Source organism: Ruditapes philippinarum, unplaced genomic scaffold, assembly GCF_026571515.1.
Source record: "Ruditapes philippinarum isolate M1 unplaced genomic scaffold, ASM2657151v2 ctg1758_1_1_1_1, whole genome shotgun sequence".
NCBI lineage: Eukaryota > Metazoa > Mollusca > Bivalvia > Venerida > Veneridae > Ruditapes > Ruditapes philippinarum.
The window spans coordinates 1,159-145,337 of NW_026864878.1; the positions used below are offsets into that span (position 1 = coordinate 1,159).

At 33.0% G+C, this 144,179-nt stretch overlaps 7 protein-coding genes across 12 annotated transcripts in view; 5 read left to right on the forward strand and 2 right to left on the reverse strand.

Moving 5' to 3' along the window:
* Positions 1-12,943: 12,943 nt before the first annotated feature.
* Positions 12,944-13,306, reverse strand: LOC132727129 (trigger factor-like). The gene has a single exon (XM_060712536.1). It carries the CDS (start codon positions 13,304-13,306, stop codon positions 12,944-12,946), a length of 363 nt encoding a protein of 120 aa, XP_060568519.1.
* A 10,199-nt stretch (positions 13,307-23,505) lies between these two features.
* LOC132727135 (uncharacterized) lies at positions 23,506-26,624 on the forward strand. Of its 2 annotated transcripts, none has more exons than XM_060712547.1 (4): positions 23,506-23,669; positions 24,171-24,316; positions 25,450-25,512; positions 26,072-26,624. In XM_060712547.1, the coding sequence occupies exons 2-4, from the start codon at positions 24,257-24,259 to the stop codon at positions 26,360-26,362; spliced, it is 414 nt and encodes a 137-aa protein (XP_060568530.1). In that variant the 5' UTR covers positions 23,506-23,669; positions 24,171-24,256; the 3' UTR covers positions 26,363-26,624. The 2 variants fall into 2 exon arrangements, with proteins under 2 accessions (XP_060568530.1, XP_060568529.1); XM_060712546.1 differs by lacking the exon at positions 23,506-23,669 and adding an exon at positions 23,702-23,950.
* A 4,089-nt stretch (positions 26,625-30,713) lies between these two features.
* On the forward strand, positions 30,714-46,795 carry LOC132727127 (cilia- and flagella-associated protein 206-like). Its single transcript, XM_060712535.1, has 17 exons — positions 30,714-30,823; positions 31,167-31,327; positions 34,322-34,405; positions 34,882-34,972; positions 35,537-35,725; positions 36,517-36,675; positions 37,441-37,533; positions 38,161-38,273; positions 39,062-39,181; positions 39,575-39,679; positions 40,023-40,109; positions 40,967-41,071; positions 42,041-42,183; positions 43,337-43,436; positions 43,953-44,096; positions 45,192-45,280; positions 46,369-46,795. The coding sequence occupies exons 2-17, from the start codon at positions 31,220-31,222 to the stop codon at positions 46,511-46,513; spliced, it is 1,875 nt and encodes a 624-aa protein (XP_060568518.1). The 5' UTR covers positions 30,714-30,823; positions 31,167-31,219; the 3' UTR covers positions 46,514-46,795.
* A 3,414-nt stretch (positions 46,796-50,209) lies between these two features.
* Positions 50,210-53,188, forward strand: LOC132727130 (zinc finger protein 37-like). Its single transcript, XM_060712537.1, has 3 exons — positions 50,210-50,511; positions 51,026-51,985; positions 52,517-53,188. The coding sequence occupies exons 1-3, from the start codon at positions 50,335-50,337 to the stop codon at positions 53,135-53,137; spliced, it is 1,758 nt and encodes a 585-aa protein (XP_060568520.1). The 5' UTR covers positions 50,210-50,334; the 3' UTR covers positions 53,138-53,188.
* Positions 53,189-55,506: 2,318 nt separating this feature from the next.
* LOC132727133 (NHL repeat-containing protein 2-like) lies at positions 55,507-89,211 on the forward strand. The gene is made up of 13 exons (XM_060712545.1): positions 55,507-55,592; positions 58,495-58,649; positions 59,195-59,694; positions 62,134-62,223; positions 74,889-75,023; positions 77,936-78,068; positions 82,046-82,139; positions 82,837-82,971; positions 84,037-84,127; positions 86,679-86,801; positions 87,755-87,964; positions 88,706-88,880; positions 89,126-89,211. The coding sequence occupies exons 2-13, from the start codon at positions 58,502-58,504 to the stop codon at positions 89,209-89,211; spliced, it is 1,920 nt and encodes a 639-aa protein (XP_060568528.1). The 5' UTR covers positions 55,507-55,592; positions 58,495-58,501.
* On the reverse strand, positions 63,161-67,551 carry LOC132727131 (uncharacterized). 2 transcript variants are annotated; one of them, XM_060712540.1, is made up of 2 exons: positions 67,482-67,551; positions 63,161-64,442 (listed from the first exon to the last, which is right to left on the reverse strand). In XM_060712540.1, exon 2 carries the CDS (start codon positions 64,423-64,425, stop codon positions 63,403-63,405), a length of 1,023 nt encoding a protein of 340 aa, XP_060568523.1. In that variant the 5' UTR covers positions 64,426-64,442; positions 67,482-67,551; the 3' UTR covers positions 63,161-63,402. The 2 variants fall into 2 exon arrangements, with proteins under 2 accessions (XP_060568523.1, XP_060568521.1); XM_060712538.1 differs by having other exon boundaries at positions 67,330-67,539.
* Positions 89,212-97,007: 7,796 nt separating the features above from the next.
* LOC132727132 (probable replication factor C subunit 1) overlaps positions 97,008-144,179 on the forward strand; it is a 54,363-nt gene continuing 7,191 nt past the window's right edge. The window contains exons 1-2 of one of the 4 annotated variants that reach the window (XM_060712541.1): positions 97,008-98,493; positions 141,953-142,137. In XM_060712541.1, the coding sequence (XP_060568524.1) occupies positions 97,838-98,493; positions 141,953-142,137 (841 nt within the window). In that variant the 5' untranslated portion in view covers positions 97,008-97,837. Of the gene's footprint in view, positions 98,494-108,188; positions 108,706-112,564; positions 113,038-118,502; positions 119,230-141,952; positions 142,138-144,179 lie in introns of those variants that run through there. The other 3 variants (XM_060712543.1, XM_060712544.1, XM_060712542.1) reach the window with 3 other exon arrangements.

The window sequence follows — 144,179 nt, forward strand, 5'->3', positions numbered from 1 at the left end:
AAAGTGCCGTACGGCTAGCCAATACAGTGTGTCCGGGACTCCAGGCTAGTCGTACGTGACTCACGTACGGCTAGAACTTTTGGGTAGCCGTACGGGCCCGTACGGCTTGCCACTTCCTAAATATTTTTCAGTCCAAATGAATTTTAAAAATGTTAATTTTAGGCACAGGCACGAGTATCGGACGTGGGAAGAAAAAAAATGACCAGATAGATAACAAAAACCTGTGTTCATCTTAAAAGTGTCAAAAAAAAAAACCAAAAAATTTAATAATGACCCCATTTAAATTAAAAATATACTATAAATAGTATATCCCGAAACAACCAATTTTCAATCACAACCTAAATTCAAACGCATTCTTAATTCTGTGGCACTGATGTCATGCCTGACTAAATTGCATAAAATCACATGTTGTATTAACTTAAAAACTTGCAGAAATGCCACACTTGATTAATTGTCAGATGTTTTCAGAAAAACAATAAGAAACTGTTTGTTTTAAGTGACACAATATAAATTGTCCAACTTTCACTATATCAAAATAGTCACTTGTTTAAAATAGTGGTAAAATTTTTTTCTAAGCAAGTTAAATTTTTTATAAAGTATTGGCTAAAGAGTTTTACCATTTACCTCAGTCCTAGGTGTATTTTAAACATTTATTTATATGATTTACCACTAAATATTCATCAGACTTTACACGGGGGTCCTTATTAATAAAATCTTATATTGTTATCAATTTTTTTCATGTGATGATTGTAGAATAATTGTTTTGTAAGCGATACCAGCTGGCAGATCTAGACAAGTTTCCATATTTGCTAATATTATAAAGTGGGGAAGGTAAAATGGCTGTAAAGATTGGATGCATTTATCATTTTGTACCCCAAATAGCGTACTAAGAAGTGACACCTTTAACTGCCCTTTTTATGCACATTAACAGTAGTCACACCAGTGCATTGTGCTGTACATATGTTATAACATTTAGTGTACGTTTTTTAAAATCTTGAAAAAACTGTTGAAAATCGTTTAATAGACTATTGTGAAGTTTTCTACAATTTTTAGTGGCCCTGATTTATCTTTAACAAATTTTCCATGGTGATTACCCTGCTGTTTGAATTTACTTATTTAGGTTAAAATATTCCTGGGAGTAACCCGAGTGGGTCATATTGTTTTTATTGAATTTCTAAGAAAGATCAAGACTTGTTGAAAATGTACCAAACTGAAAATGAATAAGTGTTAATAGATGAATTAATAACTAAAATAAATTTAAAGTATAATTTCCCCTTCCATTTATTATTGGCTAAAAACAGCTTAACTGATTGAATATTGGTTGTCCCGGGATAAGTTAAAAGGGGGTCATTATTTAATTTTTTGGGGTTTTTTTTGACACTTTTAAGATGAACACAGGTTTTTGTTATCAATCTGGTCATATTTTTTCTTCCCAGGTCCGATACTCGTGCCTGTGAATCGAACATGAAAATTTTTTAAAATGTTAATTTTAGGTGGGGCGAATCGTCACTAAATTGGGGCTGGAATCGTCGCGGTGACGAATTGTTACCCTGTTACCGACAAATTTTATAAACAAATCTTCAAAAATTGATCACACGGGTAGCTCAGTTTCATAAAGTCTTTTCTATTTAATCAAGGAAACTGAAAAATTACTAAAGAACTTACAATTTCTTCAAAATATCCTAGTTGTCTGTAGGCCTATCGACGAAAGTCGAATCAACATGGCTGACCTCAATGACCTGTCACGTGATTCAATCGCGCATTGATATTTTTTCTGTACACAGCACAAATTTACTGTAATTTTCGATATCATGATACATTTCAAAATGTATGATAACCCTCCTGTAATGAATGAAGGTACGGATTTTCTAACTTGTTACCGACCATACGGAACTATTTACTACGTGCATGTATATATTTCAGCCGAAATTCGTTTGGCAATAAGCCTCATATGTAGCTTATAACTTTGGGCCGCTTTGCGCAAGCGCAGCGACCCAAAAAGTGAGTGTATCTTCAGAAATTTGATCCTTCAACGTTAGATAAGAACACAGAGGACCAATTAATAATGACAAGACTCTCATCTCGGTGGACGTGTTAATGGGAGATATACAGTTAATAGTGGTTTACTAGCTGATAAGCCCTTACTGAGATTCAGCAGGCTGGAATTTATGCGTAGGACTGTTACGTAAAATTTACTAAGTATATGTTAGTGTTCATCCGTGCTGTTCTACAGAGACGGGAGCGACTGGAGAATGTTTCTTATTTCTGTAGAACTGCTACGGATGAATACTAACATATTTAGTGTTAAACTTTATTTGGCCTCATTAGTATTCACTTTATTACGTTATTTTTACTTAATTAGTGTCCAACTTTATTTTCATTGGATGACAAATAAAGCTGGACACTAAATCAAATTCTGTTCATAGTCGACTACTATATTTTTCATAGTGCTTCATAGAACCGCGTTTGTTAAAATTGTCATTTGCATAAATTTACACATGCGCTTGAAATCATGGGCCGCTTTTGAATATCAATTTAGTAAAAATGACGTCAAAAGGTCAACCAAGGGATATGCAGTTCAGATTTAAATCCACGTCTTGGCGAAAAATATACAGCACGTGTAACAGTAAAAAGCAATACAAAATGTCAATTAATATTTTTTTATTGCGAATGTAGAAAAAGTAAATTACTTTATAACTAAGAGGAAAATCACGTGCGTGTGTAATCACAATGTGTGTAAGGTCACTGTGTAAGTGTGTGTGTCAGTGCTTGCGTAGTGTCATATATTGTGTGACTTGTTCGCTGTCTGCATCATTGTGGTCAGTATGCATTGTGCCATGTCATAAAATAAGTAGTAGTGGACTGTGTGTAAGGTCAGTGTTTGAGTTGCGACCTGTTTGTCATTGTGTGAGAAGTGTCGTGTCTGCCAGTGTGTGAGAAGTGTCGTGTGTATATTGTGTCAGTCCATGTATATACGGTGTGTCAGTAGCACCCTATGTGTTAGTGTGTACGTTTTCTGTGTGGTGCCATGCGTGCTTTGGGTGTTTGTATGTTATTGTTTGAGTAGTGCTATGTGAGTCAGTGTGTCAGTCGTATGTGAGTAGTGTCCTGAGTGATATTGTTTCAGTCGTTTACTGTGTATCAATTGTGCCATATGTGTCAGTGTGTGAATGGTGTCATGTCTGTTATTAGTATGTCTGTGTTTGAATAGTGTACAGTGTGTGCCCATAGCTCCCTATGTGTTGGTTCAGTTTTGTGTTTGAGTGTGTGCCAGTGTGTGCGTTCTATGCTGTGTATGTTATTGTGATAGTCTTTTACTGTGTGTCTGAAGCGTCCAGTGTGTCGCGTAGTGTAGTGCGTGAGTATTGCCCTGTTGGTAGGTGTTAGACTACTGTCCTGTGTGTTATTATGTGAGTTGTGTCCTTTGTTATTGTATCAGACGTTTCATGTCTGTCAGTGTGTGGGAAGTGTCCTGTCTGTCAGTGTGTGAGTAGTGTCCTGTCTGTCAGTGTGTGAGTAGTGTCATGTCTGTCAGTGTGTAAGTAGTGCCTGTCAGTGTGTGAGTAGTGTCATGTCTGTCAGTGTGTAAGTAGTGCCCTGTCTGTCAGTGTGTAAGTAGTGTCCTGTCTGTCAGTGTGTGAGTAGTGTCCTGTCTGTCAGTGTGTGAGTAGTGTCCTGTCTGTCAGTGTGTTAGTGTGTCAGAAGTGTCCTGTCTAGCAGTAGTGTGTTGTCTGTCAATGTGTAAGTAGTGTCCTGTTTGTGTGTGAGTAATGTCCTGTCTGTGAGTGTGTGAGTAGTACCTTGTCCGTCAGTATGTGAGCCTACTATCCTGTCTGTCAGTTTGGAAGTAAGTTCCTGTCTGTCAGTATGTGAGAAGTGTCATGTCTGTCTGTCAGTATGTGAGTAGTGTCTTGTCTGTCAGTTTTTGAGTCATGTCTGTCAGTGTGTGAGTAGTGTACTGTGTGTCAATGTGTGAATTGTGTTCCGTTAGCGTGAATTATGTTTTATATTGAAATCGCCATTACAAGAGTCATTTTTATTTTTGTTGTTGTTAGTATTTTTAGTGGAGTAGCGGGGGATCGAACTCGCAACCCCTAGATTTGTAGTCAGACAGTGTTACCACTGCACCACAGCGCCCGCTCTGATTTATAACAATTTTGTAGTCCCTATATACATTATCACATTAGTAAACAAGAAATTGAGTAATACAATTGAATTTTCACACCTAAATTGTTACTGTAGCTTTTAGGTCTATAGTGTTTTTCAATGGCTGACATTCGTGTCCTTGCTCGAGGGGTTATGACAAAGGACTAGTCACAAACGAGTACTGAAAGTAAATAAATAGTTAATAGGCAATAAAAACATATTAATTAGAAAAGTCATGTTCTTTTTTTATAGAACCGCAGTTCTGATATTGCTGTAACCAACAAGAAAAACGCTGCCAAAATTACTTCCTGCATTCTTACATTGTAAATTGCAGCCTCTATATGTCTGCAAGTAAATTCGTTCATAAAACCTTTCAAATGGTTACTACATGCTGCATTCTTACATTGGAAAGTGTAGTGTTGTTTTTTTTTTTAATTTCATGGAAAAGTGTGCTTTCTTCTAACTCACTTTATCACTTTTATTTACAAGATGATTTCTTCTCACCTCTAATGAATAAATAGTACTTTATCATCTTTATGATTAGTACGTCTCTCTTTTCATAGCTGATAACATAAATTCTTTGCTCATTTTGATTGAATGTGGTCATTATGATGTGATTATGTGATAAGATGTTGTTAATAAATACTTATTTATTATGTTGCTCTTGTATCTACCATTTCAAAACTAGTGTTAATCTATTGTTTTAGAAATGTACTGCACATCCGTAAATGGTTACCTCGAAATAACATTTTCTATATATTGCAAGTCGGCCCGAGGATGTTTCGATTGTCATCACGGATATCCACGAAACCATAATAATTATAAAAATGTTTGAAAATATTTTTTCTTGCGTAAATGCTACTGCTGTGTTACTGCTATTGCCAATTTCACGTTTTATAATTTGCCAATTGCTACTGCTGTGCTACTGCAGATCACAGACACTTAATTGGGGATTGGAGCTTAAAACGCCTTTAAAAATCCAAATAAAATGTATATTTGTCAATCCCAGCACATGTACTGATCATATATATCAAAAAATCTTAATATAAGCCGTTTTGAAAATTTTTCAAATTTCAACGTCTATAATAATACAGACGTTGAAATGGACTTTTACATACTGATATGGACCAACTGTCGTCATGCTCAAATAAAAGGCACATATTTATGCCTCAGAAACGAGTAAAGTTTTTTTCATCTTTCCAAGCCAAACATTAATTTTATGGGAATTAAATAATGATTTAATGTGAGATAATTTGTCATTAAACTAGCAAAATGTAAATAATGTAGTATTTGGCATCACTATAACTATAATTCTCAAAACAACAGACAAATAGATGGAAACTATTTAAGAATAACAACAAAAATGAAAAACTTTTGAGGAATAGAGAGAAAAGGATTTCTGGGCATAATAAGCCTTTAAAGACTTTGCTTGTTTTGATTGTTTTGTTGGAGTTGAAGTCACACGGACACTATATAAGGGTCATATGACGACTTCCCAGCCTAACTTCTCCAAATTCTTCCAAAGGCGTGCACGTCGCAGAGAAGGCACACGGCAGGTCAAGGTCAAGTCATCTCAAGTACCAGAGGTGATTGGTTGACCAGTCGCGACTAACTCTGGAGGGTGGCGCTAACAAGTTTACCGCCTCTTTGCTGCCGTAACAGAACCAGTATTGTCTTTCCTCCAGGATTTAGGAAGATCGGCATGAAAAAGACGTCCCCGATGCGACTCCTAGAGTGGACCGGCATGGACGCTGAGATCTCGGACATATGGTTATTCCGGCGCCGAGCTAAAATAAACTTAAAAACACACTCCCAGTCTAACTGTTGAAAGAAGACACCGGAAGAACTACCGACCTTCCGTAAACTATCTGGATTACACATAAATGAATGCTTTTAAAGTCCCTGCCGAGATTCGAACCTACACATTTTGCGAGAACGTGATTTAAAGTCAGCAGATATTCCTTTATAAATAAAGTAAGATACAGCTAGCCCATTTGTACTTTGATTAAAATATATTATAACAATAAAGAATATCCAATACAACAAACTAGTATTCGAGAAAGTGATGTAAATATATTAATATGATTTTAAAAATGTATTTTTAACAGGGGTTTAGCAGACTTAAAAATTCGTCGACGTACACAATTAATTCACATTAGGGATATTATATTATGATCCAGCATGAACAAAATATGGCTTTTAAGAAGGAAAAAAATATCTGAATTTATTAGTAAAGGAAATATTGAGAAATATTGATGAAATAAAATGCGTATTTTTATTTTCCGTATTTTCACAGGTCTCTTGGCGTAGTATGAAAATTATGATATTTCATACCACCCGATGGAAATAAAATCCCGTATTTGTAGAAAAACAAGCCCTTTAATATCATCTTTGCAAATTTTATATTTAATTTCATGCACTTAAGTATAAAATTTGATTTAAAAAATAAACAAAATTTTTTTATTGTATATTCATCGACTACCAATGGAATTATTTTGCAATAAGTATTCCTAGGATCTTAGTATTAATGTTGAAGAAACTATTACGGTCATAACTCACCTTTTAGCAAAAATCACTGTTAAATACATATATAGTATTACAAAATAATACAATTGTATTTATGGCATAATTTAATTCGATCAATTTGTTAAAAATATATACTTGAACTCAACTGAGGTTTCAGATAATTTGCTCACTCCATGTTTTCAAAATAATTATTTTTATAGTGCAAATGACCCGAAATTGAAAAAACGTTAAAATCCTTTTAAATCAAATCGGGCCAAGAATCACGCAGACGCATGCGTTCGCGCGCACGCACACAGCCGCGCGCACGCATACTATTTTTCAAGTTAATAAGGAATGCCTTTTGAATATATTTAGATTTCGAGTGCACTAGCTGATCTATGTAAAAAATTAAAATTTAATGTTGTTTTATGATTTTGACCTGGATGGAGCACCTATGCAATCCTATCATGTTGTTTCAGTATTCGAAAAGGTTGGTCTTTCTGTATATGATATATTAGACTCTGTTAGAGGCTAGGGGATTCTCAGAGTTCTACCAAATATAAAATAAATTCCCAACCGAAACCGATAAACAGTTTAAATATGAAACAGTATATTATATAATACTTGATAAATATGAGGCTAAAGCAAGTTCATTACATTATTCCGAAATGTGAAACAATTTTACTAATTTTTGGCACCTTAATCGCTTAATTAGGTACTCCCAATTTGCCGCCTCTTCTATCCAGATGAAAATCAACATTTGATTAACTCGCATGTACTCTTATAGTAGGTATACTGTAGTATACACAATGCCTGACATATTTGGTATATCTATGTATTTTATCTTTAAACCACAGACTAGAACAATAAACGGTTAATTTTGGCAGCTTATACTATACATGATTTACCTAAAATATAAGCGTTGTGATTGGTTGAATATGCACAAATTAATTAATACGACCATTCATTAAAACTGGAAATCCTTGACATTAAGGCGTGCACACAAGCAGCCTCCGTACTGTGACGTACATGTAACCAGTTGCAAAGTTTCCATTTGATTTTGATATATAAACTTCTAAATCACATATAAGGTAATAAAACTTTTGTCAAAGAGCTTATAAAATATATATTCATATTTTGCATTCGATTACTTTTTTATTTTGCAACAATGCACAAATTTACAAAAATACTAGTACTAATTTCTACAGGTAGAGTATGATATTTTCTATTTTAAATTTATTTATTTCGTCGCGAGCAGTGACAGAGAAACTAAAACTAAACTTTTAGCACGAAAGACACGTGTAACTATTGATGTAGTTAAAGTTAAACAATCGGCGTGCAAACCATAGAAAGAAATGGTCTGTTTAGAAAGAAAACAAAACAAAACAAAACAATAAAACAAAACAATTCACTGATTGCTGCAAGTATGGCGTTTGATTGACGACATCTTTTTTTATCTTTGTCGAAACTTGCCATGCTCTTAAGTTTCCATAAACTAGTTGATGTTCCAAATATTCAGGTCTGTAGGTGTATGTACAGTTTGACTTGTATATATCAGATTTTCTTTTCCATTCCAGCCATGGCATGTCTAGCAAATACTCATTGCAAACATGTAAAACAGAACAGAAACGTGAAACTAGACGTTTGTAACGAGTGCAAAGAACTGCTAAATGAGACGATTGCTCCGATCTTTAAAGAATTAGAGGACTTCTCCGAATGCTTAGAGGTAAGGCATTGTTCAAAGGTTCATTTCAAATTAGCACAATGTGTACCTAAGAGATTATTAAAGACACATTACGCCTCCGAAATCTTTATATATTTAATTCTTCGAGAAATGTCAAATGCGTGTCTAATAATGTTTTAATAATGATAAAAAGCATGATATATGTTTCACGACAGAAGAAATTTGCACTTAATGTGCAGTGATGTGTCGTAAAGGTAGCAAAATGTAAAAAAGTAGTATTTTACTTCCATACAAAGTACTTACTCAATAGAATTATACCAAAGGAGAGCAAAACATAGTTCAAGTATGTTTAAATGAGTATCTTTTAAAAACTGTATCAAGATACAAAAATAAAAAGTTTTTGAGAAATAAAAATGAAAGCATTTCTGAGGCATAATGCGCCTTTAAAGTAAATGAACGAACATTTTAAGTTTGTTTAAATTAATTAAAGTTTTGATTAATTTTATAAAACATAATAATACTTGTATTGAACGATGCATAAATAAGTGGTACAATTTAAGACTGAAAAGAAAAAAATACTCATGAAAAATTACTCATCTTTGCTTTTCTGGTGCTCCAAATAATTTTTATAAGAATAAAAATGATTGTTTTAAAATTATATGAAGGCAATCACCTCTGATTACACCAAGTTGTTATGGAAGAATTAATTTTATATTCTATTAACGAAAAAAAGTGAATCGTGATCGAAGAAACCTTGTTATCTGGACATTCTGCCATAATAGGTCGGCTGTTTCCAGAAATTTATTGTATGATTTATCATGTACTTTTTTTTCATTTACAGAAAAACTGTAACTCGGCACCTATCTTAGACGGCTTGAAAACAAACATCAAAGTAGTAAGTATATCACCAAAACTGTTTTACATGTATTTTTGACAAAAAAGAAATAAGTTCATGAACTTTCGTTATTGGCTGCTGTAAACTTGTGTGTTAATACGCATATTTAAATATTATTTGAATTGCATTGTTTTTTATTTTTGAATGTGAACACTTAATCATTTATAGATAGACAATACAATATTATATAGTACTAATTTCTTAAAATTGCTCTCTTGTTTCAGACCGAGGCTGAAGTATTATCACAACTTCCGCTATTTATTCATCAACTTGAGCACATACAACGTGGATGGGAAGAGAAGAATCTACCAGTGTTTCAACAAACCTGGAAATTTATTTAAAGGGATATTTTTGGGTTAGAGGAAGAGCAAAGGAACCCAAAATTGCTTTGCAAAGAAACTTTTTAAAAGGCCCAAAATCGGGAAGGGACTTTTAAAAATTTTAAGGGAAATTATTTAAAGAAAATTGTCCAGTGTTTTGTAGGGAAATTTATGTAAAAATTTTAAAAAACGGGTTCTTAAAATAGTAAAAAGTTGTTCAAAACAACGTACAGCTTTTTTTGTAAAAATTGTATTTGGTTTTACCCGGAACAAAAACCCAAAAAATTGGGAAAATTTTTGGAAAGGGGTTTATAGATATATATGGTTTTTTGGAATTTTCATTTTTTTTTAAATAAAAACACCTGTAAAAGGGGTTTTAATGTTTGAATTTTTTGTAGACTAGCAAAGATGGCTTATAGAGAAATGACAAATGACTATAAACACAATTCAGATTTTGAAAAAATTACATGTACAATGTACATAGTTATTACGAAATATACGAATGCAAAAACTCATTCAGCATTAAAAGCGGCCTTCAGCTTCTTTCTAAAGGTTAAAAATGCTATTTTAGACAAATGTTTCATATAATTGTCAAAATCAAAGAATTAAGGTGGAAAATGAAATTTGCAGACGATAATTAAAATACAATATTTATAAACAACAAGGAAACCACTCGATACTCTATTCTACCGGTCTGCTCTCTATAAATTGTATGTAATTAGTAATGTGGACGATTCGTTTCCCAATTTACTACTTTTAGAAACGAATGCCATTGACGCAATATAAATAGCTCTTGGGACACTTTGAACAAGGCTTAACAGTGATATGATGTACTTTTCAAACGTAAAATTACCGAAATACTTTGTTTGAAACAACAAAGCATTGCTTTTTCAACAAAAAACAAAAGATGAAGGCCGCTTTTAACATTTTAATACAATGTCTATAACCTATATAAATTCAAAGTAAATTAAACAATTAATTATATTAATGAATGCATAAAACAGAAGGAGTCCGTCCAAATCAATATATTTTCTTATAAAATACTCATTTACTAATATATTTATTAACGCTTGTAACTCGGATATATGTTATATTTTCTATTATAATGTACAATAAAATATGTTGCATTTATTTCTGTTGATATATTGTCATTTAATGCAGCGAGTTTACTTTACTATTGTGAACTTGTTTTACTTCTTGTAAGTCTTATATATTTATCAACTTTCTTTGACAGTTTCTGCTTATGATATGAATTTATGAAATACCACGAAAGTTTCCAAAACGACTTTAACAAATCAATTATGCTATGTAAAAAAAAACTTACGCTTTTGCCATTTCAGTACTATTTAAACATTTTGTATTTTTTACTTTTTCAATTTTTTTTATTTTTTAAAAAAAAATGAAAGAAAAATGATCCTGGGAAAGCAAAAATTCAAAAAAAATTAAGGGAAAATGGGGTTTTGCATGGGGATAATTAAAAGGGGCAACGCACTCACCCCTAGAAAAGTTTAAAAGCGGTATTTAAATTTTCTAAAAGTGCTGAAATCAAGTTTCCCAAAGGAGCAAAAAAGAAACAATACTAAATAAATAGGGGGAAAAACTCTTTCAAATTTCCAAAAACGAAAATTGACAATGCTTTTTGTAAATTTAAAAAAATTAAAAAATATGAAAAAAACAACACAAAAGAAAAGGGGGGGGTTACTTTTTAAATAGCGTTGTTCAACATAAGTTTAAAATTTGTTTTTGGGTTTTAAACCCTTTAAACTAGCGAATAAAATACCCAATATTGAAAATGAATTAAATCATATATTTTTCGTAACGATTAAAGTTAATGTACAAAGTTGCATTCTTAAATCCTGAACACGCTTATGGTTTTTGCTGATAAAAAGAATATAATAATATATAGTTCCTCTTTAAAAATATCACAAACTATTCAAAATTCAAAGCTTGGCATTCCATTTTAAAAATCCATCTTGTTTAGGGTTAACATGATGAAATACAGTGACCGGACAAGTCAGGAACCCTGCAATAGCTGAAAAAAAAGAAGTATTAAGCCCTACCCATCGAAACTAGAATCCAATGGCTAAACTTATCCCGATTTGTAATAGGAATTTAATATCTAATATTGGCGCTTATTGGATAAACTTCGGATTCCTTCTACAAATTATAACAAAGTATTAACAATCAATTTATTCATTGTGACAAAATGGCTATTTATACTTCCAATACTGACCCAAAGAGCGTTTATTTTAGGACTTATAGAGACCTAATTAATGAGTAATTAAACCGTATAGGTAGATGTAATCTACTTAAAATCAATAATCGTATTATTATAGTAACATTCTTTAATGATCAGCTAAATTTAAAAACCATTTAGTACAATAAAGTATGATTTACGTCTTTGTATGAGCTATGTCAAAAATTTAACTACGAGTTACCCCCCCCCCCCCCCCCCCCAATCATATGTAACATGTCCTCACACTTATTTTATACATGTATAGCAAAATAAATGCAAAGAATTTGTTACTCACATTTGGGGCACAAGTTATTATTTTCATAATTATATTTTTTATCTTATTCCGTTATCTAAGACTAAAACGTACGTACAAAGCAATTACTAAGATCAGCACAGAAAAAGACATTGTGCATAAACAACCCAAAACAAATTATTTGAAACATATATTTTATCATTCTTGTATGTAGTTATAGAACTCCTTTAGAAAAGTCTGAAATCGTTTAAATCATATTTTAAACATTTATTATTATCAAACGATGAATTATAGACAATATACATATACTATCATATGATGATATTATGTCTGTCTTCTTTGTTTGTTAAGATGTACTGAATGTTGTAATCTTTATAATTGCTTGTAATTTGTCTATTCTTATGTTTTGAAAGCCTTGTTGAATAATAAGATTTTGCATCAAACGAGTATATGTTATCTCTAATGCGTTGATGTATTGTCTAAATAAGATTCCTTCGTTAAATAAAGAGATTATTGTTGTTGTTGTCGTCGTCGGTCGTCGTCGGTCGTCGTCGTCGTCGGTCGTCGTCATCGGTCGTCGTCGTCGTCGGTCTTCGTCGTCGTCGGTCGTCGTCGTCGTCATCATCATTATTATTATTATTATTATTATCTCTAATGCGTTGATGTATTGTCTAAATAAGATTCCTTCGTTAAATAAAGAGATTATTGTTGTTGTTGTTGTTGTTGTTGTCGTCGTCGTCGTCGTCGGTCGTCGTCGTCGGTCGTCATCGGTCGTCTTGGTCGTCGTCGGTCTTCGTCGTCGTCGGTCGTCGTCGTCGTCATCATCATTATTATTATTTTTTATTATTATCTCTAATGGCGTTGATGTATTGTCTAAATAAGATTCCTTCGTTAAATAAAGAGATTATTGTTGTTGTTGTTGTTGTCGTCGGTCGTCGTCGTCGGTCGTCATCGTCGTCGGTCGTCGTTGGTCGTCGTCGTCGTCGGTCGTTGTCTTCGGTCGTCGTCGTCGGTCGTCGTCCTCGTCGCTCGTCGTTGGTCGTCGTTGGTCGTCGTCGTCTTCGTCGCTCGTCGCTCGTCGTTGGTCGTCGTCGGTCGTCGTTGGTCGTCGTCGTCTTCGGTCGTCGTCGTCGCTCGTCGTCGTCGTCGCTCGTCGTCGGTCGTCGTTGTCGTCGTCGTCGGTCGTCTCTCGTCGTCGGTCGTCGTTGGTCGTCGTCGTCTTCGGTCGTCGTCGGTCTTCGTCGTCGTCGGTCGTCGTCGTCGTCATCATCATTATCATTATTATTATTATTATCTCTAATGCGTTGATGTATTGTCTAAATAAGATTCCTTCGTTAAATAAGAGATTATTGTTGTTGTTGTTGTTGTCGTCGTCGTCGTCGGTCGTCCATCGTCGTCGGTCGTCGTTGGTCGTCGTCGTCGTCTTCGGTCGTCGTCGTCGTCGTCGGTCGTCGTCGTCGTCGCTCGTCGTTGGTCGTCGTCGTCGTCGGTCGTCGTCTTCCCGTCGTCGGTCGTCGTCGTCGTCGCTCGTCGTCGTTGGTCGTCGACGTCTTCGTCGGTCGTCGCTCGTCGTCGTCGTTGTTGGTTGTTGTTGTTGATGTCGTCGTCGGTCGTCGCCGTCTTCGGTCGTCGTCGTCGTCGTCGGTCGTCGTCGTTGTCATCGTCGTCGGCGTCGTCGTCGTCGGTCGTCGTCTTCGGTCGTCGTCTTCGGTCGTCGTCGTCGTGGTCGTCGTCGTCGTCGGTTCGTCGTCGTCTTCGGTCGTCGTCTTCGGTCGTCGTCGTCGTTGTCGGTCGTCGTCGTCGTCGTCGGTCGTCGTTGGTCGTCTTCGTCGGTCGTCGCTCGTCGTCGTCGTCGTTGGTCGTCGTCGTCTTCGGTCGTTGTCGTCGTCGTCGGTCGTCGTCGTCGTCGGTCGTCGTTGGTCGTCGTCGTCGTCGTCGCTCGTCGTCGTCGGTCGTCATCGTCGTCGTCTTCGGTCGTCGTCGGTCGTCGTCGTCGTCGGTCGTCGTCGTCGTCATCATCATTATTATTATTATTATTATTATCTCTAATGCGTTGATGTATTGTCTAAATAAGATCCCTTCGTTAATAAAGAGATTATTGTTGTTGTTGTTGTTGTTGTTGTCGTCGTCGTCGTCGGTCGTCGTCGTCGGTCGTCATCGTCGTCGTCGTCGTTGGTCGTCGTCTTCGGTCGTCGGTCGTCGTCTTCGGTCGTCGTCGTCGTCGTCGGTCGTCGTCGTCGTCGCTCGTCGTTGGTCGTCGTTGGTCGTCGTCGTCTTCGTCGGTCGTCGCTCGTCGTCGGACGTCGTTGGTCGTCGTCGTCTTCGGTCGTCGTCGTCGGTCGTCGTCGTCGTCGCTCGTCGTCGGTCGTCGTTGGTCGTCGTCGTCGGTCGTCGCTCGTCGTCGCTCGTCGTCGGTCGTCGTTGGTCGTCATCGTCTTCGGTCGTCGTCGTCGTCGTCGTCGTCGTCGTGCTCGTCGTCGTCGGTCGTCGTCATCATCATTATTATTATTATTTATTAATATTATTATTATTATTATCTCTAATGCGTTGATGTATTGTCTAAATAAGATTCCTTCGTTAAATAAAGAGATTATTGTTGTTGTCGTCGTCGGTCGTCGTCGTCGTCGGTCGTCGTCGTCGTCATCATTATTATTATTATTTTTATTATCATTATCATTTTCTTGAAACTTAGGTAGGAACATTTATAAGAATAGGAAAAAGAGGATCTTACAGTTTAATATAAAAGGGCTTTTTGTGTTACAGCCCTTTCTTAACAAAGCCTCAAAGGGGGCTTTTTTTTAGTCATAGTTTACAAGTGGTTGGTTGTAATGAAACTGGGCATTAATGTCTATTATTATAAAGAAATGATGCTCATCAAACATTATTAAATCTGATTGTGTATTTTTGAGTTATAGCTCTATGTGAATTTAAAAAAAAAACAAAAAAAAAAACAAAAAACAATTACTCTTGGATTGGTGCATGATCATCGTTTGAAACGGAGACATACGTATCTAACAAAAATTATGTGCAACTACGTTTGTTTATATTTAACTGTAACTGTTTAATATTTTTTAAAAACCTGAGATCAGTAATTCAATAAATATTTTTGTAAGATCTTTAATTGCTTTATATATACATCTTACAATAACCGTTGTCAAATGAAATTGAGTGAAGTGTTTAAATCATGTCCATTCCTGGTATACTTGTTTTTCATTAAATTTAAAAATTGAGCAAGAATTTGACTACTGTCAGTCTATCACTACACTTGAATAATTCTTTTACCTCAAATAAATGGCCACCGTGGAGTTGCGTACAAAATTTAGTATATTGCTTGTTGGATTTTTGTTTTTGTTTTATTTCCATTTTGATACATTTATTTACATAGCAATAGAATCCACGAAACTTACATTAACAGCACATCAATAGACCTGTCCTATATACACCGTAGGGAACGTGTTACAGTATCGCCTTTTTCGGTTACAGTATAGAATTTTCAAGATGGAGGATTATTTATGGGAAGAGATGTAGGTGATTTTTATTCAGGTCCATACTACAAAAGGTTTAATTTCTAAAAGTTGTTTTTGTGCTTTGCTTGTAAAGAACAGAATCCGGTATCTAGTCATATATTTCTTCAGACCCTGCACCCCAGATTTAACTCTTTATTGTCTCATAAATGTGCAGATTTGAAGGTTTAAAAATTTGAATCGAGAGACCAACGCATTTTTCCCCCATTCCGACATTATTTAAGCATGCCTTGATAAAGTAAATTTACAAAACGTTAGTCCTTTGTGTTTAGAAACGTTTATAAAAGTAAATGACCAGTTGAACCTATTTTCCTGTTGGTAAAATGCGTTTGAAAAAATAAACAATGTTACAGTATAGAGCGAGATTAATTTTGAAGGGTTACAGCATAGACCTAGCGACTTTGATACAATTTTGTTACAGTTTATACCCAGATTTCGGTTACAGTTTAGATAATTGCTAAATTTTACACAAATTCGTGTATCCATTATTTTTATGAAATAACTCATACCTTTCTGTTTAATACATTCTTGAAAGGTTGTATTACTTTTTTTCTTCAGCAGAATAGTTATAGTTTGCTATTTTTCTTACTTTAAGTTTCAGATTGAGACTTTTTGCAGAATAAGTAATGTCCTAAGTAAGGACTGTTTTCACGACAACAACAGTAACTTTTATCGAATTGTATTGAGAGAAGAAAGATTATTGCTTGATTTCATTACACATTATACTAATGCCTATTAGTAATGAAATAGAGAAAAAAGAATCCTTAACAGAAGTCCAGCAAGGAAAACATGAAAATGTTGCAGGATCAGTTTGATTAAACCTGTTCATGGACGGTAGTGGTAACTGCAAGCTACCGTCCACGCCTACTAGCACCGGCTTCATCAGAATTCATATTTAACATGAACTGGTACACTTTAGATTTTTTAACATCTGTGGATGTGTTCATATGGCGGTTATCATGGAACCTTCAATGTGACACGTTATTGCCATTCTATGAAAAGCGGCATATTATCCCCAGGTTAAAGATTTCGTGTGCCCTAAACGAAAATACAATGAGTGAAACTAAATAAAATGAAATTTTGAGAGGGGATCGCAGGTTATGAAGCCTGCATACCATAAATAAACTGTCAAAAGACACAATTAACAAGCAGGCAATACCCTAAGAATGATTAAACAGTATTTAAATGAGCAATATTTCAACCTTAAATTTTATTTTAAGTTGGAATTTCCATCTACCATAATGTATTTTGTAAGTATTTAAAAGGGTTTGTTACATTTGGCCTTCTTGGATTTTAAGTTTCAACGACACTGAGGTCATGTGCAAACATTCCTGCTTTAGTGTAAAGAAAGACCCCAGAATCCCTTTGTGAAACATTTCAGACACGAGTGGGCACCCGACTAGAACCACCGACGTTCCGTAAATTAGCTTGATAGATTCCTCACATACAAAGAATCCAAAGTCGTGATTGGATTTCAACTACAGCAGTAAATGAAAGATAATTTGAAGTCGAGTTTAGTCGACGGCCTTATCCCGACTCTGCCACTTTTATGTACCTCCATCAGGTTCACTAGAGAAAATATTGTAATTGTCTGACCTTAATTTATACTCTATAACTTTCAATATTATTTTCTTTTTCAGAAACATGAAAACTGCTATGCAGAATGTCTGAAATAAGAAAAAACGACTTTTAATTTAATTATGACAAAATAATCGTAAATTCAACAAAGAAGCATTCGAAATGACGTTATGATCATGATTTGATTTGAATGCTTTTGGTTCGAGACGAGAAGTGTTTTTAAACATTGCCTTTTTTCAAAATCTATAATTTGGGTTTTCGTATCCCCGATTGCAACCGAAACCATTTGAACAACTTATTGGTAGAAAGTCATGTAAATTCCATCACATTTAGTCAAGTAGTTACTGAGCGAATGAGATTGAACAAACATGTGTACGACAGACGGACGAATAGCCATCGGGCCAATCAGCTCACAGAGATTTAAATGTCTATGTAACATTCAAACATTTTACCTAGTGTATATAGAAAATATCGAAGTCTAAACTGTAACCGAAATCTGGGTATAAACTGTAACAAAATCGGATCAAAATTGCTAGGTCTATGCTGTAACCCTGCACAAATCACCTCGCTCTATACTGTAACATTGTTTATTTTTTGAAACGCATTTAACGAACAGGAAAAAAGGTTCAATTGGTCATTTACTTTTATAAACGTTTCCTAACATAAAGGACTAACGTTTTGCATATTTACTTTTTCTAGGCATGCATAAATAATGTCGAAATTGGAGAAAAATGCGTTGGTCTCTCGATTCAAATTTTCAAACTGTCAAATCTGCATATTTATGAGACAATATAACGATAAATCTGGGGTGCAGAGTCTGAAGAAATATATGACTAGATACCGGATTCTGTTTCTTACAAGCAAAGCACAAAAACATCTTTTAGAAACTAAACTACTTGTAGTATGGACCGGAATAAAAATCACCTACCTGTCCTCCCAACAATAATCCTCCATCTTTAAAATTCTATACTGTAACCGAAAAAGGCGATACTGTAACACGTTCCCTACGGTGGTATATATATATACATAATTTTTGTTTAAGCTTTTGTCTATAAATAATGTTATTGAGGGAATAAATATTTTCAAAAAATTGATATTTTTGTTATTTCTATATGTGATTTTGTGTTTTAAAGGGTAAAAATCTATATCTTAAGAAAATTTAGTAAAATATATCAGCAGTAAAATTATAATGGTTCCATTATTATATGGTGTGATTCTTGAAAATGTTGTAACATAGAATGTCTCTGTTATTTAATACTTCACATGAATAATGTACGTAAACCGAATAAAATGTTCCGGAACAAAATATTAGGCCGCTATTCCATTTATACGTGATCAGTGGTCCGCGTCCGTCATCCGCATCCGTTACCGATTCGCTTATCAAAGAATACGTTGAATCTATTCCTTTTGTCCGTTTACCATCCGCTTCCGCGACGGCATCCGCGACGTTTCGCAGGATGAGCGATTTTTTACGGACGCGGACAGTCACTGACATGTCTCATTCCTACAAAATGCCTCGAACGAAATTAAATACCTTATCGATTTCGAAAGAAAATACTAAAGAAGTCACCAAAATAGTGTAGGAGAACATATAAGTTTATGATGCAGCAATGACAGATTAAAAAAAAACAACATCTGGTCATCGGTTGCTAAAGAGATGTTTTTTGAAAACCTAACTGATATTCAATGTTTGTTACCTAATTCTTTGATGTTACAACTGTTTTTGGTATTAGAATGAAATTATATCATATTCTACAAATAATTATCCTCTGTTCGCTATACTTCAATTAAAAGTATATAGAAAATAACGTACCTATGGAATAAATAATACCCACGGACATGCCCGGACACGGATCACTGACGCGGGTCACTGATCACGTATAAATGGAATAGCGGCCTTATTTTGCTATTTTAAGTAGGGTTTTATCTGTTAAGCTATGATTTTTAATGCAATAAATTACCATATTTATTTCATACAAGCATTTTGGAAGTATTTTTTTTAAAAATCAGACCATAATTTTTGCATCAGATATATAACTCTATACACTTAGAATGGTTAATAGCTGCATGCCTCCAGATGAGCCAAAATACTTAGAAAATCAAACTTGAGAAAAAAGCACTATGATATAAAGAAAAGTAAAAAAAAAAAAAAAGTTAAGGTAAAAGTATTAATTTAAGAAGTAACTAAAGTATTAATTGCCAGGTTATGTGTGATTTGTGACTGATTTTGCAGTATTATTACCATATTTTGCGTTACTAATAGTTCAGCATATTTTGGGTTGAAAGTGCTGTTTGCAATGTGAATATTATTTTCTTTATTATACTCCCAAAACGAAGTTTTGGGGGGTATATAGGAGTCACCCGGTGGTCGGTCCAGCGGTCCGTTGCATTTTCCTTGTCTGGAGCATAACTTGAAGACTAATGGTTGGAATTCAATATAACTACATACAATGGTCAAGCAAATTGAGAGGAAGTGCAGTGCACAAGAACCATAACTCTATCTTGACTAATTACAGAGTTATTGCCATTTGATACTTTTCCTTGTCCATGGCATAACTTGAAAACTACTGGTTGGAATTCAAAACAACTTTATACAATTGACAAGCACAATAAGGGGAAGTGCAGTGCACAAGAACCATAACTCTTTCTAAAGTAATTACAGAGTTATTGCCCTTTGTTACTTTTCCATTGCTTTATTTTGTCCGGACCATATCTTGAAGACTTATGGTTGGAATTCAATATAACTTCATACAATGGTCAAGCACATTGAGAGGAAGTGCAGTGCACAATAACAATAACTACATCTTGACTTATTACAGAGTTACTGCCCTTTTTACTTTTCCTTGTCCAGAGCATAACTTGAAAACTACTGGTTGGAATTAAAAACAACTTCATACAATTGTCAAGCATAATAAGAGGAAGTGCAGTGCACAAGAACCATAACTCCATCTTGACTTATTACAGAGTTATTGCCCTTTGTTACTTTTCCATTGCTTTATTTTGTCCGGACCATAACTTGAAGACTAATGGTTGGAATTCAATATAACTTCATACAATGGTTAGGGTATAGAAGAGACATATATGTGTAATAAAAACATTGGCAGACAGAAAAACAGTAAAGTAATATTAGATGTGTTCATAGTACAGGAAAGATAACCCTTCTCTGGCTTAACTTGCTGAATTTCTTAATAAACTTACACAGTTTCCATTTTTGGAACTGTCCAGTATCAAATTTAGGGTATCAAGTGAAAATTTCATAGCTTGTCAGCCAACAGTATAGAGCCTGTTCAGACTGTGTTGATGGGCGGTTCGGCCTGGTTCAATACTAGTGGCAATGGCTAACTTGTGCTTATAGCAGGGTCAGGGTTATTAAGATTCAAGGAAAATCATGACAGATTTTTTATCTGCCTCCGATTAAATTGAAACAAAATAGTCTTCCTGTCTTTATGATATTCTTAGAATTCTGACTTACATTTTCTTGAAAATTGGGTAGGAACATTTATAAGTATATACTTCGAGAAAATAATGCCATATGCAAGCAAATAAATATCCACTTACTGAAGTTACAGCTGTAATATGCAAATGGCGTTATGTCTTGAAAATGCAGTGAATTATGCGCTGCTAATTTTAAGATACATATGGTATTGTATGCATGTAACTGACAGACACAACAGATCAAGCACACATGCATGGATATAGAAAAATGAATTTCTTCATCTTAATTGCTCTATTTACAGTGCAATTTGGTCGTACTGAATCATCACATTTTGTATTGTATCTGCGTGTTGCTAAAAATCTTTTTCGATGCACATACTGCATTAATAACTTTTCAATCTTGAGAAAATATTAGAAATGATAGTTTAACGTCTCAATTCCAACTAAAAGGGCGCTAAGAATAGAGGAATTGATAAAAGATTGACCTTGATTTCTGTCAGAATGTTAGCCACTCTCATGGTATTTCTGCCATCGACGGCAGCATTTAAAATAAGTATCTGCCTACAACGGCAGCATTTTTTCTTCGACCGGACCAGATTGAACGTCTGTAAAACTCTCAAGAAAAGACTCACGGGATAGATATTTGGCTTGCGTGACCCCAATGGATGAACGTCTATATTAATAACACGCAATCCTGCCATTTAGTTAAAACTTGAGATATTTTGAACAAAAAAAACAGACATTTTCACGGATTTTTCCGAAGCTGTCACTTTTTAACCTGCTCAAATAGTCTAAAAACAGGAAAAACGAGTCCAAAATTACCTAATAGTATCTCCAGTCAATGGACAATAGTTTCATAGCAATGAAATGGGCCGTATTTGTGTAATATAATAATACCAACCAAATTTATAACCTACCTGTACCGAGCGGTAAATTTCAGCTATCTGCCATCACTGCAGTGATCTGCCATCACTGCCGCCGGTAATACGGTGTGTTAACTGACCATTTAAAATTAAATAACTTTGTTTCGCTCCTTGTAGAAAATAAAACATATATAAAATGCAGATAGATGTATTAAACAGGTATATAGTGGGTCTTTACAAGAGAGAAATGTAAGAATATTGATAATAGTTTAAATGATCTGTTATAGTATTGTTTTCTTTAAAGACAAACATTAGGAAACATTAAAAAATAAGATGAGCACAAGTTCTGATGATGTGTTTGGCGAACAATTCACCGATTGTTATCTAAATCGATATATTTTGTCATATGGATTTATAAAACAAATAATATATCTATAAATATTTAAGGATTGTTAAAAAAATGTCCTAATTTTAACATATCTGAAAACTATGTCACTTCCTATTCAAGTTGGACAAGCGTTTAGTATTAACTATACAGTAAAGAAAAAATAGAGGTACTTCGTATGTTCCAGTGCAATATGGGCGGCGTCAAAATATATTTTATATTATCGCACAGCCGTGCCGATTTTACGACTCCGTAAAATCGTATTGCGAGTCGTAAAATCGGATTGCACGGCCGTGAATGTAATAAGCGTATTACAAACATTGTGTAAAGACGCGCTAAATGTTAGAGTTATGCAGTAGGTCAGTCAATGAAAAATGACTTTTTTTTCACTTTAAACGGTCATTATAATGGGTATGTGATAAATAGAATATTAAATTTGTGTGAGTTCATTACTGAATTTATTGGACTCGTTGAATAAAATAATATTATGCTCGCCAGAGGCTCGCATAATATAATTTTATTCAACTCGTGCAATAAATTCAGCATTGAACTTGCACTCATTCAATATCCTCTATATACTGCACGTTTGTATACATTATAACGTCGCTTTTCATAAAACTTTTTGCTCTAATGAATTCGTTATAAATATTCCTGACAGGTAATATGGCCGCATATAAACGATTGTTTGCAATATAACCCTCGCCTAATGGCTCTGGTTATATCTACAAATAGCCGTTTTTACATGTATAGGGTCATATAAGCATATAACCGGTCAAAAATCTTTATAACTAATAATATAGATACTATACATGTTAGTGCGTGTACGAAACTGTTTTGTCCCTGTTTTAGGATACAATGTACCTAAATATTTTAGTATCTTACATTGTGACATGCAAACAAAAGGTTTTATTTTATAATATATAACAACACAACTTTAATTCGATACATAATGGTGAAATATATAACATTTGATATCATAATAATGCGATTTTTGAAATAAATTTTTGCATGTTAAGTGCAAATAAATTTAATTAACATATGTATAGATTTGAAAACGTTAAGGCGATTTGTTTTTATTCTATTGAAGTATTATGCGAACTTTAAGGACAATTAAATAGTGTGACACAACATCTGCAAAATACGACATTTTCTAACGAAATTTAAAAGATATGTATAAGTAATCTGAGGTTATTTTTACTCTTAAGATACAATTGTACATCGTATAGCCGTATAAAGATTACCACATAGCTTATACAGTTACGTACGTACATTTCTAATTTCATGAAACTTACAAAGTTTCGATGAAATACTTGTATTAGAATAAAACAAAAACTAAGAGTAAATGATAAACTCTATTTCGCATTGAATTAGCAAATCGTGTCCTCTTTTGTACAGGTCATATACCTTTCAGAATGGAGCAGTACTGAAAATGTTAACTAAAGTAGCCATACATTCGTACAAAGGTAGGCGGTTCTTATTGTCATTCAACATAGACTTGACACGAAACATTGTAATTAATATGATTAGATATTCACGTTAGCGTGATATCAAACGATTGGGGATTTAATTTATAACAGGTTAATAATTAAAATATGAGAACGATTATTAAACGATAATTCCAATTGTTGTATGATAAATAGGACTTAGTTTCGTATTTTCCTATATCAGAAAGGCGTTCTGTTTCGTGGCATTTTAAATCGAAGTTAAGTGGTCAACAAAGGATTAATGTAACTTCTTAATCCTGAACAGTTTATGTAGAGTATTAGGGACAGGTCATCTTGGCTTTTCAAATTTTTACAATTAGTGTACTTTGGAAACTTTAATTTTGACCATATGTATATGAATGTAAGTATTAAGCTGCCGTTTCGGGTGTATTGCGATAGGTTTTCCTAAAAATCGGAAACAATTTTTAGCTTGGTAAAAATCCAGATTTTGTGGAATAAAAAGAGATTTACCGGATAATTATGTATCAAACAACCAACTTATTTTGTGCCGAAAAAAATAGAGAGAGAAAAAAATTTAAAAAAAAAAAAAAAAAAAAAAAAGACTTATAAAACGATATTTATTATCAACTTAAATTTTAACAATGAATTTATGTGAAAAAATCATTGAAATTTCTATAATAGGTTAGTAAATACAATATTTTTTAATTTGTTTGGACCAATAGATTTTTTTATTCAAACATTTCAAAAATATAAGAAAAAACGTTTTGTCTAAACATTCTTATGACATTTTTCATATTGACTATCATTGCGGAATCAAAACCAATTTGTTTTTTAAACTAGCTTCTAAATTAAACAGGAATTTTTTTTATTTTGTGACCTATATTAATCATATTCTTTCCAGTGATATATTTTCTACGATTGAATACCGCTAACAGCATATACTCTGGGAGAGTAGAAGAATTCAACACCTGTGTAGAATGTGACGAAATGGTGAAGGAGGGCGTTGAAAAAGCGCTGGTTTCCGTCCAACAGTCTATAAACTGCTTGGTATGTTTATAAAACAATTATAGTAACAAAATATCAATTTTATTTTACATCATTTTGTCTTCCCCGTAATGTAGCATTTTTTAAAAGTTGTGTATCTAGACACATTGTGAAATTTTATAAACGAAATAATTAACGGACGGACAAACAGACGGACGAACGAACTAATTCCGGACATTTCACATTGGTTATAAACATCTTGTACGGCAACAAAAATGTGACTTGAATAAAAGATATACACTAGTTTCAAATTTAGCTTTTGAAATTGTAATCACGATTTCAAAACAAACTGACTTTTTTGTTTGTATTGAAGGTTGCTTTTTTATGTTTTTATGATAAACTGAATTGCAAAAGAAAAGTAGGCACTTGGTAACAGAGAAATTTTGTATACTTATTTGAGAACAAAATGCCATATTTTGTATCAACATTTTCAGAAATGTATTGACTACACGATTGTTTACATTTAAATTATCAGAACTTAAGTTACGGATAATTAGCTAATGGATGAAACATAAAAGTTGCAGAATTGTGCATCCTGTTAATGCGTGTTTTCCTTTGGATACTTGATTTTTTAATTGGAACATCATTCAAACTAAAGTCTATATGACGTTCTGCAGAACCATGCAGCCTCGAAAACTTTAGAACTTTTAACTTTTCACACTTCCACTATTTACATGACACTAAAATTCTGATAACTATTTAATTTCAATACAAATAAAACAATTGCATGGTCAATACATGTTGCTACCAAAATTTCCTACTAATAACATTTTGATCTTGTATGTACATTGTATACAGAATTTCTAAGTAACTATTTGCACAATTTCTTTAGCAACCGAGTATAAAATATATATACAATTTAAAAATCTTTTGTTTTGTATTTTGACTAAGATATATTAGATAATGTGATTAATATATTAAGCATGTATTATATATAAAATATAGTTACTGAAATGGAAAAGGAAACATAATAAAAAAGAATTATCGTTTACCTTATTTGCATAAATAACTTTGTAATAGTGAAAATAAGTTGGTAATGGTCAATATTTCATAGAAAAAGGCAACAAGTCAAAGTAAATGAGCCTATTTTGTATAATATTTTACAACTTCATGTATATCATATTCTGATCTTTTAGGAGGAAAGGCATGATGTAGGTCCAATCTTAAGAAACCTGAGAAGTTCAGACTTTGACCGCATAGTGAGTATTTTAACAAAAACTGCTTTAATAAAACATGTCCATACAAGAAAACTGTCACAACCATTTCACGCTCCTGTCTCAAATATAAACAAAATAACAATAAAGAAAGAGAAAAAAAAACGAGAAAAATTATCTTAGTTTCTATTGATATAAGAAACCTAAAAGGATATCTTAAATGTCGAATTTCAGTATGCTTATGTTGACAGTTTAGCTTAATTCATTGTCTCGTATTTTTTTTACATGCATACATAATAAAACGTGTAATCATATCTTATATAATAGCCAATCTATATAGATTTATATGAAACATTATGTTTGTACATAAATACACATTTTACTATGTAAAGGAATACTTTGACGTCAGTATTTTGAATTTTGCATTTTGTGCGTTCTGAAAGACTTCGATCCATTCTACCTTTTTTTATACAAGCAAGTGCGAAACAAAATTTAAAAAAACAGTCCTAGGAATTTTCTGAATACTTTGAGAACAACATTTTAATTTGCTCAATTTGAATAATTTAAATGCCTTACTTTAATCGTTTTTCTATTATTTTTTCAGAACAAAGCGGAACTTTTGCATCTGACACAAGAGTTTATTTTAGAATACGATATGATACATGATGTTTGGGCAGATCTTGTCAACGAAGAACAATGTTTACATCACAAGCTGCAAAGACATCTAAAACAGATAGTATGTTTATTGAAGACGACCATGGAGGACAACCCTATTGAATGCACGATTTCAAAACAGTTTATACAACCACGACATTTTTCAGGCGCAATTGACAGAACTGGACTTTTTATCAGACATATTTATACAACGTTAAGCGGATATTTGGTAGCCCATTAATGAATATTAAAGACAATAAAGGATAAAATACAACAATAATTATTATGTGTTCATTACTTTGATTTCTATATAGGGATATATTCATATTAAAATGCTTTGTCTGTGAATATTGCATGATTGTATAATATATGTACTGTGCAATGAGAAGGAGCTAAAAATCTTTGCAATATTTGAATGTTTAAACATGTTACGGTCTAGTGAGTCGGGGACGTTAATGTTTTAGAAACTTTTTATAAAAGTTGCACGTAAAACCGGGGTATTACAATATAGCAATTTATTGCGATCAATCACATGTACCGTATTCATAACTTTTTTGAAAAAAGAGAAGGAATAAAGTATGCTGGCATAGAAAATGTTTTAAACATACTTGTATCATTGAAAACACAGGTTTAAAGGGTTACCCTTTAAGTATACGCTTTGTTTGTCCAACATGTTTCCATGTAAATTTCATAAAAAAATGAAAATGTATTTAAACGTAAAATTTGTCAAGTGAACAAAAAAAGTATGTATTAGAGTCCATAAACATTACCAAAACTAAAAACGAGGTCAAAATATGATGCAAAAATAGCATTATTACGCAGTTGACATATGGTGATAAATACTTCTACAAAATCAGTCATTTATCGCACAAACATGTAAATTATTATTTGAATCTTTAAACTTTTCCTAAAGTCTAAGTACATTTCCTCAAGTTTGATTTTCTTGAGACAGTTTGACTCATCTAAAAACTGTTAACATATTGTTTGATGGCTCTCAATTTGCTAAATGGGAGAAAGATGTATAAAGGGATTATAAAAAAAGGAAATAATTGAATAATAAATTAAACACAGAGAACCTAGTTGTGCTTATTGTTATTTCCCTTTTGAGATTAATAATATAGATTTTTTTATATTTCCTTGTTGCTCTTGTGTTTTTTATGTTTTCTTTCTTATATGAATTAGACATAAAGTCTTATATTTTACCTTTTGAAGTCATCGTAATTTTGAAAGAATGCAAATTAAATTGTCAGAATAAAGACATGTAACAGTATATACTTCCTTCTTGTGTTTTATATGTCATAAATGCGTGGAAGAATGTCAATAGGCCAACAGCTACGGCAAACTAAAATTTGCGTTTGTTAATTATATATTTGAAACCTACATGGTACGTTCACGACACACTTAAAGCAGTTTGTTCAGAAAGTGTTTGCTTACCGTTGGTACATTTTTTTAACAATGAATATTGTAAAAAAAGCTTTTCTAGTGATATCACTTTTTTTTTAATTAAAGATCTTAGCTGTTTTTTAGATAATGTCAAAATGTTAAGAATTAAAGATCTTAGCTGTTTTAAAGTAATGTCAAACAAATTAAAGATCTCACCTATAAGTTTAGTAAGTTCTATTTATGATACAACTATGTGTATTTTATTTAATTTTACTGGATTTGTTGGGTTTTTTTTCTTCTTAGCTGTCAGATAATCATTACTATTGTGCTCAGCTTTGATCTGATCAAAGTTGTATATGACTATGTTAAATACCTTTCTGTACTAGACTTTAAAATTAATGTCTGATAATGATAATAATAATAATAATAATAATAATAATAATAATAATAATAATATAATAATAATAATAATAATAATAATGATGATGATGATGATGATGATGATGATGATGATGATGATGACGACGACGAACGACGACGACGACAAACGACGACGACGACGACGAACGACGACGACGACGAACGACGACGACGACGACTTTGATCACATCAGAGGGTGAGCAGAATAATAATGATAATCTGACAGCTAAGAAGAAAAAAAAACCCAGCAAATACAGTAAAATTAAATAAAATACACATAGTTGTATCATAAATAGACGAACGACGACGACGACGACGACGAACGACGACGAACGACGACGACGACGAACGACGACGACGACGGACGACGACGAAGGACGACGACGAACGACGACGACGACGGACGACGACGACGACGAAGGACGACGACGATGACGATGATGGACGACGACGACGGACGACGACAACAACAACAACAACAATAATAATCTCTTTATTTAACGAAGGAATCTTATTTAGACAATACATCAACGCATTAGAGATAACACATATGATGCAAAATCTTATTATTCAACAAGGCATTCATGTCATATCTAATTGTTTAGTAACCAGTCAACTGTATAAATACAATGGAAACATCTTTCATTTAAAACACAACAGTCTTTTGTTGCCTTTCACACCTTCACACCTCTGTTCAATTTAAACCAAAGTAAATAACAACTTTTTATGGTGCTAGCAATATCACTTTTTTAACTTGAAATGGGATTTTTTAGAATAGAAGAAATTAATTAGTGTTTATTTTGCTCTTTTACTAATAAATACAAAGTAATAAAAGATTTTAATAAGGATATTTTAGGGTAAAGAGTGAAATTAAAAGAGTTATTGAGTCTGTTTATCTTAATTTAATTTTTACTTAAAGTCTTTGGTGCTTTTTATGATGAATACTATGTTAACATTTGAAGGAATATTGCAGCAAATTATCTATAGATTTGATAACTTACTTTTTCACAAAAATAAAATATAGTTAATGTATTTTACAGCTTTATTTTATGAGAAAAATTGATGTTATTTTTAATTTCAAAACCAAAAGTACTGGGTAATGCAGTAGCAGTACCACTTTTTAAGACAGTAATGCAGTACCAGTACCAGTAGTAGCAAAATTTTGTAAGAGTAATTCAGTATCAGTACCAGTACTTGCAAAATCGCTGCAGTACGTACTGCAGTACCAGTACCAGTACCAGTAATGCAGCTCTGCTTACCAACCAAGGGCTTACTAGAATTGGTCCTCCCACCCCGCCCCCCTTTAAATTGTATTTTCTTAACCATTTATCTTATTTTTTATACGAATTTATTTTAGTTTGATTGTAAGAAGCTATAACCTTATTCAACACTATCGAATCCGTTCCTGGAACCCAGTACTAAGCAATGCATGTAAAGTTTCTTGCTCAAGGAAACAACGGCCTGATAAATCTAGTGGGGTATGCCGTATTTCTTTACAGTTTTAGGTCACCATGCAGGATAATATATATTTTCAAGAAAAAAAGACTGTTAAAGATATTTATTAATCTTACTTAATGTTTAGTTTATACGTTACTGAAACAGATTTTTTCCTTCTAAATACGAGGGAAACCGTCTCCACATTAATTAGAATGTTATTATTTTAATGAAAAGAAAACCGTTGTTGGACAGTAACTTAATAAAAGAGAATATCGTGAAAATCCTGTTATGTTGTATGGATGTTATCAAGTAAAGGGAAGTAATCCCATTTGTAAAAGAGTTATCTGATCTTGATATCATAACAACTCCCTAGTGCGTTAACTGTTGGAGTTTCTGTACGTATGGAAAGCCAGAATTTTTGCAAAATCAGTCGGGATATTAAATTTATTTATTGTTAGAATATCAAAAGAGGATTTTCAAATTGTGATTCCTACAATCTTTAAGCTTTCTACTCAATCCTGAAAGTTACTTACTAGTTACCGTAATTGTTGTTAGTGGTCTTTGAAAGAATTGTAAAGCACTGGCAAGAAGATCAGTTCGGTATCGATCGATCAAATGTTCATCATGTATTCAAACTAGAGACTTTTATTACATAAAGCTCCATTATTTAAACATCTCAACATTTCTGAGGCATGTTTTGTTAGTAATAAACTTGTTAACATTGTAAAACAGCATGTTACATGTACTTGCATACAATTTCAAATATATACATGTATAGTTGGCATTCAAATCTTAGCAATGGTAAATTAAAAACATGGTAAATATTACCGGCACTTGGGTCCAGGTTAAGGCTATCGGTGATAAAAATAGATTTGTATGCGTATGCTCATGTGCAGTCTGAGGTCTTTCATAATTGGTAGTGAAGATACCTTCCGTGGTTCTATATTTTTGGGTGGAGTATGGTCTTTCAAATAGAATAAGAAGTCAATGACAATGCTGAAAATAGATATTTACAAATTCGATCTTTATCTGCTGCCTTAACATCATCAACTGATGAACATTGAAATATAAATGTGCAGGTTCAGGAAGCACGGCTTTTCAAGTAAACCGTTGTTTTCTTACTGAACACATGCAGATATATATACAATATTTAGCTCCATGGTTCCAATTTGAATGAGGGACTGATAAATAAAATTATAAATAAGTAGATCTAATTCCTTGTTTGGAATATGGCGAAAACCATTCATCATTGATTGGTATTATATAATTAAATATTTATTCCGAAAGGGCGATTAATCACCTATTTGGGTCGAATTGTTACTGGGGCGAATCGTAAAATTTTCATTGACACGATAGAACTTTTCTCACGCCACCGTCAAGCACCTGTTACTATGGTAAACAATATGGCTGTTGACTGATCGTTTTTAGGATTTTTTAGTAACAAACAATCGATTATATAGCAGTAAGTTTCGTTTCGTTTTATAATTCACTTAACTAATTTACATGAACTGTCTGAGATATTTTCATTTTTGCCGTATTTAGGGTTCAGTTATCTATCTTACATCTAAGAAAGCTAAAAAATCAGGACAAAATTCTCATCATGGCATATTTTTATGAAATTGATATTATTATGATAAAATAATTATGTACACACCCGTACAATGTGTAAGTAGATGTTTGTTTAAACAACTTCATGTATATACTAAAGGGCCATATAGCAACAAAACAGTTTTAAAAGAAGTCTTAATCACTGTTAATAATTGTGAAAGCATATCAATAAAGTTGAATTGAAATTTTCTTTTCAGATTCTGGCTGCATGGTGATTTTTGTTGTATAAGTTTACATAATCATCAGCAACATGTCGCGTGCACAGGCAGAAAGTGTTATTAAGAATATAATAAGGGAAATAGCTCAAGAATGTGCCAGCAAAGGACAGGCAGTGTCAGAAACTTTAGTTGCATTTATGGTAAAGGAAATAATATTATGTTCTACATAATATAGTCAATATCATTGATTTTGCATCATTATTGATTTATTTTATAGTAATGATATGTTTCCATGTGAAAGCTGTTTATATTGTTAAAAATTGACCTATTTTAGTCAATACTCCTAAACAATAAAGTTTTCAGGCAAAATGATTTTAATGTATGTCTTACTGGTCGGGGACCATCAACCGGACACTTTTTGAACATTTTTCTATAGAGATTTCATAATTTCAATCACAGAGACCTAAAAATTTGACACAGTACAGCAAGGTTCTTCTCCTAACTAACAAACAAGTTTGTTTATTTCTGATTGTATTGACACTTATATCTGAGGCTCGACAAGGAGGGTATCAAAATTACCTAAATTGTCTACACTACAGTAGCATGTGTCTGGACAGATATGTACATGACGTGATTTAATTCAGATAAAAGCTTGGGTGTTTTAATTTTTAACAAGATATACAATATTTCAGCAACAAATACTGAAGTTTTGGAAATTCTATTGTTTACTCTGCAAATGATTAAAGCTGGTATATGAGGTCAGGCATTACTTTCTTGATGCCCAAATTTCAATGTCAACATTCTGGAAATATACATTTAAATATTAGCATTTACGAAGTTTGAAATAAATTTATTATACCCCCAAAAACGAAGTTTGGGGGGTATATAGGAGTCACCCGGTGGTCGGTTGGTCGGTCGGGCGGTCGGTCGGTCGGTCGGTCCAGACGTCCGTTGCATTTTCCTTGTCCGGACCATAACTTGAAGACTAATGGTTGGAATTCAATATAACTACATACAATGGTCAAGCACATTGAGAGGAAGTGCAGTGCACAAGAACCATAACTCTATCTTGACTAATTACAGAGTTATTGCCCTTTGTTACTTTTCCTTGTCCGGGGCATAACTTGAAAACTACTTGTTGGAATTCAAAACAACTTCATACAATTGTCAAACACAGTAAGGGGAAGTGCAGTGCACAAGAACCATAACTCTATCTAAAGTAATTACAGAGTTATTGCCCTTTGTTACTTTTCCATTGCTTTCTTTTGTCCGGACCATAACTTGAAGACTAATGGTTGGAATTCAATATAACTACATACAATGGTCAAGCACATTGAGAGGAAGTGCAGTGCACAAGAACCATAACTCTATCTTGACTAATTACAGAGTTATTGCCCTTTGTTACTTTTCCTTGTCCGGGGCATAACTTGAAAATTACTAGTTGGAATTCAAAACAACTTCATACAATTGTCAAACACAGTAAGGGGAAGTGCAGTGCATAAGAACCATAACTCTATCTAAAGTAATTACAGAGTTATTGCCCTTTGTTACTTTTCCATTGCTTTCTTTTGTCCGGAGAATAACTTGAAGACTAATTGTTGGAATTCATTATAACTTCATACAATGGTCAAGCACATTGAGAGGAAGTGCAGTGCACAAGAACCATAACTCCATCTTGACTAATTACAGAGTTACTGCCCTTTGTTACTTTTCCATAGCTTTTTTTTTGTCCGGAGCATAACTTGAAGACTAATGGTTGGAATTCAATATAACTTCATACAATGGTTAAGCACATTGAGAGGAAGTGCAGTGCACAAGAACCATAACTCCATCTGGACAAATTACAGAGTTATTGCCCTTTGTTACTTTTCCTTGTCCAGAGCATAACTTGAAAACTACTGTTTGGAATTCAATACAACTTCATACAGTTGTCAAGGACATTAAAAGGAAGTGCAGTGCATAAGAGCCATAACTCCATTTTGACAAAATAAAGAGTTACTGCCCTTTGATACTTTTTCTTGTCTGGAGCATAACTTAAAACATACTGGTTGAAATTTAAAACAACTTCATACAATGGTCAAGCACAAAAAGAGGAAGTGCAGTGCACAAGAACTATAACTCCATCTTCAGTATTTATAGAGTTATTGCCCTTTGTTCCTTTTCTTTGTCTTTCTGGACTTATTACAGAGTAATTCAATAAAACTTCATCAATGGCCAACCACATTGAAAGGAAATGCAATATACAAGAACCACAACTATATAATTGCCCACATCCATAACTCTATATTTCAATTCTTTTACAAGGTATTCTGTTACTAGTAACATCCTCATTTCCGAAGCAGTCTTGTGGGGGTATTAATCACATTTAGTGATAGTTCTAGTTTGATTAATCATAGAAGAAAAATGCCATTATCGTTGATAAAAAAGTGTCTGACAACCACTGAACAAAGAAAATACTTAATTAAGCATTTTCGGGGCCGTCCGGGTTTGGTGGTTGTCCGGTTTTGGTGGTCTCCAACCAGTAGTGTTGTAGTAAAATAGTACAACATTTTACCAATTTCTGGGAAAATCTGTAAAAATTTGTGTGTGTCTGAAACAATCGTCAGTTTTTAAAAATGTTTTTGTTTGTTAAGAAATTATAAATAATGTGTTAAAATAATAAACATAGTTTGAATATTATACATGAGCTGTTATATTGAGTAATTTTAACCGAAACATGAACAAGATGAAGGTACAACACTATTTTTTGCAAAATAATTGATGAAGTATTTTTTTTAAATGACCACACATGGTCTGTGTCAAGCAACACATATGTGTTTTTGATTTAATATGTTTTTGTTTCCTTGTGTTAAATAGCTGAAAATACTTTAAAGTAATTACAGCTGATGAAAATTATTTGTACACTTAGAAGGTCAATTTTTTTTTATTTTATTATTTCTAAGTGTAGGCCAAACTATACTGGAGCACATCATAGGCTAACAATCAATAATATGACCTTACTGGGCTATTCAGAGATCTGTATGGCTTAATTAAAATTTATTGAATAACAAAATCTTTGAAATGTTAAATAATTTCATGAGTATTTGTAAGATACCATTTACATTCCAAAAATCATTGAATTTCAAATAGTTGTAACATGTCAGTAATGCAAAGTAATATATATTTGAGGAATTTCATACATTTATATATTGTAGGTGAAAGCTGTTGTTCTCGATCCATCTAATGAATTCAATGTGGATCGAACACTGACCAAAGATGATGTACAGAAGTTGATCAGGGTATAAAAATTTGTTACTATTATTATGAGTTAAATGAATTATATTCTAAGAATCCTTGGGCAAGTTGTTGAGGTTGCCGTAATCTCAAATCACTTACCCTTCAGTGTTGTGGGTTTGAATATAATGTCAGGAACTTTATATTCTTTAATGTGAGAAAGGTCATTTAACAAACTTACAGAAGATCTGTGAATCTACTCAGGTGCCCACTTAAAGTGCATGATATACACCAGCAGACTGGCTTGGTTCTCATCATAATCTATACTGGCAACAAGGGCCAGTTTATTTTGATCCCAGCAGGTTAAGGGTTAAAGTTTGGCTTCTTGGCTGAAAGGAAAATATCAAAATATAAGAAAATCATTTGATCTTTTTTTGAAAATTATCTTATGCTGCTATCTATATGTTTAAACTGTAATATTGTGCATAATAGTGTATTTATCGAGACAGAAACAAAATAAATAAAATTGTATGTGTTTCAGTTATGTGTTGACCGTTTAATGGACACAAGATCTCCAGCTTTAGACACTGTAAAAATGCAAGTGTACTTTGACATGAACTACACAACTAGATGTGAGTTGGCTTTTTAAATTTTTTGTTGTTGTTCTGTTTTTTAATCAAGAACAAGCTTGAATTAGGCCTTACATTTATTGAAAAGGTATTAAGTGTCGGCAAATACAATAACTGAATATAAAAATTATTTGCTAGATATGAGGGAAATATTGATAAGAAACTTTGTTACGGTCATGTGGAAATTACTTTTCAAGCTTTTTAAGTCCTATCCTGCTGGCTTCAACAGATTCATCATATGTGACCTGTGCAGATGAAAATCTGCTGGCATTATGCAACTATGATTCTACACATGCAGCCAATGCAGACCAAGATCAGTCTACACATCCATGCTAGTGTCTGATCACGGTCTGCACTGTTTGCTATTTAATCAGAGCATATTTTGAAATTTTCCGCAAAAGATGATGAATGCTTATGTCCTGATTGATAGATTGACAAGTCTTTTCAAGAATTTCAGCGTAGTAAAGCTGTGAAACAACAGGGTCATCTAAGTTCTATAAACACACATATCTGATTTGTATATGCATGAATAAATAATATATTATTGCACATGCTTTTCTTATCCAGCTGATTTCTTGGATGAGCATAGACGCGTTTTAGAGTCACGTTTACAACCTGTTCTACGAGAGATTACAGACAGCCGAGCTCGTACTCGTGAAGAATTAGAGAGCTTGTATCGCAAGATTGTATCGGCGGTGTTGTTACGATCAGGTCTCGGTAGTCCCACAGATATTGCTGTTGTAAGAGAAGCTACAGGTAAATTGTTATGATTTAAGACTTGAGTCTGATTCCATTAACTGACAGTGAACTATTTCATAGCATTATCTAGTGTAAATTAATTTAATACTGTAAAGTCAAATATTTTTGTGAGACCAAAATTTTGCAAAATCAACATTTTAGACTAATTGGTGAGGTTTAATGTTCATTAATTTCTGCTTTCATTTCTGATAAATCCATATAATACAATGTACTTAGAGACAATTTTTGCAAAAATAAATTCTTCAATTCATGAAATTATAAATTAGTGAAATTTAGTTCATTGCAAAAAACGTCTGATTTTACAGTATATCATGGTAAAAAAAAACTATTGTCAACTTTTTGAAACTTTGTCAGAATTATGCTCACTGATAGAAATCCCTATTGTTACACAACAGTTTTTTTTTCATTGGATGGTTGTGCAAGATACCAGATTATACACATACAGACCTTAAATCCTTCAAGCAGGGGAATTGACCAGACTATTATCATAATGGCTTAAGTTTAAATATATAAGTTCTGTTTTTTTGCATATTTTATTATAAAATTGCCATAATGTCCCAGACATCCGAGAAAGTCCCTGAAATAAGGTGTCTGTCCCGGAGACGTCCCCAAAATGATTTATATCCAATTTAGAATAAAATTTATATGTTATTAGTTATTGTTCCCCTCAGCATTATAAAACTGTAATGAAATGATCTTCTGTACATCTGCATATATGAACATCCTTTGGACACAATTCTAGGTTTGATCAATATAAAATAAATGTATTATTAATTTGATTCTAACAGCTGCCCTACAGAGCGTTTTCCCTCAAACTGAACTCGGCACTTTTATGTCCTTAACAAAACGTGACAAGGAAAGACAACTCTTGGAATTGACAATGATTGTAACAGGAATAAGACTTTTCAACAAGGAGTGTGGAAAGGGTGGAGAGGGAATTGATGATTGTGAGTAGCTTTTTTTATAGTTTTTATTTCATGAATTAAAAAAAATTCAAATATTCACTTTGATATGATAGACTATACATGGTACATTTGGTACATTATCATATGTAGTGAAAAATATACTAATTTTTATTACTGTATATATATGATACTAAATATTTATGTTTGTATATGATACTGGAAAATTATATGTCGATATTCATAGGGTTAATTGTTTATGTATTAGCATGTAGTGGTCTTTAATAAAAAAAATACATTAAGCTTGTAAAATGCTATATTTTAGGACTTGCAATAAGGTACAGTCTTAATTACATTCAACAAGAGGAAGTACATGCCACAGCAATAATAACTCTTTATTTATTGAAAATTTGTATAGAGTAATAATATTGCAATTTAACTCATAGTCTATGTTTAATGTACATGTAAAAAGTTTGCATTATATTTGAATTAAGTTAAAGAAAATTAATCATATCTCACTGCATCACTAATTTGACAGCCAAAATATTTAGTTATTAAAATCAAATTTAAAAAATGAAATTCAAGAAAATTATAAAAAAAAAGGTAAAGTCATATTCAAAATTTATGTGAATGATTTGACAATATTTTTATCATAAATTTAACACTTTCTAAATTCTTAAAGGAAAATTTAAAGCATCATTCAAAAGTTATGCTGTTTTAAAGGTCAAGGTCACACTGAATTTTAATTTTTATGAGAATGAAACTGTTAATTGCTTCATCTTAAGTGTACAAGTATTTGTTTTATTTAAGTGCCGGCTATTTTGAATGAGGCTGTACCGGCCACCACTCAAAATGTTGATGCTGAAATCCATGCTGCTTTGAGGTCTGCGAACAAATACACAGGTAAATTTTCAACCATTCTTTAAATATAAACCTTAGTCTGCTAGTGGCATCTAAATATACCCATGCAACCAATGCAGACCAAGATAAGTGCTTAAAGTGACGTCTGAGCATGGTCTGCACTTCATCATCCACTTCTGTGTGTTTGTGGCAATGATTGCTTAAACTTTTAGAAGAGTTAGAGTAAAACCATGCTGACTTTTCATTCTTACATTTAGCCTATTGTTGGTTATTTTGTTTATATATATTCTGGTGGATTAGTGCAGTAGAATTTCTAAATGATAATGAAATAGACTTATCTGGAAGATAATCAGTTCAATAGATAATCTATTCTACTGCTACTGGACTGGTTTAATGTCCATCCAATTGTCACACTTTTAAAAAAAATCTGTTGTGACAGTCTGCATTATGTAAGCTCTGAAAGTTTTGTCCCTTGAAACTGAAAGTTTTGTCCCTTGAAAAGGTAACATGTTCATCACATTAACCCCTCTGGTCCATTGTTGCAAAAGAATACCAGTAATAACTGAACTATATCTTCCAGGAAAGCCTTATAACTTATATGTATATTTATAATCTGAATATTTTTCCGTTTCAGTTAAAGGTAAAGTGTTATTTTTGTTGTTTTTACAGCTCTAATTGAGAAAATGCAGACAGCGGACAGTTCTGAAGGACCATCTGTGCAACTGTTGAAAGAGGCTTTAATAAACTCTCGGCAACATGAGTCTTTCCTTAGAGTCATTTTGGTATTTATCAAAATTTTCTGTAAATTTCATACTAGTTGTCAAAAAGTAAAATAAAAAAATACACTACACATTTTTTCAGCTCGGATCACTTCAGGTCTGAGCAGGTCTAGGATTAAGTGAATCTTAAAGCTTATTTATAAATGTGTATAGAAATGTATATATACAATTTTTATTAAAGTCTTATCCATACATACCAACATATACAACATTGCAAACATGAAATCATAAAGTTGCCAGTATGATCATTCTGTTCAGAATTATAAGAGACTACAATCATATTGAAAGGGAGACAACTCCTCAGCCCCTACTGCAAGTACTTCCAAGACGTTTCAGAGTGATAAAAATGTACATTTTACTTCAGAATGACACATAAATGTATGTTTTTACTTCAAAGTGACATAGAAATGTACATTTTACTTCAGAATGACATAGAAATGTAGTCATTTTAGCACAACATGACATAGAAATGTACATTTTACCACAGAATGTTATAGAAATGTACATTTACTACAGAATGATATAGAAATGTACATTTTACCACAGAATGACATAGAAATGTACATTTTACCACAGAATGTTATAGAAATGTACATTTTACCACAGAATGACATAGAAATGTACATTTTACCACAGAATGACATAGAAATGTACATTTTACCACAGAATGACATAGAAATGTACATTTTACTAAAAAAAGACATAGAAATGTACATTTTAACACAGAATGACATTATAAGAAATGTACATTTTACCACAGAATGATATAGAAATGTATGTTTTTACTTCAGAATGATGTGATAAGTTGTGCACAGCAAGTGGAGGCATTAGAGCAGCAGCTAGCTGCCAGGATGGAACAACTACAAGCTACAGTCCAGTCCAAAACTGCTGTCCCTACAGCACAAGTATATGTAAGGTTTTAAAACAAATCAAATAAAAGTTGTACTTCTTTTCATACATTGTGAAATCAAAAAGGCAAAATGGCATGCTACAACTTCAACTTTGTATATGAAAATAATTTAAATCAATTAAGTACTGAGAGTACTGATAGAAGGTAGATTTTCAATTTCCAAGACTTATTCATCTTTCAGTTGGAACAAAACCATTAATCATTTTAGAGAAAATTTTAAAATACAAAATGTACTGTGTGTACTGACTGAATAGTGTGAAGTGCAGACCATGATCAGATGGCACAGATGTGTTGGCTGATCTTGGTCTGCACTGGTTTGCATATTTGTTGCCAGGTTATGAGTTTATAAGACATATTGATAGAAAGATTTTGAGCATCTTGTTGTATATTTCAGCCACAATTTATCCATTTGTCGCAGCTATGGAGTGGATTTCAGGATGAAATGGTCCTTCTCAGTGTATTGAGTAATATTCTAGCTAGTCTCGACCCTTTCACAAGAGTAAGACATTCTTTATACATTTTTTGGGGGGTTCATGTCAAAAAGCTTTTATATTTCTTATTCTAAACTAGTTAAGGAATAATTGTATTAAACATTGTTTTTCTATTGCTCATGACCCTATCTAAGACATCCAGACGTAAATCAATATATTTAGTTAGTCTATTAAAGGAATTCACTGTTTGACATGACAATCTGTATTTTATTTTGCATACGATAGCACTTGTATTATCTTTGATACAATATTAAAACTATTTCTTAAAGAAAGTTAAACTTTATATTAATTGAGTAAGTATGGTAATTCGATTTATTGCTTATTTCTATGCAAACAACTTGTTATTCGTAGGGGCATAGAGAATTGTTCAATGATGAAGTACTGATTCCATTCCTCAGTGGTGTAACAATCAAGTCTGATGAAGAAAGAATTCAGGAGGTAAATTTTCTTTTTTCTTTCAAAAAAAGTGATGGTTTTAAAAAACAATATGTAAAGTTTGAGTGATCATTTAGATTACTAAATGCAAATTTTAAGATATAAAGTCAATCAAACTTAAAACTTTGAGATAAAATGGTGTTTCATTTAGTGTAATGTCTCTTTTTTTTAGAGAACATGAACATATCTATGGCTGCCATTGGCTGCAGAATGCATTTAATCACATAAACCATGGCGCAGGAGTGTAATAAAGCCATTTAATAAAAACGATATTACACTAGTGTAATAACATTTTGATGTGACGTCATTTGCGCTATATATAAACATTATAAGCGTTAAAGCGTGCTAATGTTAGCGTTACACTATAGGCGCATCAATGAAAAATGACTCTATTTAACAGTTTATTGTTCATATTTTATATATGTGATAAAAAGAATAATATATTCGGGTAGATTCAATACTTAAAATTTATTGAACTCGTTGAATAAAACAATACTATAATGCTTGCCAGTGGCTCATATAATATAATTTTATTCAACTCATACTTTAACCTACACTCATTCAGTATCCTCTGTATATTGATAATTATCGCATTATATTGATATTTATTCCTAACCATGCTAATATAATCTTAAATGGACTTGTCCATATCTGAATATGGACAAAACTATTCATGACATGTAGGGAAATTCTCAAAATATGTACTGATTTAATAGTGAACAGTACATACTATGATCAGATGGGTGGCACAGATGTGCCAGCTGATCTTTGTCTGCACTGTTCACATTGGTAGAAGCAATTGCTACTAGCAGACTAAGAGTTCAAAATTAACATGTATATGAACTGTTTTTTTTTTTAAGACATCAGGTGCAGAGTTTAGAGTCAATCCCAAGGATTTTAGAGAACTAGACTGGCTGTATCCAGAGACAACTAAAAATTTTAACAAACTACCATTACAGTATAGAGTAAGTAAACCTTATTATAGTACATCTAGTTTCTTATTTTTTCCCTACTTAATTATATCGCATTGAAGAAGAGAATCTTCTTTCCAACATTCATTGCAAAGTGTAGTGCCTCCATGGCCAAGTGTTTCACCCAATTCAAATCACTTGCCCCATAACTGCTTGCTATGGGTTCAAATTCCATTAGAGAGTTTGGATTCTTTCATATGAGGAAGTTATCAAGCTTGCTTACTAAAGGTTTATGGTTCTACTCGGGCGCCCATTCATGCCTGAAATAAAGCAAGGAGAGGATCCTAAAATCCCCCTCCATGAGTGAAGCTGACTGGGAAGTCAGTCTGGATGACCTTTATACTCTGTTGGTGTGACCTAAACTCTAACAAAACAAACTGAAGATTCTGAATGACTTCAGTATGTGTACAAATACCAAACTTAAAGTCTATAAACATAACCAGCAGAAGATTTCTACTTGAATGTGAAATTAAATTCAATTTTTACTTAACCGCTCAAAAATTATTCAATAGAGATCAATAAAATTGCTCTACTGTTGAATGAATTCCAGAGCATGTATTATTTAACAGTTTTTTACCGTTCTTTTAAATGAGTTGATGCTCCAAGAATTAAAGAAATTTATGGTTTAGTATATTATGTTGCATTGATTGCTATTACAAACATAAGTCAAATTCAATTACTTTTGTTGAATATTTCAAAGACAACTAAGAGCTATTGTCATGACCACTGTGGCATCATCATTGGTTAATCTTTTTCATGTCAAGGTTTTTGTTTGATGGTTATTAACTTTAGCTTTATTACATTACAATATTAAAAAGTGGAGTTGTTTGAAAATCAGGAAGAATGGATTCTTTCATGAAATTCATGAATCTACAATATAATTGTTATAACGATATTAAATCTTTTATTACATGACAAGAAATGATTAAGTTGTATCTAAATGTATGCCTCTAATATTTTCAGGGTTTTTGTGCATGGGCACTGGCAAAGTTTGATCGTTTATTGCTACCAGCTAACCCAGAGATTGGTGTGTTGAGATATAAAGAACATTATTATGCATTCTCTTCAAAAAAGGCTGCTGTAGAATTTGCTAATAACATAGAAGGGTGAGGTACTTTGTTATGACATGTTTAGTTACAAATGTAGTTTATAAACATCTGTATACAATTTTCACATTTTACTAAATGTATTAATTTGTTTCTTAAGTGACATTATGTCTTAAAGGGACTCCACTGAGGTTTTTTGACATGATGGGACTGGAAATAATTTTTTGAGATATAATTACTCCATTTGATGTAGATCTATACTAATAACTTATGTGCAAAATTTCAGATCATTAGCTTGCACCGTTTTTCCAGGATAATTATTATAATAGTGAAAAATGACCCAAAATTGAAAAGCGTTTAAACGCTTTTCACTCAAATTGGACTGAGAATAGCACAAACATATGATTTTCAATGTATTTCTTCAAAATTTTTGGTTATATTTTATTAATATGTGAAAAATTAAAATTGCATGTTTTTAGGCTTATAAAAACCTCCTTTTGGAGTTTGAATGGTGGAGTAAAAAAAAACAATGTTACATTTTGCCATGATTGCTTTCAAATTTATGATTTACTTTGAATTAATATAAGTACATGTAACTTAAGAAAGTATCTTTAAATTTCTTTCAGAATTAATAAAAAATGTTCAGTTTCTAATAAGAGTCTGAGTGTGACAATCTTTTTATATTTTTGGCATTTTTTTGTATTTCATATTGAAGTCATCAAAATATAATTTCAGCTACAGCCAAATTATATTTGAATGTGGATAAAAAAAAATCGCATTGTAAATTAATGAAAATATAATTTCTGGTCAAAAATACACTTTATTGTAAATAAAATGTACATAATTATGTATGTATGTATATAAGTGCATAAATATTAAAAATGCTAACAGCATGTTAAAAAATATCAAAATTTGAGAAATTTTAAACAATTCTTTTTCAACATGGACACTGTGACTTCATTATTTGATGACATTATGATGAGAAGGCATGATGTCACGCAGCACACTTAAAAGCACTTAAAATAGCTAAAAAAAAGCATGAAATAGAATAGAATATGTTTTGCTTTTTTTTTATCAAAATTCACTGGCTAACACCAGATTATCACTCATGAAAGTTTCTGGTGTTCATTCTGTGACATATATTTAAATTTTATATGCATTAGTTATCAAACAAAATTTTATGTCCTCTATATCGTTTATTTTATGATTGTAGGTTTATTCATCAAGTAGCTGAGGGGGCCAAAAGAAGTCCAGAGTTGATACAGCTGCTAGAGCTCCATACCCAGTTTGCCACAATAACACCATACTCTCAGGTTAATATTTCATTTCATAGCAAATTTCATAATTTCAAATTCAAGAAAATTTTGAAATGGATTAATTTTTTTCTTCATATTTGACAAAATCCGTATTTCATTTTTTATTTCTCGTAGGAAAAAGTTACAGCCTTCATATTAGAGCAAGTGCTACAGTTATTGACAGTTTAAACTGAAAAAAAAACCAACGTACATTTATTGATTTGTTTATTTTCATTTGATTGAATTCTACTATGTAAAACAATTGTTGGTTGGTTGTTCAGAAGGATCTTTCCTGGTTTCCATTATTTTTACACACCGTGACACTCAGTAGTAACTATTCATCCTAATGCTTATTTGTTATTGACACATTGACATTAATTGTCAAAATATGTACATAACTACATGCCTTACTATTTTCATGCAGTTGTAAAAGGGGCATGCGTATTCGATAAAATATAGATTAATAATGGATTTATTATAATTGATATGCTTTAATAAAGCTAATGTTGATATTTATTATTCGTGTATATGTAGGGTAAAGACCAAGGTCGCATGATTGAGAAGCCTGTCACAAAATATGATAGCGGCACACAGACGGACACACACATACTTGAAGCCAATATTGTCAAATCCTATGAATGGAATGAGTGGGAGCTAAGGCGAAAAGCAATAAAACTGGTACATATAACTATATTTTTTTGTTTCTTGTGCGGCTTTTTTTTCAAGGACTTCAAAGAGAGCTATTGTCCTCACCCAGTCTTCAGTGTGGGTGTCACATTTTGGTTTAGTTTTTGCATGCAAGTTGGTATCAAGGCAATGGGTTGATACTTCACACACTGATTTTGAAGTATAATATGATGTCGTTGTCCTAGGCCCATAACTCTGACTAGGATTTTGACGTAATTATGACCATTTTTGAATTTAGAAAATTCTACATTATCAAGGCTCTTGTTTTACTATCAAGCACTGAGAAAAGTCAAGCATGCTGTCCTCCTGACAGCTCTTGTTATAACTTGAATTAATTTTTTAAACCCCTGGTATGTATATGAGCCGCGCCATGACAAAACCAACATAATGGGTTTGCGACCAGCATGGATCCAGACCAGCGGGCATCCATGCAGTCTGATCAGGATCCATGCTGTTCACTATCAGTTTCTCTACTTGTAATAGGGTTGGTAAGCGAACAGCATGGATCCTGATCAGACTGCGCGGATGCCCAGGCTGGTCTGGATCCATGCTGATCGCAAACCCATTATGTTGGTTTTGTCATGGCGCGGCTCATATAATGTGTGAGCCGTCCATCTGTTTGTGAGTGTGGTTAGCAATTTTTGGCAAATAAAATTTACCTGTACATACCATGGATTAATTTTTTGCTCATTAACCATGACTGTGACATCTATTTTTTCCCCTGTTCTTTTTCACTTTTAAGTACTTTGAAAATAAGTATGATTAACCTATTCCAGCAATAGCCGCAAAACTTGTGCCAAAAAAGGTCATGAGTTTGCCACCCTATTGTTTATTGTTGATAACTTTATGTTTAATCATATTTGGTTATTTTCATTGTTGTTATTTTCATAGTTGTTTTATAGCAGTGTAGGTTCAAACCCCATTGTTTCCTTGATCAAGAAACCTTACACTTGTTGCTCAATATTGGTTGGTTCTAAGAACAGTTTTTTGTGTGTATATGCTTATAGCTTCCATGTAAAATCAAACTAAATAAAATTTTGTATAAACTAACATTTATCATTTTTCTACATGACTACATTATTTCAGGCCAATCTACGAACGCGTGTGACTCATTCCATGCAGACCAATCTCAGCAACATGAGACGAGATACCGCAATACAAGTCTGGCCACCAAAGTATGTTTTCACTTTACCATTTAACTTTTAATCTGCTGTCAATTTTGGTGTAATGAATTTACCCTGCTTTGAATTTGGAACAGTCCATTTGAAGTTTAAGGGATTTTAATATCAAAGTACAAAAATTAAACTATGAACAGTTATAATAGAGCTTGGACTGACTGCTCTGGTTTTATACTAGTGGCAAAGGTTCACCAAATCTCCTATGCAGTGATCTCCCCTTATCAGAACAGAGTACATTACAATCTGCCAAGGGAGGTAATTATTCTGAGGAGTTTAAAGGCTTACATGTATTATTTATGGTGAAGGAGTTTGACACTTTGAATACTCCTTGATATTTATAAATTAATGTCTTTTAGTATTGGAATTTTTCTTTCAAATTTATCTTACAAAGATAAACCTTTTAAGGTTTTTTCTTTGTTTTCTATTCATGTATCTATATTTTGTTTCTGTCCAGTATTAGGTATGTTCACTGGGTTGTTACTATCCACTGACAGGGCTCGTCTCGTTAAACCAGTAATCAGACTTGACAAGGAATAAAACTAATCCATATGACGATATACATAATGCCATGAAAATCTTGTTTGTATAATGTATTCTCTGCTATTTTTTTATGTATGAAACAGGAACATGTGTATCCTATATCTCACTCAGTTTCAAATACTAGTAGTACGATATGACTTATATCTCATTGATATTTTTCAATATCATATTGAAAAAAAAAACAAACACCCAAAAAACAAAAATTAAACAGGCTTCTAAACAGTTTGATATGTCTACTTAAAGTTCATTGAATTTTTTCAGTATGTGATCGAAAAATTCAACAGCAATAACTCTACACTCCAAAACAAAATGATATGATATATCTCATTGATATTTTCTAATATCATATTTAAAAAAAATACCACTCCCAAACAGTACGATATGACTGATATATCCTGGACATTTTAGACATTTTTCAGTATCGTATTGTAAGCAAAAACAGAAAAAAAACAACAATAATTCAACACTCAAACAGTATGATATCATTTACATCTCATTGACATATTTCACTATTGATAATGAGTATTTGTTTTTCTAACTTTAAGGGAACAAACAACCCAGACGAAGGAGGATAATTATACCAATGTACCCAAACCACAGGTGTTCCTGGCCGGTCTCCGTGGTGGTGGAATGTCTCAACCAACTAACATGACTAAAATGGATCTCACAATTGATGTAGATCAAACGTAATTTATAAAATAAAACAATTGTTTGAACAGTGAAAATAAACAAATAGGGAATTTTGAAGAAAAGTGAAAATATGAGCAAAAAATTTAAAGCTTAATGAACAAACGTGATAAAAAGCCAAAAAGATTTTATTTACTTGGACATGAAAAAGTTTAGCAGTTATGATTATTTATTATTGTACACAAATGTTAATGATTTATTCTTACTGCTATTTACAATGTTACGTGTTTATAATATTCAGCGTATTTTGGAATTGCTTTAATAAAGCTGATACATGTACTTGAATTTTTGCCTTTCTTTTCATTGTGAGATATTTATTGTGAAAGACTTGTACGGTATTTATTTAAGGTGGTCATTTATTCTGAACGTTTCCTTCCATTTAACCATTGCCATGCTCAATATGAGTAAATGGACTTTTTCATTTTTCACCTTTTTACGTATTATTTTGGACCTGCCTGTACATTTAGAAATTTGAACCGGTGTAAATGTAATAATTTGGACCATTGTACACATACAATTTTGGACCTGCCTTTACATTTAGCAATTTGGACATGTGTACAATTATACCAAGTATTTTGATGTTCTTTCTTCAGGTATAGTAAAAAAATGAAGACATAATAATTAAACTCAGGGAAAAATATTGCAATTCTATGAGCATGCAAGAGTGCTCTACCTTTGAATTTTTCGCAACATTATTGCACCTGCCTGAAGGTGGAGTGATATATTTTGGCATTGTCTTTTCGGTCATCTTTCCATCCATCTGGTGTCTGTCCATCATATTTTGACTGGTGGATGTTAATTCTGTTAGAAACCTATAATTTAATGTGTCGTTACATCTCAATAAGAAGAGTGCATTTGCCATATAACTCTTTGTGCAAAATTTTGGTGTAATTGCCCTTTGAAATCATTCATGCTTGGCTTTAAACTTAAGAAACAGTATAGATTGATAGCCTACAGGCAAAATGCAGTATCCAAAAACAAAAACTCTCTGGATAATCTAATACCTTGACGGGCACGATAGTAATGTATCAACGGAGATAACCGCTGGGTCAAGTTATGTAATATGGTCGGTGGAGTTGTCCCCCTTCTTAGCTAAAAAAAATTATAGTCGTAATGCATATGTATATGGTAAATTTGAACGTTATCCGTTTTATATTTTACTATGTTTTGGTTTAAATCTTTTATAGATCTCCTGTAGTTATTTCAGATTCAGACAATTATAATAAACTTGTTAATTAATGCATATGAATGGCTTTACATAAAATAAAGTATAAGTTTTACCGACATGAAATAAGAAAGGTAAATCTGCGGTATTATGTGCTGTAGTGTTATCCCCCTTCTTGCACATGGTGTTATTTATCTCTTTCATTTAAAATTACTGTAAATCAGAGACAAATAAATTTGTTCTTCTTCAGAGAGGGTCAACACGAGTTTCAAAACGTTTAAATAATTGTTTTACAACATGTTACATACATATCACCTGACGAAAATAGTGCTGAATGTCAAATTATTTATCATAAAAGGTAGCAAAATGTAAAGAAAGTATAATATTTTGACTTCCATTCAAAGTACTAAATCATCATAACTTTACTAATTGCCAAAAAGTAACAGAAGTAATGTTTGTTCAGTTTATTGAACAATGAGTGTTATTTTATTAACTATATATAACATGTCACCAAAAATAAAATAGAAATAAAAACATTTCTAGGGCAATAAGGGTCTTTCAGAGTGACTATACCTTTTTATGTCTTTTTATCTATTCTTCTTCTTCTTCTTCTTCTTCTTCTTCTTCTTCTTCTTCTTCTTCTTCTTCTTATTATTATTATGTAAATTAATAAAAGGAAATTTATTATTAAAAAACACAGAGCTATATTAAAAAAAATATTTGAGGGTCTGAAAATCTAAGTTCGTTAGCAACGTCTAATATCATTGTATACATGTACATGTATAAGTGATAATATAAATAAAAAAATAATAAATACTAACAAAAAATCCAAAACAATTTTTCACACTTTCTTTATTTAAAATGATGTGCACCAATCACTGCTATCAATTAATGTAACAATTATCTTGTATAATCTAGCACGTACTCCCGGGGTGATAATAGATTGTATTGGTGTGTAATTACAAGATAATTTAGTTGATAATTACTGGGAGACTACTACCAATAATGCCATATGGAATTAATAGATAGCAAAGATAATAAATACATGAGTATAGATTGTCATGTGGACCTTCTTCTGTTGATATATAAACTTAAAGCGTGAAATTAGTATTATTACACTTTCTGTGTTGAAAATTATAGGACAAAATAAGAGGTATGTACATTTATATAATTTTTATCATTAACTAGCATGAATTTTAATAAACAAGAGATCAATATGTTTGGAGTATATACATGTATATTATATCTTTAATTACTATAAGTAAAGCCGATGTTAAAATGAGCATATTCCAAATATTCATTTTATACGCGAAATTCTGCGATGAAATTATTTGTTTGAATGTTATTTAAAACTCTTTAATTAATGTAGTGAAGTAAATTCCGGATTTGAAGTACATTTGTCGCTAAAAGCTTATCTGATGAAAAGTCGCTGATAAAAAAAAAATATAAAAGAATCACATTCAGTTGTTACGAAAATACTTATTATTTATTGCTCTATTATTAAACATAGTAATGTTCTTTCTACAGTGCACATATGTTGCATTGCTTCCGGTGAAATATACACGGTCACGTGTCAACGTGCCAATACATTGTGGTGACATTATACAATAAAGCGCGTGTATTAGTGTGATTTCAGACAACTTTGAAATATCAACACTTCCTCTCATTGAATTTATGACAACTTGCATTATGACAAGTTAGCACGTTTAAATGCGGATATAGTGCACGAATCGGAAGCATTCTTTTCTTGAAAATGTTACAAGTTTAACACAAATAGGAAATAGCTAGTGATCAAAAGCCAACTTTTAACTTTAATGAAAATTGATTCAACCGATGTTTATCTTTCTGAAAAAGTTAATGCTAAAACTATCGATACGGATTTCTTAAAACAAGTTGGATATTTTTCATTATAAATGGTAAGCGACTTAAATGAAAAGTTATAAACACGTAAATATGTGAAATCAGGGCCTCTCTTTTAACAGGGAAATACCCTGCTTTGAAAGACCTTGGTAAAATCAAATAAAATATAAATTTTATGCATTGTACAATGATGAGACTTAAATAAAAGATTAAGCTGTTGTTACTATGTCAATTATATTACTGACATAGTAATTGCTTTTCATCTTTCGACATGACATGCAATTATACTTGAAACTTGTATTTGATAATACAAAGTTATGTCTGATATAAATCTATAGAGTGCTTTTTTAAATCAGCATAACTTCGTTATAATTGTCCCGTCTTATCTGTTGTCAACATGACAGTGATCTTGTTTTCGGACTGGTATAATAAAGATGTAATATTATATTTTTTAAAAATCAAGATTTAATCAATAGCTTTTGACACCATCTATTTACATGTTTATTGCGTTGATGTTTTGTTTATGTACATACATGTATAAATTAATACTGTAATTTATGTCACCATCAAATTCCGACAGAGATGATAAAATTTCAAGAAACAATAAATAATTTGATTGGACGAACCAACTGAAAACCTAATTTTGTGGTACATGTATATAAAAATGTTTTTGTTATATTTTCAGGATTTTCTTTCTGGATCAACAATTTAGAGACTGTGCTATTTATTTATTTTACATTCACCAATTATTTATTCGGTGAAGAAGTTCGAGCAGAATTATACGCTCGAGAATACAACCATGGATAGCCGACAAATATCTTCCGCACAAGAGGAGGAATTCACGTGCACTCAATGTATGGACTGTTTTGAAGATCGTGACGCGTTGTTCAAACACGTTAAACTCGTGCATCAACAACACGTGCAGTCAAGAAGAAAATTCAGATGCGACCACTGTCAAAAGACATTTAAATCTATGGTAAGTTTATTTTTCATTCAAATTTATATACAAGTTTTTTTTTAATGTACTATGTGTCATAGGAATTCAAATCTTTGGTAAGACATTTTTTTTAGAAATCTATATTCAAGTTTCCCTTTTGTGAAGTATATTTCATAATGAAACAGACCTATATTTGTTAGGTATAATAAGCCTCTGATAATTAGTTTAAACATATCGATGCAAGTCGACCCGGCCCCAAGTTAGCCGGGCTCTAAGTTTATCTGATCTCTTGTCAACACGACCCCAATTTTAATTATTATTTAATAGGCGCTACCTTTTCACATTTACTTTTTAAGAATGTGAATAGTTGTTAAAATAAAAAATAAAATGACAAAAAAAAAGGAAAAATGAAAAAAAAGAATAAATTTTATAAGTAAAAAAATAATAAAGAAGAGCTCATTAAGCTAATGTCTTTGAATGAACAATTACAGTTATTATAAATAATCATCACTTTGTTTTTCTTGTTCTGACTTTATTTTGTTTATTATTACAGAGTGGATTAAGGAATCATTCAAGAACTCACTCGGATTATTTCGCATTAAGTGCAGAGGTCCTTAATGCGGGTATTGATGACACTGTTTCATTCTATAACACGGGTAGAACCAGAACAGTTGACGACTGCAATTTAACAACTGATTCAGATTCCATGCAAGAAAATTACAATGGCGGTAATAGTGTTTTCAAATTGGATGATATTGTTTCTAGAAATGCAGACAATGTTGAACATTCAGTGGTTAACAGTGCATTCAATTCAGATAAAATTGTTGATAATGTAATCGTTGCTATTTGTAAAAGAAGAAGAAGAAGTAGTATTCCAGTTCCTATCGGCAGATCGCTGATTCCAGACAGAAAATCAAAAGAATTGTTACCTAAATTGAACGGAAATTTAGGCGAGGAGAGCACCAAGAACAGTGACAAAACAAATTCTTCTGAACATCTCAATGTCGGACAAGAATCTAGGATAAACATACACGCTCTTAACGAAAATAATATTCACAAAGCCAGTCGTGACGTTCAACAGACAGTGACAATCAGTTCACCGTTTGGGAAAAAATATGCCCCGAAAACAGCTAATCTGGTTACACCCAAGAGTAGAAGTAGATCGCGTTCACGAACTCCTAGAAACAAGACAAGAACGCCAAGCAACGCAACGAGAACACCAAACAGCAGGACGAGAACACCAAATAACAGAATGAGAACACCACACAGTGGGACAAGAACACCAAATAGCAGAATAAGAACACCGAATGGCGGAACGAGAACACCAAACAGTGGAAAACGCACGCATCAAAATAGAAATGATTATATCAGTAACGCATATAATTGTAAGAAATGCGGTAAATCTTTTGTGGATAAATCAAAGTTGGATGTGCATTTTGCTGTGCATATCAGAGAAACTCCAGAGAAATGTGGCATTTCAAAGAATTTACTAAAGAAAACGCCCACGCATAAGGTATGTTCTATACATTGTACATTAATTGTTAGCCCTGTCCTTTTTGTTGGCTTAATTAAAGTTGTTGTGAATGTAAAGATAGGCTATTCAAAGCTTGTAAACGTTTAAAAAATGTTTTAGATTATTATCGGGAAACCTTTTCTGATGCATATATTTTTTGTTTACCAAGAAAACTTTTTGTGAATTATGTTTAAACACGTTATCACATACACGTGCAGATCTCGCGTCTCCTTAAAAGAAATGTCATGATGTCCAATGGGTTATATTTATACAGCATGTAATGTCACGCTTAAGTGTTAGTGTCAATAAAAATAATAATTTTAATGTAATAAAAGAATAATATTCGTATAGCTAAATTTACTGAACTCGTTAAATGAAATAATATTATTACCGAAGAGCATGAATCCGTTCAATAAAATTAATCCAATATGGAAGCTTACACACAATATTTTATACGTGCATCATTTGTGTCAATAAATTGAACCAACTTATAGCAATCAACAATAACTCTATATATTTTTTTCTTTTCAGATGACGGAATTTCAACGTGCCGACCATCTACTCGACAATAACGCAACGTTCTCGTGCAAATTATGTGCACGTACATACGACAAGAAGTGTTATCTTGACGCTCATATGAAAACCCACGACGCTGAAATCCCATTTAGCTGTACATATTGTGACAAAAAATTCCGTTTTTTGTCATCACTGAAAGCGCATAGTTTTGTTCACTTGGAAGAATCAAAATTTCACGACTTTCACTTAAAAGCGTTAACATCAAAATATCAAAGTACTGTCGGCGCAACACCTGCACTTACAGACGATTCGATGCAAAGGTCAACAGGACTGAATATATTCACAATTCTGCCACGAAATGGTGACGAAAATATAAATAGCCTGGTCAATATTGATTTCCCTTTCTCGTGCAAAATGTGTGATTTCAAAACACGCGCGCCTTCAGAATTGCTGTTTCATATCAAGTCACATTCAAATTCAGGATCTTATAAATGTGCCCATTGTTTCAAAGCATACAGACTTCAGAAAAATCTCAAAACACACGAGAAAGTTCATACTATAAATAGATTAAAACATCTTTTAATGGACAATAGTAACAAAACAACTGGGACCTCCAGAACAATACTCCAAATCTGAGTAACTCATTTGCTTAGATAATGTCCACGTAGTTTGTATATATATATTTCCTGGATATGCATAATATAAAACTGATGCTAGTTATTGTTTTGTTCACATACTTGTAAATTTATATCTGACATGAATATTAAATATTTTAAATTATGTGACAAAATGTTCGTTAGTCAATGCTTCTGTACTATATGTTGTAATATATTGTATACTAATTTATGTGTAAAAGAAAGATGTAAAATAAAAAATACATCAAAACTTCTTGTTTTTCGGTTTTTGCAAATCTCCTTAGTAAATGAAATATTGAAAGTAAAAATGTGAACCACACGTCAAACTTTATGTAAACACGATAAGATAATTTTTTCCCCATGTGAATGGGGAAAATGAGGCACCTCATTCAATTTCCATATTTTCAATAATCATGGGGGAGGAACTGTTAAACGAAGGATGGACTTCTTATGATAACTTGTCAGGAGTTCCAGTGATAACTGTCACGGAGTTCGTCGGAAAACTTTTGTATATACTACAAAAACACTCGTCAAAAATGATAATTTTCATCTTTAAAATATACTACAAAAACACTCGTCAAAAATGATAATTTTCATCTTTAAAAAGTGTGTTTTTGGTGCCAAATTAAACTTGCCTTACATCTTGTATTATGTGTCAAAAACTAATTAATAGGCCAATTTTTCATCGCCTCCTGCTTAAAATATGGAAGGTTTAAGTAAATTTTCCAATCACTTCTCCAAATCCCTCCAGAGGCGTGCACGTCGCGGAGAAGGCACACGGCAGGTCAAGGTCAAGTCATCTTAAGTACCAGAGGTGATTGGTTGACCTGTCGTGACTAACTCTGGAGGGTTGGCGCTAACGAGAGCCGTTTTTGTTATCGACCAGTATGGAACATGATGCCTGGCCAGTATTGTCGTACTCCTCTACCACCAACGAACGAAGAATAGGACTTCAGGAAAGACTCAGCATGAAAAAGACGTCCCCGATGTGACTACCCTAGTGGACCGGCACGGATGCTATATTCTCGGACAGATGGTTTAACCGGCGCCGAGTATAAATAAACTCAAACTGAAGGGTAAATTTTCCAAATTATTTGCCAATGTGCACGCAATGACATGTTTATTTCTGGTCGTAAACGGGTTGTGGGGATGGGTAAGCACTTTTACACATGCAACTAACAATAAATGGATCAAAGTAAAACACGAAAGAACTATTATTCAAAAGTGTTATGATTAACGAAAATTAAATCAGTTAGAAAAATTAATCATCAAAAAAGAAAGATATGCCCAAACCGGGCTATTACCGGTCTACGTAAGTTGATTGAGTTTCACGTCACACACGACGCAGTATAGGTCATATGGCGACTGGTAGAGGAAGACCTCAGGTGTATCAGGCACGAACGGGCACCTGAGTAGAACCACCGACGTAAGATAGGTGGATAGTTTCCTCACATGAAAAAATCCAAAGACCCTGTCGAGATTCGAACCCGTAGCGGTGAACGACAAGAGGTTTGAAGTCAACGATCTCCACGAATGTAGATGGGAATGCAGTAAATGCAGTAAAAGTCACACAACCCACGGTGATAGGCCTTTTAAGATAGTTCTTATCGCAATAAAACACATGGTAATAGCCCGAGGGAATAAAGTAAAACTCACACAACCCACGGTGATAGGCCTTTTAGAGGGTTCTTTTCGCAATATAACCCACGGTGATAGCCCTAGGAAATACAGTGAAATTCATACAAACCATGGGGGTTGGCATTTAAGGGGGTTCTTAACGCAATTAAACCGTCGGTGAAAGCCTCATGGAATGCAGTAAAAGTCACACAACCCACGGGCAATTAAGCCCAAAGTGGTAGCATCAGGGAATACAGTAAATCTCACAAAACTGACTGTGATAGACCCTTTAAGGGGTTCTTCACGCAATAATACAGTCGGTAATAGCCTGAAGCTCACATAACCCATGGTGTTAGTCCGTTTAGACAGTTTTCAGTAATTGGCCGGAACCACGTGAATTCTCTCATGTAGAGAAGCACTCAAAAAATTCTTATTCACATATAAACCTTAATCAAAAATGGCATTTAACAGCTATTTGAAATAAACTCTGTCAGAAAATGTCTTTTGTTCTATCTCTTTCATCCAATAATTATATCTGACATTAAATATAGAGGCACTCTTGAATGCGGATTTACTTCGTAATTGATATATCTTTCCCAAAGATGAAATCAAAATAGATATCTACAGTACTCCAAAATAAAACCGGGAGAGACCGACTTGTAAGCTGTGCATACAATTTGCCATCTCTAGTATTTGCTGGTCAAAATAGACCGGGAGAGACCGAAAAATACCGAGAGAAGACCGGCGAAATATATAATATTTGCCAATTATAAAACTGACAAGTGAAAAACAATTAGTGGTGTTCAACATATATTTGTGAGTAATTGGATACGACAAACGTAATTTAAAGTCATTTATAAAGCCAGGTATCTTCTCAAGCAGTTTTTAACATGAACATATTAGACAAATTTGGTAAAAAATTGGAAAACAATAGAAATAATGTCATTCCCACACATTTCATGATGAAAACGTTTCACTCCCAAGATCATTCGTACACAAGATCATTCGTGCCGAGATTTTTCACTAACACTTTCAGAATTTTATTTCCTTGCATTAGTATTCCATTTAATAAAATTTTACGTGTCTGGGAGTTCATTTAGAAATATGACTATAATAAAGTGGAAACGTGTTCATTATTTTCAACACAAACTTTGCAAATAATTATCACAGATTATGTAAATTTACAAATTGTTTCTTGTTGGTATCAATATAATATTACAGTATACGTGTTGCACTTGCTCCTTATGTGGGTCCCTAATATGTTCTATATAAAAGAGAAAATCAACTCTTAAATCAAATAATATAAAGTAAATATGCCCTGCATGTATAACATTAGCCTAATTAATTCGGCGTGAACGGTTTGACCCATTCTACAGACTTTTTTTTTCTTACTGTCAAACCGTTACAGAAAAAAGACAGCGCCCGTCCAAAATTATCACGGTGTCTCTTTGACAAGTCTATTTAGTTGGACTAGTATAACATTAGTCTAAATAGTTAGACGTATACCGCGGATTTGAAGCTATTTTTTACATTGGTCAAATTTGCATTTTCCTATTAACATAAAAGTGTAAAAAAAGACAATGCTAAGTGTTTCATTGAAGTACTTGTAAAACAACATAAATAACATTTATATTAGGTCTATTTTATATTTACAATATATATAGGTTCTTGTGGGTAAATGGATAAAAGAGGTATCAATTGATTATTTGCATGCATGAACTTTTTAATATGATGAATATATACAGGGGTGTAGCTATCAATCAAGGAAAATGAAAATTCAAATTTGCTATAAAACGGCGAGAAAACTGAAGGGAAGGCTTGTCAAAATATATTGACGATCCAAAGCCAGATTCTAGATATTGCCAATACACAATATAGCTAAATATCTCATCGCATAGTACAATTAGTTGGACTACAGTGAGGCTATATTGAGGGATTGTTCAAAATGTTTAAAGCGAGGCCCTAGATTGCAAATACAAATAAATGAGCCACGTCAGATAAAACCAACATAGTGTGTTTGCGTCACCAGCATGTATCCAGACCAGCCTGCGCATTTGCAAAGTCTGATCAGGATCCATGCTGTTCGCTATCAGTTTCTCTACTTGTAATATACTAGGTATAAAGGTGGTATCAGATCCAAAGGTTTAGAACTATTGTGAGTTAATGCATTCACATTTATAAATTGAGTTAAACATAAAGCTATAGTGTACTTCGATGTTAGAATTTAGACGACACTCTAACTTGTGGGTGTGTGGTCGCTGCAAAACACATTGTAAAGCTTCATTTTTGCAGGGAATCAGTGTGGCAGGATATTATAACCTCATGTTAACATTTAAACAAGTGCCTACAAGCAGTGTGTATGAGAAGGCTGGAGAATTTGCGCTCTAGATAACAACATGGGCGGCCCCTCTGACTTTGAACTTTTTTTCTTTTTTTTAAACATTCCAAAAGAAAGTCCAAGAGTTGCCCCTCTGCCTTTTAACTTTTTTTGATATTTTTCAAACATTCCAAGAGATAGTCCAACTAATTGTACTCTGTGTTGAGATATTGTGCTAATTTGTAAATCTAGAAGCGAGACTCTGACCCAGAATAAAACATATTTCAGATAATCTAGCTTTGGCACATCAATATATTTTGACAATCCTAGAGACAGAGACATCCAGACTAATGTTGTTACAGATACTGTACATTTGCAAGATAAAAAAACTTTTTAGCTTGACTTTTTTTCGGAGTAAAAAAAAATAGGTATTGTTACAGTCATAGGGGCATTAAATTCCCCTTGCCCTTGCTGTCCCCAAAACTTTAACATTGATCATAACTTTTTAAGTTCATGGTGTATTGTATTCATACTTGGCTACAACAACCCTTGGGACAAGACCTTCAAGAAGATTAGACTAAACTTGACCTTTATTCATAAATGACCTTGACCTTGAAGGTCAAATGTCTAAATTTGCTGATTTTTGCTACATAATGTATTAGTGGCTATAGCTTTGTTGTTTTTGAATGGGTTGTCTTCAAACTTACACACAACAATCTTTGAGGATAGTCCTTCAAGTTTACCAGACAGAGCTTGACCTTATTAGAATTTTCTTGTTGCTATAACTTTGTTATATATAAGGGATTAACTTCATATTTAGACACAACATCTTTTAGGTCAGAACCTTCATGAATATCAAACTCAATTGTGTTTGACCTTATAATGACCTTCATGTTCAATTATTGAATTTTTATTGATAGTTGGCTGCAGTGATCAGTGGATTATCTTCATACTTTGACGAAACAACCTTTTCAACAGGACCTTCTGAAGGGTTGAACTGACCTTTACCTTGAAATGACCTTGACTGTCAAAGTCAATATATTGAATTTTGTTTAAGTTCAATGTCATAATTTTGTTATTTATGTATGGATTTGATTCATATGCTACATGTGGATCAAACAACACTTATGACCTATGAAATAGACATGTTGAATAATTTTTAGTTGACCTTTAAATGACCTTGACTGTCAAATGGCAAGATTTAATTTTGCTTATAAATATTTTCTTAACTTTGTCATTTATATATGGAAATTATTCATACTTGTACAAAACAACAAGTGTCACTGGACAGGCCTATTAAAATCAAAAAAGGAAAAAGTTAATTTTTTTCTTTAATACCGTTAATGTTACTTTTTTTTTATTTTTATGGAGACATGCTGCTTTAAAAAAGAAACATAACACATATTTATTCTTTATAATTTCAGTCAAATAATGTATGATATAAATGACATTTGGGAAGCATGCAGTGAACTGGATGAAAAACTTTCAACTGATACATGTAAAAAGGAGGATGAGATAAGAAAACATTTAAACTTGGTGGAGTCCAAGTTAAAATTTGAAGTACCAGATTTCCCAGAAGGTTAAAATAATTTTATGAATTATTTAAAGACTTATTGACTGATTTTTCCTGTAATCTAAAACCTTATATTAACAACTGATTTTTGCTGTAAATTTATAACCTTTTTAGTTTTAGGCCAGATTTTAAATTATCTGTTGTTTCCTATCCCTGGACTCAGTCTGGAGGGTAGATTGGTACATGATTGTACATTTGTGGTTAAAATATTCGTTTTTTTTGTCTTTATAAGATTGTATGATTTCAATACTTAATGAGCCAAAGTTTAAAAAAAAAATTCAACATCTATCCCAGTTTGTTTATTTACAATTCAAAAGCATGAGACAGATATAAAAATGTGATTTTCATTGACAGACTCTCCTTTCATGTTTAAATAAGTAAAAAAAAAAAATTGCTTTTCAGTATAATTATATTTGGCAAATGAGTAGCTGTGTTTTTTATGGGCAAACATTGGGAGGGGAAACAAACAATATTTAAGTTTTAAGTCTTAATGACTTGGGTTTCCTATAAATTTATAACCATAAATTATAAACTTTGAATTTTTCTTACAGGATTAGAATGGCTAAATGTTTCACAGCCTTTGTCCTTGAAAAATCAGCTAAAAGGCAAACTAGTTGTGCTGGACTTCTTTACTTATTGCTGCGTGAACTGTATGCATATTTTGCCTGATCTTGAGGCCTTGGAAGATAAATTTTCAGTAACAGAAGGTGTCTCAGTGATCGGCGTACATTCAGCGAAATTCGAGAATGAGAAAGTGCTAACAAACATTTTAAGTGCAGTTTTACGTTACAGTATACATCATCCGGTAGTGAACGATCAGGCTGCCAAGTTATGGTCAGAACTTCAAATTGCATGTTGGCCAACACTTGTCATAGTTAGTCCGTCAGGGCGATTTTTGTATCAGTTGGTTGGAGAAGGTCATCGAGAGAGGTTGCTTGACTTTGTGCGTGTAGCGCAGCAGTTTTATAGTGAAAAAGGACTGATAACTAACAACGAATTGCCAATAAGACTTGAACAGCTCCCACCTTCACCATTAAACTTTCCTGGCAAGGTATGAATTATTGTATTTTCAGGACGAAATTTGGTATATTTTACCTCTGCAGAGCAACACCATTTGGGAGACAAAAGAATTTGATGGTTTTGAAGAGGTGTTTACTGTAGAGAGGTTAAATTTATGGTAAATTCTTACATGTACTTTGGGAAGAATGGACATTGTTGTTGTATAGAGGTTATAGCTCTACAGAGGTTTCGGTAGCTTAGTCCTTACCAAACTAAATATCTTAAAATGACTGACATCAATCTTTCATTCTGTACAGAACCATTCATTTTTTTAGGAAAGTTTACAAGTATGCACTGACTGAATAGTGAACAGCAGTGTTCGAAATTAGCAGTAGTCCGATAGCCTCCGACTACTTAATTTCTCCTCGGGCTACCAACTTTTCACAGTTACAAGGCCGACCAGGCTACTGTATTTTCAGAGGCAATATATTATAAACAACTGTTATGAACAAAAGAATCATGCAAGTAAAATGTCTTTTGGGCTAATGAATAGTCCAATCTGGTAGTCCGACCAGCCTAGTGGATTCAAATCCGAATATTTTACACTGGAACAGTGCAGACCATGATCAAACTGCATTGATGTCCTAGCTGATCTTGGTCTGCACTGGTCACATGGGAAGAATCATTTGCCATCAGCAGGACATTAAGATAAGAATATCTTTTAGCATCTTCTTAGGATGAGTTTGTGGCCGAGTGGTTATGGTTGTTGACTTCAAACAACTTGCCCTGAACCACTGGTTTGAATCCTGTCAGGGACTTTGGATTCTTTCATGTGTTGAAGCTTAGATGATGCAGCAAGCTTACTGTCAGTGGTTCTACTCAACCAAAAAAAAAAATTAAAAGGATCTTTTTCTCAAGAACTTCTGCATATCACCATACTTAGTTGCAAGATACTAGTAGTCAAGAAAAAAAGAAAAACATGGTTGACTCGTTTAGGCTTCATAGTGTACAGCAAACTGTCATTGAAATACGGCACATATAAACATGTCTGTAGATATAATAAAGTGAAAGTAGCTGAAAAATAATATTGGTTCCCTCATTAGAAGTAGCGAAACTATCATCAAAGAAACTTGTTACAGATATGAATAAACTTTACCACACAAGATGTTATTGCAATCATATGTGACCTTTACTTTGGTTGTTGTTTAGTAAAAATATTACACTCAGTCACAATAAATTAGAAACATGACTAGCTTAAAGGTGAAATTTTTCATTACTCTTACTATTACAGATTTGTTTTTGTTAATGAGTGAATAAAAAAAAGCTAATTTATTTCTGTGAACTATATTTATGCAACAAACTGACAGGTGTATACGAAAGGCCCTGTTAACATGACAGCCTGACTAAAAATCTGTGTAAATGTATTAAGGTATCTTAATTACTAAGTACTTAAACAAAGGGGAAAAAACTTTCATTGTTAAAACCTTCTTGTCACAAGCTTGAAAGCCAGTTTAGAAGTTTAGTGGTACTTGATACAAAAAAGTAGTTAAGATTATGCCGCACTGATGAACAATTACCAAGATGGCCACCAGAGCTAAGAATAGAAAAAGCTTTAAAAGCATTTTACATCACTTACTATAATCTAAAGTCAGATTATGCTGAAACTGATAAAGAAATAGTCCAATCTTGGTAAATTTACAAAAATAGCTATGAAAATCAACCTAGTCTGCAGAACTACATAGGTACGAGAGTTAAAAATAGAATTTCAAATAAGTTACAACAACATCTCCAAAACTTCTGCACAGATAATTTTGAACAAATTCAAATCCAGTTGTAGACTTCAGATTTTTCTATGTACATGTAAGAAAAATATCTGGAGCTAGCTTATTAAATGTTGGTGGTTCTACTTAGGTGCCAACTGGTGCCAAAAAGGTGCACATTTAAGGGGAACATGAGATCTTCCGACATCAGTAAAGCTAAAAAATCATTGTAGGATCATCACAGTTTTGGTGTGACATAAAATTCATCAAAGCAAAATAAGTACTAGACTGTTATAGGGTTTTTTTGGCTTATTTTACAGCTGATATTCGGTCATATTCCCAATTGAAAAAAAGTATATTATTTTCCCAATGCACAGAAAAATATTCACTGTTATGGTATTTAAATGTTTGATGATCCCCTCCTCAGAGACAGTACGTGATTCTTTGCATTAATTTAATCACTGCAAGATTTTAGTCGTGAATTTTTCCCAATTTTTAAGAAAATATCGCTTAAATTCCCAATTGCATGGGTATGGGTCATGTTCCCAAAATCCTGGGAAAAAGCCCTGCTGTTCATAATATACCTCTCTGTGAGTCAATTTAAAAGTCTAAATCTAAGCTACATCATGTCTTTAGCCAGACTTATTCAACAAAAAAGGCTGTTTTTTTTTTTTTAATCTGACTTTTTTAAACCAGTATTTATGTGCATATGCTATGAATTTATTATACAGGTATGTGTGAGTGATGACGGTAGGACCTTGGTAGTGGCTGATACTGGACACCATAGGGTTATTGTAGCCGACAACACAGGAAAAGTTAAGGTAATGAATCTCAATTCCTGGATAGAGACCACCTAGGTTAAGAGACCATTTTCCTGCATTCCCTTTTATTTTAACTAATGCAATAATTTATTGAATTTATATTTTGATCAGATTTATAACATTGTTTTCATGGGGTCATTATAATGTTACATAATATGGCTAATTAAACTCAAATTGACAGATTATAGACATGGAATCTGTACTTCAGTACTTTGATTAATAATTATAATGAGATTAATTAACATATCGACGGAGTACAAAGCTTTTGATTTCCTTTAAAACTGACTTATTGAATATTCAATTTCTAGATATATTTGGAAAACAAATATCGAAGTTGTAATGAAGTAAAAGGTGTAATGTATAAAGTCTTTTCCGGTTTTAGTGCAAATCCTTTACAAAGATAAAAGAAGGATACATGTAATTAAAAAAACTCCATTATTTGTGATTTAAACTGTAATTATTTTGATAAGATGTAACAATACTTACTATTTTGATTTTGTTTACAACAATAGTGTTAAGCCTGTATTGAGTATTACAATAAAGTCAGTGCAACCAGTATATCAATATATATTGTAAAAGTAACACTTTGGCTGCTATGAAATATAATATCCATCTCAAGCTATTACCTTTCTTGAAAATGTTAAAATCTCTACAAACTGTTTATAACATTTTTATTTCAATGAAGTGTGAATGGTTTTTAAGGTTTATGACTAATTTTATGACTTAAATAGATATACTAATAAATTAGTTTAATATAAAAGTAAAAGGTTTTAGTGCTTGAAATGGTAAAAATTTGTGAGTGTACACTTTAATCAAATCATCAATCCACTTACATTGTATTTTCATGAACCCAAAAATATTTTTTGTTGTTGAGAAAACCATGAAAATTCATGCCAATGTTATGAAGTGAATTCACAGTTTTAATGAGAACTATCAATTTCATTTGATATCCTGAATTCTTCTTTATTTGTCTTTCTGCTTGAACATGATTATTACATATACAGCAAATTCAAACATAACATCAATTCAGTATAAATATACACAGTATATAAAAATGTGATAAAATTAGTTATTGCAACAATGCCAATTAAATTTGTTTAACATTAGTTATGTTGAAATAAAAATTGCTAGAACAAACTTTTTAAATAAAACGCTTAGACTAATTAAACAAATAAATGTTTAAAATCCCAACATTTCCATTGCCATCATATTTGAAGGATTCATTCCTGCACCCCCTGCTGTTGAGCCCTCACCCGAAGACATTGGAAGGGAAAATCCAGAGGACATTCCCATAGGCATAGACATACCTGCAGGGAAATTCATGCCAGATGGCATATTAATTGGCATGCGCGCAGGCAAAGATGGTTGGCTGTTGGAAGCAGCAATCATTTGGGCAACAAACTCTTTACTAAATGTTGGTGGTTTGGGAGTTGTTGCTTTAGAAGCTGCTCCAGAGCCAGCTGCTGGTTTACCAGCTGAAGCAGATTTACCTGTGGACGCAGTTTTATCTGTTTGTGATTTAATAAACTTGGCAAGTGATTCCCGTGCGGCTGCTGCAGCACGGGCTGTTGCCGCGGCAGTGTTGGCGGTGGAGGCTGGTGATGATGAAGATGAAGAAGGTGACGAAAACGAATTGCCATTCATAGCATTGCTCATTAAGAAAAATCCGGCATTTTCAATGAAAGCTCCGGCCATATTTCTTTGTTGCATCCACATAAGTGATCTCTGGAAAATGTAGTTTTCAATTTGTTCTTTAGTTGCTTCACCAGAGACACCAGGTACTTTTATCTTCAAGTCTTTTGCCATACCTTGCATGATGGTGATGTACGGGATCATTTTGGCTGCGTTGATAGGCAGCCCACCGTCACTGCTGTACAGAACCATCAAGGCTGGGTTAACAGAAGCCTCTGGCCCAACAATTGTTTGCACAAGATTGTTTAGAATCATTACCTCTGTGGGATTCAGCTCGATAGATCCCATCGCAAGACTCATCAGAGGGTCATTCATTGCTTGCCCCATAGCCATCATACTTGGCATCATCATGCTTGAGCCAAAATTTCCCATGCTGCCCATTCCTGGCATGCCACCCATGCTGCCCATGCCACCCATACCTGCCATCAAAGATGAACTTCCAGACCCAAACATGGAAGGATTCATGCCTGACAACATGGAGGGATTCATGGATCCTAGCATACTGGACATTGAGAATTGACATTGTCCTGAAAATATACATATTTGTATTTGAGTCGTTTTCTTACTTGATTATTATTTATATACTGTATACTGGAATGATAATATATATTCTGAAAACAACAGCCATGAAAAATTTGCGCTCATATCATTGCATTAAAAATAGATTAGTTTCTTTCATAATTAGGGGTTGCTGGCTGAACTAAGAATGTAGGCTGCATTAAAGAAGATTGTATAACTCAAAATGTTGCATTCACTAGCAAGATTGACTCTAGCTTTTTGCTGTAACCCTTACTATGTTAAATATAATAAATCTTATAACTTGTCCATCTTTTGATCTGGACAATGTGATTCATTGTTTTTAGAAGAAAAGAAATTAACAATATATGCTGACTGAAAAAGGAATAGTGCTCATTATAATCAGACAGCAAAGGTTTGCTGGTAATTATTCTATGTGATCACTTATGCACTATGCTTGGTGTGGACAATGGACTTGATTTGATTTGGATATGAAAGATGTGTCAATTGTTATAATATCATTGATTTTATATCACAAGAAGGTAATACATGAAAAGGGAAAAAGAAATTGTTAAGTCCACTTGTCAAAAACTCCAAATTAAGCCCTCAGCTTAAATAATTAATGTGTTATCCTCTGTAAAAGTAAATTAAATCGTGCAGTCCAGTGAAAATCAGCCAGTAAAACTTTGAATTTTCTATAATTACATAGCTTTATAAAAATCCCTAAAAATGAATGAATGGCTTTGTCCAGATAGAAAGATGGACAAGTCCATTTACGGAAATAAAGGTTAATGTTTTGATTACAGCCACCTTAATTGCTTCTTTATCGACTAATTTAAAATTGCAATCATCATCTTTATATATTATATCTTTACATAATATTTGGATTTTTTCTTTTCAATCTTAATCACAAATACTTTTAAAAAAGGGCCCAAAATTGTCACTTTACCTAGAGAGTAAAGTACATGAAAGCCAAGCTGATCCAGATACTGGACAAAAGTCATTCAGGTCAGATGGTTCCCCTGTACTGGTTTTTGATTAATAGTGTTTTTCAACCCTGCGCTGTTTGTTTTTATCTTGAGTTTTGGTTACTTTTATGGGCTATTCTCTGTCAATTTTGTTTGCCCTTTGTCCTTAAGACTTAGTGTCCTTTTTTGCCAGCAATGATTTGGGTACTTTGTCAATATTGAATTAATTGTTTTAAAGTATTTATATACATAGATACTGCAGACAGTGTATCTTACTAACATGATAATATAAGCGTGAAGAAATATTTTATATTTCTTTTCTTAAGTGAAATTGTTAAGACAGAGTGTGCATTATTTTATCCCCAGTCACATGAAACAAATTTACTGGGCATATTACCAGGCTAAGTATATAACCTTCACCCCACCCTAATTATCTGAAATGGGCTTCTCCATCTTCCAATCTGGACAAAAAACATTCAAGATATTTAGTGAAAATATTAAAAATAAGTACTAATTGACTAGCAAACAGTGCATGCATATTTTCATGATCAGACACAACAAATGTGCCTCTAGGTCTGCACTGGTTCTATGAGTATGGGACCAAAACACCATTTTTGGGGAAGAGGCCTCAGCCTTTTTCTTGGGGAAAATATGCATGATTTTGGCATACTTTGGGAAAAGGGGTCTCAAATTTAACACAAACTTTTAACAAGTTATTCAAAATAGAAAAGCAAAAAGCACTGGGAAAAACTAATAAGGCAGTTTATAGCATAAAATCGGCTATTTTTCCCTCTTTTGCCCATGTTATAACGGGACCAAAACCATGTGTTAACATAGTCACGCGCTCTTGTTATAGCCCGGTTTCACCTATGCGCAATACATACAGGGCCCAGTAAACAAACAAACAAAAAATGACGATTTGGCCTGTTTGCCGAAGAGTCATGCGCTCTTGTTATATTGAAATTTATTGATTCGAGGGCCTCAGTCGTATATTCAAGTAACTATGCCGGAAAAACGGCGTATAGACATCGGTGCTAATCTTGGTTGTCGCCCTTTCTAAGAAACGGACAGTTGTCAATGTAAACAAATACAGTAGAATCTACCTGTCATTCAGTTTAACACTCCGATTAACTTACAAAACTAGATAACACAAAATTAATATGAGAAAATGTTTTTTTATTTATTTTAATGTTGATAAATGCTCATTATATTTCTTTGAGAGAATAATGCTTAGTGCCTGATTTTTTTATAAACTTGTTTGCTTGGAAAAAAAAACCGATTCTGATGTCACTGATCTTTTTTCTACCGTCAATCTGAAATCATTCTAAGAATTTCTGAGGGTCATGTTTTGTCTTGGGTAGAGGGTAGAGTAATGTAACGTTTTATTTTTTTCTTGAGATAATAAATCTCCAAAGGCCAAGCTTTGTTAAATCAATTAAAATTCAAAATTTCGTTCGGTTCCGAGAATTTTCCAAGTTGTTGGCCCCGGAAAAATGAAACGGATACGTAAAACACAGAATTGGATAAATACCGTCCAAGCACAAGAATTTAATGTAATTGTGTTTTGTATAAACTATACATCACGAATTTGTTTGAAAATTTTATGCTATAATAGCGTCAACGCACGTTTATTTCGTGTTATAAAGTCTGCAGAGTCCCTTGGAACTGTTGGAGCCCTCGCCCTACCGGGCTCGGGCACCAACCGTTCCTCGGGACTCTGCAGACGTTATAACACGGAAAAACGTGCGTTAACCCTATAAAAACTTGTTTTTGTTTTTTTTTTGAAAAATGGCAATATTTTAATGTTTGAGATTGAAGATATTTGTTGTTGAAAATAACAATAATAAAAAAAAGGATTGAGACTTAAAATATCATTTTAATTATATTTGAGACACACAAAAAATTTATACAAAATTTAAACCTTACTTACCACTAGAAATCAGAACAATAAAAACAGCTAAAGTTGAATAAGTCCTAAATTTGCTCCTCATTTTTTTTTTGTATTTTATACAGTTTCTGTGTTGAATTTATAAGTTATTGAAAATCAAAAATAAAAAGAGAAGTTATTAGCTTGAGTTTTACTTAGATCCAGAATTGTACTGAAACACGTCCATCTATTTTCCCTCGTGACTTTGCAAAGGAACGTTTATATTTCGTAGTTTTTTGTCATTATGGACAAGTGGGAGGGGCCTGCGGTACCTTTACATGGCTTATACATTATTTATGAACTGCCTTGATTGACAAATTACCTAAATTATCTTGACACTGTGACAATGTTTTTTGTGCAGCAAAAGTCAAATAAACGGCTGTGCGAATTTTCAAGATTTCAGATTTTTTGGCGAAAGTTTATAATTAGTTACTAAGATTAGTCTGTAATTTGAATAATTGTGCTGAAATGTCAACAAAAGATTGTTGTTATTTGTTATTGTTGTTTAAATGTGGTGTAAAACTTTAATATTTCGAGGCTCTTGAGGATGACATCTGCCCAAATGTTTTAAAACTTAAGATTTAAAGCTGTAAATTCATTCTGTTGATGTTAGAATATTTAAAAGTGCTCAGAGATGAAATGTTCTGCTCACATGATGTTAGTTGTTTGTCATGCACAATGTCTGTCGTTTTTCTTATTTATAATTACATAATAGTTTCAACTAAACTTTACTTGTTTATCTTGTTTTTAAAACCAATTTGATACATCGTTTGGAACATTTCTCGGTGGTTGATCCAACAAACAGGCATGTGTAGATAATTTACCAGTAATAACCAATTTCTCTGCATATGACCAACTTACTAATCCCACATGATTTCTAAATCAGCTATGAGAGACAAACGACCTTTAGACTTATTGTTCTCGATCAATAATGTCTTATTGAAGTATTGCCGCACCAACAACCCCTGGATTACAAGCCAGATGCTCTTTCCAAAAAGCCCAATGAGCGCTACGTTGTTTTGTTTATGATCTTGAAAAATCATCTTGTTGGAAACTACAAATCTTAAAACTGATATTTGGTATGTTATGTAGCTTATTCAGTGTCTGGAAAAGTCATAACAGTTATTACCCTCGGTAAAAATTAAATGCTAAGACCCTGAGACATATAAGATCATCTTTGGTAAGTTACATGTAGGTGCAATTGTCTCATTCAACTTCAGCAAAAATAACAATGAGTTATGGTACTTTACACTATATCTGACAAGCACAAAAGGTTGTGACACTTTCATGTTACATTACATGTGTCCGACAATCATTTTAGTGAGTAGTCTCTTAACATCTCAAGTACGTAACCAGTGATGTCAGACTAAATTCATTAACAAACTCATTAACTAAAATCGTCAAATCACATGTTTAGCTTTTAGCTATTCATGTATATTTTGCTCCTTCAGTTGACAAATTAACAGCTACGGAAACGTATGTACACGCATCAATGTTTACATATGTCACGCCATAAGTGCCGAAAAAGAAACATTATGAAGTGAGGAGACAGTGAAATTTTGAAAGAAAAGTTAATTAACCCTAAAAGATGTCATGCTAAATATCTTTAATGGACTCCTTTATTTCATTCTGGACAAAACCATTAATTATATTTCAGGAAAATTTTATAATAAGAACTGCCTAAGCAACCAGTGCAGACCATGAGCCGATGTGTTTAAAACACTAATCTTGGTCACCACTGGTCTCATGGGTAGATTCTGTTGCCACTATTGGGTTAAAGGATAAAGCATTATCAGTATTGTTAAATGTAACATTTTTTGTCATATAAAAAGTAACAAAAAAAATAGTAAACAAAATAATATTTTGACTTCCATACAATATACTAAATCACAATTACTGTACTAAATGCCAAAAAGCAACCAAAGAAAAAGATGGTTTAGGTAATTGGTAACTTGTTTGTTTGTTTTTATGCCCCCGGGCATATAGTAATTGAACCGTCCGTCCGTCTGTCCATCTGTCCGTACGAGGTTAACCTAGAACGGCAAGTTCTACCTGTACAAACGGCTTCTAAGTTTACACACTTACTAATCAATATAAAGTACATGATCTGGGCAAGTTTCATAACTCTGGCTTTCATATTTACCAAGTTATTGACCTTTTCAGTACTTAGAAAATGAATAATGGTTAACCTTAAATGGCAAGTTTGAAATATTTTAAGTGCTATCTTTACTAATGGCTTTATAATTTCCACACTTACTTATCAATACAAAGCACATGATATTGCCAAGTTATATAACTGTGTCATCCATATTTCCCAGTTATTTCCCTTTTTTTACTTTGAAAATAGGGCCTTGTCTGGTTAACCTATTTCGGCAAGTTGGATTTATCTTAAATTTCTCCTAATTGCTTAATTTCTTTACTGATATCTTTCATGTTTAGTAGGTGGATAACTTTGATGGTCCTCCACTTATTTTTTGAGTAAGCGGTCTCTAGGGTCAAGGTAAAGGTCACTGGTTTAAAAAATAAATATAAACCTTTTTGCTCATACAGCCTTTATTTTTTAGTTGATGTCTTAGTTTAATACAAACACCTTCTTTTTAGTGTAGTATGGGGTCATTTGGGTCATTTGGGTCAAGGTCAATGCTACCAATGTCAAGGTCACCAATGTTAAAAATAGATTTTTACATTTTTACAGGTGTATTGACCTTATTATATAGACAGATATTATTTATAATTGATAGAAACATAAACTTTGATGGAGTTAGTGGTCAGTTGGGTCAAGGTCACCAGTGCTAAAATAGATTTTTACACATTTGCTCATACAGCCTTTTTTAAGTGACAGATATATTTTATATTTGGTAGGAAGATAACTTGCATTGTATTCATCCTTTTGATTGGGGTAGGGATCAGTGGCTCAAGGTCATTTGTGCTAAAAATAGATTTTTACACTTTTGCCCATACAGCTTTTATTTATTGACAGTTGTATTTCATATTTGGTAAGAAGATAACTTGCATGGTATTCTTCCTTTAGATGGAGTAAGGGGTCAGTTGGGTCAAGGTCACTTGTGCTAAAAATAGATTTTTACATTTTTGCCCATACAGCCTTTATTTATTGACAGATGTATTTTATATTTGGTAGGAAAATTACTTACATGGTATTTTTCTTTTGGAAAGTGTTAGGGGTCAGTTTGGTCAAGGTCACCAGTGCTCAAAATAGATTTTTACACTTTTGCCCATACAGCCTTTATTTAATGACAGATGTATTTCATATTTGGTAGGACAATAACTTGCATGAAGTTAAATATTTTTCAACTTCACATTAGTCAGAGCAATGACCTGGCAACTTATATTTTTCACAATTACAAAATGCCATGACTTTGTCAAGTTATAAAACTTGTGTTTACAATTTTTTGGCAATTTTTCTGTCCATAACTGAGTGAATGGGTAAACATTTTTTGAAGTAATTTGCTACTGACAAGAATCTGAGCCGGGGGAATTTGTATTTAACAAACACGTTCTTGTTTGTTTTTTTTTTTAAACTACATGTATAACATGTATAAAGAACATCAAAAATAAAACACTTTTGAGAAAAAGGAAAAAAAAATTCTCTGGCAAAATGGGCTTTTTAAAGTTATAGACTCCGACAAGAAATGCCTTCAAGGGCCTGTCAATTAAGATAATATTTATCAATGAAGATCAAACTTAAGGAATATTTAATTTTCATTAAAGAAACCATCAAATATGTTCTAATTGTTCTAATATAACCTGCAGAATTTGTACAATGGATAATCCTGCTGTAAATTTGAGGTTTAAGGGATTTCAATAAATATTGATTTAAAAATAACGTGCCAGAGGTTGGATCAGATTTTATGAATTTTCAGTTGCTGGCTCAGTAGAATGTAATTCGGGTGGAAATGTCTTAAATCACTTTTGGTTTCAGCCCGGACTTTAATTGTAATATAAATCGTAAATCCGTGGTTTCAGTAGGTTAAATTATGGTTAAATACACTGCATGTATTTGAACTGAATATAATCTTAAAAAAAATTACGTATAAACATATACATGTGTATTATGTAATTGGGCTGTGGGTTATCCCTTTTGGTTTTTTTTTGCCTCCCAGTTAGTTCCTCTCTGGAATCTTTTATTAAACTATGTTATTAAATTTATTTGTGTATTAAGTATAAATAATGCTAGTTTATGGCATTTTAAATAAATGCCAGATTTTCATTCAAATCATGTGTTGTTTTCCCTTTGTTCCCTAACATTAATAAGTTCAACCTATCCTGTGATTTCAACTCTGATCCTGGACAATACATAAAAACATATATTATGTAATTTTTACCAACAGGCTTTTGCTAATTTAAATAATCGTTAGGTATATAGGCTTTTATAAGCCAATCAAGAAGATTTCGGTCGTGCTTTAAATCCATTGAGGGACTGTCATTTTATTTTTCTTTCTGCAGATCAATATTAAGCCGCTTCTGTGTTTGAGGTACTTTTCTTTTACACCCTTAAAAGACATAATTATACTTTCTTTTGTGTAAATGTAAAGCATCTTCATTTGCATATTGCTTAAGAAAGTTAAAAATATACCCAGTATAACTAATGTTTAGTGTCTAGTCATTTTATGACCTTTGAATATATGCTATATTTGTCCACTTAGTGTAATTACATCATTAGTCATGTCTACAATCAGTGTCAAAAGTAACGTAAAAAATTAAGGTGTTAATTAACTGATGCCCCCTCACACAGTTTTATTGACCAAGTGTCGTAAACAATACACGCAAATTATCAATAAATCATATAGCCTGTCAAGAGAAGATCAATTCTATATCTGACCATCTAATGACGTGATATGTAAATATTTTATACATGTCCCAACGATACAAGGATGATCTGCTGTTCTTAGAATATATAATGTTATTTATAGAGAGAGATATAATTATTTCCAGATTTTTAGCTCGACTATTCGCAGAATAATCGAGCTAATGCAGTCACCCATTTGTCGGCGTCGGCGTCCCTGTGGTTAAGTTTTTGTGTGTAAGCTGGTATCTCCATTATAACTAATGAAAGGAATGGATTGAAACTTCACACACTTGTTCTCTGTGATTATCTAAGATGATTGGCACAAGTCCCATAACTCTGATTTGCTTTTTTACATAATTATGCCCCTTTTTCGACTTAGAAATTCTTGGTTAAGTCTTTGCGTGTAAGCTGGTATCTCCATAACTACTGAAAGGAATGGATTGAAACTTTATACACTTGTTCTCTGTGATTATCTAAGATGATTGGCACAAGTCCCATAACTCTGATTTGCTTTTTTGCATAATTATGCCCCTTTTTCAACTTAGAAATTCTTGGTTAAGTTTTTGCGTGTAAGGTGGTATCTCCATAACTACAGAAGGGAATGGATTGAAACTTCACACACTTGTTGTCTGTGATTATCTAAGATGATTGGCACAAGTCCCATAACTCTGATTGCTTTTTTACATAATTATGCCCCTTTTTCGACTTAGAAATTCTTGGTTAATTTTTTGCGTGTAAGCTTGTATCTCCTTAACTACTGAAGGGAATAGATTGAAACTTCACACTCTTGTTGTCTGTGATTATCTAAGATGATTGGCACAAGTTCCGCAACTCTGATTTACTTTTTTGCATAATTATGACCCTTTTTCGACTTAGAAATTCTAGGAAAATTTTTGCTTGTAAGCGGGTATCTCCATAACTACTGAAGGGTTTGTACCTTTTCGGACAATTTTATGTATTATACTCAATGAAACACCCTTGTGACAACTTTTCGAATAGTCGAGGGTTACTGTCCTACGACAGTTCTTGTAACAATATTTAGTTGCTAATATTTACCTCCCTTGCTAAGTTCCTGATTTTTACATTATTTACCCCCCTTGCTATTTTTGGGGGGTCATTATTCTATATAATATAATTGAGTAAATATGAAAAATGTTATAAACAGCTATTTTAGGTGATTTTTTTTTAATAAATATGAAGTAAAATATTACTGTTACACCAGAATATGAAAGTTTTCAATCACTCAGGTTACATGGAGATTATAGAATTGTGAGAGGTTAATTTTTCTTATCTTAAAAACTACATTTGTATATCTAACAACCTATATGAATGTCATTAAATTGAATATTTTTTTTTTCATGTTTTTTGCATCATTTTACTAAATAATCTGAATTTAGAAATAAAACAGCGAAGTTAATGCTTAAGCACTGTGTTTACCACATTGTACTTCTTTTTTTGCTTTGACTTCCCATCAAATTTTCATGAAAGTGAAGAGAGCCATTATGTTTCATTAAGTTAAGTCTGGAAGATCTATCTCAGTTGCAATTACATATCAATGGAAGTATATGTCAAGTTGTTGCTCCCAAAACTTAATCTACCCTAGTAAGCCTGACACCTCAATTTGTGTTAATTGGAGTGAATAAGCCATTGGGGATTTGCTTGTTGTTATTGAAACTCATGCATATCAAATACTTTGAGTTATGATTTCTTAAATAAATGTAGAATGTAGTAAACAATTAAAGTCATGGTATGTGGATTCAGACATGTTATGATTAATTGCCTTATTCATACGGACGCAGTAGACTGTTACACGTGCAGTATCAGTTGGAAAAAAACTGACATTTGAGTGTTGTTTTTATCCCTATGAAAATGTCAAAATAAACAAAAAACTGTAAAAATTATGTCACCAAACCACTTTAAATGTGTTAAAATCTTTTTAAATGATATGTTACTGACATATATTTTTCAAAGTTTGTTTTTTTTTCAGGCAAGTATTACAGTTTTGTTTAAAGTTTTTATTCAACAAAGATGATAAGGTTTATATAATTAGATTATCATTAGACATAGATTTAGATATAGATTATTTATATGTAGATATTTTACATAGACGACTCTTTGATGGAAGTTATTGTCAATTGGGTCAAGGTCATGGTCACTGACAATATATATTCTTTCATTGACTTAGTCTTCCATAAAAATTTATGTAGTTTTGTGGTTTCTTTAAAGACCTTGTAGCTTGAAGAGGGTTTATTAAGGTCAATGGAATGATTAAGGTCAAGGGTCAGGCACGTTCAATGCCAGTGGAGATATTTATAATTTTTGTCATAGGAAAATCTTATCAGCTATTTTAGATATTTGATAGGTATGTACATACATTGTGTTAAAGAAATCAAGGTCACTAGTCAGGATAGAAAAAAAATGACCTTGACATACTACTCTCTCATTGGTAATCATGACTTTGGAGCTATCATTACATTACAGATATTCTTATCATGTGTTGATGAGACTGAGATATAGAAAATGACCTTGACCTACATTTTTATCAAAAGTATTTTTAGTTTTTTTTAAATTTGCTTGACTTTGGGGTAGTGTGCATTGTATTTACATATATTCTTACCATGTGTTGATAGAGACAACAGGTGTCTGAGATTAAGAAAAAGACCTTGACCTACTTTTATAATAGATATTTTGTTGCTGTGTTTAATCAGGATAAAGGAATGTCCATTGTTTTCATAGATGTTCTTGTTTATTCTAGCATGTGATTGGAGGCAAGGACAGAGGTAACAAAGATGGTGGATTTGCAGAGGCCATGTTTTCATCGCCACAAGGTGTTGTATTGGATGGTTCCATTTTATACATTGCTGACACTGACAACCATACTATTAGAAAAGTAAGACTCACTTTTCATTTTCTTACAATTTTACACATGTATACTTTGAAAGCTTAAATTTAATATTGAAGTTAAAGAAATATTAGATATTGTTATTGTGTAATTTTCAATACTGGATTACATGAACATTTGATACCATAAATAATTATGTTGATAGTTAATTAAGTACATGTATAATATCATATATGACAATAAACAGTGAAAGTATTGTACATGGATGCTTTTTATGTAAGTGTGAAATACATGAACATGATCTGATAAAACGGTAAATTTGACATCAGAATGATGTGGTCGTACAGTGGTGATCATGGAACATTAAGTGTGGCACTTCCGTGCTATTCCATGAAAACTAAGGTATGGTACCATTAGAAGAATGTGTGTTCCTTAAACAAGAAAAACAGTTGGCAGAACCAGAAAAGTTTTTGAAAAAAAAGTAGAGGTATTGTTATACTCCTGGCGGCATTGCCGTTGCCATTGCCTTTGCCGTCCGCAAACTTGTACCTGGATCATACCTTTTTAGCTCACCTGTCACAAAGTGACAGGGTGAGCTTTTGTGATCGCTTTTCGTCTGGCGTCCGTCCGGCGTCTGTCCGTCGTCCGTCCGTCGTCCGTAAACTTTTACTTTAAATGACATCTCCTCATAAACCACTAAGCCAATTTCATCCAAACTTCACAGGAATGTTCCTTTGGTGGTCACCTTTGAAAATTGTTCAAAGAATTTAATTCCATGCAGAACTCTGGTTGCCATGGCAACCAAAAGAAAAAACTTAAAATATCTTCTTCTAAAAAACCCAAAGAGCTACAGCTTAGATATTTGGCATGAAACATCTTCTAGTGAGTGTCTACCAAGTTTGTTCAAATAAAAGCCCTGGGGTCAAAATTGGCCCCGCCCCAGGGGGTCATTGATTTTCCCTTTAATTTATGCATATAGCAAAAACTTAAAAATCTTCTTTTAAAGAACCGAAAGAGCTAGAGCTAAGATATTTAGCATGAAACATGTTCTAATGGATGTCTACCAAGTTTGTTCAAATAAGAGCCCTGGGGTCAAAATTGGCCCCACCCCGTGGGTCATTGATTTTCCTTTTATGTGTATAGCAAAAACTTAAAAAATCTTCTTTGAAAAAAACCAAATAGCTAGAGTTTAGATACTAAGCATGAAACATCTTCTAGTGAGTGTCTACCAAGTTTGTTTAAATAAAAGCCCTGGGGTCAAAATTGGCCCCGCCCCGGGGGTCATTCATTTTCCTTATATGTGTATAACAAAAACTTAAAAAATCTTCTTTGAAAAAACTCAAATAGCTAGAGTTAAGATATTAAGCACGAAGCATCTTCTAGTGAGTGTCTACAAAGTTTGATCAAATAAAAGCCCTGGGGTCAAAATTGGCCCCGTCCCAGAGGACATTGATTTTCCTTATATGTGTATAGCAAAAACTTAAAAATCTTCTTTGAAAAAACCCAAATAGCTAGAGTTTAGATATTAAGCATGAAACATCTTCTAGTAAGTGTCTACAAAGTTTGTTCAAATAAAAGCCCTGGGGTCAAAATTGGCCCCACCCCGGGGGTCATTGATTTTCCTAATATGTGTATAGCAAAAACTTAAAAATCTTCTTCAAAAAATCTGAATAGCTAGAGTTCAGATATTAAGCATGAAACATTTTCTAGTAAGTGTCTACAAAGATTGTTCAAATAAAAGCTCTGGGGTCCAAACTGGCCCTGCCCCAGGTGTGTCATTGTTTTTAACTATATGTGTAAAGAAAAAACTTGACCAGCTAGACCTTAGATGTTTAGCATGAAACATCTTCTAATGGATGTCTACCAAGTTTGTTCAAATAAAAGCCCTGGGGTTTAAACTGGCCCCGCTACGGGGGCCTTTATACAGGTGAGGGACTTCAGGGACATCATGGCCCTCTTGTTTAGTTCTTGTTTTTGATATCTTGCTGCAGTTTCCAAAAATTGCTCATTTGCCATGTACATTGATGTAGAAGAACTATCTTTGGTATTTTTTGCTTTTTTTGTCAATTGGTATAATTATAGGGAATAAGTAGTTTGTATGGTAGTCAAAATACTACTTTGTTTACATTTTCCTATCTTTATGACACGTTACTAAACATTATGATTCAGTGCTTGACTTTCCTCAGCTGTTTAACATCTAGCATGGACACAGTCTGGTTTAAATCCAATTATTAAACATATGTCTGACATTTCTAATAATTTATTTATTAATATGGATATCTGAGCATAATATACATTTAACCATTTAAATGTTTAAATGCCTACTTGTATTCTCATCAGTCATTCTTAAATGTTGACTTCGAAAGATATGACTCATACTTTCTCTATCTGGTTTTATACAAATACTGGATTATACCAGTTCTATATGAAGCATTTGAAAATAATTCAAGATCAGACTTTTAAAGAATAGTGGGGTTGTCTTACTCAACCATGTGCCATCAGCATTTATATTGATGTTGTCATTTTGGTTAAAGTTGTGAATGCATTACTTTAAGTGTAACTTCATTTCTCACCAAGCAATGAAGGTATTTTACACATATGTACTTCAAAACTTTACAAATGTCTTTGATATCATATTGTAGGTCATTATCTAAGGCTTGTAATTCTAGCATATATTTATATAGACTAATATTAAACTTTGACCAAGTGACTAAATTCTTATATTTAAAGCCTTAATCTTTGAATTTTGAGCATTTTGTACAAAAAATTAGTGTGTAAAATCTAAGTAGACCATGGATTGCCTATTATGTAACAAGTGACCTTCCTCTTCAATGAGTTCTTCTCTATTATAAATGGATGTCAGTTGATTATTAATAGACCCACAACAGCCCCTATGTCTTTCAAATGTTTAAAATATCATCACATAATTTTGAATATTTTATAAAATGATTCAATTTCAGGCAGACCTGAATGTTAAAAATGTTGTTACACTAACTGGCACTGGTAAGCAGGGAAATGATAAAGAAGGGGGAAAACATGGCTGCTGTCAGGAACTGTCTTCACCATGGGATGTGTGTCTAGCTGATGGCTTAGGTAAAACCTGCTTGAAAGCAAATAAATAACTATTATAGTCTGTCCCATTAAAAATGGAAATGAACTTTTGCCTGGTATGAATTAAAAAAACGACGTTGAATAAAAAATAAAACTTTTTTGTAAACTAAAAAAAAGTCACCCTCGAGATTTTTCATGAATTTACTCTAAAGTGTCTACTTTTCTTGTGAAAGCAAATTTTGATTTCTCTATGGTAAATCTCTGTTGTTTATTTTCCGTAGCCATTGCCGAAGTACTCTTCATTTGAAGATGAACGGGAGAAAGCACGTGTCATGTTTCTAAAATATACATGAGGTTCTCGGGGTCGTTTCATGATTATTTTACAAAGCTGGATCTACACGATGTAACAGTTTAGTTGCAATGCATGATGGAAAACTTTAAAAAATTAAAAATAAGCAACAAGAACACAGAGTCACTTGGAGTAGATCTAGAAATTGCACTTACTTTTAAGCTGAATAGAATCCCTATGAACTTTATAAACGTCACGACAAATTCACATTCTGAAGATTCCTTCATTGCCGGTTTCTATCCAGTTCCGTAGATCCCAAGTTTTTACTTCAAAAATCCTGAATGACATGACTCCTACACTTTTGATGATCCAGATTTTTTAAACTGGTAATCCGTCTCATTATTAAAACATTGTTCAATTTGTGGAGTTATCTGGGTTAGCAGTGAAATATGTAAATGAAACACATCATAATTCAGCATGTTCCAAATCCATAATTCAAGAACGGCCCATCAATTTTAGTTGTCAACATCACAATGCTTATGGATTCCTGACGAAAAAAAACAACTTTATTACGTCAACAACAATTTACGAAATATATGACGTAACAAAAATGTCTCGCGCTTTTAATGGATGATTCCAGTTGCGGCATTGACAGAGGGCGGTTAGGCATATGTAACCTCAAAAAGATAATTTTAAGCGTTGAATAAATTTATCTTGATGGCATTTAAATAATTCTTGTATACCCAGATTTTGAAACTGTAAAACGTATACCTTCAATTCATATAAATTATTAATAATATAAAACTTTTGATAACATTTAGATCTAAAAATAATTTTAAACACACTAGTCTTAATGACATGAATCTACAACAGTACAATACTTCTTCCCATAATTACATATAACATTCGTTTTGATTTTATGTTTTAAACTATTTTTATATATTTCTCAGGAATAATTTCCTTACATATTATCTCGTTATTCAAGACTTCTGTAAATCCTACTCTTTTAGCTACAAAATATACAATACGCGGTATTTTTTCTCCCGCCAAAAATATGCTAGATCTATTGTTTTTTCACTGAATATTTTCAAATTTTAGGAAGGCTAAAATTATTGAGAACGTCACTCGGTGTTTCTCTTTGACTGGATCTACCCTTCATATTAACAAAATAATTATATGTAACACTTTGAGTCTACAAAAAACACTTATTGTCACTAGTCTTATTGAACTTTACTCTTAATAATATCAAATCACTGCCGGTATTTCTTGACATTTTGTTGAATTGTGAGACGAAAGTTTATTCTGTATTTACGAGCTTAAAGTGTATAGGCCTACGTTTGATTGCTTAAACTAGAAAGCATGATCATTGCTTAAACTAGAAAGCATGATATTATATATTCTTATAATTTACATTTTCCTCGAACGCGAGTCTGTGTTCTCTCGTTAGCGAGGGAGTTAGTTAAAGTAGACACTGTGGTAACAAGCAAACCAATGCTGAACGTATAGTGAATCAGTTTTCCTTTCTTTATATTTTTTGAAAGATTTGCATGATAATGTAGTATTTGTTGGCAATTTCTTGTGAAAGTTGAAACCTACGGAAAGTTTTAGCGCATTCGTGACATCGCTCCCGAAATATGAAGGGTAACATATTTATGTATCCCATCGAACCTGGTCAATTTATTTATTTTTGAATAGACGTGATACACACTTATGGACAGAATTCAGACAACTACAGAATTATGTAAATTAAACATTAATTAGCGAAGAACCATTTTTAGCTCGACTTTTCTATGAAAAGGGGAGCTATCCTACTCGCCCCGGCGTCGGCGTCGGCGTCGGCGTTGGCGTCACACCTTGGTTAAGTTTTTCGTACCACCCCACTTTATTTCAGAAGTATTACAAGTATGGCTTTGAAACTTACCATACTTGTTCACCATCATAACCTCCATCTACAGACAGGAGTACATAACTCTGTCAAGGTTTTTGACAGAATTATGGCCCTTTTTTGACTTAGAAAGTGTATTGAGCTTGGTTAAGTTTTTTGTACCACCTCACTTTATTTCAAAACCATTGGAGGTATTGCTTTGAAACTGAACATACTTGTTTACCATCACGACCTTCGTCAACAGACAAGAGGACATAACTCTGTCAAGGTTTTTGACAGAATTATGCCCCTTTTTTACTTAGACAATACATTGAATATGGGTAAAATCCACTTATTGCCTTAACCCTTTGAGATATTGTTTTGAAACTTTAAATGCTATTTCACATCATTACCCCCATCTGTACGCAAGAGAAGGTAACTCTGTCAGGGATTTGTTTAAAAAATTAAGGCCTTGTATCGACTTAGAATCTTGGTTAACTTTTTTGTACCAGTCCACTTTTTGACTGAACTGTTTGAGATATTAATTTGAAAGTTGGAATACTTGTTTACCATCATGGTCCCAAAACATGGGCAGGAGAAGGTAATTCTGTCAAGGATTTTATTTGAATTATGGCCCTTTTTGACTTAGAAACTCAGTTTTTCATTCTTGTCCACTTGTTGACTTAACCATTTTAGATATTACTTTGGAAGTTGGAGTTCTTATGTGCCATCATGAGACCTATCTGTAAGCAAGAGAAGATAACTCTGTGAAAATGTTTCTTGATTTGTACTTAGAAATTCCTAGTTAAAGTCTTGTGTGCCCTTAACTGTCAAAGTTTTGTTTTATAGGCAAGCACTAAAAAAGTCGAGCGCGCTGTCCTTCTGACAGCTCTTGTTATAGTCTTCTATAGCTAGTGTTTTCGCTCCCTTACGACGCGTTGTGGTATTCAAGATACGCGCTTGATTAAAAAGCTATCTAATCAAATCACTTCATTGTTCTTTTTCACTTAAAAAATATAAAATACGACAGTATATCATGGTAATTAATTAAAGCTTTGTGTGTTTGAATTTATAAAGCTTCCTGATAATTTCTCTTCAAATGATTTTGATTATTTTAAATAATGGTTTGCTAGTAAAATTGCCTTTTTGACACCAACTTTGTTCTCATTTTCTTTTTAATTATAACATTTAGCTATTGATCAGTAAGTAAATAAGAATAATCATTTTTTTATAATTACCAAGTATATTTCACGCTAATTGTGAGACGAACCCTAAATGACGTCTATATGGGCGCCGCCATTTTGAAATGGACGTCACGTCAGGTTACAACGTAAGTCAACGGGAAAAAAATATAATTTTAACATTTTGACCATATTACTGACTTTATGAAAAAAATGAAAAACATGCCTAGAGATATTGATGTCAGGGTTAACATGACATTAATTTAAATGATTTTACTATTATATTAAATAAAAAATGGAATGTTCAAATTTGATGGGACAGACTATAGGATCCTTGTTGTGTATATGTTCCTCAGTTAACAGTTTAGGTTTTAGTATAGCTCTGTTTGAAGGAAATTGAAACTGCTTTGCATATATGTGAACCAGTAGATCAAATATCTTACAGTTTAATATCTTAGTGGCAAAAACATCTGCAGAACATAGTAATACGATGTTCAGGGCTTCAAGGGGTTAAGATCTAGGACACATCTAGTTATTATTGTACTATAATGAATGCAATTATGTCTGGAACAATTCTGGAATTGTTCAGGAAATCAGCTTACTGTTACAGTACATGTATCATACATGTGTTATATATACATGTATACTACAATTTTCATGTGTTATATTTACAATGATTTTTAAGGTGGAGAAAAAGATGCTGTGTTGTTAATAGCCATGGCTGGTTCCCATCAGATCTGGGCATACTTTCTTAAGGAAGCTGCATGGTACAAAAATCAGTGAGTTGAGTTTCTATTTAGATTATTCTTAATATACAGTCGACTCTCGTTACCTCAAGGCCTCAAGGACCGACTGTTAAAAAAAATCGAGATAATGAAATATTGAGATAAATAAATGAGATAATGTTTTCTTATTTACCCTTAACCTGCTGAACTTGTGTAATGGATTGGCCCTGCTTTAATTTGGAACAGTCCATTCAAAGTATTAGGGTTTTCAATATTAAAATACAAGGACTGAGCTACCAACAGAATAGAGCCTGGCCATATTACCGTGGGGGTACCAGACTGACCTTGCTCTATCATGGAGGCTAAGGCTTGTTACTTTCAGTTCTAGCAGAGAAATTGACGATATTTTCTGCATGACAAATCCCAATATCAAATAATTTCTGTTTTAGTGGTTCAGATCAATAAGATAATTTTAAAGCCTTAACACACTCAATATCTTAAATGAACTTGACCATCTTTTAGTTTGAACTAATCTATACATTGATTTTAGGGAAAATTTCAAAATATATTATGAATGAATAGAGAAAAGTGCAGACCATGATCAAACTGCACTGATATGCTGGCTGATCATGGTCTGCACTGGTCACATAGGGTAGATTAATTTGCTGCCAGCAAGCTTCAGGTTTAAAGTATCTCTTCTTTTTGCTCAAGAGTAAATTCAACAAAATTTGACAATGTGTTATAATTTTAGACAAGTAAGTGCTGGAACATGTTTGAGACTTGCAGGAAGTGGTGTGGAAGAAAACCGTAACAATTCCTATGCTGAGAAAGCTGGATTTGCTCAACCTTCAGGTGTTACCCTGTCGAAAAAACTAAACTGCCTTTTGTAAGTACAGTGAAAAATGATTTGACTAAATTAAGTGCAGCATGAAGAATTAACCCTACCTACCTTAGGTATCTTAAATGGACTTGTCTATCTTTCAATGAAGACAAAACCATTTATCATTTTTTAGGGAAAATATCAAAATATGTTCCGACTTATAAGTGAATGGTGCCAACCATGATAAGATGGTATTGATGTGAAAGCAGACCTGGGTCTGCACTGGTTGCAACTGGGTGCAATGAGTTTCTGTCATCAAGCTAAGTGTTTAGAAAAAGAAAAAGAACAGTTAATCATTACAAAGTCTCAGAACTCATTTGAGCAATTAGTGATCAAGAGTGAGTTAATAGAATTAATTATGGACACTCAGTTAAAACTCACTCAGGAGGAAAAAGTTTATGAAACTATGTAAGGACTGCACTAATGGCCTGTAGGGAATTTCTATTGATTTTAAGGTCAGTATGTCAATGTCACAGTGACACATAGAAATTCTTGTCTTTAGACCAAGAGTATCCCAATGCATAGTTTTATGAATAGCTACTAAATAGCTTGACATATGACAGAGTTGTAGCCCTTGAAAGGCCAAGGACACTTGTTATCAGTATAAATAGTATTAAATACTTTTAATAGATATACAAACATGATTATTTATATCTGTCATATGTTTCGATTTGAACTGCTAACATAATTATGTCTGATACTTTTTCTTGCATATTCTGCCATATTCTTTGATATTTAAAATGGTTTACCTCAAAAAGATACTTGTTCATGGATATTAATGTTATTTCACTCCATAACTATTTTCTAACAATAGCGTATGACTTTACAATGTTGAAAAAAAACGGCGAAATATTGTCATCTTAAGCACAATGTTCCCTTCTAAAATGCATCAAAATGGCGTCATTTTATTATCGGGATTCATTCATTCAAATACGCTAAAATGACGTTGTTGTATGGCATGTGACTCATCTAGCACCGCCCATGCCAGATGAAATTTCCGGCATGTGTAAAACTAACGGAAACGCCAGTCTGCTATGCAAGAAAAATCAAGATGTGTGTATATATTTGCAGTGTTGCCGACAGTGAAAGTTCGTCTATAAGAAGCATTCAGCTAAAAGATGGTGCCGTGAAAAATGTTGTTGGAGGAGATATTGACCCCAGGGTAAATTTTTTTATTGACTGATTTTTTTGTTTTAAAAAACCTTAAATAACCTCAGTATCATAAAAAGGTAAGTATCATATATCATGTATATAAAACTTATTTCATCTGTTTGAAAATAAAATATTGAAAAAAATGATAAAAAAATAATAAAGAAAAAATATAAGTAGAACTTGATATTATGTCATAAAGATTTTAAAGGCTATATGGCCCTATTTAAATGGTTGATTATATAACCCAATCTGATAGGTAAGGGTTATATTGCAAACAAGAAATGGCCATATAACCTTTCATAAAATCCTTTTAACGAATTTGTACTAGAGCAAATTTCCTTTATTAGAGGAAAAAAATTCATGTTGAATTGACAGCAGCAGTGTTTACAGTATATATAATTGTCACCATTATATAATGAATAGTGTTGTTACAAATGTGAAGTTTTATAAATGTATAAATAAACAGTGTAATATATCTGATAACATCTGTAAACAGTCTTTACAGAAGTATTTACTTCATGAATAATAATTTTATAAACCATATCTTTTCTAAATTAGTTAAGTTAATAATAATAATTTATTTTAGTTTGATTGTGTTTGAAGCTATAAACTTATTGAAAAAGTCTCAAATCCGTTCCTTGAACCAACCAGTACTAAGCAATGAGTATAAAGTGTCTTGTTCAAGGAAACAACAGCTTGCCTCAAATGGCGCTTGAACCCACATGGCCAGCAATGCTTAGATTGCTAGTCTGACATGTTAACCACTCGGCCATGCCGCCATTCTACTCTTTTTCTAAATTAAAGATCAAAAAGTTCATTTTACCATAATTTGTAAAGTATAAGTTTGATCTTAAAGCCTACACACTATCTACATGTACACCCAATCACCATGATCATAGGCAATTAACCTTATTAATAGCCGTTACCATGTCGATATTTGACAGTCGCCCATAAATTACTCCTCAAACTGATCACGTGTTAAGTAAACAATTCAATGTGACAACAATATTAGGAGGTTAACAGTGTTTCAGTCTATACTTCACACATGTGTTTCTCATTCTTTGATGTTTTGATTGATTGTGACATGTCAATATTCATAGTTGTGGTCATAGGTGATTTGCTCAAGATTTTTCTGTATAGCAAAGGTTATTGCACTCCTTGTTTGCACCAATGAATTAATATGGAAAGTAAGGGGAAAAAAATTCCAGCGTAAATATTTGGTCAACTACATTATTTCACAGTTTTAATTACATTAAAGCCATGATTATAAAATTTTGTCATTACATGTAATTGTTTTCTGTCATATTTTTGTTCAGAACATACCCATTGTCTCCCTTTAATAAATTTAGCCGATATTCATTTGTCTTGAACATAAGTCCAAAACAATTTTATGATATTTAACCTGTCATTTGCCTTTGCCACTAGAATAGATCCAGGTCAGCCAGCACATCCTTGTATTCTGACAAGGCTGTGCTCATTTGGTATGTCAAATATTTTTATCTTAATATTGAGAAATTCTTAAATTTGAATTGGCTGTTCCAAATTGATAGCTTGATAAATCAGTTTTTATAACTGTCGCAGATTAGGAGTTTATAAAATGACAGAGGAGAGAAAGTGAAATAATTTAGGATTGCATATACATGTAGGTTAAGTTTTTCAATCCATCTGTTTGCCCAACTGTCCATCCCAGAATTTTGTAATGGCTATTTCTTAGATACGACCAACTTGCATTTTTATCAACTTTCACTGGAAGCTGTACTGCTAACAGAAGCTGTACAAATAAGAAGCATATTACAGTTCAGTGATTTTTCTGGAAGTAATGTCCCTTATTGCCCCTTTGTGTTGTTTTCCACATTGTTCAACCTGAAATATATACATGTTCGTATATAACTCTTACACCCATTCAGAGATTAAGTGTAGGTAAATCACAACTATTTTAGAATTCATTTATGATTTGTTTCTCTTATTAATTTCCAAATATTCAAATAACAAAATTTATATTTTCCAGGTTACAGTGATATATGTTTTTTTTAGCTTGACTATTCAATAAGAATATGTAGATCTATCCTAGTCACCCGAGCGTCGGCATCGGTGTTCGCCTCTGCGTAACCACATTTGTAAAAGTTTTTGTAACACCTCAAATATTTACAAAGTCCATCGACATATGGCTTTGAAACTTTGCACACTTGTTCACCATCATGCCCCCAACCTGTAGACAAAAGGACGAAACTCTATCAAACATTTTGACAAAATAATGCCCCCTTTTCAACTTAGCATTTACATTAAAGTTTGCATAACACCTCAGATATTTTCATATTCCATTGACATCTGGCTTTGAAACAAGTTGAAATTTAATACACTTGTTTGAGAGCATAATAAGACTCTCTCCAAGGCATATAATTGTAACATAGATATAAAGAAAAAATTGGCCCTTTTGTTAACTTAGAAAATTTTACATTATCAAGGTTCTTTTACTATCAAGCACTAAGAATAGCTGAGCGTGCTGTCCTACCGACAGCTCGTGTAAAAAATAGTTTTATTTTGGCAACTTCTATTTTTAGAACTTGTTTGCCTATGGTGATGTCGATGGTAAAGGGAACCAGGCAAAGCTTCAACATCCTCTAGGTGTCTCCATGGCAACAGAAGATGGTCCCCTGCTTGTTGCAGATTCTTACAATCATAAGGTAAGAAATAGATATTTCTCTCATTTCTTGTTGATGCCACACATGTGCTGCCAGCATGCTAGGGGTTATCAGTTTCTAATTGTTGATTTAAAAGAATGTCTTAAGAGTCATCATCTCTATTTTGCCTTCAAAGAAATTTAAAATTGTTATTACCGCCTCCATGGTCGAGGAGTTAGAGTTGATGACTTCTAATCCAGTTACCTCTCTGGCGTGGGTTTGATCCCCGGGAGATGCTTTGGTAGTTTAGCGTGGAGGAAGGCAGTCTAGTACTGGTGTAACTCTCAGGAACGATGGTTAGGAAACTACCCGCCTAATTATGACTGAAATACTGTTGGGAAAAGGCGTAAAATGAAACAAACAAACAAACAAACAAAATCTTCTGTTCTGAATAGATTTTTATAATTGTGATCCATTTGTTATTAGGCCATAGTTTTCGCATGGCCAAGTGGTTAACACATCTGATTAGTAATTGTAAGACTGTTGGCTGCCTTGGTTCAAACCCCATCGGGGGCAAGCCGTTGTTTCCTTGAGTAAGAAAGTTTACACTCATTCAAAAATGCTTCACTAAACCTATAGCTTACACTCATTCAAAAATGTTTCAATAAACCTATAGCTTCCAACACAGTCGGTGGTTCTACTCAAGTGCCCGTTCGTGCCTGAAATAATGCACGGAAAGGCACCTGAGGTCTTCCTCCACCAGTAAAGCTGGAACGTCACGATATGACCTATACTGTGTCGATGTGACGTAAAACCCAAAACAAAACAAAAAAATCCAACACAGTCGAACTAAACCAAATTGGTATAAACTATAATTAGTTCTTAAACATATTAAAAGTGAATGGTAAAGAATATGAAAAGAGAATATGAAAATCTAATAAAAATGAAATATTTTATTCAGTATTTTTGTTGCTGTTTTTTATGCCATATTTAACATAGCTGATGTGGTTTTTCAGATAAAAAGTATAGATATAACAAAAAGGTCATGTCAGACATTGATGGGTACTGGAAAGCCTGGTTCCTCTAAGGGAAGTAACTTGCTGGAGGCAGAATTAAATGAGCCTGGTGGGCTATGCAGTGATTGGAGAGGGAAGAAAGTTTATATTGCTGACACAAATAACCATGATATAAAAGTCCTAAACTTAGAGGAACACACTGTCAGAAGTGTGAGTACAAAATGTGGTTTCTGATCCTTTAAAAGCAATAATGACCTTATTCTAGGGGTCAACAGTTTGCCTTTTATTGTGTAAAGAAAACCCTGAAATACTGTAAGCCTGGAACCTTCTTATTCAGTATTTTCTAGTAGTCCTTTGCCAAGTTTGTTCAAACTGTATATTTTGGTATAAAAGGTAGCTAAATTTATGGTTTCAGCTGTAAACCCGATTGTCCACACAGCCATATAATCACAGATTTATATTACTTGTCTGTTATATAAATCCGTGATATAATCAAGGCTTCGAATGCAACGAAACTCAACTTTTGAGAAATTATTTAAACTTTAAACACACCTTACTTTTACACGTTTTTTATATTGACGTGGTTTTCTATAATAATTGTCCAAATAGAGATCACATGAAGTGTTTTGAAAGTACTTTTTTGACCGACCTTAAATATGATTCAGTCAGGGGCTTCCTTGACTGAATGGATTATGCTGCTAAGATCAAATCACTTGACCGTTGATGCTGTTGGTTTAAGTCCCAACATGGCAAAGGGGTAATTTGAATAATTTTTCGGTGAGAAATTTATACAGTTAGGTTTACAAAAGGTCAGTGGTTCTATCTCTGTCTGGTAGGGCATTATAAGTTTTCTCTCACCAATTTCAGTGACCTACTTTTGCATTCTTTTGTCTCGCTATTGTTTTCAGATAAGCGATTAATGACCATCAAAAGCCTCTTGTTTTCTTACAGCTTCCGTTTATATTTACGTCTGCACCTACTGACCTTGTTGACACTGACAAAGAAAAGTCTCCATTATCTATGGCTGATCAGGGTAAAAATGTAACTATCAATTTGGAAATTAAACTAGCAGAAGGTGTGCATTTAAATGAAGAGGCTCCAAACTCTTGGAAATTATATTCTGAAGGTAATGATAAAAAAAATGATGCATTTATTTGTTTCTAGCTTACGTTTGCTAAAAGTCTAGCAAAAATGAGCTTATAAATGCTCAGAGTTTGCTTTTCTTTTGGAAACATTTTTTTTGCCTTTCAAGTGTTGCTTTGCCCTTTCTTATTAACAATTTCTTTAAATTACATTTTTTACTTTATGGAAGATTCTGACAAAACTATTTCATCTCAAATAGCTTTCATTTATATTGAATACATCTTTTAGACTTGTGGTGTGACTGTCCAGTGAGAAAAATACACATAGCAAATTTTGGCTTCATTGCAAAAAATAGCGGTTTAGGCCAGTTGTGAAACATTGTGTCACAGGGTGAGAAAAATGTGCAGCCAAAAACCCGGGGAACCTCGCCCCAAAGGGGCCCCTTTTGGAAAATCCCTTTTCCCGAAAACCCTTCTACCACTAGGTTTTGCCCTTTTTAAATTTAAAGGTTTTTGCTAAAATGTCAAAAGAGCAGTGGCAAATTTTTTTTTTAAAAGGTGACCCCTTTTTTTAGATTTTAAATCTTTAATTAAAATTTTAAATTTTTCTTTTTAAAAACTTTTTCGATATGTGTTTTAAAGATTTTCTATCTTAAAAAGGTTTTTTAAACTGTTCGGGAAAATTACAAAAGATTTTACAACAAAATTTTGGGTTACCCTGCCTACGCCCCAAACCTTCTTCGGGGGAAATTGTCCCTTTAAATTAGACCCTGTTTTTTTTTTAAGGGAAACCCCGGTATCGAAAGGGAAGGGCCAAAAAAGAAATTTTTAAAAATTAAACTTTTGCCCCTTTAAAAAACTAAACATGGGGTTTAATTTCAAAGTTTAAAAATTGTTTAAAAAAATTATTTTTAAATTGTTTTGGTTTATATACTCAACCCCAAAATTTTTGGGAATGCGGGGAAAAATTAAAAAATTTCCCCCAGGCTTTTAAGTCACCTGTTTCCCCGCCAAAAGCCCTTGAAAAAGAGAACTTTGGGAAGGGTGGTTTAAACCCGAGTCCTATGAACAAAAGTCTAGTTTTTTTTAGAAATTTTTTTTAAAACGGGAAAACCCAAAAAATTTAAAAATTTTGAAGTATAATTTTAAAAAAAGGGTACCCAAGAATAGGGAATGCCGTAATTTTAAATAAATTTTTTTTAATTGTAGTGTGACAAAAGTACATGTATGTCTATTTTTAAAGAGAAAATGTCCTGAACTTTACATTTACTTAAATATCTCTGAAACCAGTAGAGGGACATTGTATTAACTTGAATACATGCCAGAGGGCAATGACGCCATTAGCAGGTCCAAGTTTTCATAGCGCACGTGATTGGGCATTTAAAAAAAAAGTGTTACCTGTATGCCTGTTTTTATTAGAAATAATTGTTGGTCCCGAGTTTTTTCTATAGATATTGGATAGGTTAGAGAATCTATAAAGAACTGGCAAGACGAAACCGGCTGATTTAACATTATTGATACATAATTAAAATATTCAAAATTCCAAAAAAAGAAGTAAAATATTTACTGAGGGAGCAATTCTAAAGTAACAAAGGCACGAAGAAGAAGATTACAGTAATATTTATCTTAATGCAAAATACAAACAAAATACGCAAAAAAAAAAAAAAGAAAAAAAAAACAAAAAATACAAAAAAAAAAAAAAAAAAAGAACAGCAAAACGGAAAAAAAGGAATGGAAAAACTTGAATAAAAAAACTGAATAAGACTTGCTCATGCACGTCTTGGACTATAATATGGACAACAAGTAAATTCAGACATTAAAAAAAAAAAAAAAAAAAAAAAGAAAAACATATGGGCCAGTTTCAAGAATCACAATATTTGTTTTCATTTTGAAAGTTATGTGCCTTTTTAACATAGAAAATGTTCAGAAAAATTTACAAATGTACTTAAAATTATTTTATACCAGATGAGAAAAAAAGCTGAAGCGAAGTACAACTTTATTTAACATAACGGACTACCAATCTCTCGAGCTCTGTAGTGAAGCTTAATATTTACGCTCTTAGTTTTTGGGCTTGTGATTGCCAGATTACTAGACTATATATACATGTATATATAGAGTTTAAACTATATTTAACTAAGTGTGCAGTCTACTTTGTTTGTCGTTACCGATGCAACCTGCCGGAAACCTACGATTGTGTCAGGATACGCATTTATAAGTTACAATCGGCCTCCTTTTACAGAAATACTGAACCTTCATATTAACTTTGTGTAGCGTTATTGGGCACGATCTTCAAGAAGAAACGCTAATTTTTTAAAAATTCCAAAAAACTTTGGCCCTTTCTCAGTGGGTTTAAGTATTTTAAAAGATTAAATTTTTTGACTAAATTTTCCCATTTTTTATATTTTTTAAATGATTTGCCTAAAACCCCGGGTTTTCAAAAAATTTGAATGCCCTGCTTTAAAATATTAACGTTTCATTAAAAAACATGCTTTCTGTCCAAAAATACATGTATTTTTATATTTATTATCTAAAATTTTTTAATGTAATGTGGGTATAATTAAAACACTTTTGACTTAAAAAAACAAAAAATTTATACCCCGTATTGTTTTTCTAAAAATACTTGGAAAAAAAATGGCCTAAAAAAACATAACTCAAGTTAAAATTTAAAACCCTTTTATCCATTGTAAAGAAAATTTGTAAAAGAAAATGGTTTTTGAGGTTTAGGAAAATCCAAGAATTAGGGACAAATTGATTGAATTGATAATGAAACCATGATAATATGATACATAGCACATTGAAGAAAACTGAATAATTGCACGATGCTGAAATCTATATATGATCGTTAAAAATAAAAAAAAATTACATGCATGTGTATAATTATATAATAAATAATTGAATAACTTGTAAAATTTTATAGAACCACCAGTAACGCGTACATATTTATGTATTATTGCTTTTATACACTGTTGTGTCATGCATTTTACATGTACATCATTACAGTCACGTGGTCTGGTGGAATTTAAAAATAAAACTTATCAAACCTATATCTCCGTGTAAGGCACCAAAAATATTTCGAGATTTTTTTTAACTGTTGACAATTTGTTATATATCTAGATAAGCAGAAAAGAAACAAAAATACAGTGCTAAATCATAGCAGGTGTCCATTAATGCAGAAATAGACATGCATTAATGGATTAAAACACGCAACCACGCGCCGTTGATGCACGTTTGACATACGTGACTCGGGGCGCCTTGTAAAACTGACAAAATCTGATAATATCCAAACGTATTGCATTCGCACGTGAAACCCGGTAATTTCCCTACTCAAACACGTGAAAAGCATGGCAGCTTTATGCGGAAAACAAATAACGGAACGCGGAATATCCGAATCAGACGCGGTGTTTTTCAATACAAGAATGACTCCAATGCATAATTGTTCGTGCATTTTTTTCGGCATAAGCCTTCGAATATATTAGAGCTCTGGTCCAATGTTCAAGGTGCATTAACCTTTTATTGAATTTGTCATGACATTTAATGATACTGTTGTATATTATATTTATAAATGATACAAATGTAACGGAATGTTTGCGAAATTATTATGTTTTCTTCAACTTAAATTTCACGTTTGACTGTCAAAGAGAAATTCTGCAAAAAAGGGAACCACTGCGACTAACACTTGCAATGTGGAGAATTATAAAGGGAACTCACTTGGAAGAGATTGAGTAAATAATGATACAGGGGTTATTTCCCTTACGATACTTGGTACATACCCATATCTGTGGACTTTACTATTCACATTGTTAATGGGCTGAAATTAATCAGATTAAGCAAAACAATTGGAGAAAAAATATAATTGAAATTAAATCTGCAAGCCTCCGTATGAGCTTAAATATTTTAAGAAAATCAAACTTGAGAAATATTTACTAAGATTTTAAGAAAAGTAAAACGATTCAATTTAAATGCTATGTGCTATTAATGACTGATTTTGCAATATAAATCGCCACATTTCTACTGCTATTTTTTGCATATTTTGATTGTAAGTGCCAATAACTTTCTTTGTTCACTTCACAATATTTTACTTTGAAATACATTTTCAAAATTTCCATGAAAATTAGCATAAATCTGGAGGAATGTTGCTTAAATGTAATCCAAAACACTTATTTACTACCAATAGAATTTACTTATTACATGGCAATGCACTTATAAAATGGCAATGCACTTATAAAGTGGCAATGTATTTATAATATGGCAGTATACTATAGTCATTATAATAATATGGCAGAAAATGCTTTTATTACTCCGATCGTAACGGAGATTTTTAACTCAAGATTTGTTTGTTGATTCTTGTAATTAAATAAACTGGCATACCGGACACTACAAAAATAATTTAATTGGTCTTATATTTACATATCACTTACAAAAATATCTGTTGTAACAGCGCACTAGACTTAAATAGCAAAATTTCACCATTCATAGTCAATGACTACCAATTTAGTAGCGATCAATTTTGTATTTTTAACATAGATTTATACCCCGTTTTAGTAATGCTAAAGTTATTTTGATTTCACTTTTGAAATGTTAACACTTAAGTACCTGTAAAGGTATTATTTGACTAATTTTAAACCGGATCAAATTTCAGCACTCGTTCAGACCAAGTTCACATGCAATTTTATTAGTTTGATACAAGTGTATGGCATTCGAAATAAGTATGTTAGTGTCCGAGTTTATACTCGGCACCGGAATGAACCATACGGCGGAGACCAACGGCGATTTTGCTGGTCCGCTGTTGTAACCTCATCGCGGACGTCTTTTTGATGCGGCCCAGGCTCAATCCTGTCCTTCATTTAAATAAGTAAGACAATTGCATTCAAGGATGTTTCTTTCACAAAACTAAAGTTTCAAGAAAATCCAAGATATGGTTCGAACCCTAGAATTGAAAGGTTTAAGTATGCCATTAACTATAAGCACCGGTCGATTCTATCAGGTTATGCGGTTATACGTATTGCTTCTTTTTTAATCCTCTTAAATTTTATCTTCGTGTTAAGTATTTTAATATGCATTCGCGTTGTACATATTGTACTAACAACACAATGGCAATTGGTTATTATTTGGAACCTCATATTGGCAAGTTCAAAACCCTAAGCCTTTTATTGCATTTTAGGTATGTACAGACATACATACGGACTGATGAAGAGATTGATTTAAATAAGAAAAAAAGCTGGATTCCTATATAATATAAGACAGTTTTTTTTTCTTCAAAATTAAATGTTAAAAACGCTTAAAACATATTGGACCACATTACTTTAACGTAGATATAGAAAGGTGCACACCTGTAGTGCAGCTCCGAGCAAACATAATAAAGTTGTAAAATTGTACCCCCACTATTATTTGGTAAATAATGAATAATTGTCACTGTATTGAATCTTTGACACTGATACTTTACCAGGTACTGTCGGTTGTCATTACAAGTGTAATTTTAATCAAACATAAAAGGTAAAATGACTTTGATAAATTTAATTTAACACTTTTATTCAGACGCACGCTGTGTTTTGCATTTTACTCTCTCTTTATTTTCATGACTTGAGAAATATACACAACAAACACACGTTATGATACACGGTTTTTAATTTAAGGAAATATTAGATTAAAATTACCTATATCATTAGGTAAGAGAATGTTATACTTTGAATGTTCTTAGATTTTGCGCGCAACAGAGGAACCGGAAACCGGAGAGGGTGCACCTGTTTTTTGTTTTTTTGTAGCGAAGCTCCGATGGTGCTTAAAGGGACTCCACTGAGGTGTTTTGACAAAAATATTTTTTCATGACTTTTTATATTACTGTATGTAGGTCTGAATCAATTACTCGTATGCAAAATTTCAGACCATTTGCTTAAACCACTTCCCAGGCATAATAAATTTCATAACGCAAATTGACCAAAAAAAAAAAAAAGAATATGAAAAAGCGTTGCGCACCGCTTTTCACTCAAATCGACCTGAGAAAAAATACATAAAACTAATTATTAATTTTGTATCGAGTATATTTACATAGTATTTATTGCATAGTTTTCCATTTTAAGTGCACCGATTGATTTATGAAAACAACATTAATTTCAATTTTTATTAGGCAATTATACCTCAGCGGAGTTCCTTGAAAGAGTGTGTTGAGTAGGCGTAAAATGTGAACAGAAAATGACGGACATGTTCACGTATACATGTATAACTCAAGTATCATCATCACGTGATCAATAAGCGAGCCGACACAGTCTTCTTTAAAATTTTAGATCAGTTAAAACATATTTATTTAAGCTTAAACGTAAAACAAATTATTGAAACATTAATACTCACTTGTGGGGGTAGGGGCGTTTCATGAAACTAACCAGGCCAGTACTCGTGTCATATAAGGAAACATGGTCGTGACCCGATTAGGGCTCGAAACCGTGATTCATAGGTTAAAAGATAGACACCTTAACCACTATAGGCAATCGCGTGCCTTTAAATTTTAGAAGTTTTTTTCTTTTTATAAATACATATAAAGAATACCAATACCAAAACGAGATTCAAAAGGTGTTTTTCTTTATTACAGTATATATATTTTGATAAAGAATTTTAAGGGTTACTAATTACGTTCGATCCTTTTTCATTAACATGTACAAGGTGAATCACCTGAATTGCAAAGTCATGACCATGTTTTAAAACGGAATTAGACGGATTGAATTAGAATATATCAATGTTAAGATACAATCAGTAACTAAGCAAGTTTTTTTTAGAAATTTTCAATAAAGAAATTTTTGTTATTGCACTTTGATAATCTATTGATAATAACCTTAAACCTATTCAATAATTTGAAATACCACGCTGTGACAGTGCATATATACTTATGTTATAATAAATACAGGCGGTGTAGTTTTTGTCTTTTTATTTTACCTAAAATTTAATACTTGTATTGAATTGTTAAAGCATATATCCATCCCGTTCTTTGTCGTAACGCAGCAAAATATCGCAATTGCCATTAAATGTCGTAAAGTATTTTTTGACGTTTTAAATGTCGCACGACTTTAGCCCCTCAGGTAAATGTCGTAATACGCCATGAATTGTTCATAAGATTTTTTTTTAGATCAAGTTCCACAAAGTGGGGTAATATCAATTTTCACATAAAAACGCAACAAACATATTGACTTTGCGACTTGTTTGAAAATGAAATACCACAAAAAACAGCTAGGAAGTAAAATGAATATTGACAAAATACTGAATATACTGAAAATAGGGACCCAGGTGGGAGAAACGGCAGAATTTACTCGAATTTACTTTATGTAGAATATTTTAATTGTAAGAATTCCCCGATACACAGTCAACCCTGCAATTAAAGGCCACACAAAGGAGTGACCATACATAGCCTTCATATACAAGACTTTGTGCTCTTTATTCGCGTATACCATGCACATAGCTGATGTAAGTCTCTGGTGTGTACTCAGTTTTAGTTTGCCAATGAAGGTTTGTCAAATGGCGGTCTTTATTTAAAGGTTGGTCTTTAATCGGAGGTGTTCTGCCACACAGGTTTTACTACGTATACTTTTAGGTACCGGTATATTTATCTGGCCCCCTTTTTTTACTCGAGTTGATCTTGCTTTGCCAGGTTAGGCAGGGTACCATCGAGTGTGATAGATTCTAGTAAAGGACATGGAAGCCAAATACAAGTAATTCATAATTTACATGTAAAACCCATAACTTTAAATCAGAAATAAAATATTTTTGAGTAATAAGGCCTAAACCTTAACCGACGTGTGATTAACCGTGCACTGTGACCTGTTCACTTACTGACATAATTTTCACTCTGATATCCATAGAATTATTCCAACAATTGAAGGAGGACAAATCAAAATTAGCGGGAAATTTGTTTTTTTGTTTTGTTTGTTTTTAGGGGGGATGTTCTGTGACGTCATTATAAAAGACATAATAAATCCAAAATGTAATAATATGTAGTTGATACAATATGTGTAAATATTTTGATAAAAGGTCTGTGGCCGAATTTACGACCAAATGATATGGTGACCTATTACTTAAACTTTTAGAAAGAAATTACTGTATGTTACGCGTTTTAAAAACTTGAAAATCCTGAAAAAAGTGTGTTACATATTAATATTTTTTGTGTTTTAATCCAAAAAGCTACTTATATCTTTTTTGTATTATATTTTAAAGGGCTACGCCAAGGATTAACGCAAAATGTGATATTGATAGTAAAATTCTATGATATAACACAAGTTTAACGTTGATAAATATAACAGTTTAGACTTAAATATCGTATTTTGACAACAGGTAAAAATGTTTTACAACTTTTATGGATTAACGAAATAAGTAAACGTTTACTTGATAGCAAGCTATTTCATAATATCATATATGGACAGTGGATTTTAAATTTCAATTGAGGAACAAAATGGACAGAAAACTGTTTGTGGTACAATACTGTACTTTTCCGACGATTTTAGAGTTATAATAGTTACAACACAGTTTTTGTCGGAGTATTTTCTATGATAATTTTAGATTGTTTTGTCTGCTTATTTGAAAAGAAAGTTATACAGAAGGCTAACTTTTTAATTAAATCTGTTAAGAGATGCATGCGAGGCGGTCGATTAATAACCAAATGAAAGACTATTGACGTGTGTGTACTTTTATAATGTAATAAACGGCAATAAAAGGTTTTCATCATCATTCTTTTTATTGGATTCGTATAAAAGGCGAAAACGAAGAACTCATAATGGACTTTTGAATAATAAACAAAATACGCCGGGTGAATTTCAATTACTTTTGATAAAAGATTTTTTCCCCACTGCTTGGGCAAATAAAATTAATTGATCATCTGGATATTGCTAAAAAAGATTCGAACGGTGCTATGATTTAGATTGTAAAACGTATTTCGTCTGCGCTTTTCGTATTTTGGATCATTTTTATGGAATAAGTGATACAGATTCTATTTATCAGTGAGCAGTGTCATTGGTTTACTAACATGTCAATTTTGCCTGAAATTGGCACCGGAAGACTGGTAACTTCCGGTGTTGAGCCAGAAAATAACGAAAAATCCAGTCACAGACATTATGGACATCGTAAAACGGGCAACAAGTCTTTGCTGGAAATATCGCAGAACTTGCAGTCTGTTCATCATGATGGCAAGAAGTTAAGGTCAAGGTCTTATGAACCGTCATCAGACGACAATAACAATCATGTTAATAAAAAAGCTAAAATGGACAGAAGCAAAAGTTTGGGTAATGTTCAAAGACCAAGGGATCAAAAACGGAAACAGCCTGTTGACATGGTATCACAATACCCTGATGAAAATAGAAATCCCAAAAGTAAATCTCCAAAAAGAAGTATGTCGGGAAGACGGGTTCGTTTCGACAGCAGCTCGGATGATTCGATTGATAAAAAGCAAAGCATTGGAGAATTCGGAGCAGGATCGTTACGAAGACCACATGGTATTCAGTATAAATTTGGAAACAGAAATACCACTGCGATGGAATCTTCAGCAACCTCGAGTGGCGACACATCTCCGACTGTGTCAGTGAGGCGCGGCCCGCCGGGAAGTCATCAGTCAAGGTTGGAGGCAGCCAGGGCAAGGGCTAAGATTTGGACGGAGACGCACTCAGACCCTGGACCAGTTGAGAGGTATGCTTCCAAGCCTTTTATAGTAAGACGAGTCTTCCTATTTCAAAATGTGTCCGTGTACAGTCTTATAAGAACTTTTTATGTCCTCATATTGAAATCACTCCGCCAATGATAAAAGTAACCTGTAAATACAATTGCATCTTCTGGGCTCTTTCCGTTAAACTTCGGATAAGAATGAATAATAGCCGAGGAGTTCCGATTGCTGTAAGTCAATATGACTTTTCAGTAGGAAAATACACAAGTAATGTTCAATCAATTAAATTATCCATTTACTCCATCAATTTAACACAACAGTTAATGGTATAGGAAGAGTAAGACTCTGTGTTTAAAAGAGTTCGTTTCATAAGAATTCTACGTCGTTCTTAAGCATGTCAATATAACAATTTATGCAATTTGCTGTATATTGTATTTTATTTTGTATTTTTCATTATGTGTTTATAAACTTGCATATTGCTTCATTTGCAACCTAGAACATAATGTATTGAATTATTGGGTCCACCTAATTAAGTCTCTTATTTTAGTTAAAAAAAGGACTAGCGTGATCGGACTCTAGTCCTTGTGGTTTATTTCGACCATTTTGGTAATAATCTTCAATCTAATTTACTGATTTAACACTCACTTACATGTAGATTTACGCGTGTCTATACTTTGGTCTTGTTAATAAGGTCCTTCGCGGCAATTGCTTTTTTTGTAATATCAAGGATAGAAATATCAACCATTACGGAAACGGGAAATAGCCTTCATTTAGTGCGATCATGAGGTGAAAGACGACTGATTTTTATTTGATTTGATTAGACATCATAACATAAAACAATTTATCTTATTCACAAAGACAATACCATTTTTGTGTCGCCTCTACGGAGTAGTGGCGACATATAGGGATCATTTCTCCGTCGTCTGTCTGTCCGTCTGTCTGTCTGTCTGTCCGTCCGTCCGTCACAAAAATTGTCCGGACTACTCCTCATTAACTACTGGTGCAATTTCATCCAAACTTTACAGGAATGATTAGTATCAAGTCTTGTTGTGCATATTGTCAGCATTTTCCGGTTCAATGATTTTTGTCAGAGTTATGGCCCTTTAATAATTTTTAATTTTAAAGTTTGGCCGGACTACTTCTCTTATACCACTTATGCAATTTCAATGAAACCTTTACAGGATTGATCTGTAGCTCAAGTCCTTGCGTGTATTGCACGGGTTTTCCGGTTGAATGATTTTTGGCTGAGTTATGGCCCTTTGATTAAAATGTGTTTTTTTCTGTGTGTTGCCTAATACACAAAAGCTTGTCCGGACTACTCCTCATAAGCTACTGGTGCAATTTTATCTTAACTTTACATGATTGATCAGTACCAAGTCTAGTTGTGCACTGTCCGTCTGTCTGTCCGTCTGTCACAAAATTTGTCCCAACATGAAATTGGCCATTATGAGGCGACACATGTGATTACTGATCGCTCTTGTTGTTATTCTAAGTCGGTTTCTTGAAAATGCTTGAAATTTTCTTGTCTAGATGATTTTTTATCAAAAAGACAAATGTTTTACAAAAAACGAAAAGATACATTTTTCGCCTGGACAAAAACTTAATAAATAAATAAACAGTTTTGTTATAAATAAATTAAATTGATTTGTTTAGTCTAAACTTCTGATTAAATGGAATTAAAATCAGCATACTTATACATGACAGTCGCACTAAATGGAGGCCCTTTAACGTTTCCGTAAACCATTAATTTGCGCGTTTGAATTAAATAATGTCACTTCGACGTTTTAATCATACAAATTATCTTTTTATTTGTTCATCAAAATGCGGATAACACTTAAAAATACCATAATTTATTAACGTGCTATCCTTTTTAACAATGGCTAGTTGGACGAAAGCACGAAAAGTAGATCTCATGCACAGTCTCGATTCGTATCATCCCATTTTCGCATCATCATGTTATTTAGGCAAAACTATACGTCAAAATGAGTACGCGATGAAACAACGATGTGACTACACGATATTTTTATCGTATTGTTTCGCTTGGTCGAAATGCTACCGGATGAGCTTCACAAATTAATATAATATCATTGATAGATCGGTCCATTGACTGACTTGCTGATTGATTTTTTGATTGATTGATCGATTGATCGGTCGATTGATTGAGTGAGTGACTAGTGTTTATATTTAAGCGCAACACACATATTTACATTGTAACACATAGTTACAGAAAGATTTGTAAATATACAACTGCTAACATTTAACAGAAATGACATGAAAACAAACCAGAAGATAAAACTATTCTATGTTGAGCATTTTAAATCAAAATATTATTGTATCTCATAAGATTACAGGGGTGTTTAATACAAACATATTGTGGCCACGTTGTCACTTTTATAGAAAACTGATGGTAACTAATGATTATTTTATCCTATTTTAAATGAACATCTACTATACGCAAGTGTGAGGATTAAACCTAGGAAAGCCCACGAAAGCTCTAAAGCTTAAATCTCCGCGGGATCCGTGTTTAACATAAATGATTACTAAAAGTGCAAGTGTCGTATGACGAAGGGCCCCCGGTAGATATCCCAGGGCTCAGAGGCAGACGGCGTTCTCAGTAGGTCACCGTTCCCGTTCAACATCATGCTAATTATGCAACGCTAAACGCTTGATAGGGCTACCGTTCTTGATTTCTTTGGCTTGATATAGGTGGATAGATCCTACTTTTCGGAAAAGAAAAGAATAGCCTTCTTGCAAGTTGATAACGTTATGTTTTAATTTATGTATAACGCTTATTATTTTAGTTAGCACAATTATATCAATCTTGAGGAACCGTTCTAATTTATTTATTTATTTATTTATTTATTAGCTAAAGGTATAAGCGGTTAGTTTTAGCTATTCGGAAAAAAATAAAGACCTTGTACACGATGATAACGTTCTGTTTCAATAATACTTTGGAATTTGTTTTGTGAATAAAACGAGAAAATCACTTGTTATCTATATATATGGTATTAATTTTATTTGTGATAGAGGTGGGATTTTAATACTTAGCAAATGTAAAATGAACCAGGTTCATAGATATAGGGATCAATACAAGATCCTTCATTGCACGTTTTGTCATGAAATATGATAGCCTTTTGATATGATATATAATTTTTTTGGTTGTTTGATTTGTCTATTTTTTTGCTGATTTCAATACATATTCGGTCATAACACGGTAGCCGGTAAACCTAACAGGTTTTCCTTGATACCTTACCAGTAATTACCAATTTCTCCGTAAGTGTCCAATTCTAATCCAAAATAATTTATGTAAGACAAATGTGCGCTGGACTCATGTCCGAGATCAGTTTTTACTGAGAAATTCCGCCTCGTCCGAGGATCGTACCAGCGACCCATTGATCTACATATGGTAGGTTTGTATTGCCTTAATCTAGCACTAAAATTTTTTAATGAAGTTTTTACTTGATATGTAATGTCCTTGACTTCTATAAATCATTTATACATACATTTACATGATGAAATAATGAAGCCTGTATTTTTTTAAGCTAGGCCCTACTTAATGTAGAAAATTACCTATAGAAATTGTCATCGGCCATTTCACCCTTGTACCATAATAAAGAACTTAGATATATTTTCATTTTCAATATCATTCATATATTTTCTGAAATTGGTTACGACACATCGAAAGAAGTATTTTGTAGCTTTATCACCCGCAACAACGTAAGCATCTGAGCTTAAACTTGATAGCAACGACGGAACTTTGTTGTTTCGGCCTCCAAAATTTCATGCATTTATTAAAATTTTAGATAACTGGAACAACTATAAATCAAATCTTTATTTCATATATCAAAGAAGGACTTATAAGGGAATGAAAGTGCTATAATTTTGACAGTTGTGCCCAATATGAATTGGAAATATTTGCACGTAGAATTAAATAATGTCACTTCGACGTTTTTACCATACAAATTATCTTTTTATTTGTTCATCAAAATGCGGACAACACTTAAAAATACCATTAATAACGACGTGCTATCCCTTTTAACAATGGCTTGTTGGATCGAAGCACGAAAAGCAGAAACCAAAAATTGCTCTCACTGTCTCGCATCGTATTTAGGCAAAACTATACGACTAAATGAGTTTACGATGAAACAACGATGTGACTAAACGATATCTTTTAACGTTCATTCGTGTCAAGATCGTTTCGCCATGTGTTACTTGTTCTTGAAATACCGGATGAACTTTAATTTACAAATTAATATAGTATCTTTGATAGATCGGTCCATTGACTGACTGATAAACTTGCTGATTGATTGATTGGTTGATTGATTGATTGATTGATTGCTCGATTGATTGAGTGAGTGACTAGTGTTTATATTTAGGCGCAACAAACATATTTACATTGTAATACATAGGTACTGAAATAAATGTAAATAAACAACTATAAACATTTAACAGAAATGGAATGAAAACAAATCTGAAGATAAAACTATTCTATGTTAAGCATTTTAAATCCAACTACTAGTATTATTGTATCACACAAGACACGGTGTTTTATTACAGGGGTGTTTAATGCAAACATATTGTAGCCAAGTTGTCACTTTAATAGAAAACTGGCGGTAACTTATGATTATTTTATCCTATTTTAAATGAACATCTACTATACACAAGTGTGAGGATTTAATCTAGGAAAGCCGTGGTAAGCTCTAAAGCTTAAATCTCCAAAGCTTTAAAGCTTAAATCTCCGTGGGATCCGTGTTTAACATGAATAATTACTAAAAGTGCAAGTGTCGTATGACGAAGGACCCCGGCCAAATATCCATGGGCTCAGACTCAGTTGGTCACCGTTCCCGTTCAATATTATGCTAATTATGCAACGCTTAAACGCTTGATAGGGCTACCGTTCTTGATTTCTTTCGCTTGATATAGGTGGATAGATCCTACTTTTCGGAAAAGAAGAAAAGAATAGACTTCTTGCAAGTTGATAACGTCATGTTTTAATTTATGTATAATGCTTATTATTTTAGTTAGCACAATTATATCAATCTTGAGGAACCGTTCAAATTTATTTATTTATTAGCTAAAGGTATAAGCGGTTAGTTTTAGCTATTCGGAAAAAAAATAAAGACCTTGTACACGATGATAACGTTCTGTTTCAATAATACTTTGGATTTTGTTTTGTAAATAAAACGAGAAAATCACTTGCTATCTATATATATGGTATTAATTTTATTTGTGATAGAGGTGGGATTTTAATACTTAGCAAATGTAAAATGAACCAGGTTCATAGATATAGGGATCAAGACAAGATCCTTCACTGCACGTTTTGTCATGAAATATGATAGCCTTTTGATATGATATATAATTTTTTTGGTTGTTTGATTTGTCTATTTTTTGCTGATTTCAATACATATTCGGTCATAACACGGTAGCCGGTAAACCTAACAGGTTTTCCTTGATACCTTATAAGTAATTACCAATTTCTCCGTAAGTGTCCAATTCTAATTCAAAATAATTTATGTAAGATAAATGTGCACTGGACTCATGTCCGAGATCAGTTTTCACTGAGACATTCCGCCTCGTCCGAGGATCTTACCAGCGACCCATGGATCTACATATGGTAGGTTAGTATTTCCTAAATCTAGCACTAAAAATTTTTAATGAAGTTTTTACTTGATATGTAATGTCCTTGACTTCTATAAATCATGTATGTATACATTTAAATGATGAAATAATGAAGCCTGTATTATTTTAAGCTAGGCTCTAATTGATGTATAAAATGACCTATAGAAATTGTCATCGGCCATTTCACCCTTTGTACCATAAAAAAGAACTTAGATATATTTTCATTTTCAATATCATTCATATATTTTCTGAAATTGGTTACGACACACCAAGAGAAGTATTTTGTAGCTTTATCACCCGCAACAACGCTTAAACTTGATAGCAACGACGGAACTTTATTATTTCGGCCTCCAAAACTCCATGCATTTATTAAAATTTTAGATAACTGGAACAACTATAAATCAAATCTTTATTTCATATATCAAAGAAGGACTTATAAGGGAATGAAAGTGCTATAATTTTGACAGTTGTGCCCAATATGAATGGGAAAATATCTGCACGTAGGGTCTTTAATGACATAAATGCATTTAAATCAAGCTAACTATGATGTCTGATTTAGTACACTTTGGGCGTTGCATTGTCGATAGCGAAAACACAACCTACAGTATATTGTTATTGCCTTTACGTCATGTCGCTAACGAAACGCGCCAAAACGGCGTGTTGTCCTGCGGCGCGTTGTCGAGATGTCGCGCTGTCGTTTGGCTCATAAGCCAATCGTTCGTTTTGAGTCGAAAATGTGACTTCGCTACAACACGCCGCACGACAACGCGTCGTTTGGCGAGCATCGTTAGTGACAAGACGTAAGTCCGACAACGTGCCGTTTGCAAACGTTCTAATTCAGCCACTATAGCTAACAGATAAAAAAACTCCTAAATAATATATCGCTCAGGAACAAAATATCATGCAGTTATTTCAAGTAGGGTTGAAACTGTTTTCGTGCATGTGCCATTCCCTCTAAACGGTATAAACAAACAAAGGTATTTTGAAGTATGCTTCTTCAAATTTCATCCAATAATTTTATACGGTAGTGTTATTCTCACTTTTTATTTGTATATAGATCTATGTCAAGATGAAAGTTACTGTTAGTAACGCATGCGTTAGATCAAACACTTCCTTTATTCAGGCATATAGAAAAGTATTTGTAGTTCTTTAAATACTAACAAATGTAAAAGTTCCAATAGTTGTGTAAATATTAGCGTAACCGGTCTCCGTGTTATACCTTACACAGTTTCTTTTCTTGTTTAATGTTTCCTTTATTCATTTGTGTTATTTTTACACATGCTTTTATTAAAAAATTTCTTTGAAATCTTCAACGCTAACTATTGTCAATGTGTAAGATAAATATTAGAGAATAGCACACTATTAATTGTGATTTTAAGCATATCGGGTTTTCTTAAATATAGGATATATGTCCATTGGAATATACGACCTACCCAGATACAAATACAGCGTACTTGCTAAGTACCTGAGAGCTTCAAATACAAACAATTATTTCAACTTATATTTAACATTACAAATACAACGACGTCTATTTTGGAAAAAAACGGTAGTTTAATAAATTCATGATTGTGATAAAAACTCTTTAATTTCCTTTATGTAACCTCTTTTCTATACATTATGTTTTCAATAGTTAATGCATTCACGTGTTTACATTAAATTTTGTACGTTGCATTCTCGCATTTAATTGACAATAGAGGGTTTCGTATTCAAATGCAAATAAATATAAATCGTGTACTTTTAATATTATATTTGAAGTAGAAAAGGACATATTGCAAATGAATGATAGCAGTGGTTTATTTTAGTTCGATTTTGTTAGACGCTGTAAGCTTATGTTTCAATTCTGTACTTTGATGAAACTATATTGATTCTAGAATATTATCCTGTCACATTGTTGTTGGTTCTAGAATATTGTCTTGTCACGTTGTTGTTGATTCTAGAATAGTGTCTTGTCACATTGTTGTTGATTCTAGAAAATTAACTTGTCACATTTATGTTGATTCTAGAATATTGTCTGGCCACATTGTTGTTTATTCTAAAATATTATCTTGTCACATTGTTGTTGGTTCTAGAATATTGTCTTGTCACATTGTTGTTGATTCTAGAATATTGTCTTGTCACATTGTTGTTGATTCTAGAATATTAACTTGTCACATTGATGTTGATTCTAGAATATTAACTTGTCACATTGTTGTTGATTCTAGAATATTGTCTTGTCACATTGTTGTTGATTCTAGAATATTGTCTTGACACATTGTTGTTGGTTCTAGAATATTAACTTGTCACATTGTTGTTGATTCTAGAATATTGTCTTGTCACATTGTTGTTGATTCTAGAATATTGTCTTGTCACATTGATGTTGATTCTAGAATATTAACTTGTCACATTGATGTTGATTCTAGAATATTGTCATGTCACATTGTCGTTGATTCTAGAATATTGTCTTGTCACATTGTTGTTGATTCTAGAAAATTAACTTGTCACATTTATGTTGATTCTAGAATATTGTCTGGCCACATTGTTGTTTATTCTAAAATATTATCTTGTCACATTGTTGTTGGTTCTAGAATATTGTCTTGTCACATTGTTGTTGGTTCTAGAATATTGTCATGCCAAATTGTTGTTGATTCTAGAATATTGTCTTGTCACATTGTTGTTGATTCTAGAATATTGTCTTGTCACATTGTTGTTGATTCTAGAATATTGTCTTGTCACATTGTTGTTGATTCTAGAATATTGTCTTGTCACATTGTTGTTTATTCTAGAATATTGTCTTGACACATTGTTGTTGGTTCTAGAATTTTGTCTTGTCACATTGTTGTTGGTTCTAGAATATTGTCATGCCAAATTGTTGTTGGTTCTAGAATATTGTCTTGTCACATTGTTGTAGATTCTAGAATATTGTCTTGTATCATTGTTTTTGTCTTGTCACATTGTCGCTGGTTCTAGAATATTGTCATGTCACATTGTTCTTGGTTCTAGAATATTGTCTTGACACATTTGTTGTTGTTCTAGAATATTGTCTTATCACATTGTTGTTGATTCTAGAATATTGTCATGTCACATTGTCGTTGATTCTAGAATATTGTCTTGTCACATTGTCGTTGATTCTAGAATATTGTCTTGTCACATTGTTGTTGATTCTAGAATATTGTCTTGACACATTGTTGTTGGTTCTAGAATATTGTCTTGTCACATTGTTGTTGGTTCTAGAATATTGTCATGTCACATTGTTGTTGATTCTAGAATATTGTCATGTCACATTGTCGTTGATTCTAGAATATTGTCTTGTCACATTGTTGTTGATTCTAGAATATTGTCTTGTCACATTGTTGTAGATTCTAGAATATTGTCTTCTATCATTGTTTTTGGTCTAGAATATTGTCTTGACACATTGTTGTTGGTTCTAGAATATTGTCATATCACATTGTTGTTGGTTCTAGAATATTGTCTTGTCACATCTATGCTGGTTCTTAATTGCTTTTTGTCGCAGCTATATTCATTCTAGAATATTTTCTTAACACTGGTTTCCGGCAGGTTGCCTTGGTTACGGCAAACAGAGTAAACTGCATGCTTTTGAAAATACGGTCAGATCTGAAGAACTCCAGTCAAAGAAAGTAAAATTTCAAGATTTAAAATAACTATTCGAATCAGTGATACAATATATATTATAAATAGTTATATTGTTTATATCCGAAATATTCACATTTAAGACCACACCTTGACAAGTCCGCTGAGACATTTTTTTTCTGTCTTCCCGAAACATGATAAACCTTCGTCTAAGCCACCGCTTTTTATTTGTGTAAGAATGCATATTAATCAAGGATTAATGATAATCCGTTTGTTCACACGACTATTTTAGTGTTAATCCGAACTGTTTCAACAAAAATGTTTGTATAGTTTCTGTGCAATGGTATATCATGTTATATTCTAATGAAAATAGATGTCCAGTTTGAAAACAAAACGGGCGGAATTTTCATCGGTTAACACGATTTTTGTGTATGTACGGAATAGAAATTCTGAAAATATGCTGGTTTTAGTAAAACAGACAACGGATTACATGCTTTATAGATTGAATGTAATTCCTAAGATGTAAGGACATTAATGTGAAAATAAACGTTATTCAGACAAACCTTGGAGGTTTTGAGCATGAAATGTATAAACATGTGTTAGGTATTAACATGTGTTACGTATTAACAACATTTCTATTCTATAAATGACTGGATTAGAACACCTACACTTTATTCGGCATTGCCAAAGTGTCTGTTACTGTGAAATCGTGGAAAATCACGCAAAATGCAGAAGATTATTTACACGCGAAATCAAAAAAACTTATCAGAGTTACAGCCACTTCCGGGTATCGGCGAAAAAGGAAAGGTCAAGGTTAAACAGAAAAATGATAGAAAGCGGTATAAAACAAGTATTGTTGGACAAGCAGACTTCCAAATGCCTAGAATAGGTCGCCCTGATGACTGGGCAGGTGTTTCTAAAAATAGAATTGTCACGTGGTCCGAGGACAATGCCGAAATTGAAGAAAGTGGACATGATAACCCCGTCTTCAAAATTGAGATATTCGGCGCTTCGAGTAGAAGAGTTTCATTCAATGATGAGCTTGTTATGAGGTAAAATGAATGCATATGAATATTTATATAAGTGTATATTATTTAAGAATGGAATGACCCACCGAATTAACTTGATAATAACAAAGCCATGTTGGCTCATAAACCTTTAGATGGTTTGAAAATAAAACAAATATAGACTTAACAGAAAACTTTATTTTGATAATATTCATTCAAACACAAATCAACCAGAAAAGAAACAAAAAAATCTTCTTTCGTTATCTTCACGAGTTCACGGTCTTTCAAATTTTGAAATTGATACCGGGGACATGATTGTGTAGTTTAAGTTATTGTAAGTCAGTTTTTTGTATTTCAAGTTGTCTCCCGTGATCATTTAAATGATAATTATATTTCATTTTTAATATTTTACTCAAAGTATTTTTTACTGATTGAAAAGAGTCGAAAATTGAAATGAATAAAACAGTGGTCTCATCAGCAGTACTGACAATTGTGTATATATACTTATGTGTTGATTTGTCCCTCAAAAATTGTTTTATTTACGGAGTCCCGTTAGGGCCATTCTGACACACACGTAACTCGAAACCACGAAAAATACGAAAATGCGATAGTAAAATGTCGTAATAGCGAAACTGCCGTGTTGAAAAGTCAAAGGTACTATGTAGAAAAGTCGAAATAACGAAACCACGATGGTGAAAACTCGATACATTATATTACTTTCGACTTTTCATCATCAACTGTCGATTTTTACGGGACACCGTATGAAATATATTATACCTATTATCTTGAGAAATGTTGCGCCAGAATACATTCAAAACATGTATTAATTAGGTCCATTTGTGAAAAAAAAAATGAATATGAAAATAATTGTATGTGAAGGTATATAGCAGAAATTTATACTTTAATTGTATAACTTATCATTAGATATGCTAAAGTATAACCAAGATTTGATTTAAAAAAAAAAGAGTATTCAACAGTCATTATTTATTCCAGTTTTTATTTATAAGTCAAGGTTTTCTCGGCCTTTTAACATTGTAGCAATATTAACGATTCATTGTCTGCAATCGCTATGACTTTGTCGAGTGATTTAGATTATTTTTGGTCAATATTCGTTATCATTTTTATGGTAAATTTAAGTTAATTTTGATGCATGTATAACTTTTACACAACGTTTTGGTAGCTACTGATTCTACACATGCAACCAGTGCCACAGGATACAAACAATTTGAACCCCAACCGGATCTTGTGAGAAGATCTCAGCATCTAAACGTAAAATCATGCAGGATGACATATTGAACTATTAAATATCGGCTTGAATTTAATATGTTACGGAATGTTAATATTTGAATCATATTGAGAAATACTTTATCTTTGCTTACATATACATCCATAAGTTTCTTCGTAAAATATATGCGCATAAAACGCTGTGCTCTTCGCCTCATGTTTTGTTTATGTTTACACACGCCGATTACACAAGCAAATTTATGCCTAAAATTGTTTTACTTCACTATAACTCATATCTGAATCTTTACTTTATTGTCTTGACCTCATGATACCGGACCGACACCTACGAAAATATCTTTGAATCTTGATAAAACTTAGTAAATAACAAAGGCGACATTTTTGATAACTGAACCCGTCTTGCTAAAACAATTTTAATGATCTGTACCCTACTTGTGTTTTCACTGAACCATTACTTGCGAGTCACTTTTGATGATTTTTATTGTATTTTTGTTGTATATTCCAAATTTTATTGAGCAGAATATGAAGTTATTGTGTTACAAGAGCATGGCACATGTTTTAGTTCTATAAGTAACTAAAACTTCATATGAATGGAGCTTCTGTCTACGAAAATATCAGCATGAAGTGGCTGGTAATACGAATCAGAAAGTCAAATATTTCTTGATAGGAATAATTAACTAACAAACCTCATCTTCACTTACCATTCATTTTTTTTTTTTGGAAAGATATAAACTTAAAATATTACATATGTACTAAAAATTTCTTACATTTAGTTCAACGGCATTGATGTTAGTTTTGACGTGACCGTTATATTATTAGTTATAAAGATCGTTGACAGGTTATATGGCCCTATATAAACAGCTATTTGTAAATATAACCCGAGCCGTTAGGCGAGGGTTATATTGCAAACAGCCGTTTATATACGGCTATATAACCTGTCAACAATCTTTATAACGAATTTATAATACAGCAAGCATCATTTTTTAGAGAAAAATGTAAGAATTCTTCATGAATCGACAGCAGCCGTGTATATTAAATTATATAAACATCACGATTAGCCAATGAAAAGCGACGTTACAAACGTGCAGTATTACAATAAACTTCGAAATATCATTACAAGATTTTTTGCAGAGAACTTATTTCAACATGTTGAAAGATTTGCAACTACTGTTGATTTCATTCTGCTTTTTAAAACACGGTTAAAATTATACAAATGTATTCTCAGAAATTCATTGACTTTCTATTTCTGACATGTACGACTTTTATTCTTGTATATCTTTGATAGGCGTTGACAATTTTGGCATCTTTTTAAACGGAGAATATTCGGGATTTTTTTTAAAATTTTAATTGTCAGTGTTTCAGCTATTGGTGTTATAAACTTCTTTTTCTTTCTTTTACGTTGTTGGCTGTGACGCTGAAAGTTTTTCAGTAGGAAATTTCATTCTGATCATTATTTATATTTATTCTTATTTTCAAGTTGCAGTCTGGATGGCGAATAATTATTTGGTCAGTGATGGCATTGAAATTCGTATACAGTCTTTACTGAACAGTATATGCAGTTGTGTTCTTCCATGATGATATGAAAGAAAGATATACACAACATTATATATTTTAATAAACGAATGATTAACAATAGTATCAGTTTTTCCGTAAATACCATAGATCCCACCTTATATACTAAAATTCTATTACAATCATTTATATTTCCTCGCAATAATTGATACGAAATCGCAATAAACGTAAACGTTTTCTCCAATAAATCTTTAAAAATACTCACAAGTCAGGGTACAGATAAAATTCGTAAACTCACAAGTAGGGTTCACAATCACCAGCAAGTAACGTTCAGTTTACGGAAATGACCTCCTTGGTAAAACTCTTACATTTATGTTCAAGATACAGCACTATTTTTTGCAGATGACCAAATTATTGTTTGTTATTGATTACTTTAGTAGTTCGATATCACAATTCAATGTTTAACTAAATCAACCTTGGAATAAGACAGATTTTTGTTTGTGTTCAGTGTTGATCACATGAAAGCTGTTCGTGAGTTACGATTATTTTAAAGCCTTCGTGCTAACGTTTATGTTTTGCATAACTTAGACGTTTAATAAAGTTTCTCTCTTACAATATAAATATAGATTTACTAACCTAACGTCCATCAGTATCAATATAAATACCAATATCATAAACAAGTGAAGTGGCAGAATATGGCTGACACTAAAATCTTCTCACAAGATCCGGTTGGGGTTCAAATCGATTATATACTGTGAGTGCAGACCAAGATTGCGTCATCTGAACGTGGTCTGCACTGTTCGATATTCAATCAGTACACATTTTGAAATGTTCCCCCAAATATATGAATGGTTTTGTCCATTTAAGATATTTAGCAGTTAAATTGCTATAAGCTGTTAACGTTCAAGTGCGATGCACGTTCAACGTGATTTCTACTCCTTTCTATAATTTCCACAACCGTAATTATATATTTTAAGTATAGTACGGTAGTTTTTGTTTTGTACGCTACTTGATATACTATAATGATCCTTCCGAGATAAGATCATTATTAAAACAATAAGTCAGATTGAATAAACCCTGTGTCTTAATTACAATGATGATAATGGGGCACATATTTGTTATATTTAACCCCGCTGTATATCTAGTGTTTTAAAAACATTGATGAATGATAAAATGCCCAGTTAATGTTCCAAAGTGTCACATGTTTCGGATATTGCTGAAATAGTTGTACATTTTTTAAATATTTATCTTTCTTTTTTTAAAAAAAAATGGGATAAACGTTTATATTATAATGTAGGTGAAAACTATATATCTGTGTAATGCATTCATTTGTGATGAAGTAAATGGATAGATAATTTAACACAATGAATGAGCTATGTATCGGCGGTTTGCATTCGACGCCGTGCAGGGCACGAAAAACTTGAGCAATTTACGGGTTCTCCCGGCAATAGGGGATGATTTCGCGGGGGAAGGCTTTGTGCACGGGGAGAGTGTTGATATTGACGATATTATTGTTGAAGAAAGTGAACATGAAAATGAAAATTTTCTACAACCAATAAACAAGGTTGAAATATTAGACAAAACATCTAAAAGTGTTCATTTTGACCAGTTTGTGTATATCCGGTAAGTGAAGTCATATTTTGTTTAAGTCTGTCTGTTCTGTCTTACTAGATGCTCGTAATTTAAATTATTGATATGTAATAAAAAGTAGTTTGCACATGTTAGGATAACCTTTGCATGCCGAATTTGGAACAGTTGGTTTCCCAACGTTGGATTAAGGACGTAAGAAGATTTCAGTATAAAAACACATTTTAAAATTGCATTTGACAATAATTCTACTAAATAGCTGCATGTCTTTAGATGAGAGAAAACATTTCAAGAATATCTAACTCGGAAAAAAGTTCTTAAGATGTTAAATGCACATTAATGCCTCAGAAAAAAAACGAAAAAATATATCCTACTGTAAATAGGGGAGATATGAAATTTATAACGATTATTTAAGGTAATGGTTTCATAGCATGTTAGATGCAACCGAAGAAAGAAGTGCGGAATGTGAAATAACTGGTGAAGTAGCAAAAATGTAAACAAAGTAGTATTTTGACTTCCATACAAAATACTAAAACACTTACATTGTACTTACATTAAAAAAAGCAATAGAAGAAAAAGATGGCTCAGATAATTAATTGGCCAATGAGTAATTTTTTGAAAAATATAAATGGACATCAAAAATAAAAAGCTTTTGAAAAATGAAAATAAAAGCACCTTGAGGCATAATGGGTCTTTAAAGAAAGTAAAAATATTCAATGTTCAAGTACTAATTTACAAGTTGTGTACTATAAATGACTGGTTTTGCAATATTTGTCACCATATTTCTACTGTGTGACTAACGCAATAAGGGCTATTTTTGCATATTTTAACCCCTTTTTGTTATTAACGTGGATTGTAAGTGCTTTTTGGAACGTAAGAATTACTTTTACTGTTTATTGTACAATATTTATCTTTTAAATACACGTTCAGGAAAAGTAGCATGCATTTGAAGGCATTTAACATTGCATTGTAAAGGCTAATTGTTAATGACATGTAAACATTTTCCTGATAGAATGTCATGGAAAATCGGTTTTCTCAACACGTGATCTTAAGGCAGTCTTGATCACGGTGCATATCCATATCGGTACCCTCTTTGCGAAATCTGCTGAAACGGTACCCTCTCTGAACATGCACAGGCCATTCTCTGCTAAAAACAAACCAGCAATGGATACCAATCCAGTAAAATTTCATTGTAATAAGGAAAGGAGGTATGTCACGTAGAAAAGATGTATACCACGGAACACTAGGATGTTTTATTTATGTGCTGATTTGTCATGTGCCCGATTTTCATGTTCTGCAACTTCACAATAAGCTACAAAAAATCGACGTGTCTTGATTCGCCCATCACCTGGACATATTTTTCGGGCTGAAATGAACCAGTGGCTTGATTATATCTGCATCATACATATTTAATATGTTCATATACATATCATCTTCGGACAAATGGCAGTATATTGTCAAAAATAAATGTAGAATTCATAAAAACACCCTACTTTCGGTTTTGCAGCGGCACGGGCTACCTCTCTTCAATTGAATTTTTATATCACAGGTACCCTCTCATTATTGAACACATGGGTACCCTCAAAGCACGACATATGCTTTTATTTGCATTTATCGTTAAGTATGTAATATTTACATAAAGGTAAAAAGTATTACATACACACTTAACGATTAATGCAAATAAAAGCATATGTCGTGCTTTGAGGGTACCCATGTGTTCAATAATGAGAGGGTACCTGTGATATAAAAATTCAATTGAAGAGAGGTAGCCCGTGCCGCTGCAAAACCAAAAGTAGGGTGTTTTTATGAATTCTACATTTATTTTTGACAATATACTGCCATTTGTCCGAAGATGATATGTATATGAACATATTAAATATGTATGATGCATATATAATCAAGCCACATGTTCATTTAAGCCCGAAAAATATGTCCAGGTGATGGGCGAAGCAAGACACGTCGATTTTTTGTAGCTTATTGTGAAGTTGCAGTACATGAAAATCGGGCACATGACAAATCAGCACATAAATAAAACATCCTAGTGTTCCGTGGTATACATCTTTTCTACGTGACATACCTCCTTTCCTTATTACAATGAAATTTTACTGGATTGGTATCCATTGCTGGTTTGTTTTTAGCAGAGAATGGCCTGTGCATGTTCAGAGAGGGTACCGTTTCAGCAGATTTCGCAAAGAGGGTACCGATATGGATATGCACCGTGTTGATCGGGATACTCCTATAACTCTTGTTCGAAATCCAGTCATTTAAGTTACTACTCACACTGCGTTTTTGGATTGTGACGCCATTTAAAGGAACTATTTTCCACCACCATCCATGCAAGAATATGTGAAGTTTCCTCACATCCTTAAGCGAACTTCTACAAGATTCGTCTAAAAAGAAAGCCATTACCAAACAACGAATTAGTTTGTTAATAGAAGCCGCCATGTGTTGTCTCTGATTTATTTGATACTATGAATTGCCGTACGACCCTATGGTGTCCTGTTTAAGCCAGTTTATATGGCGCCTGTTGTCCCGATCGCTTCTGTCTCCGTGCCCATTCAAATAGATAACGTGTAGATTATCAATGATCACCTATTTTGAAAGTAAAAATTGTCTGTTTTGATTGTCAAAGTAACAATTGTTATTTCAAAGTTATCATTGTTTTATTGATAAAAAGGACATTCGTTTTGATTTTAAAATATTGGCACGTTTGGCATAATTATAAGAACATGCTCTTCGAAGTAATAATCTTCATAACATTTCTCCAATGTATGGGAATCAGATTTTGTCTTAATGATTCTTCAACGAATTGGAACGTAATTATGTCTGGGACATTCTCATCCATCTCAACACTTCATTTCTATCCGAGGTGCACTTAATCTATGTTTTTATTAAGCAGGTTTTCCGAAGGAAAAAAATGGTTATTAGATTGAGGTAGGTCGACGGGCGGGCGGGCGTAAACTATTTCTTCTGTGCGCAACTCCTTCTACATTTCTCAACGGATTTTGACCAAACTTTCAACGAAGCTTTGTCACCAAGTGCCCTGGTGCATATTGTCGGGGTTTTGCGATTGGATAATATTTGACCTAATTATGGCCCTTTGTTTTTTTCGTTTTTCCTTTTATAGAATATATAGTGAACAATTTCTTCTGTGCACAACTCCTCCTACATTTCTCAACGGATTTTGACCAAACTTTCACAGAAGCTTTGTCATCAAGTGCCCTGGGGCATATTGTCGGGGTTTTGCGATTGGATAATATTTGACCTAATTATGGCCCTTTGTTTTTTTCCTTATAAAGAATATATAGTGAACAATTTCTTCTGTGCACAGCTCCTCCTACATTTCTCAACGGATTTTGACCAAACTTACACAGAAGCTTTGTCATCAAGTGCCATGGGGCATATTGTCGGGGTTTTGCGATTGGATAATATTTGACCTAATTATTACCCTTTGTTTTTTTTCCTTATAAAGAATATATAGTGAACAATTTCTTCTGTGCGCAACTCCTCCTACATTTCTCCACGGATTTTGACCAAACTTTCACAGAACCTTTGTCACCAAGTGCCCTGAGGCATGTTGTTGGGGTTTTGCGATTGGATAATATTTGACCTAATTATTGCCCTTTGTTTTTTTTTCCTTATATAGAATATATAGTGAACAATTTCTTCTGTGCTGAACTCTCTCTACAATTCTCAACGGATTTTGTTCAAACTTTCACAGAAGCTTTGTCATCAAGTACCCTGGCGCATATTGTCAGGGTTTTGTGATTGGATAATATTTGACCTAATTATGGCCCTTTGTTTTTTTTTCCTTATACAGAATATATAGTGAACAATTTCTATCGTGCGCAACTTCTCCTACATTTCTCAACGGATTTTGACCAAACTTTCACAGAAGCTTTGTTATCAAGTGCCCTGGCGCATATTGTCGGGGTTTTGTGATTGGATAATATTTGACCTAATTATGGCCCTTTGTTTTTTTTCCTTATACAGAATTATCAATATATAGTGAACAAATTCTTCTGTGCTGAACTCCTCCTACATTTCTCAACGGATTTTGTTCAAACTTTCACAGAAGCTTTGTCATTAAGTGCCCTGGCACATATTGTCGGGGTTTTGTGATTGGATAATTTTTGACCTTATTATGGCCCTTTGTTTTTTTCTCCTTATACAGAATATATAGTGAACACTTCTTCAGTGGCAATTCCTCCTACATTATTCATGTTTTACATTGCACATAGTTACATTGTTTGTTGCTTGTATTTGTATTTCAAATACAACATATTTATCTACAATGGTGATAATTGAAAACCTGGTTTCATGGCATTGCCATGTTTCTTGTTTGTTCTAAAACCATTTTGTCTTCACGAGAACGTCTTTTATTACGTAACTTATAGCTTCAAGTATGTAGCTGTTTCGAAGAATGAACTTATTCCATGAAGATATAGTTCTAAAAGTATTCGATCTTTCGTGCACCCTTAGCCTTCTGGTGGCGACATGACCGGTGCAGACCACGATGATTCAGCACATCCAAGCCGACAGATCATGGTCGGCACTGTTCGCTATTCAGCCACTACATATTTTAAACTTTCCCTCAAAATGATGAATGGTTTTGTCCAGATTGAAAGATGGACTAGTCCATTTTATACTTTTGCGTGGTCAAGGTTAAAAAGATATGCGCGTGTGTGGTTTTGCCTGTGCAACTTTTATTTTAATTTTTGTTTTTCAATGCTTCATTTCTTTGCGCGTATGCCATTCAACGATCTATTTTATCACTTTTCTAATACCACAGTAAATCTTAGAGAATATTTTTGTTGTTCGGAGAACAATCGTGTAAATCGTTTATTTATTAGTCGGTCGGCAACAAAATCATTACCTTTCCAAGAATGTCCAGTACTTTCCGACTTAGCAAAAATAAAAAGAAAAAAAGAAGAAAAAAAGGAAAGAACAAAAACCAAACAAGCAAACAAATAATAATAATAACAATTGATTTAAAAAAAAGACAAAAAACAATAACAAACATAAAAACAACAAACAAACAAACCTAAACATAATCTTATTTTTTGTGTATTGCCTCTAGCCTCTAATGAATGAAGTCAATCGGGCCCATTAGTTTGTTGTTCTCATGGTTTCATCATCTTTTTCCCGAATTATCATTGATTATCGTTGGCAACATCTTTTCTTTTTTTCAACATTTTTTTTTCATAATCTAAGTTGTGATTTGCGTGTTTACAACAGATGTTTCTGATGGTTTTTAAAAAAATAAACTCTTTACGATAAAGTCTAACAATGCCTCTTGCCATTGTCATAATACTCGGGATTCTTATCGGCTGTTTAATTTTTTAAAGACACTATTGGCATGATCTTCTAAATTAAATTTAGTTGTAATTGTAAAGGTTATTTATATGTGGCGAACCTTAAACAATTTTGCGTGTGTTTTTGCCGTGACAAAGAACTGGTAAATTCTTTCGGGTGTAGTATCATTAAAAATATCTTTAGGTATTTAATACTTAAATGGTGCATTTAATTGTTCTTAAACAAATCAATGATCTTTTTAATATAGGTTTTCAATAATTGATTCAACAAGTGTTGATATGGTATAATGTTAGTGAAACATTATTTACACTGGGAATTGTTGTAATGAAGTTGTAAATGTGTACATTTTTTTCTGCGCGTGTGCGATGGATTCTTGATAAATTCAGATAAAAGCGATATATCTATAACTCTTTTATAGTGTCTTGTAAATGTGGACAGTGTTTCAAAACAATGACTTGAACGTCAATTACAAAGGATATGCCCGTCTTTACGGAGTTAGGGACATTTCAGGGTAAAAGTAATATGGAAAGAAATGTTTGAAGCTGTTACAATGGTTCGGTACGTTAAAAAGCATGTTTTTGAGAGATACGTTGACACCCCGTCTCCATCTAAAAACCTAACAGATCAAATAATTGTGCCCCCTATCGGCAAGCGGAGAAAAATAAAACGGGGAACCAGTAGTTCAAGTCTTCACGCAGACGACATCAAATTCGGTAGTATATCAAGCCGCCTAAGTTTCCAACCAGATCTTAAGATTACCGGAATAGCCAGCCGGCAAAGTCTCCATCTCGATGACATCAAACTTGAAAAGAAATCGGCTACCCAATTCGGATACCCTCGGCCCGTAGAAAAAGTTGTAGTTAATGTAGATAAGCAACGGACAGTGCATTTCGATGACGTAGTTCGTATCAGGTAGAATTTTCTTTTCTGTCATTGCCGTTTTGGTTAGAACATATTGTATTCAAAGTACAGTCAAACGCGTGAATAAAAGCTATCCAATGGAGTGGTCATACATGACCTTTATAGACAAGCGGTCTTTATTCAGGGTTTACTTTTTTGTATTTTTCATAAATGAAAGTTTGTCAAAGAGTGGATATTATTAACATGGTAATATTATTCAGAGATGGTCTAAACACAGGTTTGACTGTATGTACATGAACATGTAAATATTTATCAGTGATTGGACAGAGTTAAATCCTTCAAGCAGCATGCCTCCAGATTCATGCTAATTTTCTTTAAATATCTAAGATGCATTTTATAATGTTGTGAAGTGAACAAATACTGCAAAATCAATCATAAATCGCTAACAGCATGTGAACCATTACTCGATATAATTTTGTGTTACTAACGAACTTTTGACCTTTCACCATCGCAGTCTCGTTATTTCAAAGAATTTTCACAATCGTACTTTCGACTTTTTATCATCGTCTCACCGACTTTTCACCATTGTGGTTTGAATTTCGTTTTTTTTTATTGTTTTTTGTGTGTGTGTCGCAAGCCCCTTACGGGACACCGTTTTAAAATATTTGGGTTTGCACTTTTTGTTTCGCACAACGCGGTGTATTTGCAGTATTAAATATTTTTTCACATCTCTCGGATGTCCTATTTCTTCCTTCTCAGTTATCTCAGGTGAGAGCTATTTTTAAAGTTTATGCTCTATATTTAAGTCGATAGCAGTCATCGTTGTAGTGAATGGAGACAACCGATGATATTTCTTTATAATAATGTCACATTCTATTAGTTCCCTTCCCGTTAAACTTACATTGACAATAACGTATGTGAGAAGTTAGCAGTTAACAGTGAGCTAAGCAAAAAGGCATTACGATTTATATAGGGAAATCAATGATCTGCTGTTATGCTCAGCTTGGTAAGCAATCTAGCAGAGCATTCCAAATTATAGTGTAGAAATGCTTTGCTGGTATGCTCAGCTGGGTAAGCAATCTAGCAGGCCATTACTAAATATAGTGTAAAAATGCTCTGCTGGTATGCTCAGCTGGCTAGGCAATCTAGCGGGGCATTCCTAAATATAGTGTAAAAATGATCTGCTGGTATGCTCAGCTGGCTAGGCAATCTAGCAGGGCATTCCTATATATAGTGTAAAAAATGCTCTGCTGTTATGTTTAGCGGGCTAAGCAATCTAGCGGGGCATTCCAAATTATAGTGTAAAAATGCTCTGCTGTTATGCTCAGCTGGCTAAGCAATCTAGCGGGGCATTCCAAAATATATTGTAAAAATGCTCTGCTGTTATGCTCAGCTGGCTAAGCAATCTAGCGGGGCATTCCAAAATATAGTGTAAAAATGCTCTGCTGTTATGCTCAGCTGGCTAAGCAATCTAGCGGGGCATTCCAAAATATAGTGTAAAAATGCTCTGCTGTTATGCTCAGCTGGCTAAGCAATCTAGCGGGGCATTCCAAAATATAGTGTAAAAATGCTCTGCTGTTATGCTCAGCTGGCTAAGCAATCTAGCGGGGCATTCCAAAATATAGTGTAAAAATGCTCTGCTGTTATGCTCAGCAGGCTAAGCAATCTATCGGGACATTCCAAAATATATTGTAAAAATGCTCTGCTGTTATGCTCAGCTTGGTAAGCAATCTAGCGGGGCATTCCAAAATATAGTGTAAACATGATCTGCTGGTATGCTCAGCTGGCTAGGCAATCTAGCAGGGCATTCCTAAATATAGTGTAAAAATGCTTAGCTGTTATGCTCAGCTGGCTAAGCAATCTAGCGGGACATTCCAAAATATAGTGTAAAAATGCTCTGCTGAATTGCTCAGCTGGCTAGGCAATCTAGAAGGGCATTCCTAAATATAGTTTTAAAAATGCTCAGCTGGCTAGGCAATCCAGCAGAGCATTCCTAAATATAGTGTAAAAATGTTCTGCTGGCAAGCTCAGCTAGCTAAGCAATCTAGCAGGGCATTCCTAAATATAGTGTTAAAAATGCTCAGCTGGCTAGGCAATCCAGCAGGGCATTCTTAAATAAAGTATAAATTTCGTTGGTCTGCAACTGATTATTTGGCACTCGTAGACTTTCTGAAATATTTAGTGCCAATGCAGATAATGACATTTTTGACTTCTACGGGACCCTCAAGTGTCTATTTCTTTGGTCTCCGACTGATTCTGGGACGATCGCAGACTTTCAGGAATTTTTGGTGTTAATGCAGATAATGACATTTGTGAATTTTTAGGACCATCCAGAGTCCATTTCGTTGGTCTGCGAATGTTTCTGGAACACTCGCAGACTTTCAGAAATTTTCGGTGCCAATGGAGATAATGACATTTTTACTTCAAAAGGACCCTCCTGAGTCTATTTCGTTGGTCTGCGACTGATTCTGAGTCACTCGCAGACTTTCAGGAATTTTGGTGTCAATGCAGAAAATGATATTTCTGACTTATTGGGACCTTTCTGATTCCATTTTTTTGGTCTACGACTGATTCTGAGGCACTCACAGACTTTCAGGAATTTTTGATGTCAAGGCAGATAATGACATTTTTTACTTCGAGGGACCATCCAGGATCCATTTTTTTTGGTCTGCGACTTAATCTTGGACAGTCAAAGACTTTCAGGAATTGTTGGTGCCAATAGAGATAATTACAATTTTTGACCATCGAGAGTCTATTTCGTTGGTCTGCGACTGATTATTGGGCACAAGCAGACTTTCAGGAATTTTTGGTGCTAATGCAGATAATGACATTTTAGGGTAAAAATGTTCTGCTTATGACTAAGGGGTCCTTAAAAGTAAAAAAGTCATGATCTGCAATGGCACTAAACATCCTGAAAGTCTGCGAGTCTCAAGGAATCAGTCGCAGACCCAAGAAATGTACTCTGGCGGTTCCCTAAACGTCAGAAATGTCATTATCTCCATTGGCATCAAGTGTCCCAAAATCCGTCGCAGACCAGCGAAATAAACTCTGGTGGGTCGCTAGAAGTTAAAAATGTCATTATCTCCATTGGCATCAAAATTCCTGAAAGTCTGCGAGTGTCCCAAAAGCAGTCGCAGACCAGCGAAATGAACTCTGGTGGGTCGCTAGAAGTCAAAAATGTCATTATCTACATTGGCATCAAAATTCCTGAAAGTCTGCAAGTGTCCCAAATCAGTCGTAGACCAGCGAAATGAACTCTGGTGGGTCGCTAGAAGTCAAAAATGTCATTATCTCCATTGGCACCAGAGATTCCTGAAAGTCTGCGAATGTCCCAGAATCAGTCGCAGACCATAAAAATAGACTCTGGCGGGTCCCTAGAAGTAAAAATTGCCATCATCTCTATTGGCACCAAACTTTCCTGAAAGTCTGCGAGTGTCCAACAATACGCTGCAGGCCAATGAAATGGACTCTTAAAGGTCCATAGAAGTCAAAAATATTATTATTTCCATTGGCACCAACCATTCCTGAAAGTCTGCGAGTGTCCAAGAATCAGTCGCAGACGACCAAAATGGACTCTTGAGGGTCCCTAGAAGTCTTACTTGTCAATATCAGCATTGGCACAAAAATTCCTGAAAGTCTGCGAGTGTCCTTCAAAAAGTCGCAGGACAATGAAATAGTCTCTTAAAGGTCCTTAGAAGTCAAAAATATCATTTTTTCTATTGGCACCGAAAATATCTGAAAATCTGCGAGTGCCTCAGAATTGCCTAGAAGTCGAAAATGTCAATAAAACTTTGGCAACAATAAATCCTGGAACTCAGAATCAGTCTGCCAACTGAGCATTCCACCAGAGCATTTTTTAACTATATTTCGGAATGCCCTGCTAGATTGCCTAACCAGCTTAACATTCCACCAGAGCATTTTTACACCATATTTAGTAATGCCCTGCTTGATTGCCTAGCCAGCTGAGCATTCCACCAGAACAATTTTTCACTATATTAAGGAATGCTCTGCTACAGTGCCTAGCCAGCTGAGCATTCCAGCAGAGCATTTTTACACTATATCTAGTAATGCTCTGCTAGATTGCCTAGCCAGCTGAGCATTCCACCAGAACATTTTTTCACTATATTAAGGAATGCTCTGCTAGATTGCCCAGCCAGCTGAGCATTCCTGCAGAGCATTTTAACACTTTATTTAGTAATGCCCTGCTAGATTGCCTAACCAGCTTAGCATTCCAGCAGAGCATTTTTTCACTATATTAAGGAATGCTCTGCTAGATTGCCTAGCAGCTTAGCATTCCACCAGAGCATTTTTACACTATATTTAGAAATGCCCTGCTAGATTGCCTAGCCAGATTAGCATCCGAGCAGAGCATTTTTACACTATATTTAGTAATGCCCTGCTAGATTGCCCAGCCAGCTTAGCATTCGAGAAAAGCATTTGTTCACTATATTTAGTAATGCTCTGCGAGATTGCCTAGCAAGCTTAACATTCGAGCAGAGCATTTTTACACTGTATTTAGTAATGTCCTGCTAGATTGCCTACCCAGCTTATCAATCCAGCAGAGCAATTTTACACTATATTTAGTAATGCTCTGCTAGATTGCCTAGCCAGCTTAGCATTCCAGCAGAGCATTTTTTCACTATATTTAGGAATGCCCTGCTAGATGCCTAGCCAGCTTAGCATTCCAGCAGAGCATTTTTACACTATATTTAGTAATGTCCTGCTAGAATGCCTAGCCAGCTTAGCATTCCAGAATAGTATTTGTACACTATATTTAGTAATGTCCTGTTAGATTGCCTAGCCAGCTTAGCATTCCAGCAGAGCATTTTTACACTATATTTAGTAATGCCCTGCTAGATTGCCTAGCCAGATTAGCATTCGAGCAGAGCATTTTCTCACTATATTTAGTAATGCCCTGCTAGATTGCCTAGCCAGCTTAGCTAGCCAGCTGAGCATTCCAGCAGAGCATTTTAACACTATATTTAGTAATGCACTGCTAGATTGCCTAGCCATCTGAGCGTTCCAGCAGAGCATTTTTTCACTAAAGGTAGGAATGCTCTGCTAGATTGCCAAGACAGCTGAGTATTGCAGCAGAGCATTTTTACACTATATTTAGGAATGCCCTGCTAGATGCCCAAAACAGCTGAGCATTACAGCAGATCATTACCTTCCCTATATAAATTGAAATGCCTTTTTGCTTAGCTCACTGTTCACTGCTAACTTCTCACATACGACAATAACGCACATGTCTATAATCCTAACATCCTAAAGGAGGAATATTTTGTTTATTATGCAAAGATTTGAACCCTTGATATGTTTCTATATGTTTTTCAAGTAAAAGAGAATGCAATTGTCTAGTGCTGAATACCATCTTGACAACACATTCCGGAGTGGTTGCAAGTTGAACAACTTCAGTTAAAATCACTTAATTACAGTATTTCAAACTATTTTTAGCTCGACTATACAAAGTATATGGAAAGCTGTCCTACTCGCCCAGGCGCCAGCGTCCGCGTCCATATTTCAGATTAAAGTTTTGGTGCAGTAAAATATTTTTCACTATAACTTTTTCATTTCTTAATACATTGTATTCAATATTTTCAGATTTATCTCCGCTTAAACTTAGAACTTTTCTTAAAAAAATAACACTATTTTTTTACTGTGTACTTCTGTATTTCTTGAGGGATCAACTTCATACTTCAAATATATGTTCCTTATCATCAATCACATCTAATGTGATAAGGTTCATAATTCTAGCACCAAAAGTTATAGATTTATCTCCCCTTGAACTTATAATTTTCCGTAAAAAGTATTTTTTCTATTTCTTCTTTATTTCTTAAGGAATTAACTTCATACTTCAAATATATGTTCCTTATCATCATCCACATCTTATGTGACAAGATTGATAACTTTAGCACCAACATTCATAGATTTACCTTCCCTTGAACTAAAAATTTTCCTTAAAAAGTATCTTTACTGTTACTTATTCATTTCTTAAGGGATCAACTTCATACTTCAAATATATGTTCCTAATCAATAACCACATGTTATTTGATAAGGTTCATAACTCTAGCAGCAATGATGCAAGAATTATCTCCCCATATACTTAGAATTTCTTACTTAAAAATGTTATTTTTTACTATAACTTCTTAAGTTTTAAAGGTATCTACCTCAAACTTCAAACACCTATTCCTTATCATCAATTATTTTCTTTGTGACACGGTTCATGACTCTTGAAGCATTAGTTTCAGATTTATCTCTCTTTGAACTTTGGATTATTTTTTTTACTAAATCTTAATACATTATTATACATAATTGATTTTTCTTTCATATTTTTGTCGTCCTTACTGTGTCCAGTATTCTATAGTTGAGCTTTGCTGTCTCCTATGACAGCTCTTGTTTTATACTCTACGTCCCGTGTAGCCCTATGCGATCAGTTTAGATCAAACATCAACCAGCATATCCTTGCCGTCATGGTCTGCCCTGTTCACTACTAGGTCGCTTTATTTTTCAAAACTTTCCCCGCTATAAATGGTAAATGAATAAGTCCAGATTGAAAGGTGGGCAACACCATTTAAGATATGTAGAGTAGTTAAGGTAATTATTTCTATAGAGAACAGCTGACTTTACTTATACTAGTTATATTTGTAAAGATAAAGTTACCTTGACACTATCGTACTATCTATGTAATTATAGGCTGTTACATTGCCAAATTTAACAACACAGATCGTTAAAGAGACTAAAATTATTTTATTTTTTTGGAAAGAGTTCAAATATTTTTGCCTTTTTCGACTTTAACAATTATATAATTAAATTTTTTTAAATCAGTCAACTACAACGGTTATCTTTTAATGAAACGAATTTGGGTAGTGGTAAAGTGATAAATGAGCCGCGTCACGACAAAACCAACATAATGGGTTTGCGACCAGCATGGATCCAGACCAGCCTGCGCATATGCGCAGTCTGATCAGGATCCATGCTGTTCGCTACCAAACCCTATAACAAGTAGAGAAACTGATAGCGAACATCATGGATCCTGATCAGACTGCGCGGATGCGCGGGCTGGTCTGGACCCATGCTGGTCGCAACCCCATTATGTTGGTTTTGTCGTGACACGGCTCATTAATAAGGAAGTGGTAGAATATAAAAGTAAAGAAGTAGTAAAATATAAAAGTAAAGAAATGGTAAAATATTAAGATATGGTAGTGTTAAAATTATAAACAAGATATTGGCAAGCTTAAGGTGATAATTTAGGTTGTGGTAAAGCAAGTTAGATCTTGTAAAAAATAAAAAATACGGCTGGGTAAAGGGATAAAAAAGGTAGTGGTAATGTAATAAATAAGGTAGCGGTAAAATGATAAATAAAGTAGCGGTAAAATGATTAAAATAGAGTAGCTGTTAAATGATAAATTAAGCTAGATAAAATAAAAAAGGGTGTAGATTAGCAATAAACAATGTAATGATAAAGAAAGAAAATAAATCAGCAGTCGTAAAAGTATATAAATGATAGTAAGGTAGTACATGGTAAAAGAAATAAATAGTGGTAAATGTATATTAAGGGTTTTGTTAAACATATAACATTGAATAAAGATGGTAACAAGAGAAGGGATGCATACATTTGAATCAAATGGTGATAAGTATTTTTGACTTAATGGATAATGAATGAATGAATAAAAAAATAAGAAATAAATAAGTAATAAATAAATAAATAGATAAACAAATAAATAACTAAATAAATAAATGAGAAAATAAATGAGAAAATAAATGGCAAATTAATAAATTAATTAATCAATGAATAAAAGAAGAAAGAAAGAAAGTAGGAAAGAAAGAAATAAATAAAGAAAGAAAAGAAGAAAGAAAGAAAGAAAGAAAGAGAAAAAAGAAAGAAGTGGATGTGTGGGTTTTTGACATATTGACAATAAATATCTGTTTGTAGTGCAAAACATTGAAGATGAGTATTTTCGACTAAGTGGAGAATAAATAAATAAATAAATGAATAAATAAATAAATAAATAAATAAATTAATTAATAAATTAATTAATTAATTAAAGAAGAAAGATAAAAAGGAAGAAAAGAGAGAAAGTAAGAAAGATAGAAAGAAAGAAAGGTAGAAAGAAATAAAGAAAGTAAGAAAGATAGAAAGAAAGAAAGGTAGAAAGAAATAAAGAAAGTAAGAAAGATAGAAAGAAAGAAAGGTAGAAAGAAATAACGAAAGTAAGAAAGAAAGAAAGGTAGAAAGAAATAAAGAAAGTAAGAAAGATAGAAAGAAAGAAAGGTAGAAAGAAATAAAGAAAGTAAGAAAGATAGAAAGAAAGAAGGGTAGAAAGAAATAAAGAAAGTAAGAAAGATAGAAAGAAAGAAAGGTAGAAAGAAATAAAGAAAGTAAGAAAGTAGTGGATGTGTTGGTTTTGAATAAATTGACAATAGATATATGTTTATAGCGTAAGACATTGAAATCAAAATCAATTTGGCGACTTCGACATTTTGTAAAATAAAACTTAATTGTGAGAATTATTTTTCAGAACGCAAGTAGATATAAAGTAGTTTTATTGTATAATATAACACGACAAAAAATCTAGGATATGGCTGTATTAATCCGTTTATTATATTACATCATCTTACATTGATGTGTTGTAAACATTGTTGTTCCTAATCACCTGCTCAGTAGGAGATTTTCAATGGGTAAAAATTAATTTCAAAATGTATAATATTTTAAGTTTGGGCATGTTTTTAAATCCACAGTTGAGATACAATAAGCAAAAGCTAGATATTCGGACAACAAAACATTTGATCAAATATGTGTTGACCTTAGGCATTATGGTACAATCAATTGGTTTTTACCAAATTTTCATTTAGAAACTTTAATGTTGTGTTTCAGATTTAAACGTCCTATTGAAAAATATGAAGAGCTAGTGTGAAATCCAATTTTACAGTGACGTGAAATTAAAACTTCATGTTTTTGAAGCTTGTTTTATCAACATTGTGATCGGTAAATTTCGATTTAAAAAGGGTATCTAAGATCAAATTATTTTAAACCTTTACATGAAATTTAGATTCATCATTGTACGTTTTAAATAGTGTACCTTTGTATGAATCAAGTGCTTTTAGGACATAATTGTAATGGAAAAGATTAAAGAGTTGTGTTTTGTATAAAAGATGCATCCTTTAGGGGAAAGATATTATTCACATTTAGAAAAAAAGCCTTAATACTTTGGACATTAAGGATATTATAATAAACCTGTGATGAAAGACAGCTCATCTAAGAAGGACCATTCCTCATACAAAAATCGCCGAGGGTAAGATTTTGTAATTTAGTGTTTTTATTACTTATTTCGACAACCGTCTACGTGACTATAATATTTATACATTTTTTTCTGACTTCTGTATGTAAGTTTTTTTTTTTACCATGGTAAAGTCAAGTTTTTGCCGTGTTAAACAGAGTTTAATATGAGCTTGAATTTCAGGTACAGGTTTAGTTAAGGTCTTCTATTTTATTTTTTTATTATAGTTTGAGTTAGGTTTTTTTTCTATAATATAGCCTCACGCTATATCAAACGTTTTTTTGCAAAGTGACGTCAGAAATACAAGTTCTGGTACCAATAAAATTGGGAAAAACGAACAGAATTTTAAATCAAAGCCAATAAAGTAAACATAAAGAAAACACCTTTGTCAAGTGATATATATATATACATGTACATGTGTCAATGAACACTAGATAGACGAGAGTTTATGCGGGGTTTTCGTTCAGTAATTAATGACATTATCACTTGTTTCCGAGGGGTTATTGGTAGCAGATACATGCATTTTTTTAGTTTTTACGAAATTCAAATTTAAGTCTGATTTTAGGAAGAGTCTGTAGAGGTAATTTAACAGTTTATTTAAATTAAATGTAGCAAAATAGGTACTTCTTCAGGATCTAACTCAATACATTGCTAACTATGTCATTTGAGGAAATTATCCAGATAGCTTACGGAACCTGGGGTCTTCCTCCACCAGTAAAGCTGTCAAGTTGCCATATTACCTATACTGTGTCGGTGTGACGTAAAACCCAACCAAAACAAAACAAACAAACACTACAGTGTTAGGGCAATATCTCTAGACGACTGACAGAAATCATGGTTACAAGTAGTAAAATATCGCGCTTTTTCGGCGATTCTTACATTTTTCATTCATATTCGTATGTAAATCGGTGTGATGAGGTTAATTAGCCGTATTAAAGTGTATTTCGGCTGGTGAAAAGGCGTTTCCATTCAAGGGCCTTGTCCGGTATGTGCCGGAATATGATATTTATGCGGCCGGATGCCGTATGTTTTGGATTGAACTTCCTGTAAAATTTACAGGGAAGAGCTTAATATTTGTCAAAAAAATCATTGGTCGTTTTAAAATTACAATCTGAAATCTCGGAATCTGATTGGTCATTGTAAAATTGTTAAGTAACATAAAGGATTTTTCTGACATGGTATACGCGTCTACTTTCAAATTGATCTAAAGGAGCTCTGGAAACTAACTATAATGTATCATACAATTATAAGTTATTTTACTATCAAGATGAATTTAACATACTTAAGTTTTGTTAAACCATGCCTTCTCCCACACGGTAAGAGTTCCATTTTACTATGCATCCTCGTACAAACTATTTTTCGCTGCTTTCATGAGTTATATTAACAAAACCACCACTTAAAATGCAAACAGAACGTTTCGTCCCCAAACCAAATCGGTCCAAGTGTAAAACTAGTTTTAGTTCGGCCGAGTATCTTTTTAAAAGATACTTCTTGTTTTATCTCAGATCATTTGTCCTTCCTTTTCTATACATTACCACCATAATAATCCGAATGTTCTTATCAAATAAAGACTTTCTTTAAGGAATCAAAATACCGATCTTATTATCCGGCGCCCCTGAGAGTGAAATTGTTTAAGTTATCACAAAAGCTGTACTGTTGACTAGTGAAAATACATATCTTTTCAATGTCAATTATGCTGTTTCATTGCATTGATATATAATTTTCTGAAATTTATCTTGAACTTTAATCTGTAACAGTTATGAAAATTTCAACTGTAAATCTTCGTTATTATCGTGTCTGATAATAATCGTCATTTAACTGACATTCGATCCCTCAATATAGTGACGTTTACCGGAGAGTTCTTATTCCTTCGTTTCGTACTATTTATCTTCGTACTGAAAAAAGTGAATTTGTCCAATATCACGCCATTTATCAAAATGAAGAAATATATTGTAATAAAGTCAATTCATAATGAATCGTTTCGAAAAGTGTTGTGACCGAGTTATGGCCATTGATTTCAATCAACTTGCCTTTCACCGCTGTTAGTTCGAATCCCACCGGAAGCTATATCAAGCTAGCTTACGGAACGTCGGTGGGTTCTACTCAAGTATAATGCACGGAGGGGCACCTCAACCAGTAAAGCTGAAAAATGAATCTTTGTAAGCCTATTTACCCTTAAATGGTGTCCGTTAATTGTTGTGCAGATTCATAATTATGTACTTTTGAATGACACTATTAAAATTAGCTTTAATATATTGTGCTATAGAATATCACAAACAGATGGAAGGCATATTTGTTATATTTAACAAAAAAAGTTCAATAACTTAAGATTTTTTTTTCTAAAATAATTATAATATTCATTTTATCAATAAAAAAGCATGTTTGGATATAAAAAAAAAAAACTTGAAAGAAGACATCTTAAGTCAATGCCGCGAACAATTTGATTAAGGCATACGGCACTCTTCGAATGATTTAGACTGCTTACTCTGTGTATTTTAAGTTAGTAGGGATTTCAAGTTTGGTAACTGTCTTTATGATGATTTTAATTCCGTTTCAATTTGTTTCACTAGGTTGCAATAAGAAAATGGACTCTGAACCGTTCAAGACGAAATGAAGCAAATTTCCATTCATATATGTATATTTTAATTGAAAATCGATTGATGGCACAGTGTTCATGAATCAGTTACCGCAGAACTTCGCGTTCTTTGAATTTGTGTAATGTATTAAGTCTTTGAACAGTTATTTTCATCACATTGGATTGTGTGTCAGGTGTTTTTTTTCGACCAAAGCTGTTTGCTGTCATCTTTACTTCCGGTAATTTTACGGGCTATTAGCTGTCCCGTTCCCGGTATTTACCGGACAGGATTTTCGTGTATTATACCATTAACAATTATCAGAAACTATGTTTAATATTGACACTTAACGTTTAAATCAGAATTACTATGGTCGTGTGTCTTTTAAAGAGATACTTCTTGTTTCTAATTTTCTGCGCCAGTCTGATACCCTGCTCCGATGTTATTTTTACATTGAATCATTCGATGCCATGACAATATTAGCTAACACTGAAAACATATAGAATCATGTAGATATAAGAAAACATTTTATACAAGTATGAAAAGATCGAGTATAGGCGTCATTAAATATTCGTATTACTTAAAAATGTAATTTAACGGTGTCAAGTCACACAAAAATCCTTGAATTACATTAAACACGGTAAATTTATCCAAAAATGTTTATCATTGTTATACAGCAATGTAACGCTTAAAGTTGTCGTTTGAATATAATCGATAAATGGATTAATACTAATTTTCTTAAACAAATAAAAATATTTTGACGTTTTTAACATTTTCCCTGCTGAAAAAAAGCGAACGTGTTTAGCCTTTGCCACCAGTATAGAGCCAGGCCAGCCACCTGTCTTGTGCAGTCTGAGCAATATCTACACTATTGGCTGGTTAACTTTGAAGTGTCATCTTAATATACGGGAAATTGGCAGTGGACTGACCCGGAAATGGAAGCTTGGAATGTCCATTACAAAACTTACGCAGGTTTAGGGTTGAGCGATATTTGAAACTCATTTGTTTCTGTTAATTGTTCCACGTGTAGTAGTTATATTATTGTAACAAAATGAATAGGAGGGCTAGAAATAAAGTACTGGATATAATTATGTCAAGGTAAGATTTTACGGTGACATAGCAATGATAATATTACGATGATATTGTGGTCTCTTCCACTTATCTTTTAAATTTTGAAACAACATCGTGTCGCTTTTGCGACTCCGTAAAATAGTTCTGTCACTATGTGGCATTGATGACGTCATTGCGTTATACGGGATACATGCTTAACGTGAAAGTTTTGCCCTGGAAATGGTTTCTTTAAACTGTTCTTATTTTGGGTATGCGATACAAAGAACATTATATTCTATGCAGTTTTATTACTAAATTTATTGAACTCTTCGCGGATTCAATAAATTCAGTACTGAACCTACATCCATTTAATATCATTCTGTTTCCACACAAAGCTAAATACTGTATGTTTAGTTAAAGACCTTAGTCAAATGTGACGCATAAGCAAATTTCACCATAGAATTGTTTATTTAAAAGATCCTACAATGGATAGTAAAGTGAAATATTTTCTGACTACATGAAGCATTTTTTTTCTTGGCTTATTTTTTGACAATGACCAACAAGAAATAGACTAAAAAACAGCAACGGAGTTTGCATCTGTTTTAATCTAATTGGGTTCCACAGTAATAAGACTTAAACTACTTACATTCACTAGTGCATCCTTTCATTAAAAGCATTTATGGCTATCAAAGTTTCAGTAAATGATAAAACAATTAATCTGCCACATTTATATGCCAAATATAGCTCACGTTATCCGCGGAAACGGCGTTATCGCAAATTTTCGGCCTATTCCGTCAATCTTCGGATTATGATAATGTGTTCCGATTTGGTTACACGGTAGTAACGAAGAGTACTGAATAGTATTCTTCTGGTGTGGAATGTGTCAACAGGTCATTTTATGTGTCAATATTCGTCAGATATAAGCCTTAACGTGTCTTTAAAATGCCGATAAAACAATGACCCAATAAACCTTTAAGATCATGATTGAAACATCAGAATTTTCTTTAAAGGCACATAAAGCCACGGATATCAATAACATTTCCTTCTGTAGAAAAGGCAAACATGATTTTATAATGCCACATAATAAATGAAGTCATGTGAATGCCTGTCACCTGAATAACGAAATTTAGGTAAATGGTATTTTGGCTCCCAAAATACGGAATTACTATTACTGTACTAATTGTTAAAACTCCATTGAAGCAAATTATGGCCTATTAATAACATTTTGGGAACTGTAAAAAAGAAACTTTTGAATATCATATTTTAGGCTTAATGGGTCTTAAATAATCTTATTTAATAAAAGAAAAATATACTAGTGATATTTTTGGGAAAAGAGTCAACTCGGCACGGGTCAACTCGGCCCACTTTACAAAAAGATACATTACGTATTAACTTTGCTTTGCATGTTGTTAAGGTAAATGAATAATAAGAAATATCTTATTACTATATGATTATACATTGTTGTTGCTGCTGCATTTTTGTAATATCAGTTCACTAAATGTTTAGAAAAACGGACAAAGCAGTTGTTATATTTTCTGTCATTTTTTATTATCGAATCACCTTTGTACTAAGGACCGACTGTTTGCCACTCCGTTGCATATTTTTATGTGTCTTTTTTAAATGGTGCACCTTTATCAACTCAAGACCTTTGTTCCGATTGATTAAATGTTTACGACACCTTGAATGCCGCTAAACGTCGGAGAGGTTGTAACATATAGTGTAATGAAATTGTTTGTTTGTTTGTTTCATTTTACGCCTTTTTCAACAGTATTTCAGTCATATAGGCGGGTAGTTTCCTAACCATCGTTCCTGGAGAGTTACACCAGTACTAGACTACCTTCCTCCGCGCTATACGTGTAATGAAATAACTGTGCGATATTCAACACAGTTGTAGGGTTGTAACATTGCAGCATACAGTAATAAATGTGACATGAATAAAAGGACGTTGCAACATATAACGGTGCCACAATGTTAATTTGTGTGCCTGTTTTTGAAGAAGAAAAATCCATATCAATATAAAGCACTAAAGCAAGCTCTATTTTATGATTTACTCAAACGTTACTCTCAATCTATAGTTAATAATCATTTCAGGAAACCTTTCCGAGATTATATCAGCTAATTAAGAAACCCATTTTTGGAATAGGATCTCCTTCCACGAAATTTGAACAACCATTTCAATTGAAAGTATAAGTGATACCATGAAACGTCTATTCACAGATATCACTTTTCAAATTGTGAAATATTTACAATTAACCCTATAAAGAATAGTTTATCCTTGATATTTCTGACCGAAAATCCTGACCGAAAACTTTTTTAAGTTAACCTCTAACCAGGCGTACACGAACCGTGTCACCGCTTTTCAGTTATGATCAGTAGATTAATTCATATAGTGTACTATTACCGATAAAAAGCTAAATGGTCAACATTATGTTTAGGATTTAACAAGACACTACTTATTTGGCTATACATGTGTACAACATTTTTTATAGAACGAGCGAATCTGTGTATGGTCATATTTTCATTTGCTTTGAAACTGTTATTCAAAACAACATTGAACATTATAACTTCCCTTTATTGACTGTGAATGAAATTCACGTGAAATCTGTTATATGAAATATAGTTGTTAACATATTATCTATACTTCAAAAATGGTCTTCCGAATGTTTTTGTGTCTTTTGGCAACTATATAACGTATAGAGACCAGCGGCCCCTTACTGAAATATTTAATTAAAGGGTATTAAAGGGTATGACCTAAAATATTTCGACGCATCTAAACGCACACCGACAATACATTTAAAATTTACATTCATTTCATTAACAATTAACTCCACTGAGGTTTTTTGACATGATGGGACTGGAAATATTTTTTCCAGATTAATGTACCATTTGATGTAGGTTTAGACCACTAATCTTTGTGCAAAATTTCAGATCATTCGCGCACTGTATTTTTCCAGAATAATTATTCAAATTGTAGAAAAATGACCCAAAACGAAAAGCGTTTAAACGCTTTTTACTTAAATCGGGCTAAGAAAAACATAAAAAATACGATTTTCAATTTATTTCAAAGTATATTTCTTAACTATCTTTGCATATATATCTGTTTAAAGTGTCCCAGCTCATTTATGTAAGAAATTCAAATGATATGTGTTAAGGCTTTTATACCTCAGTGGAGTCCTTTTAAACATTTAACACCAAATTTGAAATTAACCTTTTTTCGTATCAAACATTTTTTTTTTACATGATAAGAAATTAAATATAGCAAGGATTGTTTCCCTTTTTTAATTAAGAAACAGGTAGCTGAAATATGTCTTTCAGAAATCTCAAGTTTAAGAAGTTTGTATTGACGTGACTAAGCCGGTAACTAAGACTAAGTGTAAAAGTACTTAACTCGCTACTTGATCTTTTTGTATAATTTAATTGGTAATATGTAACCCAATAAGATCTGAAGAGCCTTTCTGAATCAATATTTAATATACCCGACCTGGTATTATGTTCGACAAAAATGTCATATAGTATTCATTATTACATGCATTATTATCGTAATTAAAGGCGTCTTTTTATATATATCCTTGGAGTTTGAGCCACAAAACGTTTTCACTTAAAATTTTTGTACCCCTTGGAAATGATTTACAAAGCAGTGTTTAACAAGAATTTGATCACACAATTGATATAGTAAATTACAAGAAAAAGTTGAATATTAAACGTGTATTTTAATTAATTCAATTTTATAAATAAATGCCTGTAACAAAAATATTAAAGTATGTCGCTATGATTAAAGAAAGCCTAGCAACTAATGATGTTATGCAAAATATATTGCAAAGGGATAAGCATATGTCAACTCTGCTACATCATAAACGTTTGCGACGTATATAGCTTACATCGTAAATAGCTTACGCCGTATAAAGCTAACATGGCGTTGGTGTTGGTAGTTTTCACTCCAGATCATGGCAGTAAGCAACATTGAATTTATCAGAGCACAGGTCAGCCACCGCATCGTTCCTGGGCATGCTGCAAGTAGTTTACCGGTACTAGTTACCTCCACTTTCGCAAGAAACTGAAACTTCTGTACATGTCAAAGCAGAGATACAGTGTGAATGACCGTAGAAAGGATTTCATGATCAATCTCAACGAAAGTGACCTGCACCGTCCGGGAATCGAACCAGGGGCGTCAGATACACAGTCCAACGCTCTACCTTTTGTGCTAACCGAACGTCTATATAGCTTACATTATATCTAGCTGAAATCGTATATAGCTTACGTCACACTAGTATATAGCAAACCTCACACTAGTATATAGCTTACGTCACACTAGTATATATCTTACATCACACTAGTATATAGCTTACATCACACTAGTATATAGCTTACATCGTATATAGTTTACGCCGTATATAGCTTACATCATATATAGCTTAAATCGCATATAGTTTACGTCACACTAGTATATAGCAAACCTCACACTAGTATATAGCTTACGTCACACTAGTATATAGCTTACATCACACTAGTATATAGCTTACATCGCACTAGTATATAGCTTACATCACACTAGTATATAGCTTACATCGTATATAGTTTACGCCGTATATAGCTTATATCATATATAGCTTTAATTGCATATAGCTTACGTCACACTAGTATATAGCTTACATCACACTAGTATATAGCTTACATCACACTAGTATAAAGCTTACATCAAACTAGTATATAGCTTAAGTCGTATATAGCTTACGTCACACTATTATATAGCTGACATCGTGTATAACTTACGACATCTATATAACTTACACCGTATAAATGTAGCTTATGTATGCACTGAATATAGCTGAAACAGTTAGTTATACAGATTACACCGTATAGATTACACACATATTTAACTACACGATGTATACGTATAGCTTATACTTATTGCTTAGACCGTATATAGCTTACGTAGCAAAATCGAAAAAAAATTGCATACGAAAACGTGCAAAAGAATCACATAACAAAATCAAAACAAAAACAAAAAAAAACATCTTCACAGATCACAAGTGACTAAAAGTTACCATCGTGCATTGATTGCATGATCTTGTTTAACCTTCTTGATAGATTTAAGTCAAATTTTATGTAACTTAGAAACCGATATATAGATTATCAATAAATGAAGATCGTGTGAAAATCGCAAAACAAACATATCTGGCGATTTATTTTAGCCACGATAAAGATTTTGGATCATGTTTTGACTTCGCTGATACGGCTACTATCAAAACGTACAGGAGAAAAGTGTGAGATTGTTTTAAAATCATTTGTTGTTAAGTAGAAAGTAAAACAACATATCCAGTAAGCCGTTGTAATGGGGCATCGATCTTACAAGAATTATCTCTATATTTTGTATGAAAATCCGACTCATTACTAGCATATCACCTGAAGTGGTTGAAGCTATGGTCAAAGGCTCCTTAAGTCATAAATAACGGATTTAGAATATTTTGAATAATTAATTCGTATATAAAAATCTAGAATGCAGGGATAAGGTTTGAAGAAGAAAAAAAATGAAAGAAATAAAAGAGCGCAATGTCGCCATTGATAAATGGAGTGTTGAAAGAATGAGAGAAGTTACTGAGTTTGTACAAAGTCTTCATCAAAGTGCTGAAAGCACTCTGCATCAGAACGGAGCATTAAGGCGTACAAGCACGCAATTTTGTAAAAGTGGCGTGGGAACATTCACTCGTGCAAGCACGAGATTTTGTGAAAGCATTACTTCAAGAAAACGCAAAACAGGAATAATTCCAATGAGTATAAATGGAAGTGGTGTAAACTATACTGGATATTTGTTTCACTTAAAGTATGTCTTACTGTCGTATTACTGAAATTCCCATTTCTAAAATACCCATTTGTCACATTACTGAAAGTCCAGTTTGTCACATTACTGAAAGTCTCATTTCTAAAAGTCCCAATAATTACATTACTGAAAATCCAATTTGTCGCATTACTTAAAGTCCCATTTCTAAAAAAAGCCCAATTGCTAAAAGTTCCATTTGTCGCATTTCCGAAAAATCCGTTTCTAAAATTCCAATTTGTCACATTACTGAAAATCTTATTTATCAAATATCTGAAATATCATTTTTCGCATTACTGAAAGTCCCATGTGTCACATTTCTAATAGTCCAATTTGTCACACTACCGAAAGTCGAAAAATTTCTAAAAGTATAGTTTATCACAATACTGAAAGTGTCATTTGTAACATAACTGAAATCTCTATTTGTCACATTACTGTAAGTCACATAACTGAAAGTCCTATTTATAGCATTACTGAAAGTACCATTTGATTTGTCACATTGTCACATAACTGAAAGTCCCATTTATCACATTACTAATAGTCCTATTTGTCACATTACTGAAAGTGCCATTTGTCACATTACTGAAAGTCCAATTTGCCACATTACTGAAAGTCCCATTTGTCACATTACTGAAAATCCTATTTGTCACATTACTGATAGTCCAATTTGTCACATTACTGATAGTCCCATTTGTCACATTACTGAAAATCTCATGTATCACATTACTGAAAATCCCATTTATCACATTACTGAAAATGCCATTTGCCGCATTACTGAAAGTCCCATTTGTCACATTACTGATAGTCCCATTTGTCACATAACTGAAAATCCCATTTTTCACATTACTGAAAGTCCAATTTGTCACATTACTTAAAATCCCATTTATGACATTACTGAAAGTCCCATTTGTCACATTACTGAAAGTCCCATTTGTCACATTACTGAAAGTCCCATTTGTCGCATTACTGAAATAGACATTTGCCAAATAACTGAAAGTCACATTTGTCATATTACTTAAAGTCCTATTTGTCTCAGTAATGAAATTCCCATTTGTCACATTACTGATAGTTCCATTTGTCACATTACTGATAGTCCCATTTGTCGCATTCCTGAAAGTGCCATTTGTCGCATTACTGAAAGTCCCATTTGTCACATTACTGAAAGTCCCATTTGTCACATTACTGATAGTCCTATTTGTCACATTACTGAAAGTCCCATTTGTCGCATTACTGAAAGTGCCATTTGTCGCATTACTGAAAGTCCTATTTGTCTCATTACTGAAAGTCCCATTTGTAACATTAGTGATAGTCCCATTTGTAACATTACTGATAGTCCCATTTGTCGCATTACTGAAAGTGCCATTCGTCGCATTACTGAAAGTCCTATTTGTCTCATTATTGAAAGTCCTATTTGTAACATAACTGAAAGTCCCTTTTCAATATAAGATACTAACTAGGCCTTATATTATACAGAATGGACATATTTCTCATTTCCAATACTAATTCCTTTCTGGAAATTTATGTCTCAAAAAGCGCAGATTAGTGGATGCAATATCAGACCAACTTGTGAATTGGCATTTTAGAATTGAAAATTTTGTGTTATTTGTGACTTGGCATATAAAAAAAGTAAATTTTTAGTGTAAATTACGACTTGGCATCTCAAAATTGATAATTCATGGTAAATTGTGACTTGACATGCTTAATTTGATCTTTTTATTTAAATTATGAGTTGGCATACTGATGTCGATTATTCGTGTAAATTGCGACTTTGTTTGTTAAAGCTGTTCTTTATGTGCAAAACGTGACTTGGCTTGTTGAAACTGATCTTTTTATGTCAATTATGACTTTGTTTTTAAAGTTGATCTTTTATTTGTGTATCATGACTTGGCATCTTTAAGTACATCTGTTTGTGTAAGATGTGACTTGGTATGTTTGTTTAAGATGGTCCTTTTATATAAATCGTGAATTGTTATGATAAAGTTGATCTCTTTTTTGTAAATTGTAATTTGTCATGTTAAAATTGATTTTATTTTTTTTGTAAATTGTGTCTTTTCATGTTAAAGTTGATCTTTTTGTGTAAATCGGGACTTGACATGTTTACTTCATTTGTTTGTTTAATTGTGAGTTGGCATCCAAATGTCGATCTTTTGTGTAAATTGCGACTTGGCATGTCAAACCTGTTCTTTTTGTGTAAATTGTGACTTGGCATGTTGAATTACTAGAGCTGTTCTTTATGAGTAAGATATGAGTTTGCATGTTTGCTTTTATGTAAACCGTGACTTGGTGTATTAAATTTGATGCAAATAGTGACTCGGCGTGTTAAAGCTGATAGTTTGTGTAAATTGTGACTTTGCATGTTAAAGTTGATCTTTTTGTGCAAATTGTGACTTGGCATGTTAAAGTTGATCTTTTTGTGTAAATTGTGACTTAGCATGTTGAATTACTTAAGCTGTTCTTTATGAGTAAAATATGATTTGGCATGTTTGTTTTATGTAAACCGTGAATTGGTGTATTAAATTTGATGCAAATAGTGACTTGGCATGTTAAAGTTGATCTTTTTATGTAAATTGTGACTTGGCATGTTAAAGTTGATCTTTTTGTGTAAATTGTGACTTGGCATGTTAAAGTTGATCTTTTTGTGTAAATTGTGACTTGGAATGTTAAAGTTGATCTTTTTATGAAAATTGTGACTTGCATGTTAAAGCTGATCTTTTTATGTAAATTATGACTTGGCATGTTAAAGTTTATCATTTTATGTATATTGTGACTTGGCATGTTAAAGTTGGCATGTTTAAGCTGATCTTTTTATGTAAATTGTGTCTGAACATGTCGGGGCACGATGAAGTATTTTTTTGTGTGTAACTTATCAAGTTTTTTTGCTATATTTTGCATTCTCTTTATATATGCCACAATATAATGCTTCTCATTAAACATTTAAGTGTAGTCTCAATTAAGTTTGAAATAGATGTATGTAGCTGTAAATTCTCTATTGTGATCTTATTTTGACGCAAAAATTTGTAGTATATACATGTATTAGGCTTACAGTTAGTTTGTGGCTTTAATAGTTTCGAAAAGAAATTCATACTGTTAAGAAATCAACAGTTTTTAACTGATTGATTTTATTTTCACTATAGATAAATAAACGGTGTGTGCATTATAATATAATGTCATTACAAATGGTGGTTCAAACCTGTCGGGGTTCTTTTCATGATTGCGTGGCATCAATATTATCATAATTATAACTAAATAATAATTCCGATGCCAAAACTTTGAAATATTCGATTTTATCTGACAGTTAATTTAAACGATTTGAAAGAGCTTAAACAAATACATTATACAACTTGATATGCTTTTTGTAGAAGTTGACCTTGTTATGATGGTGTCGAAAACAGTATTTAATAATTTACTATTTTAATTCTTTTTAATTAAAATGAAAAAAAGGGGTGTTCTTGTATATTGTTTTAAAATACAGTATGTATTAAATTAATATAATTTAAAAAACATGTCTTCTTGGGGAATACGAAAAGAAGTGATTGTTGCCGAAACCGGCATTTTGATTTTTTCATTCAATGTTTGATTTTGCTATGGAAGTCCGTCTTGGGATTTAACACTTCATTAAAGCGATAGAAAAGCATCATTTTTCATTTTCAAAATTATACTGCGGACTCGATAAATAGTATATGATAAATGCAAACCACAAAAATCGGTCAAAAAAGGTTTTACGGACAAAATTATAGTGATATTTTGCAGAACTTTAATCTGTATTATTTTTTCAGGTATTATCTATATTTTGCGGGAATTATGCGATATTAAGAATGCAAGCCTGTTATGAAATTCAATATACCGGTCAACGAGTATGATTTGTAATTATAAATAGTCGAAAACTAAAATCGGACAATGTACATAGCCAGTTGTCTCAGTAATATATAACATGTATACGTAAAATATTTCAAACAAAGTTAGAAAACAATGTCGTCATTCTTTATTATTGTTCAATTATACTGCTTTCAATACGTATAAAAGATGTGATCATTACCTTATATTACTTGTTTTTTCAGGTCAATAGACAATGATAAGGTCCTCAGAGGTCAACCAATTGATCCCCGTCGAGGGAAGTTTCAGACCGACACAGCGCGTGCCAAACATGCACAGTTCATGAACCAAGACAAACAAGATGGCCGACCAAAAGCAGCAGATAAAGGGAGACGACTCCAGTCACTTCCTTCGAAAAAAGAATCTCATGGTAAGAATTCTGTACCTGCTCACATCATTTTCTCAAATGTCCTTTTTACGAATATTCTTTTTCAAATGCATTTGAAGAAAGTTGACCTAGTTGTTATGGTAGTTGTCTCTCAAACCAGTGATCTTGGTCGCAAGATATACTCTGTAACAAGCATTGTGCTCTCATTTTGTATCAGCACCTGTCATTTGCAGGAAGCAGACTGGAGGGGTTTCAAAAAAGCTCTAAGGTTTCATCACTATCAAACTAAGGACTCAAACAATATACAAATATATAAAAAGTAATAATATAATTATATTATCAAAAGAGTACAACGATATCATTTTTTCCCAGGACAATAATTTTCGTACTTTTCGTGCACAGGTCATTCCACAAATGTATTGTCTTAAACATAGTCCACATAATGTTTATTTTGACAAAACTACGGAATTTCATTCACGTGATATAATTTAAATTCACAGTAACATGTTATTTGAAACAACATTCGTCCCGTTTTGAAAGGAACGAGCTTGCTGTGTCGTAGGAACGAGTTAATATCTTGTTCCCGCGACATAGCTATCTCGTTCCCACATGTAAATTTAGCATTACAATTCTAATTTGGTCCGTGACAATTTTTACAGGAAGGCGGAGAAAAAGAGGTAATTTTAAGACATTTTAGAATACCTGCATTAGACACTGGCATTTCATTATTTTATATTGGTATTTGGATTATAACACGGGCGTAGTTTTCTTTCTGTATTAAAGTAAAGTATGTGGAATTTAGTCAATTTACTACTAAATTCTACTGGTATGTCAGAGTTAAACCCGGCTTACAAATACATCTGTAAAGGTATTTGCTCTAAAGTGAAATGTACCTCAATGTAAATGAATAGTAAAACAGCCACGATATGAGAATGAAACCTTTAAGTGGGGCTGTACAGACATACGTTCGAGAAGATAATGCGTACAAATTGCGTACACATTCGTCACACATACATATGATGGGTCACACTTTTTTGAAAAAGCCGTTCTATGCCACCGCCCCCGACCCCTAACAAACACACGAATCAAAACGATTTATTCCCATGTCAAACAATAAATAGAAAAACATGGTAATAGCTCTGAATGAACTTAATTATGAAAGCTAAACTTACTACAAAACCGAAAGTAAAGGCAATTTCAGATAAAACACATGATTTAAAGGAAGGATTTGTTGGGGGTTTTTTTGGGTCTTTTTATTTGTTTTTTTTTGCTATGATCGTTGGGATCCCTCGGGGTAAAACACAAAAATGAATCATTGACATATTTCAATGTTGATTTTTGGGAAATCAAAGGCACTGATAATGATAAGCCGTATTAATCATCATTCAATATTTTGTCAATCTTATAATGGGGGAATTCTAAATACAAAAAATTCCCATGAAGATTTTCTTTCTAAAAATGTAAGTTTTTTAAAATTTTTAAATGTGGTTTTGGGGGAGCACAAAAAATTTTAAATAAAGGTAAACATATTTCATGATGCCCTTAAACATGCAATCTTTTTATATCTGTTTATTTTAGCACCTGTTTAAAAAAAGAAAGTCAATGGTGCGCTTGTTTTTTATGTCCGTTCACCCTTCAGTCTGTCTGTAACTGGTCAATAAGTTAATTATGCATGAAAATGTTTACAAATGAATTGACAGATTTACTGCTCAGTCAATGTGCTATGTACGAAAAAGCAATGGGGACATTTTAACTTAGTGTATTCCCTCATTCATCTTCGTGAATTGAAAATTTTCACCTTCGTGACTTCACGATTTTACTAGTTCAACTTCACAAATTCACGATTTTAATTTGAAGTTCATGATTTCACGATTTGAACTTCACGAATACATCACGTGAATTCGCGATTTGAACTTCACGAATTCAAACTGAGATCTTTTTGGATATTATCTGCATTTCTAGGTCAAGGACTTTTACTTTGACGCGCATAACATAGAATGATTTAATAAATTGTTAACATGAGCATTAAGGGGATGGGGGAATTAGTTGACAGAACAAAAAAATCAAAAGATTACAAAATAGAA

Excerpts from the sequence above, each read along its gene's own strand:
- LOC132727129 (XM_060712536.1), bottom strand. The coding sequence starts at position 13,306 with ATGACGACGACGACGACCGACGACGACGAAGACCGACGACGACCGAAG.
- LOC132727135 (XM_060712546.1), top strand. The coding sequence starts at position 23,911 with ATGAATTTATGTGAAAAAATCATTGAAATTTCTATAATAG. Across the intron at positions 24,317-25,449 it reads AACAGTCTATAAACTGCTTG|GAGGAAAGGCATGATGTAGG; the intron begins GTATGTTTATAA and ends CTGATCTTTTAG. Across the intron at positions 25,513-26,071 it reads GTTCAGACTTTGACCGCATA|AACAAAGCGGAACTTTTGCA; the intron begins GTGAGTATTTTA and ends TTATTTTTTCAG.
- LOC132727127 (XM_060712535.1), top strand. The coding sequence starts at position 31,220 with ATGTCGCGTGCACAGGCAGAAAGTGTTATTAAGAATATAATAAGGGAA. Across the intron at positions 34,406-34,881 it reads ATGTACAGAAGTTGATCAGG|TTATGTGTTGACCGTTTAAT; the intron begins GTATAAAAATTT and ends TATGTGTTTCAG. Across the intron at positions 39,680-40,022 it reads GTCTCGACCCTTTCACAAGA|GGGCATAGAGAATTGTTCAA; the intron begins GTAAGACATTCT and ends TGTTATTCGTAG.
- LOC132727130 (XM_060712537.1), top strand. The coding sequence starts at position 50,335 with ATGGATAGCCGACAAATATCTTCCGCACAAGAGGAGGAATTCACGTGC. Across the intron at positions 50,512-51,025 it reads AAAAGACATTTAAATCTATG|AGTGGATTAAGGAATCATTC; the intron begins GTAAGTTTATTT and ends TTATTATTACAG. Across the intron at positions 51,986-52,516 it reads AGAAAACGCCCACGCATAAG|ATGACGGAATTTCAACGTGC; the intron begins GTATGTTCTATA and ends TTTTCTTTTCAG.
- LOC132727133 (XM_060712545.1), top strand. The coding sequence starts at position 58,502 with ATGTATGATATAAATGACATTTGGGAAGCATGCAGTGAACTGGATGAA. Across the intron at positions 58,650-59,194 it reads AGTACCAGATTTCCCAGAAG|GATTAGAATGGCTAAATGTT; the intron begins GTTAAAATAATT and ends TTTTTCTTACAG. Across the intron at positions 82,972-84,036 it reads AAAAAACTAAACTGCCTTTT|TGTTGCCGACAGTGAAAGTT; the intron begins GTAAGTACAGTG and ends ATATATTTGCAG.
- LOC132727131 (XM_060712538.1), bottom strand. The coding sequence starts at position 67,390 with ATGAGGAGCAAATTTAGGACTTATTCAACTTTAGCTGTTTTTATTGTT. Across the intron at positions 64,443-67,329 it reads TATTGTTCTGATTTCTAGTG|GACAATGTCAATTCTCAATG; the intron begins GTAAGTAAGGTT and ends GTATATTTTCAG.